Source organism: Salmo trutta, chromosome 24 (assembly GCF_901001165.1).
Source record: "Salmo trutta chromosome 24, fSalTru1.1, whole genome shotgun sequence".
Classification (NCBI taxonomy): domain Eukaryota; kingdom Metazoa; phylum Chordata; class Actinopteri; order Salmoniformes; family Salmonidae; genus Salmo; species Salmo trutta.
The window spans coordinates 41,736,882-41,881,060 of NC_042980.1; the positions used below are offsets into that span (position 1 = coordinate 41,736,882).

The following is a 144,179-nucleotide window of genomic DNA, read 5'->3' on the forward strand; positions in this document are numbered from 1 at the left end:
TCTGACAGATCCATTCTAACCGAGAGAGAGAGAGAACGCTGACAATCTCTCCATCAGAACAAAACTCTCCAACAAGAATCCCGACGACACATGAGCGTAAATATATATTGATTGCAAAGGTTCCCGAATGAGTGAGCCTTCAATTGGCAATTGTTAATATTAATGAACTCTGTGTAACTTCTCAGCTTACCGTTTTATGACCCATTGTCTAACAGACCAGCCATGCTTGTTAGCCAGTAGGGCACATTCCTATACCCATCATTGGTGACGATAATTACTGTTTGTATGTTTTCTGTTAATTACTTAGTGTAGTAAATAAATGATTTTAAGACAATTGATGTATGGATGATTTTAGTAAAGACTGGGTTCGTGCAGATAACCAAGAATTACAACTTTCATGATGAGACTGAAACAACATACGGGTTAAGATTGACTGCTATCGATGTAAAATATTACTAAGTATTTTAAGAGTTTATTCAGAGGATAACAGCTCTATAAACGTTCTTCTGTGGTGCCCCGACTTTCTAGTTAATTACATTTACATGATTAGCTTAATCAGGTAATATTAATTACAGAGAAATAATTTTATAAGTTAGCATGTCATATCACTTAATCCGGCATAGCCAAAGACACGACATATATGGTGCCCCCGTGTGAGGACTCAAACTAAAATGCACGTTGGCTCATTTTGATAATACATATATGGAGCCCCCGTGCGAGGAATCTAAGATAGAATTGGACTTTGCTGTGAAATTCTATATATCAATTGTGCAAACAGAATTGTACAAACAGCCTGCTATCTAAACAAAGTGATTGTGCATTTTCCATTGAGAGAAGCTATTTAAAATAGCCCCGGTCTTATATCGATAGCAGTGAGGAATAAATTCCAGTTTTAGTCCGTTAGGCCAAACGGTACTATTTCTGTCGGTAAATATTAACTTCTAGAGTAAGGTTAGAAGTTAACTGTCCGGTAACCGAGCCGAATAATTTGCCTACCGCACTAGGACAGTGTGGGCAGACCGTATGCGTATCTGTATTTTAGTACCGTGTCGCTCCGGTCAGCAGAAACGCCAGCAGAATATGCTGAATGGGGTTAAGGTGAGACGTCACTAGAAAACCCACCCTTTCCATAAGTGAAAGGATCCTATTTTGGTGCTTGGAAGGATACTTCTGAACCAAGTAGCAATAGCTTAGCATTACGGGCAAGCTAACAGAGAGGGAACATTTCCTCTCTCCGTACCACGTTTAAAATTCCTCCGTAGCGCGACGGAAGTCCGACCTTTGTACTTCCGTTTAAATTTCATCATTCTGCACCCTGGTGGTGAAGAATTGCCAGCACATCTCTAGGGGAAATTCAAACGTGGAGCACGGGATATGACGTCTCATTCAATTTAACTAACAAGTGAAATTGCCAGATTTACCTTTTCAAGTGGATCTTTTTAAAAAATATCCAAAATTGATTGGGCGTCCATAATGAGACATGATTAACTTTTTCCAAACTTAACTTAGATGAAGCAAGGCTCTCAGGTTAATTGAAAGTTAATTCCCAGATAGCCTTTACAGGTTTGATATATCATAAATAGATTAATCAGTAAAATCTGCTTTAGCAAGGCACCTTCAGTAAAACCCATTACTGACGGGAGTGAATCCCATGTGGCTTCGGCCTTAAGGGAAAGTATAGTGGTGAATGTACCCTAAACATTTAAACTACATTACTGTTAGGATAACTCCGCAATCTGAATTGCTTGGGTATCATTGCCTCATTCAATTTATTTAGTTAAATTGTCGAACATACCTTTCTAGGTTCTTCCAACTGAATGAGACAACTTAAACTTTGCATATTAACCTTGATGAAGCAACCTCTCAGGTAATTCAAAGTTAATTCCCAGATAGCCTATACAGGTTTGATATATCCTAAATAGATTAATCAGTAAAATCTGCTTTAGCAAGGCACAGTCAGTAAAACCCCTTTACTGACGCTCAGCCCAGGTAGGAGCGTACCCTAGTGGTGAAGGGTCCCAACATTTGACCTACGGTTTACACTTATGATATCCAATCAATGGAGATTGTAGGAACCAATCGTCTCATTCAATTTAATAAGTTAAATTGTCGAACATACCTTTCTAGGTTCTTCCAATTAAATGAGACAACTTAAACTTTGCATATTAACCTGGATGAAGCAAACTCTCAGGTAATTCAAGTTTAATACCCAGACAGCCTACCCAGGTAGGACTAATCATTGGCATTGATTAATTCAATTTGCTTTTGCAAATTCATTCACGCCCAACTTCCACAGTACTGTACCGTACTGATGGTTCATTAACGTCTATAAATAGATTAAAATCGTCTTTGCAGCTCCCCACGTTCCAAAACCAAATTTTGGAAAATTAGGAAAAACATTTTTCCTTTCAAATGTTCTAATAATGTGCAAGCTATCAGAGGGGGTGGTCCCCACTCGCCCGCTAATTAGTGAACCTCCACCCGTAAATGGATTGATCTCTGACCTCAGCAGCGATAACAACCCTAATTATGCCATAAGTGGAAAAGCAGACAACAATGTTTTCCAAAATCAACCATCGGGTGCAGGCCTTGTAAAGGTTCTCTCCAGTCTAGCTCTGATGTCTTGCCATCCGAGATTGCCATCTGTCCAATACCGCAGTGCACAGCTGAAGCACGAGCAGGTAATGGTAGACATAAAGGGACAGGTGGAGAGAACCGGGAAACCAATGACCAAGGCAGACAAGGGAAAAATTCTGCTAGCTATGGAACTGCGTTCGAAAACTGAACAATTAAATGTAATTGCAAAAACGTATGACGATGAACAAGCACAAGCTCTTCAACAAAATCGTTTTCTACAGGAACAAAATCATAGGCTACAGGAACAACTCGATTTAGCCAAAACTAAATACGATGATGTCCACGCCAAACTAGATAAATCTGAAGAGTTATCTACAAACAGGAGCGCTCAACTTGACAACATGCATGCTGTTTTGTTGAATGTTACTCAAAATAACACGGTGCTCCTCAAAGCGCTGCAGACCAAAGACGATCAGTTAATGAACACAATGACAAAGTTGGATGATAAATCAGCAGAACTTATTGAAGTCGCTGACCAAATGAATGATGAGAGAACTCAGGTGATGAGGTTGGAAATATTGATTTCTAAGCAAGCAGAGGAAATCTCATCACTGAATCTCTCGCTCCGTACTCAAGACCTCTATCTGCAAACCATGACAGATAAGTTTGAGACCGAAAGGAGCAGGTGTGACACTCACGTGTCCAAAATCAGTACTCTAAGCGCTCAAGAGGACTCTGCAATGCAGCAGAATTCCACCCTTAGGTACCATCTGGAGGAAATCCAGAATGGTCACGCTCTACAGCGCGACTTCCCATCCAAGCAACAGGAGCCCTGTACTCACAGGAGTGAAGACAATAGGTTTCAGACATTGCCTCCCTCATGTGTCCCTCAGTCTTCTCCTCTTTTCCCTTCGGCACTGAGTTATATGGCGCCTCTTGGCCAACAACAACAAGGCTTGGCTTCCTCTCTTGGCCTTTCGGCCCCAATCTCTCCACAGGATGAAGCCAACCCTCTCCGCCCGCTTGGCGCGGAATACCTTGACAAACTCGTCAAGAATTTCCCCACCTTTGACCCCATTCCAGGTCAGCCAAACGATACTGAGACGTTCCTAGCTGACATAGAGGATGCGTTGGATGGCTACCCGAACGCTACGGGTTCTGACAGGGTTTACCTGTTGAAGCGAACGTCAAATAGACACGTGACAAGGTTCATTCGTCTACAACAGCAACACGTGCTAAATGACTACACTAAACTTGCCACAGCTTTGAAATTAGAATTCAGTGGTTCTGCGACTCGCAAACACGATAGCTCACTGGCTAACACCGTCAAACAAGCTCGGAACGAACACCCACAAGCTTACTATCATAGGCTTCGTTCAGCTTACTTTGGCCTACTCACAGAAACAGGAATGGAAGAGCTTTTACCATTCAAACAAATGTTTCTGTCGAACATGTATCCCACCTTCATTACCTACTTGGGCCCTGCCGCCCACGTTGGCTTGCCTATCTTACAACTCAGAGAGCTTGCAAGCACAGCTTTTGAGGCATCAAAAGTTCACAACGCTAAGAGCCCTGACCACTCAGTTTTGAAGTTTAACCAGGAGCACTCACTCCAGTTAGAGGGTGCATTATCAGGTATTGGAGCGTCGAGAGATGACGCACAACAACAGTTTCTACCACGAAACCATGATTCCAATGACCTCCGCGGTCGAAATAACTGTAAAGTACGTAGCCATCAACATGACTACCGCTACAATCGACCCGTTCGCTACGTTCCTGCACGCAACCCACAAAAAGTGTCAGAGCACAAGGGTAACAAAGGGTTGAAGGACGATCAAAACATAGACCAATGTTCTCCAGAAGTCCCACTACGGGAAGAACTTAAGCGAGAACAATTTGAGAAAAGGGTAAAAGATAAGTCACAAGGACTAGACGGGGAATTACCGGACACCAGGTCCGCAGGAATTAACACCCATAGCAAGGACGTTAAAGTTCAAATTTCTCCCGCTCTCATTCAAGACCCTATCCAGGGCCCGCTTGATCAAGAAACAAGCCCCCGGGCTTTGTCTATAGACTCTGATACAAAAGTTGCGAAGATAAAGGTCAAACGCTTCGTTAAAGCCAAGCCCACTCAAAATCGGAAAAGTCAATCTGCTTCCATCTTGAACAGACATGGCACATCACGTCGTTGCGAACGACCACTCCACTTTGTGGGGAATATGTCCACTAACCACGAATCTAAACGGCCATACCTGGAAACAGTCCTGGAGGACTGCTTAGCTTGTCATGCGCTAATTGATTCGGGTGCGACAATATCACTCATCTCTCAAACATTGTTTGATGATCTCAAAAGGGCTTTGAAGCCAACTAAACGTTGGTTAAAAGTGGAACGATGCGACACTAAACTTCGAGGGGTCACTCAGACTACCTCGCCTCTCACATTGAGAGTCATGCTGAAACTACACTTCCAGGACGTATCGCTCGTTCACCCTGTGTATGTTACCAGCCTCGAAGCTGTAACCCTCCTACTTGGAGCAGACTTGATGGATCGGTTACTCCCATTGATGGATTGGAAAACCAACCAGGTATGGTCACAGGCCACAGTGCCTTCTCCACTGACCACACTGTCTTCCCCTAACGCTAGCTGCAACGCAGTCCTTCACGAGGGGTATCTGTCGAAAGCACCCCTTGGGAAAAAGACGTTTAGAAACCTCTTGGTACAAAATCCGATCCATGGAGATAGTACGATATCTCGACACATTCCATCAGCCAACCTGATTGACCATTCTTTTCATGATTTCGAGCCAGCTGCCTCTGTGAATAAGCAACTTCCCTCCTCCTTGCAGTCGTGCAATACGATAGTTGATATGAACTTCTCTTGCCCTTTGGACACTTCCGCAAGCACTGCGGCCGTCTCAGCAAGTAAAACATTGATGCACAGAGTATACTCTGCTTCCGATGATACACCTTCCGCTTTGTTCGGGACTGTCACCCCTTACAATGACACTAATGGCGTCAGTCCAGCAACTGACCCGATGACCCCCACTGGTGAAACACTTTGCGATATCACAGACCGATATCCTCGTCTCAGTTCGCAGGTAATGAAGAGGTTGCCACACGCGGACGCGATGGGGACTGACATGCCTCGACAGCCACTGAGCGTTTTGAAGCACAAACACCAGGAGATTTGGTTGAAAGGTTACAGCCATTCTCATAACAACGCGGCCGCTGAAAACTCGTACGTAGGGTCCGATCTTCTTGTTTGTGCATCGGACACCAACACCACCCGCTGGTGGGGGGGTCCCGAGGCACAAAGGGGGGGAATAGTAGCCCAGACCCATGATGAGCCTCATCGAGGCCGGTGGGGGGGTCAAGACTACGGACAACACCGTACGAGGCCGCCAGAGCATAAATCAAATCTAGTTGTAAACTCTCCTATGAGAACAGTGAGGAGCAGACAGGCCCCTAGACGGGGATTATCTTAGAACACATCTAAGATAGTACTGAGGTGTACCACACTGGTCGTAAAGGAAGTCCAGTGGACTTGTCCACCTCCAAAACAAATGGCATCAGTAATCATTCTTTGCCATGTGTAGGTTCAACTACCATACAACTAGTAAAATGCTCCAATCATGTGTTCCGGTAGATAATATTTCAGAATAAATCGGTAGGATAACTGGTCCCCTTGAGTACCAGTACCAATACTAGCAACAGTCAGTCCAGCTACAATCAGTAAGAAGGTTAGCGATTTAACCAATCAAATTACCATTGACAACAGCGACATAGGAGTCACTCAGAGTGCAAAACGTGGAGGGGAATCTCCAGTGCACTCTTCCAATGGTTAACACACATGCCACTAATAAATAGGACCCTCCATTCAGGAGGAAAATTATTAGAAGTCATGAACCATGATCACACCACGTATGACTGGTCCAATACTTAAAGAGTACTTCCGTCGTGAGGTTAGCTCCTCCGTGGATAACATAGCTATGAAATAGACTTCATACCTATCGCCACTACAAAAGTGGAAGAAACAGTGACTTGTAGAAAAACTACTACAGACTCCCTTGACACCAATTCTGACTGACCTCCAGGCATTGACCTGAAAATTACCTGACTACGTCAGACTCATTCTGAACAAGTTGTAATCTGCCCGGATACTTGGTTTTCTTCCCTTGACATGCGCGCTTGTGTAAGCAGAAGCGCACATGCACAACGGAACATCCAATTAGGATTTATGCTAGGACCACTTAAGGGCCCAAGCAATATACCAGCCTTAGTAAAGGTGAACATTTACTTCTAGGCCTTTGACTCTACAGCACTCACCAGTTTTCTTCCCAGAAGTCCATAGGTCATCCCTGTAGACTGCCCAAAACTAGTGCATTACAGCTGTAGACTTATCATATAGTTATCAACTTAGGATAGCGCCTAAGCAACACACCAAGTAGGAAAACCCTAGATATGGCATTAGAGACAATGCCATGATAATCATTTTGCCAGAACATTGGACTTATATAGAATACAGTCCAATTAGATGATTTTTTTTTTTTGTGTGAGAACTATATTTTGTATATTTTTGTTTTGTTTATGCTTTCATTCCTTTTCGGTTCAGTTCCTTTGACACATAGGAAGTGATAGAGCCATAAACAAAGTCCCCATACAACCATCACTTAGTGCCACAACGCCGCTCATTGGGGAATGAATGTAATCATATATATTTCATGAGTGTGTGTGCGTTGTTAACATCTGCCTAAGTTACTGCCCAGATCTTCCAGTCTGGACGACGGGTCCGGAACGGCTACCCCAAATCCGGACACCCACAACCTATCCTTGTGGCGGCATGCCCGCTGTCAGAGAGACTACCAAGGTAAACCACCAGAGGGGGGGACCGCAACGGCGATCAACAACCAGGACATCCCCTGGCCCTCCCTGGGGTACTTTACAGCTTCCAGGGAACCTACCAAGGTACGCCACTAGAGGAGACCGCATCGGCGATCACCAACCGGACCTCAACTGCCCATCCTTGTGGTGGACGGCTCCGCTTTCAGAGAGCCTACCAAGTTCAACCACCAGAGAGGACTGCAACGATGATCTACCAATGGGACATCACGTGGTCATGATTTTATGTTGATTTGTAACTTGCAGGATAAACAAGATCCAAACCACCAGGGGGGGTATGTCATGACGTTGGCCTCTTTGGCTACAGGAAGGACAGTTGACCCCCTCCCCTTTGTACCATCACCCAACCTACCTTCCCCCCCCAACCCAGGGTTGTAAAAATTCCAAGAGGAGAATCTACTACAACATGTTTCATAGAGAGACAAAGGAAATTCTTCCAACTCATAGAATTGGAGAACCTAGCGACATGTGTGTTCTGGAGAAGATATGGAAGATTGATGAAGACTCCAGCTACGAACTGATCCGCTTGGTACAATTTTGTGATACTCAGAAGAGACAATATAGCCATATTACCCTAAAACGGTCTACATGATAGCCTCAGCGATGAGACTGAATCCACATGGGTGTATACAATGTATTATTAAGGATAAAGCTATTTGTAATACATTGAGATGCTATGTACTGATGTTAATGTGATAGAATTATATTTCTGTAACCAAGTCTAGCTCAGTCATAGGCACGCCCCCAGGGACACATACAGGACCAGGCGTCATTTGACAAGCCTGTTCTCTGGGTACTATAAAAGACCCCCTGATTTACATTTCTACAGACCAGGCCTACACTCCATTGCGAGTTGGCTCATAGGTTTGACCATCCAAGTACTCTACTGAAAGTGAACTATACCACGTGGTTAACTTTTACTATCGAGACCGACAGAATAAGAACAAGTCTTTGATATTAATTATTAGTCTGCAGCTAAGTAAATTATATCATCGAACGCGAAGACCAACCACATCCATTCTATGACGACATTCATGAATGTCGCTCTGACAGATCCATTCTAACCGAGAGAGAGAGAGAACGCTGACAATCTCTCCATCAGAACAAAACTCTCCAACAAGAATCCCGACGACACATGAGCGTAAATATATATTGATTGCAAAGGTTCCCGAATGAGTGAGCCTTCAATTGGCAATTGTTAATATTAACGAACTCTGTGTAACTTCTCAGCTTACCGTTTTATGACCCATTGTCTAACAGACCAGCCATGCTTGTTAGCCAGTAGGGCACATTCCTATACCCATCATTGGTGACGATAATTACTGTTTGTATGTTTTCTGTTAATTACTTAGTGTAGTAAATAAATGATTTTAAGACAATTGATGTATGGATGATTTTAGTAAAGACTGGGTTCGTGCAGATAACCAAGAATTACAACTTTCATGATGAGACTGAAACAACATACGGGTTAAGATTGACTGCTATCGATGTAAAATATTACTAAGTATTTTAAGAGTTTATTCAGAGGATAACAGCTCTATAAACGTTCTTCTGTGGTGCCCCGACTTTCTAGTTAATTACATTTACATGATTAGCTTAATCAGGTAATATTAATTACAGAGAAATAATTTTATAAGTTAGCATGTCATATCACTTAATCCGGCATAGCCAAAGACACGACATAGTCATGGTTTTAAACGTTTAAAAATTTGACAGTATCAACTTTGCTGTAGCTTTTCTTTTATGCTTGCTATGTTACTGAAGACAGGGTCATCTCAGCCATCCGATTGGCCAGTGGTAGGCCTATAGTGCACTTGATTTGCTCTCTGGGCCCACTGGTTTGTACCTTCAGACACATGAAATGGTTCAAAATGCCAACAGTTTGCCTACCCGGCATGCAGGGCAGCTGAATTGTGTGTAATTACTGCCAACAGCCTGAGATTAAAAATAAAAATAGGAACTTTATTTTTGTTGTTTTTACAGAAATGTTTGGCGATCGACTAGGAATGCCTTGGAGGTCTAAGACCGATTTGGTAACCACTGCTCTAGAAAGTTGAGTGAAGTTCAATCTCATGCTTCTCTCTGAGGGCTGATATTTCTGCGTGGCTGCAGTCTCGGGCTACTGCACGCCGTGGGCATGTGCGCAGCTTAGAGGGAACACTTCCTGCTAGTAAATATTTTGTTGGACGATGTATGCCATGCGTATCCCATACATACGACTAATTCAACTTGAAACTATTGAAAAATGGGCGCCCTGAATTGTGGGCCGCAATCACACTATTGTTTCCACCATGTTTGGAAGCAATGGGCCCATGACAACAAAAACATCAATAACACAGTAGGCTAATATGTCCTTTATTTTTTTGTTTAGTAATCTAGGTTTCCATATTTCCAAGTCATATTTTTTAAGATCAAGGGGAAATTAATTAATTGTAATGACTGGCAATCTTACTTAGTTTTTTAATGTAAAGATATAGCCTTGTTGTATTATTATCTGTAATTCATGTCGTTCAGTAGGTGATATTTTTTGTCTACGCATCTTAAGGGGAAAGTAATCTAAAAGTAAGTGAAAGTAAGTAGTTAATCCAAAAGCAGTGTTGGGGAAGATACTCTGAACAGATAGTTTACCAAGCTACCATTTACTTCACACTAAAATAAGTTAGTGGTTTCTCCTTTAAAAGTTGCGAGCTTACACCGCCGGACTTCGAGGTACCCAGCGTCACAGCTTCATTGCTCCAGACCACCAAAAGGGGGAGTTAGAGCACTCATTATGCATTTGGGTCCCAAGGTTTTCATATGACCAATCACATCGAGTGGTTCCATTGAAGAATTTGCAGACGAGAGACAGATGGATAGAGAGTATGATTAAGCCTTGTTTTTTTATTCTAACACGGTCAGTCATCATAATCATCAGGAGGTGAAATGCAAAACTGACCTTGGATCATTAACTCTGGGACTACTACATCTCTATCTGTATTTCAATGTAAAGCATCTCTTTAATAATACTCCCTGTTGACCTGACCAAGTGACCTCTCACCTATGATCATGCTGTGCCCTCTGTATCAGCCAGTTTAGATGCGGGAGGGGTTCACCAACACAGCTGATATAACCTAGAGGATTTAGGGAGAAGGGGGATGAAGTGAAGGAGAGAGACTGTTTGTTATTGTGTGTGTGTGTGTGTGTGTGTGTGTGTGTGTGTGTGTGTGTGTGTGTGTGTGTGGTCTCAGCAGGTGTCCACACTAATTGGCTACAGAGTACTTTATGCTGAAAAACAGACACGAGGACAAACAATAGAAGATAATGTCAATAGAAGATACTGTATGTGACGCAGACACCTATCGGAGTGTACCTGAAATATGTAAATATAGAGGGCTATGTGTCTCACCACTTGATTATTGCAAGGCTAACCCCCAGGGAAATCATGACTTGGCAGCAACAGATAGTCCAGTGAAAATGGCTGTGTTTATGTGGTGTAAATCTGAAAATTAGCAGCTGACATCTTAAGGGTTTTTTAATTACTGCATGCGAGACAAGTTCCATGTACAACAAGACGGGCAGAGAGGAAGAGAGAAAAAGAACACAGAACAGTTTAATTACCTCTGGTTATGGACACTTTTGCCAGCAATAAAGCTTCCACGGCCTGTTCCTCAGACAGTGAACATCTGGCAATATCTACATTTTCGACCCCTTAATCAGCTCACATTCTGAAAGTAAAGAAAATAGCTTCTTTTTTGTAGATATGAAAACAATAACTGAGATATGACCGTTCAATCTAAAGCAACAGATGTCATTTTCAGGATACGTCAATACAGCACAGAAAGTTTAACACCAGACTGGTATTGTGGTTGTTCATTAGGTGTCATGAAATATGATTATATATTGACTATGAAACAAATAGGACATGGCCTGCTTATGAGTTGCCATGAAAGAAAGTTAGATTAATTCAACTGAAAATGGCGAGAACAGGCGTTCATAGATAAATGCTTTTTGTTAGCTTGAGAATAATAATTGCATGATTTATCATTCTATGGTATGTATGTAATTTCGTAGAATGTTATGAACCGACACTGAATCGTAGGAGCTAACTACTAGCTATGTAAAAGTTGGACAGAAGAATGCCCAGTGCTACTTACCTGAGATGCCATCATCACACAGTCCTTCTTTGTAGGTGTCCGCTATGACTTCCTTTGTGTCGGAAAAAGGTTGCTTTCAGAACAATTCTTTTTGATTGAAAATAAGAAGTTTTGCTCTCGACAAAAATACACAAATGTACCTCCATAACATAACAATTTGCCTGTGAATAACCACACCTTCATACAAACTTTCTACTGTATGCAGAATTCTTGATGCACAACCGAAAATGCTACCATATCCTGTCAGCATGACCACAAGCGAGCCATTCAGGCGCAGAATGATGACGCGTGGAAGATCGAAAGGAACGAGATGGGAACAACAACAATTTGTTGCAAGTTGGGGAGGGGGGCTAATAGCTGAACAATAGACTATTCAACCTTTACTAAAGAATAGTCTAATAGCCGAGTTAGGAGTGAAAAAAATAAAAAATATCACAGACCAGATTTGCCCTAACGACCAAGGGGTAGCTTGCTACTCAATGTAATAAAGTAATGACTTTTCAAATAAGTTACCTACATTATGTTGGCTGACAATTTGTTAGCTACGCTGTCCATACGAACCACATAGCATATCATTACAGCAGTATGTACCGGTATGTTAGCTAACTTACCAGCTCTGCTAGGGCGAGTAAAATGGTCAGAGTGGTCTCATTTGGGTCTGGTAGTTGCTAGCAAGCAAGTCAACGTTAGCTTGGGTGCTAGACTGCCATTGTAAGGCCAGAACGCTCAAATCAACCCGACTCCTCGTCCCGAACGTCCAGTGTGCGCTCCGAGCGCGAAACGGGCTGAATTTACAAACTGACAACGCTCTGAATTTTTCTGTTCCATCTTGGACACACCTATTCATTCCAGGATTTGTCTTTATTTTTACTATTTTCTACATTGTAGAATAATAGTAAAGACATCACAACTATGAAATAACACCGGTCTCCCGCATTCTGTAGTACAGAATGCGGGAGATGGCCTGCTCCTGCTTATCTAAGGAATTAGGCACGTTCCCATGTTTACTACAGTATGTATTGTAGACTGCACAGTAGCCTAATAAACAAATAAACACATTTTGTTAATAAAATATTTTATTTTTAACCTTTAATTTAACGAAGCAAGTCAGTTAAGAACAAATTCTTATTTACAATAACGGCCTAGGTACAATGGGTTAACTGCCTTGTTCAGGGGCAGAACTACATATTTTTACCTTGTCAGCTCGGGGATTCGATCTAGCAACCTTTCGGTTACTGGCCCAACGCTCTAACCACTAGGCTACCTGCCGCCCCTTCACCCATATTTTATTTTTGCAAAAAAAGTAGTTTGGAGTTCCAGTAGTTAGCTGCACCGCTACATGGTAAAACAGTGTGTAGTTCCAGTAGTTAGCTGCACCGCTACATGGTAAAACAGTGTGTAGTTCCAGTAGTTAGCTACACCGCTGATGTTTTGAGTGGAACCCCAGGAAGTGTATCTGCTGCTTTTGCAACAGCTAATGGGGATCCTAATAAAATACCACCTCAACTCATTCACCCCTGCTCACCCTATCCGACCTTTTAATAAAACAAATTTAGGTAACGATTTGCATCAGCCTTTTAAGTAAAGCTAACAAGGAGGATCTTTTAAGTATAATATACTTTGCTTTTAGTGCATTACAAACTCAAATATATTAAGTGCAAACAACTAACAGGTTCTCAAATTCCTTTCATTCAATTATCTTTAATATATTTATATTTTATCTGGTTCAGAACAGTTTTTTTTTATTGACCTGCTTAAATCCTTCAAATCCCAGAACTAATGTTATAAGTTTGATATAAATCAAAGTTTTTTGTTACCTGCGCCGAATACAACAGGTGTAGACCTTACAGTGAAATGCTTAGTGTAATCAGTTACAGATCTAACATTGTAAGTTTAATTTGATGAATTTACTCAGTATCGTAATTGATATTCTATGGTTAATCTACAAATGTTTTTGCTCAGTTACCTATGGTACTCAGGTTAGTAAAATGTATTTAAATTGGGTTCCTACTAATCAAATATATACTCACAACTATACTTAAAAAACTGATGCAAATAGTTACCTCAATATACTTGGGATAATTTACTAAAAAGTATTATTTTTATACAAGGGAATATGCAAAAATAAACAGTGTTCAACTTCAACACCTTTATTTTCAATAAAGGTTTTCTTCAAACTTCAATCTCAAATTTCCCCTTAAAACCTACTCCTTAGGCATTTGTGGAGAGTTCATTATTTTGTCATCTGTAACCATTCTGGGTATAACTACACCTTGCCTCCTTAGGTAAAGTTACATCCAGATAGCTTGCACCTGACTACAAATAATTTCAGATCTTCACAACTGCATAAAGTTTAGATGATCATTTGGGATTAGCACTTTGACCTCACATCTTGTACAGTTTGGCAAGAATTCTCTGGTGGTCTGTGTGCCCCTTAACAACAAAGCAATATTTTAACGTAAATTAACAATTTATTTTAATTGACTTTACACAAAGCACAAAATTAACTTTAGCTCAAATACATCCTAATTCAAACTGTTTTAGATGAATCAAAACATGGGTTTTCAAAACATACATTGCACATATTGTTACAAAATATTTGCCAAATTGTCCCTTAAACCTGACTCCATATGCACTAGTGAAGCCCATATGGACATATTATTTTGACAGGTATAGGCATTCTGGGTATAACACCTTTCTTCCATAGGTAAAGTTACAGTTGAAATCAGAAGTTTACATACACTTTAGCCACATACATTTAAACTTCACAATACCTGACATTTAATCCTAGTAAAAATTCCCTGTCTTAGGTCAGTTAGGATCACCAATTTATTTTAAGAATGTGAAATGTCAGAATAATAGTAGAGAGAATTATTTATTTCAGTTTATATTTCTATCATCACATTCCCAGTGGGTCATTAGTTTACATACACTCAATTAGGGTCTGGTAGCATTGCCTTTAAATTGTTTAACTTGGGTCAAACATTTTGGGTAGGCTTCCACAAGCTTCCCACAATAAGTTGGGTGAATTTTGGCCCATTCCTCCTGACAGAGCTGGTGCAACTGAGTCAGGTATGTATGCCTCCTTGCTCGCACGTGCTTTTTCAGTTCTGCCCACACATTTTATATGGGATTGAGGTCAGGGCTTTGTGATGGCCACTCCAATACCTTGACTTTGTTGTCCTTAAGCCATTTTGCCACAACTTTGGAAGTATGCTTGGGGTTGTTGACCATTTGGAAGACCCATTTACAACCAAGCTTTAACTTCCTGACTGATGTCTTGAGATTTTGCTTCAATATATCCACATCATTTTCCTGCCTCATGATGCCATCGATTTTGTGAAGTGCACCAGTCCCTCCTGCAGCAAAGCACCCCCACAACATGATGCTGCCACCCCCATGCTTCACGGTTGGGATGGTGTTCTTCGGCTTGCAAGTCTCCCCCTTTTTCCTCCAAACATAACGATGGTCATTATGGCCAACAGTTCTATTTTTGTTTCATCAGACCAGAGGACATTTCTCCAAAAAGTACGATCTTTGTCCCCATGTGCAGTTGTAAACCGTAGTCTGGCTTTTTTATGGCGATTTTGGAGCAGTGGCTTCTTCTTTATGGAGCGGCCTTTCAGGTTTTGTCGATATTGGACTCGTTTTACTGTGGATATAGATACTTTTGTACCTGTTTCCTCCAGCATCTTCACAAGGTCCTTTGCTGTTGTTCTGGGATTGATTTGCACTTTTCGCACCAAAGAATGCATCTCCTTCCTGAGCGGTATGACGGCTACGTGGTCCCATGGTGTTTATACTTGCGTACTGTTGTTTTTACAGATGAACGTGGTACCTTCAGGCGTTTGGAAATTGCTCCCAAGGATGAACCAGACTTGTGGAGGTCTACAAATTTTTTTTCTGAGGTCTTGACTGATTTATTTTAATTTTCCCATGATGTCAAGCAAAGAGGCACTGAGTTTGAAGGTAGGCCTTGAAATACATCTACAGGTACACCTCCAATTCACTCAAATGATGTAAATTATCCTATCAGAAGCTTCTAAAGCCATGACATCATTTTCTGGATATTTCCAAGCTGTTTAAAGGCACAGTCAACTTAGTGTATCTAAACTTCTGACCCACTAGAATTGTGATACAGTGAATTATAAGTAAAATAATCTGTCTGTAAACAATTGTTGGAAAACTTACTCCTGTCGTGCACAAAGTAGATGTCCTAACCGACTTGCCAAAACTATAGTTTGAGTGGTTGAAAATGAGTTTTAATGACTTCCGACTTCAACTGTACATCCAGATAGCTTGCACCTGACTACAAATAATCTCAGAAATCCACTACTGCATATGAAGTAAGTTTTAAAACAAAGCTATTTTTTAAACAGGAATTGTCAATGTCTCGTATGACTTCACCTGAAAAAGAGCATAATGTAAACTGTAGCTCCTGTACCACCTAGCAACTAGCTTTTCAGCTTTCTAAGTAGTGTTTAGACCACAGTTTGTTAGTGGCCATTTGAGAGTTTTCATAGATATCTCTGAAAACAAGTAACTTCATCTTTAGAGCTTGGACCCATGGGGAGGTCCTGAGATTATAAAGTTCCAAGAATACTTTTTGCAACACCTCAAAGGTATCTTTCAGTTCTTTGGGGTACCTTCAATTCAAGCCATAGATGAGGCCCAAAAGCAAGGTACATGACTGTGCAACAATGCAAATACCAGCCAAGACCTTTGCTCAATCGATGCAGATCCCATGCTCTATATTCTGGTGCAGATCTTTCACAGTGAACACCTTCATCACATCCTGAACAAGATCCTCTCGGGTAATGGTGTCGTCAGCATCCGGAGTGAAAAAAATGAGAAATAACAGATTAGGCTATTACATTAACTGTGCAACTTGAGGAGGAGAGGGAAACAAAGGAAGGTACATCGTTTCTAAAAGAATAAGGATACAAAAATAAAAACCTTTACCTTATATTCTGTAATAAGGTCTTCAACCCTCTCACTGAGGTATATGATCAGGCCACGGATCACACTGTCTCTTCTTTCCTGGATGTTGTCGCACTGTAATATGTTATACAAATAATTGCATTTAATACTGGCAACTAAATACATACAGTATAACCCATATGTTATTTTGAAGGTGTTACTGTGCATACCCCGTACAGAAATATTTTCTGCATTCCCACCTTTACAGCACCTCCTTTTGACTTAAACAAGTCCAATAGTTTTGGTGTATATTCGTCCAGCTTCTGGATAAAGGTGGACTCAAGAGCAACAGTTGTAATTCTCCTGAACTCTTTCTTAATTTGAGAGAGCGAGAGAGGAGAAGGGGAAGGAAACATCTTCTGAACAGATAAGGACAAAAGGTGATCTGAGAGCCTCAATGCTATTGGGAAACCCCTCCCAAAGCATGTGCAGAGTGAGAATGTTCAGACTAATCTTTAATGCATATTTAATTGTAGATTAGAATATTAGTTTAAGACAACAGAAAATATTTAAATGAATATAATTTTTTTCACCTACATTGACTATTTTCATTCAGCTGTGTTTTGTACCCGAGTGGGCTCAAACAGGGCTGGCCATCTTTCTTTGAAGTCCTTCACAGGAAGGGCCTGAACAACATCTTGTCTTCAATATGAGAAGGTCTTTGCCATTTTGGAACTCACAAGGTTGTGGTTGTCTCACATTTGTACTTGAATGCAGCAAAACTGCAGATCTTACATTGCATGTGCTGCCTGATCCCTGCGGAATTAAGATAAAATCAATTAATTTTTTGGGGTATACATAAGCTTTAACATATTATAACTTGTGTAACCTTCATTTAACTAGGCAAGTCCGTTAAGGACACATTCTTATTTACAATGACGACCTATGGGGGGAACAGTTACCTTGTTAACTTTGTCAGCTCGGGGAGTCAATCCAGCAACCTTTCGGTTACTGGCCCAATGCACTAACCACTAGGCTATACCTGCTGCCCCCTTATGCTACCTCATTCTAAAATAAGGAAGACACACATTGTCAATACCTGCCTGGGTGACAACGCATTGAGTAAAACATATAGAGGGCCCTATGAAATAGTTATTTTTTCCCCAAATGCTGTTTTATTTTCCGGAATTCCATGTTAACTTTTTGTTGCCTAACGTGTTCAATCCATTTGGTTGATTTAAAAATACCGTATATCTCTAATACCTATTATTCACACTAATGTTGGGTTACTGTAATAAAAATATCATGTGTATCCTGTCACTGTGTATTCTGCTTACATTTTTGGATTCCGTCTGAGTTTTCCGCATTGCGGAAATCATGGGGCCCTACAAGCCCTAATGTGAGTTACATTGAAAACACACAGACATTTGAATATATTGACATACCTTGTCAATGTATTCTGGAAAATATGGTCTGTCCAGTACTCAGGAACGTCTGAATACCTATACCTAAAGAAGACGAGTTGCATTAAAATCTATGACAATGTCAGGAAAATAGAACTCGAATGACTTCAGCTTTAGATAGCTAGCTAGCTAAAAAAACTGAAATATCGCAATCCAAGCTGACTTGGAAGAGCTGCTTGTTATCAAGAAGAAATCTGCAAGGACAGGTGTAGCTAGATAGCTAGCTGTAGTTAGCTAGCTATGTATTGTTCCTACCTGTCTCTTCCTGGGTAGCTTGCCTTGCAGGCAAATATTACCTTGCAGGGGCACATGTGTTCAGATCTACTGTAATGTTTTCTGACAATGCATTTTTCGGTAAGCTACATAGCTATTTCGGTTAATGACATAAATGCCAAAAGTTAGAAACAGCGCTGAGGCGAGTAAATGCACTTCTAACTTACTAGCTAGTAGCATGCCCACCACTAGCTAACTATACAGACATCACGGCCGTTAACTAGCTAGCTTATTAACGTGGAAATATATAACGTACTCTGGAAATATAGCTAGCTAAAGGCTTTTCATACTTGAAGAATATTATTTAATGTTTTCCACAAATATTTTTGACATTTCGTCTAAAATATGTGGAGAGATCTAAACTACATTCCAAGTTATAATTTGGTCCTTACCTGCCGCATGGCCATTCCAGAGGAGAAAGATCAAGACGACGTCCGTTGAAATGTTCCAAGCACAATTGACGTTCATAACTAGATCTAGCATGTCAGTCCAACATAATAATAATAATTTGAATATCATATTTTTAAGTTGTTGGTTGTTACTTAGAAATATTTGTTCAAATTTAGCAGCATATTACCTTGGATTTTTATTTGCAAATGCCAGTCTTTCAACACATATAAATGAAGTAATATATTCAAAAATATAAGTAAAACCAAAAACATTATTTTAAGTAAAAATCTATTATTTTCTTTTGCAATATTTACTAAGCCATGGGTCATTTATTACAGTGTAGCCCACCTCACCCTAGCTGAGGTGAAGGTTGAATGAGCAGTCAAGCTTAACCGAAAGAGACCGAGGCTCCACCTTAGTGTGCGATGGTTTAGCTTAGTGGTAGTTAAATTAAATTCAAACTTGGTAATGTTTTCAGTAGTTAATTACTATTTTACCATGTAGCAGTGTAGCTAACTACTGGAACTACACACTATTGTTTTACCATGTAGCTAACTACTGGAACTACAATCACTGGAACTACAATTAAGAGCAAAACATGTTGCTCTGTTCTGGGCCAGCTGCAGCTTAACTAGGGTTTTCCTTGCAGCACTGGACCACACAACTGGACAATAAGATTAGACAAAACTACAGCCTGCAGAACATGCAGATGGGTGAGAGATAGCAACGGGGGGGGGGGGGGGGGGGGGGTTAAATAAACCACATGCTCTAACCCCAGGTGCCAGCCGTGACTGGGTTTGCAATGGTGATGTACTAGGCAGGCTGACGCATATACACAAGGCAACAAATGCAGACATTAGGGCCGTGTAAACAAACGCAGGTTCACCCACGCTAGCATGTGTGGGGGGAGAGGGCACATTGTGACCACAAACTTGGATTAGGTAAATGTGTGCCTGAGAGGGATCATTGTTAACTGGTGGTGCTGGATGGAAGAACATGTTATATAGGTTCCAGAAGACCAGCTGTGGGAATGGAGAAGTCTGCTAGCTGCTGCCCATGCAGCGTTCTACCTCTTATCTGGCACAGCCTGCTGCCTGTGACTGCCTTCTGTCTGCAGTTTACTCAGAGCCCTATTGAAGAGAGTACAAACACATCTGTAGGCCTCTCCTGAATTCACAGCGCCATCCATTCCTCTTTGTCTCGCTTGTTTAACAAATGTAAATGCAATCCATAACCTTTTTACTGCGCTCAATTACCATTCATACAATGGACGGATAAAATGTCTGTGCCGAAAAGATGAGAGAGAGACAAACTGTTCAGGCCCACATGTTTGTGTTGAACAGATATTTGTCAAAAGCAATATACGTCACAATTGTGCTTTTGCTTGTTTACAGGTGTCATTTTCTCAGTTGAAGCAGAGATTTAGAACCCATGCTTGTGTGCCTGTACAGTATGCTGTTTGAACATGTCAAACTGTACAAAACATTAATCAAACAGAAAAGTGAATCACACCAATCTGACTTTTTTTGTGCCATTTATATGTCGGTGTGCCAGCACCTTGAGTCTAAAACAGAGCAAGTAGAATATGTGTAGTTACAGTTGTGGACAACCAGGAGAACAGGGAATTGCTCTGTCACTGCTCATCCATATATTTTATACTTACAGTGGGGGGAAAAAAGTATTTTATCCCCTGCTGATTTTGTACCTTTGCCCACTGATAAAGAAAGGATCAGTCTATAATTTTAATGGTAGGTTTATTTGAACAGTGAGAGACAGAATAACAACAAAAATATCCAGAAAAACGCATGTCAAAAATGTTATAAAAATGATTTGCATTTTAATGAGGGAAATAATTACTTTCTTGGTATGGCAACTGCACCACCTTCCATCGTATGGCGCTACAGAGGATGGTGTGGACAGCCCAGTACATCACCGATTTTGAGCTCCCTGCCATTCAGGACCTCTATATCAGGCGTTGTAAAAGGAAGGCCCGGAATATGTTGTGTCTATGTATTGATACAGTGCCTTGCAAAAGTATTTATCCCCCTTGGCGTTTTTTCCTATTTTGTTGCATTACAACCTGTAATTTTAAATGAATTTTTATTTGGATTTCATGTAATGAACATACACAAAATAGTCGAAATTGGTGAAGTGAAATGAAAAAAATAACTTGTTCCAAAAAATTCCTGATCTTGTAGAGTGGAGCATCTCCAGTAGTTTTTTGGACATTAGCCTGTAGCATAAAGACATCAGTACAGATTTGAGGGATGGCATCCAGTCATGTTCTATGTGTCAGGGTAACACAGAGAAAGAAGACGTCCAGAGTGTCATACTGTTGTGACACTGTCATGATTAAAAATAACCAGACACTGACTGACTGACACACACACCAAATATTTGTTTTGTCACATGCGCCAAATACAACAGGTGAAATGCTTACTTACAAGCCCTTAACTTCTATGGGCTAGGTGGGATGTTAGCGTCCCACTCTATTCAACAGCCAGTGGAATCGCGTGGCGCGAAATACAAATACCTCAAAAATGCTATAATTTCAATATTTCAAACATATGACTATTTTACACCATTTGAAAGATAGACTCTCGTTAATCTAACCACATGGTCCGATTTCAAAAGGCTTTACAGCGAAAGCAAAACATTAGATTATGTTAGGAGAGTACATAGACACAAATAACCACACAGCCATTTTTCAAGCAAGCATATATGTCACAAAAACCCAAAACACAGCTAAATGCAGCACTAACCTTTGATGATCTTCATCAGATGACACTCCTAGGACATTATGTTATACAATACATGCATGTTTTGTTCAATTAAGTTCATATTTATATCAAAAAACAGCTTTTTATATTGGCGTGTGATGTTCTGAAATTGTATTCCCACCGAAAACCTCCGGTGAATTTACTAAATTACTCATGATAAACGTTGACAAAATACATAACAATTATTTTAAAAATTATAGATACAGAACTCCTTTATGCAATTGCTATGTCAGATTTTAAAATAGCTTTTCGGCGAAAGCACATTTTGCAATATTCTGAGTACATAGCTCAGCCATCACGGCTAGCTAATTTGACACCCGCCAAGTTCGGGGCAACCTAAACTCAGAATTACTATTAGAAAAATTGGATTACCTTTGCTGTTCTTCAGAATGCACTCCCAAGACTGCTACTTCCACAAATGTTGTTTTTGTTCCAAATAATCCATAGTTATGTGCAAATACCCCCGTTTTGTTCGTGTGTTCAGGTCAGTATCCAAAGGGTAACGCGCGAGCGCATTTCGAGACAAAACATCAAAATATTCCATTACCGTACTTAGAAGCATGTCAAACGCTGTTTAAAATAAATTTGTATGGTATTTTTCTCGTAAAATAGCTTTAATATTTCAACCGGACAATGCTGTATTCATTCAAAAAGGCAGAGAAAAAATGGCGAGTTCTCGTGAATGTTCATTTCATATCTCTTAGCCAACAGGCAGTCCACTGACAAACTGTGCTCCTGTTATCTTCCCGGAGACAGGAGACGCGTCAATCCACTTTCTGAACGCTTTAGAGAGCCAATGGAAGCCTTAGAAAGTGCTACATAACCCCACGGGCACTGTAGTTTCAATAGAGAAGCAAAGGGAGAACTACAAATTCGCAAACAGGCCACTTCCTGCATGGAATTCTCTCAGGTTTTTGCCTGCCATATGAGTTCTGTTATACTCACAGACACCATTCAAACAGTTTTAGAAACTTCAGTGTTTTCTATCCAAATCTACGAATAATATGCATATTCTCGTTTCTGGGAAAGAGTAGTAACCAGTTTAAATCGGGTACGTTTTTTATCCGGCCGTGAAAATACTGCCCCCTAGCCCAGACAGGTTTTTAAGCAATAATGCTTAAAATGTGTTAAGTAAAAAACTGAAAATAAAAGTAACAAATAATTCAACAGCAGCAGTAAAATGACAATAGCGAGGCTATATACAGACGGTACCGGTACAGAGTCAATGTGTTGCGGCACCAGTTAGTCGAGGTAATTTAGGTACAGCAAAAGTATTCACCCCCTTGACATTTTTCCTGTTGTGTTGCATTACAACCTGTAATTTAAATGAATTTGTATTTCAATTTCATGTAATGGACATACACAAAATACTCCAAATTGGTGAAGTGAAAGGAAAACATTCTAAAATGGAAAAGTGCTGCGTGCATATGTATTCACCCCCTTTGCTATGAAGCCCCTAAATAAGATCTGGTGCAACCAATTACCTTCAGAAGTCACAAAATTAGTTAAATAAAGTCCACCTGTGTGCAATCTAAGTGTCACATGTTCTCAGTATATACATATACACACACCTGTTCTGAAAGGCCTCAGAGGCCCCAAGCAAGTGACACCATGAAGACCAAGGAGCTCTCCAAACAGGTCAGGGACAAAGTTGTCGAAAAGTACAGATCAGGGTTGGGTTATAAAAAAATTATCAGAAACTTTGAACATTCCATTAAACCCATTATTAAAAAATAGGAAGAATATGCCAAGAGAGAAGAAACCTGCCAAGAGAGGGCCACCCACCAAAACTCACAGACCAGGCAAGGAGGGCATTAATCAGAGAGGCAACAAAGAGACCAAAGATGACCCTGAAGGAGCTGCAAAGCTCCACAGCGGAGATTGCCATACACTCCACAGAGCCGGGCTATACGGAAGAGTGGCCATAAAAAAAACATAGCTTAAAGAAAAAAATAAGCAAACACATTTGGTGTTCGCAAAAAGGCATGTGGGGGACTCCCCAAACATATGGAAGAAGGTACTCTGGTTAGATGAGATTAAAATTGAGCTTTTGGCCATCAAGGAAAACGCTATGTCTGGCGCAAACCCAACACCTCTCATCACCCCGAGAACATCATCCCCATGGTGGTGGCAGCATCATGCTGTAGGGATGTTTTTCCATCGGCAGGGACTGGGACAATGGTCAAAATTGAAGGAATGATGGATGGCGCTAAATACAGGGAAATTCTTGAGGGAAAGCTGTTTCAGTCTTCCAGAGATTTGAGACTGGGATGGAGGTTCACCTTCCGGCAGGACAATCACCCTAAGCATACTGCAAAAGCAACACTCGGGTGGTTTAAGGGGAAACATTTAAATGTCTTGGAATGGCCTAGTCAAAGCCCAGACCTCAATCCAATTGAGAATCTGTGGTATGACTTAAATATTTCTGTACACAAGCGGAACCCATCCAACTTCAAGGAGCTGGAGCAGATGTGCCAAGCTTATAGAGACATACGTCAAGAGACTTGCAGCTGTAATTGCTGCAAAAGGTGTCTCTACAAAGTATTGACTTTGGGGGGGTGAATAGTTATGCACGCTCAAGTTTTCAGTGTTTTGTCTTATTTCTTGTTTGTTTCACAATACAAATATTTTGCATCTTCAAAGTGGTAGGCATGTTGTGTAAATGAAATTACACAAACCCCCCCCAAAATCAATTTTAATTCCAGGTTGTAAGGCAACAAAATAGGAAAAATGCCAAGGGGGTAAATACTTTCGCAAGCCACTGTATATACTGTATTGAGACCCAATCACTGGATACTTTAATAAATGGATCACTAGTCACTTTAAACAATGCCACTTTAATAATGTTTACATATCTTACATTACTCATATCATGTGTATATACTGTATTTTATACCATCTACTGCACCTTGCCTATGCTGCTCGACCATCGCTCATCCATATACTTACATGTACATATTCTCATTCACCCCTTTAGATTTGTGTGTATTACGTAGCTGTTGGGGAATTGTTAGATTACTAGTTAGATTTGTGTGTATTACGTAGTTGTTGGGTAATTGTTAGATTACTTGTTAGATATTACTGCACTTTGTTATTTGTTATTTGACATGTCAAATGAAAAGCTTATTTAATAAAGATTAGCCACAATAGTGGACTTTGCCGTTAGCCTTCAAAATAAAAGTATGTCATTGACAGTGATGCAAATGAATACAAATAGTAGAATTATGCCCTAATTGAATACATCATGCTAAACGAGGTTGGAATTTTCTTAATTTGACATATCTGTTGAAATCACACTGGATGTATTATACTTTAGAATTACATTGGGGGTGTACTTATTTTGCTGTACAGCCTTACCTATGGATTGTGAATCAACGACATGGGGTATCAGTCTATTCAGTGACACACAGACAACATTAGCATCGTAGATCTTATTGCGGGACTCTGAAACAACTGTGAATTGAGACACATTTATTGTCAACCTATGTGTATTGAACACTATTCCCGATGTAAAACAATACTGCGTGGATGTTTTGGAGTCTGATAACTCTGAGGACATTGGGAATAAATATATTGGGTAGACTGTTACCCCATTTCATTGATCCCCAATCCTTAGGTAAAGCTGTACAGTGCAATATGAATATCAATGCACACAATAGGCTGACTGGGGAGGTGATTTCACACAGTCACAGTCCTGCGATAAGAGCTACAACGCAAATATTTGCGTAAACTCTTCACAGTTGTGTTCTGTGGGTGTCACCGAGTAGACTGATACCCCATCTCATTGCTTGACATTCCAACCTTGTTTAACATTATCTAGTCTAAATATGGCATGATTCCACCAATTGTAACCTTCTGCATCACTTTCAAAGAGGTACTTTTATTTTGAAGGCAAACCGCAAATTCCACTATTGTGCCTAATCCTTATTGTGGCTAGCTTAACAACACATAGCCCGGTCCGATCGAGCCTCACTAGCCAGAAGAAGCTAGCTGGCTGCTTATAACGTTAGCTTTGGACAACAGGGTTAAGTAGCTGGCTAGCTATTTATTTTCATGTACTGAAGTTCAGTTTCAATAGGCGAACAACATGTGGCTACCTAGCTAATACTTACTCACAAGGATTCCTAAATCATTGCTAAGAATCGTGAAAATGACTGCAGTTTCTACTGGTAATTGTTTTCAGACTGGTTGTATTGAGCTAGCTAGCTACCCCAGATGTTGCGGTCGAACAAATAATGCTTTATTACCAACGCGGTATTGTAAACACATGTCATGTAACTAGACATCGGGCCGATAACGATGTTGGCATTTGTAGCTAATATCGGCCGATTCCCGATATGTTCACCGATATATTGTGCATCCCTACTCTATACTGTAAGTCACTCTGCATAAGAGCATCTGCTAAATGAGTAAAATAAACAGGCCCCTGTTGGTCCTTCACCACCTTAACAAACACCACCCACTTCTTCTAGTCTGTGACCCTGACAACAGACCCCTTCTTGACTTCAAAGCCCAGATCAAAGCCTCTGGAGGCCAATGAGAGCTAAAGGGTTAGGCCGTCTCAGCTCTAGAAACCCCCTGTGATTATGTGCTTTGGTAGATGATTTGTATTTGTCTCATTATGGCGTCTGTGAGAGCACGGGCAGTGCAATGGAGGCCAAATCTATCTTGAAGTCATCAATTTTCTTATTCAAATACTTCTATGAGTTGGTAAAAAAACTGAAAGGGTGCATACTGCCACCTGGAGGGTGTTGTTTGAACAGGTATGAAGCAATGGAGGCTGCTGAGGAGAGGATGTCTTATAATAACGTTGGGAATGGAGAGAATGGAATGGCGTCAAACACATGGAAACTATTTAATACCATTCCGATGATTCTGCTCCAGCCATTACCATGAGTCTGTCCTCCCGACCGCCTGTGGTATAAAGCCAAGGTTGGCGATTTACTGCCGCCTGCATTTTTGGATTGTAGAATTAATTGGAGGATCCCTCCTGATGACCTGAAAGGAATGATGTGACCCTTCCTTAACCCATAGGAAGCACCACCCAGTTGACTACTTCAAAATGGTGAAAGTCCTCAATAGTCATGCCCATGCTAAAATTTGCTTTTGGGCACTAGAGCTGTCTATGTATGCATCTGAGATATGGCCACGTGACATTGATTTCCTTCCATTTCTCCCCACACAAACTGATAAATTGTTTGTTACAAGCATCTTTGGAAACCTTTGCTATCACAAGTCCCATCGAACATTATAATTTATTGTAACAGAACAAACAACAGAGTTTGGTTATCATGTAGTTTAAAAATGTTCGTAGTACTTTGTGTTTCTTTTGATATAATGCCAAACATTCTGGTTTACTCACAGGTCACCTGTCTCCTACAGTGAGGGGAAAAAGTATTTGATCCCCTGCTGATTTTGTAAGTTTGCCCACTGACAAAGAAATGATCAGTCTATAATTCTAATGGTAGGTTTATTTGAACAGTTAGAGACAGAATAACAACAACAAAAATCCCGAAAAATGCATGTCAAAAATGTTATAAATTGATTTGCATTGACCATTTCATTAATTGTTCAGCAGTCTTATGGTTTGGGGGTAGAAGCTGTTAAGGAGCCTTTTGGTCCTAGACTTGGCGCTCCAGTACCGCTTGCCGTGCGATAGCACAGAAAACTGGAGTCTGTGACAATTTTATGGGCTTTACTCTGACACCACCTATTATATAGGTCCTGGATGGCAGGAAGCTTGGCCCCAGTGATGTACTGGGCCGTACGCACTACTCTCTGTAGCGCCTTACGGTCAGATGCCGAGCAGTTGCCATACCAGGCGGTGATGCCTGAGAGGGAAAATGTTTTGTCGTACCCTCTTCTCGACTGTCTTGGTGTGTTTGGACCATGGTAGTTTGTTGGTGATGTGGACACCAAGGAACTTGAAACTCTCAACCCGCTCCACTACAGCCTCATTGATGATAATGGGGACCTGTTCGGCCCGCCTTTTCCTGTAGTCTACAATCAGCTCCATTGTCTTGCTCACATTGAGGGAGAGGTTGTTGTCCTGGCACCACACTGACAGTTCTCTAACCTCCTCTCTATAGGCTGTCTCATCGTTGTTGGTGATCAGGCCTTCCACTGTTGTGTCGTCAGGTGTTGAGCGCTGAGATTGTAAGGGTACACACCCCAGATGGTAAGGGTAGGCAACAACACGTCTGCCAAGCTGATTCTCAACACTGGGCCCTTCAGGGGTGTCTACTTAGTCCCCTCCTGTACTCCCTGTTCACCCACGACTGCATGGCCAAACACAACTCCAACACCATCATTAACCCCTCTAGGGTAGGGGGCAGTATTTGCACGGCCGGATAAAAAACGTACCCGATTTAATCTGGTTACTACTCCTGCCCAGTAACTAGAATATGCATATTGTTTGATTTGGATAGAAAACACCCTAAAGTTTCTAAAACTGTTTGAATGGTGTCTGTGAGTATAACAGAACTCATTTGGCAGGCCAAAACCTGAGAAGATTCCAAACAGGAAGCACTCTCTCTGACTATATCTTGGCCTTCTTGATCATCACTAACCAAAACAGGGTCTGGCATAACGTGACATTTTATAACGCTCCCATAGGCTCTCAGAAGGCGCCAGAACGATGAATGGTGGCTTTGCAGGCCATGGCTGAAAAACATTAGCGCATTTGGATAATGGTCGATCAGAGGACAATGAGACTGGAGGCGCATGCACGAGCCGACACCATGTTTACTTTCTCTCTCTTTGAACGAAAACAACGACTCCCGGTTGGAATATTATCGCTTTTTTACGAGAAAAATAGCATAAAAATTGATTTTAAACAGCGTTTGACATGCTTCGAAGTACGGTAATGGAATATTTTGAAATTTTTTGTCACGAAACACGTCGGGCGCGTCACCCTTCTTTACCCTTCGGATAGTGTCTTGAACGCACGAACAAAACGCCGCTATTTGGATATAACTATGGATTATTTGGAACCAAACCAACATTTGTTATTGAAGTAGAAGTCCTGGGAATGCATTCTGACGAAGAACACCAAAGGTAATCAAACTTTTCTAATAAAGTTTGGTGAGTACCACACTTGGTGGGTGTCAAAATAGCTAGCCTGTGATGGCCGGGCTATCTACTCAGAATATTGCAAAATATGCTTTCACCGAAAAGCTATTTTAAAATCAGACATAGCGACTGCATAAAGGAGTTCTGTATCTATAATTCTTAAAATAATTGTTATGTTTTTTGTGAACGTTTATCGTGAGTAATTTAGTAAATTCACCGGAAGTGTTCGGTGGGAATGCTAGTCACATGCTAGTCACATGCTAATGTAAAAAGCTGGTTTTTGATATAAATATGAACTTGATAGAACAAAACATGCATGTATTGTATAACATAATGTCCTAGGATTGTCATCTGATGAATATCATCAAAGGTTAGTGCTGCATTTAGCTGTGGTTTGGGTTTATGTGACATTATATGCTAGCTTGAAAAATGGGTGTCTGATTATTTCTGGCTGGGTACTCTGCTGACATAATCTAATGTTTTGCATTCGTTGTAAAGCCTTTTTGAAATCGGACAGTGTGGTTAGATTAACGAGAGTCTTGTCTTTAAAATGGTGTAAAATAGTCATATGTTTGAGAAATTGAAGTAATAGCATTTCTAAGGTATTTGAATATCGAGCAACGGGATTACACTGGCTGTTGAGTAGGTGGGACGCAAGTGTCCCACCTACAACAGCCAGTGTAATCCAGAGTTCCTCTGTGGAAATGGGAGAGCCTTCCAGAAGGACAACCATCTCTGCAGCACTCCACTAATCAGGCCTTTATGGTAAAGTGTGCAGACGGAAGCCACTGCTCAGTAAAAGGCACATGAAAGGCCGCTTGGAGTTGCCAAAAGGCACCTAAAGACTCAGACCATGAGAAACAAGATTCTCTGGTCTGATGAAACCAAGATGGAACTCTTTGGCCTGAATGCCAATGCGTGACATTTAGAGGAAACCTGGCACCATCCCTACGGTGAAGCATGGTGGTGGCAGCATCATGCTGTGGGTTTGTTTTTCAGCGGCAGGGACTGGGAGACTAGTCAGGATCAAGGGAAAGATGAACAGAGAAAAGTACAGAGAGATCCTTGATGAAAACCTGCGCCAGAACTCTCACCACCTCAGACTGGGACGAATGTTCACCTTCCAACAGGGCAATGACCCTAAGCACACAGCCAAGGCAACGCAGGAGTGGCTTCGGGACAAGTCTCTGAATGTCCTTGAGATGCCCAGCCAGAGCCCAGACTTGAAACCTATCGAACATCTTTGGAGAGATGTGAAAATAGTTGTGCAGTGACGCTCCCTCTCCAACCTGACAGAGCTTGAGAGGATCTGCAGAGATGAATGGGAAAAACTCCCCAAATACAGGTGTGCCAAGCTTGTATTGTCATACCCAAGAAGACTCCAGGCTATAATCGCTGCCAAAGGTGCTTCAACAAAGTACTGAGTTAAAGGTCTGAATACTTATGTAAATATGATATTTGATTTTAATTTTTTTATTTGCATTTTCAAAAAAACTGTTTTGCTTTGACATTATGGGGTATTGTGTGTAGATTGATGATGGAACATATGTTTTTAATCCATTTTAGAATATGGCTGTAATGTAACAAGATGTGGAAAAAGTCAAGGGGTCTGGATACTTTCCGAAGGCACTGTAGGCTGTCCTCTGTCCTAGCACCCATAATGAGACGTGGCCTAAACTGTAACATTTTTATTCTTGGCAAGTCAGTTAAGAACAAATTCTTATTTACAATGACAGCCTACCCCGGCCAAACCCTAAACCAGGCGATGCTGGGCCAATTGTGCGCAGCCCTATGGAACTCCCAGTTACGGCCAGTTGTGATACAGCCTGGAATCAAACCAGGGTCTGTAGTAACACTTCTAGCACTGAGATGCAGTGCCTTAGACCACTGCGCCACTTGGGAGCCCTGCAGTGTATGTAGTGTAACTACAGCTACGTTTAGACATGCAGCCCAATTCTGCTATTGTTTTCCACTAATTGGTCTTTCGACCAATCAGATCAGCTCGTTTGCCGATATTTGGGCAAAATATCATAATTGGGCTGCCTGTGTAAACGCAGCCAGGCATTGGGACTGTCTTTCAGATGAAGGAAGGACAGAAGTTTGTTAGTAGAGGGCCCAGCAGTGCATTAGCCTCACTTCCTCTCTCAGCACTTTGCTGCATCGATACTGAGTTGGTTGCCGTAGTGATAGGTCCCCTTGTGTATACATAGTACTAACTAGCACAGGGTTTCCCAAACTGATGCAACTTGTGTTATCGACTGTACGTTTGTTTATTCCATGTGTAACGCATTGTTTTGTTTTTGTTGCACTGCTTTGCTTTATCTTGGCCAGGTCGCAGTTGTAAATGAGAACTTGTTCTCAACTGGCCTACCTGGTTAAATAAAGGTGAAATAAAACTAAAACTGTAACTGACCCTTCCTCTTTCTAACACTGGTGAATGGTCTGCACTGTGACAACTTGCTGACACACTGAATGTTGGTTTATTTTGGTAAATATTGTAATACATTGGAGTAATTAGATACCTAGCAACTTGATATAAGTAGCTTGATTATGAACAGCTTGTAAGAGCTGAATCTGTGACATTGACAACATGTAATTACACAGTTCCCTCTTTCTCCCTCTGTCTTGTTCTCTCTCTCTCTCTCTCTGTCTCTCTCCCTCTGTCTTGCTCTCTCTCACACACTCTCTCTCTCTCTCTGTCTCTCTCCCTCTGTCTTGTTCTCTCTCTCTCTCTCTCTCTCTCTCTGTCTTGCTCTCGCTCTCTCTCTCTCTCTCTCTCTCTCTCTCTCGCTCTCTCTTTCTCTCTGTCTTGCTCTCACTTATACTCACAAAAGTTCCAAAAGAATAAAGACATTTCAAATGTCATATTATGTATATATTTAATGTTGTAATGATGTGCAAATAGTTCAAGTACTAAAGGGAACATTTACAACGGTGTTTGTTCTTCACTAGTTGCCCTTTTCTTGTGGTAACAGGTCACATATCTTGCTTCTGTGATGGCACAATGTGGTATTTCACCCAAGAGATATGGGAGTTTATCAAAAATGTTATTTGTTTAAGAAAAATGTGTGGGTCAGTGTAATCTGAGGGAATAATGTGCCTCTAATATTGTCATACAGGTGTTTAGGAAGTTTAGCTCAGTTTTCACCTCATTTTGTAGGCAGTGTGCACATATCCTGTCTTCTCTTGAGAGCCAGGTCTGCCCATGACGGGCTTTCTCAATAGCAAGGCTATGCTCACTGAGTTTGTACATAGTCAAAGCTTTCCTTAAGTTTGAGTCAGTCACAGTGGTCAAGTATTCTGTCACTGTGTACTCTCTGTTAAGGGCCAAATAGCATTCTAGTTTGCTCAGATTTTTTGTTAATTACTTGACACATAGGAAATAATTATCTTTTTGTTTTCTCATGATTTGGTTGGGTCTAATTGTGTTGCTGTCCTGGGGCTCTGTGGGGTCTGTTTGTGTTTGTGAACAGAGCCCCAGGATCAGCTTGCTTAGGGGACACTTCTCGGGGTGCATTCCTATATAGGTGATGGCTTTGTTATGGAAGGCTTGGGAATCGTTTCCTTTTAGGAGGTTATAAAATTTAACGGCTCTTTTCTGGATTTTGATAATTAGCAGGTATCGGCCTAATTCTGCTCTGCGTGAATTATTGGGTGTTTTACGTTGCACACAGAGGATATTCTTGCCGAATTCTACATCTAGAGTCTCAATTTGGTGTTTGTCCCGTTTTGTGAACTCTTGGTTCGTGAGCGGACCCCAGACCTCACAACCAACAATAGCAAACATAACCTTGTCCTTTTCCAATAACTGATAACTGATTCAAGTATTTTTAGCCAGATCCTATTTGGTATGTCAAAAATGTTTTCCTCTTGATGGCATAACTTCCACAGCTTTGTGGAATTTATCTGTGGTTCTGATGTTTAGGCTGAGGTATGTACAGTTTGTGTGCTCTAGGGCAACGGTGTCAAGATGGAATTTGTTTTCGTGGTCCTGGCAACTGGACCTTTTTTGGAACTCCATTATTTACTGAGATTTATTGTCAGGGACCAGGTCTGACTGAATCTGTGCAGAAGATCTAGGTGCTGCTGTAGGACCTCCTTGGTTGGGGACAGAAGCACCTGATCATCAGCAAACAGTAGACATTTGACTTCATATTCTAGTAGGGTGAGGCCAGGTGCTACAGACTGTTCTAGTGCCCTCGCCAATTCGTTGATATATATGTTGAAGAGGGTGGCACTTAAGCTGCATCCCTGTCTCACCCCCCGGCCCTGTGGAAAGAACTCTCTCTCTCTCTCTCTCTCTGTACAGAGTCATGTGAAAGAGGAGGAGGAGGATGAGGACTTTTCCACAGAGGAGCAGGAGGAGGAAGAGGACGAAGACTGGGAGAATGCATTATCAGTGGAGAGGTTCGGGAACATCATCACTGACACCGCGTTCAGTGGTGGAGAAAAAATGGGCCGCAACTACAACGAAAAGGATTTTGAGTGTAAGCCATTCACCAATTTTTAGTCTTCTTTATCTTCTCTGCTTTTGTAGAACACAGAGTAAACATTCCATGAATGTCTGCTTACTAGTGTTGTCAAGATACCAGAATGTTTACTTCGATGCTGATACCAGGTATACTGTCACAATACTCGAGACCATTACGATACTCCATACGTAAACGATACCACAACACGAAAGAAGCCTAATTAGTTAAAGTCACAGAATGCCACTTGCTCCAGACAGATAACCTCAGCTCCTACTCTGTTCAATTGTTGGGCATCTTGTGAGTTCAATATAATTTCATCGGAAAATGTTATGTACTTGTTTGTAGTTGAGACAGCCATGTATGCATTAATTTGGTCAACTGTACAATCATCCAATCAATGTGACTTGGTTTTTACCAATCTAACTACATAACAACATAATGGTAATAATGTATTTGAATGGTAAATCTCTATTGATAAACTGAGTAAATCAAGATGTAGACTAGGTCTATTCACAACACACGTGAATGCATATCATTCAATAGGAGTTTGTGCATGCATATCATTCAATGGGTGTTTGTGCATGCATATCATTCAATAGGAGTTTGTGCATGCATATCATTCAATAGGAGTTTGTGCATGCATATTATTCAATAGGAGTTTGTGCATGCATATTATTCAGTATGAGAGTGTATGCAGAGAGTTATTCAGCTTGTTTTAGCTGACAGCATGGGGCTACAGATGACAAATGTTCCCTTAAATTTAGGACTTATTTTATCGCCAACTACTATGAGAACATATTATTTTATTGAAGTGATCAACAACATTTGCATAGAAGAAGCAATCGCTTCTTTTATAAATGTGTGCGCTGTCTCTTTAAGAAAGTAATGACTTCATTTTTTAGGCAGAAAGTGGCTGTGGAATCTGACTTTGTGGCTATGGAATCTAGTGGAAACAAGATGATAGGCAAGGGAGATGAAGAACTGAATTTGTTTTTTGTGGCTAGGGAGACAAAGTTAAATAATTACATTTTTGGTGACGATCAGCTTTAAAATCAGTATATTTTGCTTAATAGTTAGCATATTATCACAAACACAAAAGTACTAAGGTAGGGAATTCAGCTGTAAGCTAGCAAGGAAAGTTCGCCTACAAAGCTAGAAGCTACCGGTATCTTCTTGCATTGTAAAGTGTTCTAGCCTGTAGGGACATTGATTTGAGAACAGCAATGAACAGGTTCCATATTTCTACATGCCGTGTTGCATTATTTAAGTGTGTTAACTTCTGTGCAGAATGAGTGGAGAGCTAATGCAGCCCAGACTGCTCTAGCGATGAATGAGGTAGTGGAGCTCTTTGCTCTTCACGGGTTAAATGGACTGTGCTCTGAGACAGACGTAATCCTCTTGATCACGTGAGACAACATTTGAACGTAACAAAAATTCTAGTACCGTTTTAAGAATTTTTTTAATCGACAAAGTACCAAAGTTTCGGTATACCGTGCAACACTACTGCTTACCCAGTTTTTTGGGGGTGTTCTCCATACTTTTTGGAATATCCGTTTTTGCCAACAGGAATGTGTTTTGGTTTAAAAATTATATTTTGGTATCACTTAAAGGAAGATTTTATCTCCATATCAAATAATTTCTGGGTAGAAATTAAGTACCTTACTTTGTTTTCAATTAAAATGGTCAAAAAGAAAGACAAATAGCTTCTTAACAAAGAGCAATTTCTCAAGCAAGAATTTTACTAGGACTGTCTGGGAGTGGTCTGAGTGGGGAGGGGAAAACAGGAAACTAACTGTTCTTGGCAGAGAGGTTTGAAACTTTCTTTCTTCTTGGTTTATTAACTCATTTACTGCCTGCTGAGGAAAAAACTCCATCCCGCCAAAACAGGCTGAAATTTCAGGCGGTCTTTTCAAACAGCTCACTAAAAGGGCATTATCATCATTTTCACAATTTAACAGTATTATTCCAACCTCATTGTGTGGAAATATACGCTGAGCAAAAATATAAACACAACATGCAACAATTTCAAAGATTTTACTGAGTTACAGTTCAGTTGAAATAAATTAATTAGGCCCTGTTAAACAAACAGAGGAAAAACTCAAACCAAGTTTATTCCACCACAGCTGGAATAACAGCTGCAAAGACAAAGACATGTTTAAACAAGCACATGTATTTATACCCTCCTACTAGGCGGAGTCAACTCCTTGCACATCTAGACAGCCAATACATCTCTGTTGCTAAGTCAGGAACTTAATTGGTTCCTCTCACTGGTGTAGTCATGGCCCCGCCTCCTGCTAGAACCTTCATGGGCGTGGAAATATATGTGTGTGGGATAGGACTGTTCCTTCTCACTTCATCTGACCTGACCTCGGGCCGAATTCCTTACTCCTCCCTAATCCACGACTGTCCTACCTTATCAGTAACTGAAACCAGACCTCCATAGGATCCATGAGATTTAACGGTAACATTTTTTAACAGAATGTAAACTTTCTACCTCCCCTTTCTCACTCAGTAACTTTCCATAGACCTAGTTATTATCCACCCTCCACTGACTCCAACACATACATTCCTTGTACATGTAAAGTAATCAAAAAGTTATAGTATTGTAACATGAATTAGTATACTGCTAAAAAAAACACTAAAATAACACATCCTAGATCTGAATGAATGAAATAATCTTATTAAATACTTTTTTCTTTACATAGTTGAATGTGCTGACAACAAAATCCCCCAAAAATAATCAATGGAAATCCAATTTATCAACCCATGGAGGTCTGGATTTGGGGTCACACTCAAAATTAAAGTGGAAAACCACACTACAGGCTGATCCAACTTTGATGTAATGTCCTTAAAACTAGTCAAAATGAGGCTCAGTAGTGTGTGTGGCCTCCATGTGCCTGTATGACCTCCCTACAATGCCTGGGCATGCTCCTGATGAGGTGGCGGATGGTCTCCTGAGGGATCTCCTCCCAGACCTGGACTAAAGCATCCGCCAACTCCTGGACAGTCTGTGGTGCAACGTGGCGTTGGTGGATGGAGCGAGACATAATGTCCCAGATGTGCTCAATTGGATTCAGGTCTGGGGAATGGGCAGGCCAGTCCATAGCATCAATGCCTTCCTCTTGCAGGAACTGCTGACACACTCCAGCCACATGAGGTCTAGCATTGTCTTGCATTAGGAGGAACCCAGGGCCAACCGCACCAGCATATGGTCTCACAAGGGGTCTGAGGATCTCATCTCGGTACCTAATGGCAGTCAGGCTACCTCTGGCGAGCACATGGAGGGCTGTGCAGCCTGCCAAAGAAATGCCACCCCACACCATGACTGACCCACCGCCAAACCGGTCATGCTGGAGGATGTTGCAGGCAGCAGAACATTCTCCATGGCGTCTCCAGACTCTGTCACGTCTGTCACATGTGCTCAGTGTGAACCTGCATTCATCTGTGAAGAGCACAGGGCGCCAGTGGCGAATTTGCCAATCTTGGTGTTCTCTGGCAAATGCCAAACGTCCTGCACGGTGTTGGGCTGTAAGCACAACCCCCACCTGTGGACGTCGGGCCCTCATACCACCCTCATGGAGTCTTTTTCTGACCGTTTGAGCAGACACATGCACATTTGTGGCCTGCTGGAGGTAATTTTGCAGGGCTCTGGCAGTGTTCCTCCTGCTCCTCCTTGCACAAAGGCGGAGGTAGCGGTCCTGCTGCTGGGTTGTTGCCCTCCTACGGCCTCCTCCACGTCTCCTGATGTACTGGTTGAAGAGCGAGCAGTCGCACTACGCTTCACTCCACAGGTAATATTACACTTCACTACATTACAACGGTTTGATTTGATTTGTTTGATCCGAGCAATTCTTTTATTTTCTTAGCTAGCTACATAGCCGTCTTTGTATCAAAGATAATCGTGTAGCTTAGAGTAATTATCGAAGTTAGCTATCTTCGTCCTCCTAACGTAGTCATCACTGCTAGCTAGCTAGTCAACACTGCTAGCTAGCCAACCAGCCAACTTCCACCGACTAGCTGCACTATCTATTACATTACAACGGAACGACTTGACTAGTGTAGTGTTAGTGAGCCAGCTACTTAGTTGTCTTTGCATCTAAGATAATTGTGTAGTTTAGAGTAATTATTAGTAAGTAGCCAGCCGCGACGCCAGACGTAGTCAACACACCTAGTCATCATTAATCCACTGCTAGCTAGCTAGCCAACAGCTAGCCAACCGTTACCGACTAGCAGCGCTGTAGATACCAATACTTTTACAACGGAACGATTTGACTAGTGCAGTGTTGGCTAGCTAGCTACATAGTTGTCTTTGTCATAGCTTGATAATTGTGTAGTTTAGTAATTACCGAGGTTAGCTAGCCAGCTATTGCCGTCCCCCGCGACGCCATTTTTCCTAACCCAGCCAACTAGTAACACTGTAGAAACTAAAATACATTACAAAGGAACGTCTTGATTAGTGTTATGTTAGCTAGCTACAAAGTTGCTTTTGTATCATGACAAGGTGTAGTACTGAAACTATCGAGGTCACCTAGCCAGCTACACCTAGCCAGCTACACGGTCAAACAAAGTCAACAACGCAGCCACTGCTAGCTAGCCTACTCCACCAGCCAGCAGTACTGTATCATTTTCGTCATTTCAGTCAATAGATTTTCTGCAACGTAAGCTTAACTTTCTGAACATTCGAGACGTGTAGTCCACTTGTCATTCCAATCTCCGTTGCATTAGCGTAGCCTCTTCTGTAGCTTGTCAACTATGTGTCTGTCGATCCCGGTTCTCTCCACTCTGCACAGGCCATACAAACGCTTCACACCGCGTGGCCGCTGCCACTCTAACCTGGTGGTCCCAGCGCGCACGACCCACGTGGAGTTCCAGGTCTCCGGCAGCCTCTGGAACTGCCGGTCTGCGGCCAACAAGGCTGAGTTCATCTCAGCCTATGCTACCCTCCAGTCCCTAGACTTCCTGGCGCTGACGGAAACATGGATCACCACAGATAACACTGCTACTCCTACTGCTCTCTCCTCGTCTGGCCACGTGTTCTCGCATACCCCTAGAGCATCGAGCCAGCGGGGTGGTGGCACTGGAATCCTCATCTCCCCCAAGTGGACATTCTCTCTTTCTCCCCTGACCCATCTGTCTATCTCCTCATTTGAATTCCATGCTGTCACAGTTACCAGCCCTTTCAAGCTTAACATCCTCATCATTTATCGCCCTCCAGGTTCCCTTGGAGAGTTCATCAATGAGCTTGACGCCTTGATAAGTTCCTTCCCTGAGGATGGCTCACCTCTCACAGTTCTGGGTGACTTTAACCTCCCCACGTCTACCTTCGACTCATTCCTCTCTGCCTCCTTCTTTCCACTCCTCTCCTCTTTTGACCTCACCCTCTCACCTTCCCCCCCTACTCACAAGGCAGGCAATACGCTTGACCTCATCTTTACTAGATGCTGTTCTTCCACTAATCTCATTGCAACTCCTCTCCAAGTCTCCGACCACTACCTTGTATCCTTTTCCCTCTCGCTCTCATCAAAAACTTCTCACTCTGCCCCTACTCGGATGGTATTGCGCCGTCCCAACCTTCGCTCTCTCTCTCCTGCTACTCTCTCCTCTTCCATCCTATCATCTCTTCCCTCTGCTCAAACCTTCTCCAACCTATCTCCTGATTTTGCCTCCTCAACCCTCCTCTCCTCCCTCTCTGCATCCTTTGATTTTCTCTGTCCCCTATCCTCCAGGCCGGCTCGGTCCTCCCCTCCTGCTCCGTGGCTCGACGACTCACTGCGAGCTCACAGAACAGGGCTCCGGGCAGCCGAGCGGAAATGGAGGAAAACTCGCCTCCCTGCGGACCTCGCATCCTTTCACTCCCTCCTCTCTACATTTTCCTCTTCTGTCTCTGCTGCTAAAGCCACTTTCTACCACTCTAAATTCCAAGCATCTGCCTCTAACCCTAGGAAGCTTTTGCTACCTTCTCCTCCCTCCTGAATCCTCCTCCCCCTCCCCCCCCCTCCTCCCTCACTGCGGATGACTTCGTCAACCATTTTGAAAAGAAGGTTGACGACATCCGATCCTCGTTTGCTAAGTCAAGCGACACCGCTGGTCCTGCTCACACTGCCCTACCCTGTGCTTTGACCTCTTTCTCCCCTCTCTCTCCAGATGAAATCTCGCGTCTTGTGACGGCCAGCCGCCCAACAACCTGCCCACTTGACCCTATCCCCTCCTCTCTTCTCCAGACCATTTCCGGAGACCTTCTCCCCTACCTCACCTCGCTCATCAACTCATCCTTGACCGCTGGCTACGTCCCTTCCGTCTTCAAGAGAGCGAGAGTTGCACCCCTTCTGAAAAAACCTACACTCGATCCCTCCGATGTCAACAACTACAGACCAGTATCCCTTCTTTCTTTTCTCTCCAAAACTCTTGAACGTGCCGTCCTTGGCCAGCTCTCCTGCTATCTCTCTCAGAACGACCTTCTTGATCCTAATCAGTCAGGTTTCAAGACTGGGCATTCAACTGAGACTGCTCTTCTCTGTGTCACGGAGGCTCTCCGCACTGCTAAAGCTAACTCTCTCTCCTCTGCTCTCATCCTTCTAGACCTATCTGCTGCCTTTGATACTGTGAACCATCAGATCCTCCTCTCCACCCTCTCCGAGCTGGGCATCTCCGGCGCGGCCCACGCTTGGATTGCGTCCTACCTGACAGGTCGCTCCTACCAGGTGGCGTGGCGAGAAGCTGTCTCCGCACCACGTGCTCTCACCACTGGTGTCCCCCAGGGCTCTGTTCTAGGCCCTCTCCTATTCTCGCTATACACCAAGTCACTTGGCTCTGTCATATCCTCACACGGTCTCTCCTATCATTGCTATGCAGACGACACACAATTAATCTTCTCCTTTCCCCCTTCTGACAACCAGGTGGCGAATCGCATCTCTGCATGTCTGGCAGACATATCAGTGTGGATGACGGATCACCACCTCAAGCTGAACCTCGGCAAGACGGAGCTGCTCTTCCTCCCGGGGAAGGACTGCCCGTTCCATGATCTCGCCATCACGGTTGACAACTCCCTTGTGTCCTCCTACCAGAGTGCTAAGAACCTTGGCGTGATCCTGGACAACACCCTGTCGTTCTCCACTAACATCAAGGCGGTGACCCGATCCTGTAGGTTCATGCTCTACAACATTCGCAGAGTACGACCCTGCCTCACACTGGAAGCGGCGCAGGTCCTAATCCAGGCACTTGTCATCTCCCGTCTGGATTACTGCAACTCGCTGTTGGCTGGGCTCCCTGCCTGTGCCATCAAACCCCTACAACTCATCCAGAACGCCGCAGCCCGTCTGGTGTTCAACCTTCCCAAGTTCTCTCACGTCACCCCGCTCCTCCGCTCTCTCCACTGGCTTCCAGTTGAAGCTCGCATCCGCTACAAGACCATGGTGCTTGCCTACGGAGCTGTGAGGGGAACGGCACCTCCGTACCTTCAGGCTCTGATCAGGCCCTACACCCAAACAAGGGCACTGCGTTCATCCACCTCTGGCCTGCTCGCCTCCCTACCTCTGAGGAAGCACAGTTCCCGCTCAGCCCAGTCAAAACTGTTCGCCGCTCTGGCACCCCAATGGTGGAACAATCTCCCTCACGATGCCAGGACAGCGGAGTCAATCACCACCTTCCGGAGACACCTGAAACCCCACCTCTTTAAGGAATACCTGGGATAGGATAAAGTAATCCTTCTAACCCCCCCCCCTTTAAAGGATTTAGATGCACTATTGTAAAGTGTTTGTTCTACTGGATATTATAGGTGAATGCACCAATTTGTAAGTCGCTCTGGATAAGAGCGTCTGCTAAATGACTTAAATGTAAAATGTAAATGTGGTATTTTGTCAGGATCTGTATGAGTTTTTTTTTTACTGTCAGATAGTTCAAAAACGTTATAAAAGGGTTGTAACTGCTTATGACAAGTCTTGCATTCATTATGCCGGCAGACTTGGACGGTATTTTCACTTAAACGCCTACCATTCCTTTCACAGATCACCGGCACACCTTTCACCACACCCACCACCCGCTGTCCACCCATCTACCCCCACCCCAGCGCCTACACAAGCCGGTGCTCAGCATGGACCTCAAACGCCGGCGCAAGAAGAAGCGCAAGAACAAAAAGACCTCCATGGCGCCCTCGGAGGTCACACCCACCATCCATGAGGTAGACGAGGAGGAGGAGGAGTCTGAGACAGAGGGGAGGGACCTGGCAGCCACGCCCACCGAGCAGGCCGACGACCAACAGCAGGTAACATAACAGAGAAATGTGTGATCATCTCTGACAGCTTATCAGAATACCTCTTTTTGTTATTGGTCATTTATTGTTTATAGAGTCCTATACAATGTTTGGAATGTTGCAAGTAGAAGTTTAGTTTATTAATTTGTTATATATTCATTCAGTGTATTCATTTGAAAGACACTCCAGAGAGAAATGTCTGTGACACATGACATGTTTTGGTCTCCTGTGTAGTATGAGACCTTTGACAAAGAGCAGGCAGTAGCTGACCCAAGAAAGATGAAGATCTGTTAGTACTAGTCTAACAGGTGCATGGAGAGAAAGAGTTTGCTTATCTTCCCATACTATTCATACTACAACTATTTGCAAATTGTTGAAAACATTTAAGTAGGAAAGTCAGTTAAGAACATGTACAATGACGGCTAACCCGGCCAAACCCTACCCCAAACCCTATCAATTGTGCGCCACTCTATGGGACTCCCTTAGATTGCGGCGCCACTCGGGAAACGTCTTTATCCTTTTTGTTCTTCTCACTTTGTTTATTTCAGTTGCTGAGAGAGAGAGAGAGAGAGAGAGAGAGAGAGAGAGAGAGAGAGAGAGAGAGAGAGAGAGAGAGAGAGAGAGAGAGAGAGAGAGAGAGAGAGAGAGAGAGAGAGAGAGAGAGAGAGAGAGAGAGAGAGAGAGAGAGAGAGAGAGAGAGAGAGAGAGAGAGAGAGAGAGAGAGAGAGGAGAGAGAGAGAGAGAGAGAGAGAGAGAGGAGAGAGAGAGAGAGAGAGAGAGAGAGAGAGAGAGAGAGATGAGAGAGAGAGAGAGAGAGAGAGAGAGAGAGAGAGAGAGATGCACTAAGACCAATGTAACCAACTCCCTCTCCTCTTAGTTTAGCCTGGGGAGTGAGGAGAATTTGGGGCCGGCTGTCCCATTAACTTCCTTCCACATGGAGAGCGAACAACAACATCCGCCGCCGGAGAAGGCCACACTGGCCACGGCAGAGGTGGTGGAGGGGGAGTTGGAAGAGGCGCAACAGGACATTCGGGAGCAACCAGAGGATGAGGAGGGTGATGAAGAGTCCACCAACAGGTGTGCCCAGAATCAGATGTTTGGATGCATAAAGCAATGTGACGGTAGCTAGCAGGAGATTAGGTACAGTAACTTGGCTGTGTGGTGAAACAATGTTTTTTCAAATCAGCCAATTGTATGGATCATTCAATATGCAGCAACCAGCAACCATCACTTATTTTGTTAGCAAAGCTCGCCGTAAGACACAAGGTGATACTAGGATGTAACTAGAAAGATGATAGGCTTCATGAATTGTGAACTAAGAAAACACAGAGCTAGAGTGCACTAAAAATAGTACAGTGCCTACAATATTTATTTCCTATGACAGAGGTCGGTACTCAATATTTGAAGATATTTAAGGGCTCATCAAATAAATAGCCCAGCTCTTCCTACAATGCTCTTCATTTAAAAACTTCAAAAATTCAGTGCTCATTTCTCCCGATTCTGGTAGATTTATCTGTTTTTAAGTGAACATCTAAAAACAATCAAAACATTTATATGGCTTAAAAAGACACCTTGTGCCTGTCACCATCATGTCTCGTGTCCTAGATAGGATCTTTATGAGCAAACCTATCTGACTCATCAACACAGAGCTATGAGAATATGAATTATTTGGTAATGGATTGAATAATATATGCATTCATCCTGGGATGTCAGAGACTGTGTGGAGTCGAGGGTCATATTCATTAGGGCTCAACATAGAAAAATATTTTGCAACGGAAACAAAAAATGTACATTTCTTATTGGACAACTCCAGGTAGTCCCTCCCTTTTTCATTCTATTTTCTTCCGCTTGGAGCCTAATGAATACAACCCAGGTACTTGTTTCCCTCTCTGCAGGGCGGTTAATCTCACTGATTTATTATTATTGCAGCAGAAAAAGAGGAACGTAGTCACAATGTCATGTAATGTTATGCTATTGTAGCCTGAGTTAAAGCAGCCAACGATTCACCGGGTGAGGAAGCCGGTGTTGCAGTGCTGTGCTGTGTTCTGGTGCCCTCTGTTGCATGATGGACCACACTACACCCAACAATCTGACCCCTCCCAGATTATCCATACTGTGTTTGTGTGTGTGTGTGCCAGTCAAGATGTTTGTTTGTATAGACTGGGTTGACGTTTGATACCATGTTCATTTTAAAGAAGGATTTAGTAGATTCTGGAGTTTTAACACTTTGGGACAAAAAACTCATATTCACAACTGGTTTATGGCTGATGGTCCTTCATGATTTTTATTTATTTATTTTATGTAACTTTTATTTAACTAGGCAAGTCAGTTAAGAACAAATTCTTATTTACAATGAATGCCTGGCAAAAGGCCTCCTGCGGGGATGGGGCTGGGATAAAAAGAAAAAGAAATTAAATAAAAATATAGGACAAAACACACATCATGACAAGAGAGACACCACAACACTACATAAAGAGAGACCTAAGACAACAACACAGCATGGCGGTAACACATGACAACACAGCATGGTAGCAACACAACATGGTAGCAGCACAAAACAGGGTACAAACATTATTGGGCAAAGACAACAGCACAAATGGCAAGAAGGTAGAGACAACAATACATCACACACAGCAGCCACAACTGTCAGTAAGAGTGTCCGTGATTGAGTCTGAATGAAGAGATGGAGATAAAACTGGTAGTTGATAGTTGACACAATGGATAACCGATAGTTGACATACTTCAAAAGCAAACGTTTGAAGAATCAAATACAATATGATCTCTATGATGGGTTCTCACACGTACTCAAGTGATCCCGCTGCACTCTCTGTGATTCCCCCCTGTGTTCCCCTCCCCAGGTGCCCCCCCTCTGCGGACCCCCCTAGCATGACCACCCGAGGCTGGTTCAGGAGGAATCCTCTCCACACTGCACCGCGGACCAGTTACGACCTGCGGGAGCGTGTCTGTATCGGCAGCATGACTGCCATGGAAACAGCCGTGTACCGGAAGGTGCCCACCGACGAGGCTGAGGCTCAGATGTTGGCTAGCGCCGACCTGGACGACATGAAGAGTAAGACACACACATACACACCAGAGAGAACGGACCGTTCCCAAATCAACCCCTCTATCCCACCCTCCTGCTGGTGAGCAACCCTCCTGCGGCCCTAATGTACCACACCTGATTCTACTAATCAGTTGCTTATCGGGACTTTGGTTGAATCGGGTGTATTTATGTAGGGCTGGAGCAAAAGCCTGCACACCCAGCTGCTGGAGGAGGGTTGACCACCCCTGCCTGGTGTAGCCCATCTTTCCTGAACAAGGGCATACCATTTTTAATGAAAGTAGAGGGTAAAGGTAGTGTCATTTAATACAAAGTAACGTTGGTGGCAGGTTTAAATAAAAATGCCTACCTTGAGACTTGGAACTTAGTAAATATATTTTAACCAAACCCTTGGGTTCCTCATTTGGTGCCTCTTGATGGACAGACCCAGTCAGCATCCTTTACGCCTGACAAAGGCAGGTTGCTCCAATTGGATGCCATGCTCCAGTTGCCTTCCCAGCTGTTCTGCTGTGGGAGATTGAGGGTGACAGTTTGAAGCAGGTCTGAGTACAGGGATGAAATATCAAATATCAATCACTTACCCCGCAGGATTGATGTACTGTAATAATGCCTCAGTAGATAAGTGTGGCAATATGTTTAATGATACTGTACTGTATTACCATAGTTCATATTCTTGAACGTAACAAGTGGAGGGAAAATCTGCTAGTTTAGGCCACCCTCTATTGACGTAACAATATAGGACATAACTGTCTAATATATCATCTGTGTGATATTCTATTTAAGGTATATGTCCTTATGTGAGAGTGTAATACATGGTGTTGCTATGTTTTAGTACTAGGATATACTGTGATTTGGTAAGGTGGATATGTGTATACCGTGATTTGATAGGGTGGATATGTGTATACTGTGATTTGGAAGGATGTGTATACTGTAATTTGGTAGGATGTGTATACTGTGATTTGATAGGGTGGGTATGTGAATACTGGGATTTGATAGGGTGGGTATGTGAATACTGGGATTTGATAGGGTGGATATGTGAATCAAAAGGGATAGAAATAAGACAGCAAAAGGAATGTGTGAATGTTGAGAACATTTGCTATGTGTGAATGACTACAGACCCGTGAACGCTACAGACCCGGGTTCGATCCCAGGCTGTGTCACAACTGGCCGTGACCGGGATTCCCACAGGGCGGCACACAATTGGCCCAGTGTCGTCTTATAGGGCTATGGCGACTCCTTGTGGCGGGCTGGCTGACTTCGGTTGTCAGTTGAACGGTTTTTCCTCCGACACATTGGTGCGGCTGACTTCTGGGTTAAGCGGGCGGGTGTTAAAAAGCGCGGTTATGGCGGGTCAAGTTTCGGAGGAGGCATGACCGACCTTCACCTTTCTCGAGCCCGTTGGGGAGTTGCAGCATGAGACAAGATCGTATTTGGATATCACAAAATTGGGGAGAAAAGGGGGGTAACATTTTTTTCAAGAATGTGTGCTTGTGTCTGTTCACTAGCCAGTACAAGCGTGGGCATTTGGGAGGTGGGATGCTTGTCTACTGTTGTTTACTGTCCCTCACACAGATGAATGTCAGGGGGCTTGTGCTTGTTTGCCAGACTGTGCAAGTGTCATTGTTTGGGGGTGAGAGTTTTGTTTAGGACCTGTTTGAGTGTTGGTCTGGGGAACACATGGCAGGAAACTGGCCTGTCTCAAGAGAGCAATCGAGAGAGAAATAAACCAAAGAGAGAGACAAATAGAGCGAGAGATACAGACCAGAGAGAGAGAGAGAGAAAGAGAGAGGCAGGAACCTGGACTTTGTCATCCTACAAGAAACATGGTATAGAGGAGATGGACCCACTGGTTGCCCTCTAGGTTACAGAGAGTTGGTAGTCCCATCCACCAAACTACCAGCTGTGAAACAGGGAAGAGACTCAGGGGGTATGCTAATTTGGTATAGAGCAGAGCTAACTCACTCCATTAAATTAATCAAAACAGGAACATTTTACATTTGGATAGAAACTCAAAAGGAAATTATCGCAACATAGAAAAATGTTCTCATGTGTGCTACCTACATCCCCCCACTAGAATCCACATATTTTAATGAAGACAGCTTCTCCATCCTGGAGGGGAAAATCAATCATTTCCAGGACCAGGGACATGTACTAGTCTACGGCGACCTAAATGCCAGAAATGGACAAGAAGCTGACACCCTGAGCACACAGGGTGACAAACACCTGCCTGGAGGTGACAGCATTCCCTCCCCCATATGCCCCCCCCAGACACAAAACGGCTCACAACTCCTGCAGCTCTGTCGCACGCTGGGTATGTACATAGTCAATGGCAGGCTTCGAGGGGACTCCTACGGTTGGTACACCTATAGCTCATCTCTTGGCAGTAGTACTGTAGACTACTTTATCACTGACCTCAACCCAGAGTCTCTCAGAGCGTTCACGGTCAGCCCACTGACACCCTTATCAGATCACAGCAGAATCACAGTCTACTTGAACAGAGCAATACTCAGTCATGACGCATCAAAGCCAAAGGAACTGCATAATGTAGATGGATGGAAAATAGTGTAAAAGCCAATTAGGCAACAACAAATTCAACCCCTTTTAGACAACGTAATAAATCATCTCAATGTAATTGAATATTCCATACAATCTAACCACTTCTGGGAAAATTGGAACAAACTAAACAAACAACAACACGAAGAGTTATCTATCCAAAATTAAACCACTTCTCCAATCTTTTTGTCCCTATAACAAAGAACAAACAGCAAAAACATATACATGATCAAATACAAATCTTAGAATCAACTATTAAAGACTACCAAAACCCTCTGGATTCTCCAATTACATTGAATAAACTACATGACAAAATACCAACCCTCCAAACCAAAAAGGTTTGAATATCCTCAATAAAATGATAAAATATACAGACTACAAATTCCAATTGTCTATACTTAAACTCTGTAACATCATCCTCAGCTCTGGCATCTTCCCCAATATTTGGAACCAAGGACAGATCACCCCAATCCACAAAAGTGGAGACAAATTTTATTCTAATAACTACCGGGGGATATGCGTCAACAAAAACCTTGGGAAAATCCTCTGCATTATCAATAAAAACAGACTCGTACATTTCCTCAGTGAAAATAATATACTGAGCAAATGTCAAATTGGCTTTTTACCAAATTACCATATGACAGACCACGTATTCACCCTGCACATCCTAACTGACAAACAAACCAAAACAAAGACAAAGTCTTCTCATGCTTTGTTGATTTAAAAAAGCTTTTGACTGTTATACAAATTGTTATACAAATTTTTGAGTCTGTTATACAAATTGATGGAAAGTGGTTTTGGGGGAAAAACATACAACATTATAAAATCCATGTACACAAACAACAAGTGTGCAGTTAAAACAGGGCTGTAGAGTGCAGCTTGAGCCCCACCCTCTTCAACATACTGTATATCAACAAATTGGTAAGGGCACTAGAACAGTCTGCAGCGCCCGGCCTCACCCTACTAGAATGTAAAGTCAAATATCTACTGTTTGCTGATGATCTAGTGCTTCTGTCCCCAACCAAGGAGGGCTTACAGCAGCACTTAGATCTTCTGCACAGACTCTGTCAAACCTGGGCCCTGACACTAAATCTCAGTAAGTCAAAAATGTTCCAAAAATGTTCCAAAAAATATCCAGTTGCCAGGACCACAAATACAAATTCCATCTAGACACCATTGTCCTAGATGGAACTCGGCCTAAACATCAGCGCCACAGGTAACTTCCGCAAAGCTGTGAATGATCTGAAAGACAAGGAAAGAAGGGCTTTCTACGCCATCTAAAGGAACATAAAATTCAACATACCAATTAGGATTTCGCTAAAAATACTTGAATCAGTTATAGAACCCATTGCCCTTGATGGTTGTGAGGTCTGGATTCCGCTGACCTACCAAGAATTCACAAAATGGGACAAACACCAAATTGAGACGCTGCATGCAGAATTCCGCAAAAATATCCTCTGTGTCCAACGTAAAACACCAAATAATGCATGCAGAGCAGAATTAGGCCGATACCCGCATATTATCAAAATCCAGAAAAGAGCCGTTCAATACTACAACCACCTAAAAGGAAGTGATTCCCAAACCTTACACTTACAGAGATATTAACCTAGAGAAGAGTCCCCTAAACAAGCTGGTCCTGGGGCTCTGTTCACAAACACAAACAGACCCCACAGAGCCCCAGGACAACAACACAATTAGCCCCAACCAAATCATGAGAAAACAAAAAGATAATTACTTGACACATTGGAAAGAATTAACACATTTTTTTGCAAACTAGAATATTTGACCCTTAACAGAGAGTACCCAGTGGCAGAATACCTGTCCACTTTGACTGACCCAAAATTAAGGAAAGCTTTAACTATGTACAGACTCAGTGAGCATAGCCTTGCTATTTGAGAGGCCGCAATAGGCAGACCTGGCTCTCAAGGGAAGACAGGCTATGTGCACACTGCCCACAAAATGAGGTGGAAACTGAGCTGCACTTTCTAACCTGCCAAATGTATGACCATATTAGAGACACGTATTTCCCTCAGATTACAAAGGCCCACAAAGAATTGTAAAACAAATCCGTTCTTGATAAGCTCCCATATAAATGAGGTGAAATACTACAGTGTGCCACCACAGCAGAAAGATGTGTGACCTGTTGCCACACGACGATGGCTACCAGTGGAGCAAAAACACCATTTTATATTTATCTGTTTATTTATCTTTACTTTCATACTTCAACTATTTGCGCATTGTTACAACACTGTACATATCCAATAATATAACATTTGAAATGTCTATATTATTTTACAAATGTTGTAAGTGTAATGTATACTGTTAATTTCTGATTGTTTATTTCCATTTTGTTTATTGTCTATTCCACTTGCTTTGGCAATGTAAACATACAGTATGTTTCCCATGCCAAAAAAGCCCTTCGAATTTAATATAGATAGACCGGAGAGAGAGAGAGAGAGAGAGAGAAACAGACCAGAGAGGGAGACATAAAGATCAGAGAGAGAGAGAGAGAGAGAGAGAAACAGACCAGAGAGGGAGACATACAGATCAGAGAGAGAGAGAGAGAGAGAGGGATGCAGAGAGAGAGGGATGCAGAGCAGAGAGAGAAAATACTTGAATCAGTATCATGTTTATTGTACATTTTTTATTGTTTATTTCACTTTTATTTATTATCTATTTCACTTGCTTTGGCAATGTAAACATTCCCATGTCAATAAAGCCTTTTGAATTGAAATTGAAATTGAATTGAGAGAGAGAAAGGGAGAAAGAAAGAGAAAGAGGGAGAATATATTTGATTGCATTCTCAATGCCATCAACACCTTTTGAATGTAATTTAATTGGGAGAAAGTGAGGGAGAGAGGATGGACCATTTTGGCAAATAGATGGGCAGCACTCTCTGGTCTATCCCATGATCCTGCGGCAATAATTAACACAAGAGATCAGTGGTCGATTCTCCTTGACAGCGACCCTGCCCCAGGCTCTTCCTGCTTTTACCCACCCAGCATGGGAAGCATTGACCGGCCACTCAGACTAGATTAAAATAGAAACAGAAACAGACAAGCTATCAGATGTAGGGGACGGACAGAAAGATTTCAGGCTATACCGCATATATCCATTAGCTCATGTATTTTCCACCTCTTCCACTTCGATGAGTGCATATTGTTATTCAGTCACAGCACACAGTAGTGTATTTATCATGCAGGATGATAGTTTAATGTGGTACTGGTTGATGGTTTGATGTTTCGTGATGGTTAACTGACATTATGTAAGCCATAGAATAGATTTTTTTAACAGGACATAACTTTCATTAATTACTATTCCAAACAAATGTAACTTCTCCGCGTGACCATTGACTGGTTTGTCTTGTTCAGCAGTCTCGTCGCAGTAAAACATCCAGTATAGTACTGTAGTTTAATCTAGTACTGCAGCAGTCATGACAACCGTTTCAAATGTTGACAGAGGTTTGCCCTGTTTTGCCCAAGGCACTGTGAGTTCCATTGCCCCACTGAGAGTGTACTTGTTCGTTCACTGTGAGTAACATGGCTGATGTGGGCTACCAATGGCTGATGTTGGCTACCAGCGACCATGCTTGACACAGTGCTATGGAACAAGCTTGCTTTGAAGCATAACCAACTTGTGCTTATGTTCAGAATGCCTCTAAGCAAGGGAAACACACACATACGCACACACACACACACACACACACACACACACACACACACACACACACACACACACACACACACACACACGCGCACATACGCACACACACACACACTGTAAACACAGGTTTGAAGAAAGGTCAGTGTTCAACTCAGGTACCCGTTGTGGGCGAAGGATGACAGGACATTAGAAGTAATCACTGTTTCCATGGAGACAGTGCTGGAGACAGGCTCTTGCTCCTAACCAGAGTTCCATTCTGTACAAAGGCAGTATGACTACTGTTTTTCTGTCTGTGTCTGTGATAGGGTATAATGCATTTCTCAGTTGTTTGGATGTTTTCTGAGAGAAGAAGTGAGCTTTCACTTCCCTGTTTTTATTGAGCCTCTGATTTAGCCTTGACTGTGCTCCTGCTGCCTGCCCTGGCTGTGACGGGGTGCCATGGAAACCAAAACGGGGGTGCGTCACCCCACCCGCATGCCCCGCCTCATCCCAGCATCTATCCCAGGATCAATGGACGGCCGGCATCACGGAAACTGTTGAATCAGCCCAATAGATTAGAGGAAGGTCTGAAAACAAGTGCAGCAGTTTGTATCAATATTTATTTTTGGAGTGACAGCTTGAGCCAGTCTGCTGCTGAATCGTGCCCAGCCTAAATCTACTAGAGAAACCACTACTACCTCTGTCTACGCCACTGAGAGGACAGCAGCAGTGTGACATTTGTCTTCCGCTTTTGAGTTTGATTGGGATGCTAAGAAGATAAAGATCTGTTTTTAGTCTTTTTTTGTAATCTTTTTTATCCCAAACCGTTATCTAGAGTGGACTTCCAGTGACAGCAGATACTTCATAAGAGGACCTATTTATAGTAGTCTGCAGAGTGGACATAGCCTTTTGGTGACCAGCAGCCACTACTTCAGCTTGGCTTGTGCTGCAGCTTCTGTTCCTGACGAATATCAACCCCATCAAAACACAGAACCGCTCTCTGGTTCCGTGAGGCTCAGGCTTGGATAACAGCTAACACCAACCAACGGTGAGAATCTGCAGGTGAGAGAACGCCAGAACCCTGGATGAGCAGGGCGCCCACCCGGAGTGGGGTGGGGAAGAGGCACCACAGACACCGTCAAAGACCCAGGAGATGACAGATCCCATGGGGCAGGAGAACCAGGGACCACCAGCCCCCTGTCCAGAGGTGGTGATGGGGGAAAAACACCCAAAAACCAAGACGACCACCAACATTCTCACACCAGGGACCTTGGGCACCCCACACCAGCGCCTCTCTGTGAACCACCGGCACAACGAGGGAGCAGAGGTGGTGCACCGCGCCTCTCAGTTCAACATGGAGGGCTTGGAGGACTTTGAGGAGTTTGTGTTGAATTTTGATGATTATGACCTGCTTGAATCCATCCATGACCACCTGGGGTCCCCTGAGGACGCAGCCCCCCTGGAGCCCGACCATGACCAGCTGGGGTCCCCTGAGAACCCAGAACCCTTGGGACCCATCAGTAAGTACCAGAGCTCCCACCCCCCCAGAGGGAAGCAATATGTGGCCATGGAAGAATGGGAAACACTTAGCATTACGTTGATCTTCATTTAGGTTATGGTAACTGAATAAGGAAATGACAATCATACATACATTATGTTGCTGCTAGTTACTCTGGCAGAGTTCTATGAAATGTGATTGTATGATTTAATCACGAATGAGGAGTCGGTGTGTGATAACCTTTTTTGTTTGGTATACTGTTTCCAGATAAGCATGTCTGATGTAAAGTATAAATGTTGATATATCTAGTTACTATTTGCTTAATTGTTTTTTTTTCATTGACATACACTGGATTTTTGAAACACATTATTGCAGCGTTTCTCAAACTCTGTCCTCGGTACACCAAGGGTTACATGTCTTTTTAATCAGCTGTGTAGTGCTAGGCCAAAATGTGCAGCCCTTGGGATCCCGAGAACCAAGTTTGGGAAACCCTGCATTATTGGTACACTTAATTGTTTCCCTTGGCAATAAACACTGTATCTCTGTTTACAGACATGCATCATAATTCCCATTCACTAATGTACTTCAGAGCAACTCCAGCATTCCAGTAATATTACATAGCTGTTTCCATACTAACAAGTGTGAGTCTGACGTGATGGAATAGCACTCTGCCCTTTTGGTGGAAAGCCCTGACATTGGCGATTGATTGGGGAGAATTCAGAGTTGTTTTCATTGATTTGTATGTAGAAACAAACACAAGCTAATTAATGCCAATGCTTGGTTGGCCTTGCAATGGTGGTGTGGAAATCAAAGCTCTCTCAAGTCCTGGGTCATGGGTGAATTGGCACCCTCTCTACCTCTCGTCGTTCCCTGCTAACCTATTGATCACGTGGCCCATGTTTGGCCCTGGGGGGCCTCTCCACTTACTGGACTGGAAAGATATCCCATTGACAAACTGTACTGCTGTTTTTCTGACTACCATTGGATTGGGACACACTGGTATTCTGCAGAAGTGCTGTGAGGGTTAGCTAGGTGCTGGTCACTATGACATTGTAGCAAAGAGGAGACTGGTGGGAGGAGCTATACGAGGATCGGCTCATTGTAATGGCTGGAATGTAATTAATGGAACGGTATCAAACACATCAAACATATGGAAACCACGGTTGACTCCGTTCCAATGAGCCCTTCCTCATATAGCTCCTCACACCAGCTTCCTCTGATGTAGCGCTGCTGTACAACGATGGATAGAATGGACATGAAGCACAAGCTCCTAAAGATCTCCTCAGCGAGAGAGAGAGAGAGAGAGACAGAGACAGAAAGAGAGAGAGGGGGAGGGGAAACAGGAGAGAGAGAGAGAGAGAGAGAGAGAGAGAGAGAGAGAGGAGAGAGAGAGAGAGAGAGAGAGAGAGAGAGAGAGAGAGAGAGAGAGAGAGAGAGAGAGAGAGAGAGAGAGAGAGAGAGAGAGAGAGAGAGAGAGAGAGAGAGAGAGAAAAAAAACCAAGGCCTGATCATCCAAATTGACAAAAAAAAAGCAAAGTCTTCTCATTTGTTGATTTCAAAAAAATCATTTGACTCAATTTGGCTTGAGGGTCTGCTATACAAATTCATGGCAAGCGTTGTTTTGGGGGGGGGGGCATATGACATTATAAAATCAATGTACTCAAATAACAAGTGTGCAGTTAAAATTGGCAATAAACACACAGATGTCTTTCCTCAGGGCCATGAGATGAAACAGGGATGCAGCTTGAGCCTCACCCTCTTCAACATATATATCAATGAATTGGCAAGGGCTAATTAACTAGAACAGTCTGCAGCCCCCAGCCTCACCCTACTGGAAAGGGTGAGGCTGGGGGCTGCAGTGTTTGCAGATTATCTGGAAAGGGTGAGGCTGGTGTCTAGTGTTTGCAGATTATCTGCTGCTACTGTCTCAAAACAAGAGGGCCTACAGCAGCATCTAGATCTTCTACACAGATTCTGCACAGACTTGAGCCATGACACTGAATCTCAGTAAGACAAAAATAATGCTATTCCAAAAAAGGTTCAGTAGCCAAGACAACAAATACACATTCTATCTAGACACCGTTGCTCTACAGCACACAAAGAATTACACCTACCTCAGCCAAAACATCAAAACCACAGGTAACTTTCTCAAGGCCGTGATCGATCTAAGAAACAAGGCAAGATGGGCCTTCTATACCATCAAAAGGAACATAAAGCTCAACATCCCAATTAAATCCTTGGCAATGTACAGACTCAGTCAGAATAGTATTGCTATTGAGAAAGGCATGCCTGGCTCTAGAGATGACAGGCTATGTGCCCACTGCCCACAAAATGAGGTGGAAACTGAGCTACATTTCTTTTTATTATTCTTTTCCCCCCCCCAATTTCGTGGTATCCAATTGGTAGTTCGCCTCGGGAGAGGCGGGAGAGGCAAAGCTCGAGAGCCGTGCGTCCTCCGAAACACAATCCAGCCAAGCTGCACTGCTTCTTGACACAATGCCTGCATAACCCGGAAGCCAGCCGCACCAATGTGTGGGTGGAAACACCGTACACCTGGCGACCGTGTCAGCGTGCATTGCGCCCGGCCCGCCACAGGAGTCGCTAGAGCGCGTGGGAAAAGAACATCCCTGCCGGCCAAACCCTCCCCTAACCCGGACGACGCTGGGCCAATTGTGCGCCGCTCCATGGGTCTCCCGGTCACCGCCGGCTGCGACAGAGCCTGGACTCAAACCCAGAACCTCTAGTGGCACAGTTAACACTGGGATTGAGCTACATTTCTTAACCTCTTGCCAAATGTATGACCACATTAGAGACACAGATCACACATACCCACAAATAATTTTAAAACAAATCAAACATTCATAAACTCCGCAGTGTGCCATCACAGCAGCACGATGTGTGGATCGTTACCATGACAAAAGAGCAACCAGAGGAGCACAAACAACATTGTAAATACAACCTATATTTATCTGTCTCTTTCTTGTCCATTTCGTACTTAAACTACTTGCACATTGTTACTTTTTTCCCTCACTGTACAGTGTTGTATTTGATCCCCTGCTGATTTTGTACGTTTGCCCACAAACAAACAAATGATCAGTCTATAATTTTAATGGTAGGTTTTTTTGAACAGTGAGAGACAGAATAACAACAAAAAAATCCAGAAAAACGCATGTCATAAATGTTATAAATTGATTTGCATTTTAATGAGGGAAATAAGTATTTGACCCCCTCTCAATTAGAAAGATTTCTGGCTCCCAGGTGTCTTTTATACAGGTAACGAGCTGAGATTAGGGAGTGCTCCTAATCTCAGATTGTTACCTGTATAAAAGACACCTGTCCAAAAAAGCAATCAATCAATCAGATCGGCGATATTACGAGGCACTATACCAACCACGAGGCAAGTGCGAGAGGCAGCCCCAAAAATGTTTTTTGGGCGGGCACACGGGGAGATTGGCAGAGTCAGGGTGGAGACCTGAGCCAACTCCTCGTGCTTACCGTGGGGAGCGAGTGACGAAGCAAGCACCGTGTTATGCGGTGATGCACACTGTGTCGCCAGTGCGCATTCACAGCCCGGTGCGATCTGTGCCCGTGCCCCGCATTTGTCGAGCTAGGTTGAGCATTCAGCCAGGAAGTGTAGTGCCAGCTCAGCGCTCCTGGTCTCCAGTTCGCCTTCTCGGTCCAGGATATCCTGCGCCGGCTCTGCGCACTGTGTTGCCAGTGCGTATTCACAGCCCAGTGCGTCCTGTGTCAGCGCCCCGTGTTTGCCGGGCGAAAGTAAGCATTCAGCCAGGACGGGTTGTGCCAGCTCTACGCTCGAGACCTCCGGTGCGCCTCCACAGCCCAGTATATCCTGTGCCTGCCCCACGTACCCGGCCTCCAGTGAGTCTATCCAGCCTGGTATGCCCTGTGCCTGCTTCCCACACTCGCCCTGAGGTTCGTGTTACCAGTCTGGCGCCACCTGTGGCAGCCCCACGCATCAGGCCTCCAGTGCGCATTCCCAGTCCAGAGCTTCCGGCCACAGTTCCCAGTCCAGAGCTTCCGGCGACAGTTCCCAGTCCAGAGCTTCCAGCGACGTTTTACAATCCAGAACCTTCTGAGAAGGGCTACAGCCCGGAACCTCCTGAGACGGCCCGCAGTCCGGAACCTCCTGAGACGGCCCGCAGTCCGGAACCTCCTGAGACGGCCCGCAGTCCGGAACCTCCTGAGACGGCCCGCAGTCCGGAGTCTTCAGCGACGGTCCGCAGTCCGGAGTCTCCAGCGGCGGTCCGCAGTCCAGAACCTCCAGCGGCGGTATGCAGTCCAGAACCTCCAGCGGCGGTCTGCAGTCCAGAACCTCCAGCGGCGGTATGCAGTCCAGAACCTCCGGTGATGATCCACGGTCCGGGTCCTTTGGCGACGATCCAGGGTCCGGTGACACAAAAGCGGAGAGATCAGCGGGCGGAGTGGGGGTTACGCCCCGAACTGGAGCCGCCTCCTCTGCTGGAGGATCCACGGGATGAGAAGGTTCTGTGTACTGCACCAGAGCCGCCATAGACATTAGTCACCCTCCCTAAACCTCCTTTTTTTTTTCGTGTTTGTTTAGGTGTGTTCGAAGTCTGCACCTTTGGGGGAGGGGTGGGGGGGGGTACTGTCACATCCTGACCATAGAAAGCTGTTATTTTCTATGGTAGACTAGGTCAGGGCTTGACAGTTTTTTTTTCTAGTTTAGATTTTCTATGTTGTTATGTTCTAGTTTTTGTATTTCTATTTTGGGTTTTGTTTGGGATGATCTCCAATTAGAGGCAGCTGGTCATCATTGTCTCTAATTGGAGATCATACTTAAGTAGGTGTTTTTCCCACCTGGGTTTGTGGGAGATTGTTTTTGAGTACGTGTATGTTAACTCTTCGTCACGATTTGTTGTTTTTGTTTATTCCGTTTATTTTGGTATGTATTGCATAGTTTAACAGTTCAATGAAATATGTGGAACGATAATCACGCTGCACTTTGGTCCGCTTCATCCTACGACAACCATGACAGATCATTTCTTTGTCAGTGGGCAAACGTACAAAATCAGCAGGGGATCAAATACTTTTTTACCTCACTGTACATAGACAATTATATAACATTAGAAATGTCTATATTATTTAAAAACTTTTGTCAGTGTGATGTTTACTGATCATTTTTATTGTTTATTTCCCTTTTTGTTTGTCTATTCCATTTGATTTGGTATTGTAAACATATGTTTCACATGCCAATAAAGCCCTTTGAATTGAATTATGCAAGAGGGAGAGAGACAAGTAGAGAGACAGAGGATGTATAATCTAGTTGATGGCTCTGTATAGATGAGCCATACTGGTTATACGTTACACCTTCAATAGGGTACGAATAGGGGTTACCTTAGGGACACAACCAGCCCCAGGGATTTTTATTTATTTAACCTTTATTTAACTAGGCAAGTCAGTTACGAACAAATTCTTATTTATAAGGACAGGCTACTCCTTCCTCTCTGTCAGGGAATTGAACCCCCGGTCTCCCATGTGACACATAGGGGGACACACCACTATACTAAAGAGGAGAAGGTGATGATGATGATGAGTTGATGATCGATCAATATCTACATTTTCCCAATTGGAAAAGTCACAAAGTCACTCTGTCGTCAGGAATTGACGATATAATACTGTATAAACCACATAATACACATTTGTACAATACTTCTACACTGTTGATGAAAGGCAATAGAGGGGCTACAAAGAGACCTGTGGTAGAATACAGAATGAATGAACATGACTTCCTCACTAAGGGGCGATAGAAGATTCACAAAGGGAGAAGAGACCAGCTATATGGGGTGCTACGTTGGAGAGACTATGGCAAGGAAGTGGGGTGTCCATTTCCACTACTGTGTTAATCTGAATCAAAGCTTTTCCATACAGACTGGTAATTGTAGAATCGAATGGGCAGACGGGGAAAAGTGGCGTTCTCAAGGGCATATTCAGTGGCACATAGAAGGTGTGGGAAGGACCGAGCTAGAGAAGTGCGGTTATAGAGGGTTTAGAAGGGACACAGAGACCAGATTGAGCCTACAGACAGGACAATGGGGACTACTGAAGGACAGAGACCAGATTGAGCCTACAGACAGGACAATAGGGACTACTGAAGGACACAGAGACCATAGATCCTACAGACAGGACAATAGGGACTACTGAAGGACACAGAGACCAGATTGAGCCTACAGACAGGACAATAGGGACTACTGAAGGACAGAGACCAGATTGAGCCTACAGACAGGACAATAGGGACTACTGAAGGACACAGAGACCATAGATCCTACAGACAGGACAATAGGGACTACTGAAGGACACAGAGACCAGATTGAGCCTACAGACAGGACAATAGGGACTACTGAAGGACAGAGACCAGATTGAGCCTACAGACAGGACAATAGGGACTACTGAAGGACACAGAGACCAGATAGAGCCTACAGACAGGACAATAGGGACTACTGAAGGACACAGAGACCAGATTGAGCCTACAGACAGGACAATAGAAACTCCTGAAGGACACAGGCGATACTTTGAGAAGTTATGATGATGACTTGAATTTACATTGACATGCATATTGGAGCAACATTAACCCAACAGCTATCGGCCTCGTCAAGGATTTCTTAGCGTTCGCTGCTTAGGTGCGGTCCCGTGTGGCTCAGTTGGTAGAGCATGGTGTTTGCAATGCCAGGGTTGTGGGTTCGATTCCCACGGGGGACCAGTATGAAAAAAATACAAAAATGTACGAAATGTATGCATTCACTACTGTAAGTCGCTCTGGATAAGAGTGTCTGCTAAATGACTAAAATGATTAAAATGTCATGTAAAATGTGTTGGATTGACAAGCTATACGGAGCTATCCTGAAGGAAGTGGGTAGTGTAGCGACCTTAACCCAACACATAGTGTCCTTGTCAAGAGGTTTGGATAAGGTATTAGGTTGACAGTCGCTGGCCCTGGGTTCAAGTCCCAGTTGGGGTGACACCCTGAAATAGTTACAATATATTATCTCATTATGAAGTCACAACAATGGCTTCTTATTATGATTAACTGGTCAGACAAAGGGACTGTGAAATGGCATCTGTCAAAAGAATGTGTGTTGTTGTCAAGCAAATGCATTTTACAAGCAGCAGAAGAACTTGTACTTAGCTAGCAAAGCTCAGGGCGAGTCCAGCCAAAGGGCGTCTCTTCCAGTTCAATACCGACTTATCCCTGGGAGCACTCCCAGACCTGTTAGCATAGAGCCTTTTTTATTATGAATATATTGTCTGAACAGAACCACACAAAAAAGAATGGAAGGATGGAGGGATGAACTTTGGGTCAGAGGGATGGAGGATGAGAAAGGGAACATTGTTTCTGGCCCTCTCTGTGGTGGGTGTGTCTAGAACACAACACAAGGCAGCTGAGGCCTTGAGGTGGTCTGGTCTTCTCCCCAGACTGTCTGCAAAACCAGCCCTCTGATTGGCATCGACACAAAGCTGTGAGTGAGCTCCCACCCCCATTCCCCAGGGAGATGACACAGCCCACGGTCGAGCATCTGAATACACACCAGAGTATTCACACACATACACACACTCACACACCTGGCTAGCCTTTTCCCCCAAACTTTGTCCTTAGGGGGCCCTCTCCCTCGTTCCACCCCCTTATAGCCTCACTAGGCCCTCTCCCCTATAGCCTCTCCAGGCCCTCTTCCTTGTTCCACCCCCTATAGCCTCTCCAGGCCCTCTCCTCCGATTGCCTCACCAGGCATTCACCCTCTATCATCTCACCAAGCCATCTCCTTCGTTCCACCCCCTATAGCCTCGCCCTCTCCCTCGTTCTCCCCCTATAGCCTCACCAGGCCTTCTCCCCTCTATAGCCTCACCAGGCCTTCTCCCCCCTATAGCCTCACCAGGCCCTCTCCCTCCTTCCACCCCCTATAGCCTCTCCAGGCCCTCTCCCCCTATAGCCTCTCCAGGCCCTCTCCCTATATAGCCTCTCCAGGCCCTCTCCCTATATAGCCTCTCCAGGCCCTCTCCCCCTATAGCCTTTCCAGGCCCTCTCCCCCTATTGCCTCTCCAGGCCCTCTCCCCCTATAGCCTCACCAGGCCTTCTCCCTTGTTCCACCCCCTATAGCCTCACCAGGCCTTCTCCCTTGTTCCACCCCCTATAGCCTCACCAGGCCCTCTCCCTTGTTCCACCCCCTATAGCCTCACCAGGCCTTCTCCCTTGTTCCACCCCCTATAGCCTCAATAAGCCCTCTCCCCCTACAGGCTTGCTTGGTCCCTCTCCTGATGAGTAGATACTGTCAATTACGCAAAATTCAATAAAATATGGTTTGTGGCCTGAAGAGCTTTAAAATTTAATAAGGATTTTTTAGCTTCTACAGGTCTGTTGTGGACGAACAACCACCCAAAATAAGCACCCCTGTGCGTTACCCTAGCTGTGCACAGAACCTCAGTTACCACATGTACCTGCTGCTTACCCTTATTTCTATGTTCTCTTTATTTCCAATGGAAACTTTAATCAACTGAAATCTGATTTTTTTATTGTCACAAGACATAGCACCGCCATAGAGAAAGTGCTCAGCCAGTCTTTGGCCCCAGTACACACAGGTTGTATAATGCATTTGACACAATGATTGTGATAATTAAAAAAAAAAAGATGGAGACGGTTCTGTTGTGCAGACAAATAAAAACAAATGGCAAATGTGTCATACATCAGTTGGATAATCTGAGTGTGTGTACTATCGTAGGCCTTTGAGTGAACACAGTTGACCTTTTCTGCAGCTGACCTCTGTGTCATTAACAATAACTCCTGTTGTGGTGCTTTAAGGTCACCGATTCGAGGACAACCCTGGGGTGAGGCGTCATCTGGTGAAGAAGTCGTCTCGATGCCAGCTCACTCAGAACAGCAACAGCTCTCCACCCCAGTCCAGCCTGAAGAGGAAGAAGAGAGCGGCCGACAAGAAGACCCATGAGGTGAGACATCGACTACACAGCGCCAGTTGATTGGTTAATTGATAAATTGATTGATTGGATGTATTACATAATTAATAACACACGATCTTCCAAGTATTTTTTTACTAAAGATTAAGCAGCTCTAAAGCCAGGGGACTTTACTTTACAGTAAGGACTTCACTTTACAGTAAGGACTTCACTTTACAGTAAGGACGTGTGTTGCCAGAATCTCCTGTTGGAGTCATGACATAGGCCTAAGCCCTCAGTCATGAGCTTAGGATATATATTTTTTGACTGTATGATTTAATCAGTGACCATGGGAACATATGTTCTAAATTTGTTTACTATTCTATCAGTGTTATCTGAGTAGATCACATTCTGTCCCATTTGCAATGGAATGACTATTTGGTCCCCTGAATGTTCCTGGAAGGTTAGAGCTAACATCTACTTTCTTTTTCTCGGTTCTTGGACTAGAAAAGAAGACACATGACCATAGGTGAAGTAATGGATAACTAGTTGTCTGTTTGGTACCTGTAGGTGAAGTAATGGATAACTAGTTGTCTGTTTGGTACCTGTAGGTGAAGTTATGGATAACTAGTTGTCTGTTTGGTACCTGTAGGTGAAGTAATGGATAACTAGTTGTCTGTTTGGTACCTGTAGGTGAAGTAATGGATAACTAGTTGTCTGTTTGGTACCTGTAGGTGAAGTAATGGATAACTAGTTGTCTGTTTGGTACCTGTAGGTGAAGTAATGGATAACTAGTTGTCTGTTTGGTACCTGTAGGTGAAGTAATGGATAACTAGTTGTCTGTTTGGTACCTGTAGGTGAAGTAATGGATAACTAGTTGTCTGTTTGGTACCTGTAGGTGAAGTTATGGATAACTAGTTGTCTGTTTGGTACCTGTAGGTGAAGTAATGGATAACTAGTTGTCTGTTTGGTACCTGTAGGTGAAGTAATGGATAACTAGTTGTCTGTTTGGTACCTGTAGGTGAAGTAATGGATAACTAGTTGTCTGTTTGGTACCTGTAGGTGAAGTAATGGATAACTAGTTGTCTGTTTGGTACCTGTAGGTGAAGTTATGGATAACTAGTTGTCTGTTTGGTACCTGTAGGTGAAGTTATGGATAACTAGTTGCCTGTTTGGTACCTGTAGGTGAAGTTATGGATAACTAGTTGTCTGTTTGGTACCTGTAGGTGTTTGTGGAGCTCAACGAGCTGATAGTGGATAAGAACCTGAAGATGCGCTGGAAGGAGACGGCTCGTTGGATCAAGTTTGAGGAGGACGTGGAGGAGGAGACAGACCGCTGGGGAAAACCCCATGTGGCTTCGCTCTCCTTCCGCAGCCTGCTGGAGCTCCGCAGGACCATCACACATGGTGACACACACACACACACACAGATACACACACACACAGATACACACACACAGATACACACACACACAGATACACACACACACACACACACAGATACACGCACACACACAGATACACACACACACACACAGAGATATACACACACACACACACACACAGAGATACACACACACACACACACACAGAGATACACACACACACACAGATACACACCCAGTCACAAACTTACCACTAATAAAACCTTGTCTCCCCCCTCCATGCCACCCTAAGGTGTCGTCCTGTTGGACCTGGAGCAGACCACTCTGCCTGGCATCGCCAACCTGGTGGTGGAGACCATGATCATCTCAGACCAGATCAGAGCGGAGGACCGGGCCAACGTGCTCCGTGCCCTGCTGCTCAAACACCAGTGAGTGGTCATCTATCCAGGCTTCAGCTCAGAGGACGTTAAGATTCCACACCTGTTAATATACATGGTGTCAAGAACGTGTATCGTCACCCCTAAGTCTTAATCAGATGTCAATCAGAGAGAGGAAGTCCAGGGCTGTTTCTCAAACGGCACCCTGTTCCCTATGTAGTGTCTTACTTTTTCAAATCAAATCAAACTTTATTTGGTCACATGCGCCGAATACAACAGGTATAGTAGACCTTACTGTGAAATGCTTACTGATGAGCCCTTAATCAACAATGCAGTTGAAGATATAGAGTTAAGAAAATATTTACTAAAAAACTAAAGTAAAAAAATAAAACATTCTTTTTTTTTTACTGCCCTACTGTTTTCCAAAGCCCATTGGATCTGTGGTTCTGGTCAACAGTAGTGGACATTTTAGGGAATAGAGTGCCATAGAGAGGCCACATCTACTGGCATTGCAGTAAGTGATGTTGGACCTCAAACCAGGATTACAAGTGGGAGGTCAACATTTGTAAAAAAATAAATCTCACTTGACAAAGAGATGTCAATCTCAATGTGGCTTCCCCGGTGAAATAAGCTACTGTACAGTTTTAAATCATTCAAATATAAATCATTTCAGTCCTACATGAAAATACTAAAGAGTATCACCCCGATGCCAACCCTCCCTCCCAACCTCCATTGTCTTATCTTTCTATTGATCTACAGTTCATTACCATTTGCCCTAACAGAGCTGCTGCGTTGGCGGCACATGATAGATTTCAACCAGAATTATACAGTATCATGGAGAAAAAAGGCTTGATGAATATGAGCAGTCAAATGTAATTAGGCTGAGGGCAGAGCAGGATGAACACATGAATGAAGGATAAAGGAAGACTTTCTCTATGTATGTTTTGTTGTCTTCAATGTGGTGGTTTGCCACAGTTCAGTACAACCCCAAAAGTCTTACGTTTGAGCACAGGCCTATGTGGCATCAATGCATCTCAAACTATACACGTGCATACACACCTTTTCAATATGTGTGAACCCTCCCTTCTATCTGTCTCTGACCTCAGATTCAGTTTTTGCTAAGCCCAGATTGGTCCCTAGTCCCAGCTTGGTCCCTAGGCCCAGCTTGGTCCCAGCGCCGTCCCCAAGCCCTCCAGTGAAGAAGAGGACATAATGGTACCATGTTTGTCCATCAACTGTATTAACTTACCATGGTGTTTACAGTTATTCTGTGGTGAAACATGAATGTTTTACGGAGACTCAACAGTCATGGTTTTCTGACTGGTGTTGTGGTGTGTTCCTGGGGTTTGCTTGAAGCAATCATCCATTTTTCTTTTAATGGTATGCCTTTTGGATGATCAGATGGATAGGTCTAGGCCTTTTGGATGATTGGATGGATAGGTCTAGGCCTTTTGGATTATCGGATGGATAGGTCTAGGCCTTTTGGATGATCGGATGGATAGGTCTAGGCCTTTTGGATGATTGGATGGATAGGTCTAGGCCTTTTGGATGATCGGATGGATAGGTCTAGGCCTTTTGGATGATCGGATGGATAGGTCAAGGCCTTTTGGATGATCGGATGGATAGGTCAAGGCCTTTTGGATGATCGGATGGATATGTCTAGGGCTTTTGGATGATCGGATGGATAGGTCTAGGCCTTTTGGATGATCGGATGGATAGGTCTAGGCCTTTTGGATGATCGGATGGATAGGTGTAGGCCTTTTGGATGATCGGATGGATATGTCTAGGGCTTTTGGATGATTGGATGGATAGGTCTAGGCCTTTTGGATGATCGGATGGATAGGTCAAGGCCTTTTGGATGATCGGATGGATAGGTCTAGGCCTTTTGGATGATTGGATGGATAGGTCTAGGACTTTTGGTGTCAGTGTCTGAGGTCGATCGTTGTGTTGTATTAGCGTGTTCTTTTAGACCTGTTGCTACAGAGCATTTGGATTGGTACAGGTTACAATCACCAATTTCATAGTCTGTCAGAAGGGACAATAGGGAAATAGCATCAATAATGTCTCTCATGGAAATCAAAGTCCTTTTTATAGTTGTGATAGTGAAGCTTGAGGACAAATATGGTTTCAGTTGTATTAAGTCCATACATTGTCAAGATATTCTGGCTTCATCCCAGAAGTAGCACCTGCCTAGTCTCTGTCTTATGATGCCAACTTCCCTGTACGCCATGTCACACCAAGAGTCAGTGACAAGTCACCTGACAGTCTGTCACCAACCATAGAGCAAACTGGGCCAGGTGGCACCTCTGTTAACCGTTCAGAGAGATTCACTGTATGTGCAGCATAAACACACACACATTACACACATAACAGACGGTGATCAACACCCCCGCCACCAGGCCTCGTCACACACACCCCATCAGTTGAAACCTTTCGGCAACGTTTCCCATCATGTCACCAGCTGCTTTCCATGGGAAAAAGCTGTCTAATTGGCTGAGCCAGTTCAACATAGGAATTGATGATGTGGAAAGAAAGACATCAAGGTGGCTGTAGAATTTAGCTCATGGCTTACTCAGTCTGGGCGCTGCCTGAGCACAATCCGGTGTGGTGTCACACCTTGTTCCTTTGTTTTGTTGAGCTTTTGTGTCCAACTCGGGAGGCGGGTAACGAGAGCAAACGGACCTAATGATGGTGGTGATGTCACCTTTGGGTTGGAGCGGGAGTGTGATCAAACTGTCTGTGTGTTGTGAGGGGCCTGCTCTCTCACACACACACACACACACACACACACACACACACACACACACACACACACACACACACACACACACACTGCAGTGTCTTTGTTAACAGAGACACACCCATCACAATTCAGTGGAGCCCATACGCTGAAAGAGCTGTTGGACTGTATGTATGGAGGATTGTTCCCTTTCTGTTTCCTTTCCTTTCTGTCTGCATAAACTATCAGCCACTCACCAACGTATTGAAGGAACACATTATATAGTTTAACAACCTTCATGAAGTTCCAATCCTATTGCATTGTGTCCCTCTCCCTGCCCCATGCTCTTAATGTAATACAACGTCCTGTATCTCCTGCTTCCAGCCACCCCAACGACGAAAAGGAGGGCCTTTTCCATCGCAACCACTCTACTAAAAGCCTTCACGGCAGCTTCCAACGCAACCACAACCACGTTCCCGACACCAAGGCGGCCCTAGTGGCTGAAGATCCTACAGAGGTCCTCCACCATGAAAAGAAGCAGCAGAGCAGAGATGCATTTGTGAGCTTGTCTGTTTAGTTTAGTGCACATCTATAGGCTGGAGTGGAGATGGATGCTGCTTGAAGCTGCTTGGATGCTGCTTGGGTGCTGCTTGGAGGCTGCTTGGGTCCTGCTTGGGTGCTGCTTGAGTGCTGCTTGGACACCGCTTGCGTGCTGCTTGGAGGCTGCTTAGGAAGAATGTTGCTCTATGTTTCAATTTGTGCAGCAGGCCGCCTAGTGGTTAGACAGGCAGCCTAGTGGTTAGACAGGCAGCCTAGTGGTTAGTGTGCCCAGTGTGGCAGCCCCACGCACCTCTCCAAAACCTGTATATCAAATCAAATTGTATTGGTCACATACACATGGTTAGCAGATGTTAATGCGAGTGTAGCGAAATGCTTGTGCTTCTAGTTCCGACCATGCAGTATGTAGGTGTGTCTTTCGGAAGGGTTGGCTTAAAAACGGAAGTCAAATTTCAATTAGACCTTGTGTGCAATTGACCAATAAAGTGATCTAAGGGCTCTAATTCAACTGGATCACTGAAGCGTTACAGATTGTGCGATAGAAATGTAAAGGTAATTTCAGAATGAGCCAACATAGGCAGCATTTACCTTGAATGCAGTCTGCGCTAATGCAGGAACAATGCCAATCATGGCTGTAATGCTGAACTTCCATTATACGGCTTGAATAGAGCCCAGTAGCTCTTCATCTTAATCGGTAGGCTGGAGTGGAGATGGATGTTTAAAGATGAAAGTTTTGGTCCAGTACAGTTAGAGTTGCGAAGACAATTAGCATTTTATATGTGTGTCTGCATCTGAGTCACACGCCTGAATCGTCCTTCAGATGGACAGACTACACTGCTTCTTGGCTCAATAGCCTTGTCCAATTCCTCTGAAAACAGTAGAGGAGTCATTTGAGTAGATGATTACAAGTTCTGAGACATGGAGGATATTACAAAAATTCCACCTTGAAATGTCATATCGTTTTTTATTTTGACCCCATTATATACACCTGTCTATAACATACATTAGGCCAGGGGTATTCAACCCCGCCCCTACGAGGTCCGCAGCCTGCTGGTTTTATCTTCTACCTGATCATTAAGTATACCCACATGGTGTCCCAAGTCTAAATATGTCCCTGATTAGAGGGAAACAATTAAAAAAAGCAGTGGAACTGGCTTTGAGGTCCAGAGTTGAGTTTGAGGGCATTATTGAGTGTACTAAAACATCAGATATATGCGGCTAGTACAGTAATGCAGCCACGGTGGGAAACAAACACAGATAGTTCTTGGAATTGGAAACAGAAAGAAAGCTCCTATTAGCCACTCCACATGTGGTGAATTACGTTGTTAGTCAGCTTACAGAGGTTCTCCTTGTTAAAACTTCTTGACTGTGAAACTGTAATGTTCCCCGTGGCTTGAAACGTTGGAAAATTTCAAACAACTCATCAAACATCAATAACTCCAGTCGTATTCAAAATATTTAAAAGGGATTTTACCATTTCATACCTGTCACTTTGTCGATTTCTGTATGTTAGGGGTAGACAACTAGATTCAGCCGCGGGCCGATCTTTGTCAGAGTGGATGGTCAGGGGGCAGGAACATAATTATAATATTTTGTACTCTGCAAATTGATCACAACTAAGCCCAAAAAGAGATTGTATTTGAAAATAACAATAAATTCATAACTTGATTACATTGAGACATGATCACATATGTTTCTTTGTTTATTGTGGGAATACTTGGGTTGACATTTCCGAAATATATGTATTTTTTGCTGAATTCTTGGTGATTTTACAGTGATTTTACAGTCTTGTTTATGACAAAAATATTTTTTGGGGGGCAAAAACAAAATCCCTCACGGGCATTTAGCCGACCCCTGTTTGACTGTTCGTGGTTCATAACAATCTGTAAAATTGACAAATGTAGCCTTTTTTTTTTTAAATACGCTTGTGAGCTTTGGACAAACTGAGGCTAAGGAAAGAGCCTGTTGCTGTGAATGTCTGGTAAAAGCTTTGTGTTAGCACATGCCACAGGCTTAACATGAAATACATTCTGAAGTTTATCTTACACCCACCCACCTGTTAACGTTTGTCTGGTTTATCACATCAGAAATCATTCCATCCCCCCCTTCCGATGGCTCTCCAACAACAGGTTACCAAACACACAAAACTCCTAGCCAAGATTCCCAAGGACGCAGAAGCAACCGTGGTCTTAGTGGGTAAGCTTAAGGAGTGTGGGCGTGATGGTGCTGGTATCTATGTGCAAGCATGTGTGCAGGAGTGTGTGACGTGTGTGTGTGTGTGTGTGTTTGTATGCGTGTGTCTGAATGTATGTTGTGTGTGCGTGTGTTTTGGATGTACATGTATTTCCAGGCTACATTTATAAATATTGACTTTTTCCATTCACGTGATAGGCCTAAGGTGTTGTGTACCAGGGTTCTCCCCAAAGAATGCAAGGGTGGCGCTGCGTCAGCTTGTGGACAGGCTGTGCCACTCTGTCAAATATATATATATTTTTTTTTTTTACTTTATTTGTTATCTTTTAAGGCCATGCACCATACCTTAATATAGTATTTATTTTTTGCTCTAGATTGCAGGAAATGGCAGTTACAGGTGTTAAACCCCCCCAAAATCTCTGAATCACTCCCCCTCTCCAGTCACCGCCCCCACCCCATGCTCCACCCCCTGCCGTACTCAGCAGTACAACATTGTTTAAAAATCCTGGGGTGAACCCTGTATACCAATTCATTTCTAGCTGGCACAACTCACCTCTCCCCTGACAGTGATAGCAAATGCGATTTCTCAAACAAAATAGCTGCCCTGGAATGACCCTTGGATATATCCAGTCCATGCATGGTTAGCCTAACTTGCCTTTGTTAGCCATCACCCATCAGCACAAGCATTGGTCCCAGAGAGCCTCCACTGTGTGTCATTCCTCAGGTTGCGTGGAGTTCCTGGAGCAGCCAGCCATGGCCTTCATCAGGCTGAGTGAGGCGGTCCTGCTGGAGTCAGTCCTGGAGGTGCCGGTGCCGGTCCGTTTCCTCTTTGCACTGCTTGGACCCGCTCAGTCCAACATGGACTACCATGAGATTGGACGCTCCTTCTCCACCCTCATGTCTGACAAGAACTTCCACGAGGTGGCCTACTTTGCGGATGACCGGCAGGACCTGCTGAACGGCATTAATGAGTTCTTGGACTGCAGCATCGTCATCCCCCCATCGGACGTGGAAGGCAAGGACCTGCTGAAGACAGTAGCCTCCTTCCAGAAACAGATGCTGCGCAAGAGGAAGGAGAGAGAGAACACCAAGACCCACCCCACCCCCTGGACAGACCAGGAAACCAAAGGTGATTATAATGTCTTTGATTGATTTAATTACTTTTTATTTTTGATTTTTTTTGTATTCCTACAGTCCTTATATCATTACGAGTATATTTTCTTAGACGATTCATTTATTTAGCCGATACCTCATGTGTGAAGAACATATGTACCCGTTTAGAGTCCCAGGACTAGATTGAGAATCCCAGGCATACTGTATATGTAAGTTTCTGTCTGTCTGTCTGTCTGTCTGTCTGTCTGTCTGTCTGTCTGTCTGTCTGTCTGTCTGTCTGTCTGTCTGTCTGTCTGTCTGTCTGTCTGTCTGTCTGTCTGTCTGTCTGTCTGTCTGTCTGTCTGTCTGTCTGTCTGTCTGTCTGTCTGTCTGTCTGTCTGTCTGTCTGTCTGTCTGCCTGCCTGCCTGCCTGCCTGCCTGCCTGCCTGCCTGCCTGCCTGCCTGCCTTTCTTTTTTTTCACCTTTATTTAACCAGGTAGGCCAGTTAAGAACAAGTTCTTATTTTCAACTGCGACCTGGCCAAGATAAAGCAAAGCAGTGCGACACAAACAACACAGAGTTACACATGGGATAAACAAACGTACAGTCAATAACACAATAGAAAAATCTATATACAGTGTGTGCAAATGTAGTAAGATTAGGGAGGTAAGGCAATAAATAGGCCATAGATGTGCAAGTAGAATGAATGAATGTGCAAGTCTGTCTGTCTGTCCAAACCGCACTACAGAGGTGAGCCAGGATGAGCAGGAAGAGGAGGAGGACCAGGAGGTGGACCCCATGAAGAGGTCGGGCATCCCCTTCGGAGGCCTCATCCATGACATCAGGCGGCGCTACCCTCGCTACGCCAGCGACATCAAGGACGCCTTGGACTCACAGTGCATCGCCGCCGTCATCTTCATCTACTTCGCCGCCCTCTCACCCACAATCACCTTTGGAGGGCTCCTGGGTAGGAGAGCATGGGGGCTCATGCCCACAATAATTGTTTTTCTTCTACCTCAAGAATGTGATTGACTGACTTGTCAGAACAAACAATGACATGTTTGCTATCCATCCTAAGAGGATGTGTACTCCATAAAGAGCTAGCTAGCTAAATAACCAGCTAGCTTGATAGATCCTCAAATTGGAAAAAAATGTTGTGACGACCTAGCTAGCTGGGCATCACCATTTCCTTGTATCTCTACTGTACATGTCACTGTAGGTTTTAGATACTGATTTGTTCATTGATACTGTACAGTGTTCTCATTAACTAGAAAGTAGCTGTTACTGAATGAGAGGAAGTTTAAAACTGTCTGTCAATATCCTTCTGCCTTTCCATTTAAACAGGAGAGAAAACGGAGGGCATGATGGGAGTGTCTGAGCTCATCATCTCCACGGCAACCCTGGGGGTACTTTTCTCTCTGATGGCCGGACAGCCCCTCCTCATCATCGGCTTCTCAGGACCCCTGCTGGTGTTTGAGGAGGCCTTCTACAAGGTGCCTGAACAGAAACATATTTACAGCATGGCGATGGTAGATTTATAATCCATCCAAAAATCACAGTCATTTTATGCATTCAAAAAATTGTCATGACAACGTTAGGAAAGTTCATGTTCCATTTGAAAGCCTATTTTCTCCTATTCTGAGCCCAATAGCCCTCTCCTGCAGTCAAATCACCTTGTGGCCTCATGGGTGGAATGTTATACATTTTTTCAGAAATAATAAACATTATTTTAAAAACCCACTGAAAAGTGTTTCTATGTCAAACTGTTTTGTTATATTTCAGTCTTCTGTGATGTATGGAAAGTGTAATTTTGGGATGCAAATTTAAAATGTAATACATTTCAACTCTATATCTGACGTGGTACAGGTGTCTTCTTTATTCTAAGGCAAAAACCATGTGTGTGAGGTGTATACATTTGTTTCAAAGTAGATTTGTTTAATAAGACTACCAAGGAACACTCTGTGTAACCCTGATTTAGCCCTCGGCAGTAAAAGGTTAAACATCTATTTAACCCTCCCTCCCTTTTCCACCCTCAGTTCTGCCAGGCCCAGGGCTTTGAGTACCTGACGGGCCGGGTGTGGGTCGGCTTCTGGCTCGTCTTCATAGTGCTGTTGATAGTGGCGGCCGAGGGAAGCTTCTTGGTTAAATACATCTCACCCTTCACCCAGGAAATATTTGCCTTCCTCATCTCACTCATCTTCATCTACGAGACCTTCTCCAAGCTCATCAAGGTACAACCAGTAGACAGTGTTTTACATGACGACAGTCTAAAGGGCTGTATCTTTGTTGTTCTTTGGAAAAGAATAGAATAGATAAAATTGACCAGATGTGGTATTTGGCATATAATAATCACTGAAATTAAAATAAATCATTTTATGGTAAGTCCCAGCTGGTGACATGGGTATTTTTCCTTTTTACAGGTATTCCAGGAGCATCCTCTGATGAGAAGCTACCCGCCTGCCTTTGGCCTTCCTGGCATGGAGTTCACCAACCCCACAGACCCCCACGGCCCCATCCTAAACCAACCTAACACGGCCCTGCTGTCTTTCATCCTCATGCTTGGTACCTTCTTTGTGGCCTACTTCCTTAGGAAATTGCGCAACAGTCGATTCCTGGGCGGGAAGGTAACCTATCGCAGCCATTTTCTCAGAAACCCATCGTGTGTTTTCTATGGGCTCATGTCAAGTTTTTTATCATGTGATCCCCCAAGGCCAGAAGAATCATCGGAGACTTTGGCATCCCCATCTCCATCCTGTTCTCTGTACTGTTGAGTTACTCCGTCCCGGACACATATACCCAGGTAACCATGACAACTAACAACTAACTCCTCCATCTATCGATACAGATATCTAAAGGCTCCACTCCATCCCTGATAACTACACGCCCTAACTCACACACCACTAACACATTGAATATTTAAATAACGTCTCTCACAACCAACTCTCCTGTACTTCCTCGTCATAACAACTTTGCCCTGACTGGTCCTGTTTCTGTCGCTTGGGGTTTTACAGAAGCTGAATGTACCGTCTGGTTTCTCGGTCACGTCTCCTGACAAGCGGGGCTGGTTCATCAGTCCGTTCGGCGACCTCAAGCCCTTCCCCGCGTGGATGATGGGGGCATCGGTGGTGCCCGCCCTCCTCGTCTTCATCCTCATCTTCATGGAGACACAGATCACCTCGTAAGTGTTGCAGGTTGCTATGGTAACACAGTTCACTTTTGTTCAGTGAGAGAGTGTCAGTCCCTATAGTGGTGCCTGTCAGATGTGTTAGACTAGATCAGCTTGTGATCAGTATACAGGTTGGCTCATGCATACAGTTGAAGTCGAAAGTTTACATACACCTTAGCCAAATACATTTAAACTCAGTTTTTCACAATTCCTGACATTTAATCCCAGTAAAAAAATCCCTGTTTTAGGTCAGATAGGATCACAACTTTATTTTAAGAATGTGTAATGTCAAAATAATAGTAGAGAGAATGATTTATTTCAGCTTTTATTTCTTTCATCCCATTCCCAGTGGGTCAGAAGTTCATTCATTCAATTAGTATTTGGTAGCATTGCCTCTAAATTGTTTAACTTGGGTCAAACGTTTTGGGTAGCCTTCCACAAGCTTCCCACAATAAGTTGGGTGAATTTTGGCCCATTCCTCCTGACAGAGCTGGTGTGACTGTGTCAGGATTGTAGGCCTCCTTGCTTGCACACACTTTTTCAGTTCTACCCGCATATTTTTTATGGGATTGAGGTCAGGGCTTTGTGATGGCCACTCCAATACCTTGACTTTGTTGTCCTTAAGCCATTTTGCCATAACTTTGTAAGTATGCTTGGGGTCATTGTCCATTTGGAAGACCCATTTGCGACCAAGCTTTAACTTCCTGACTGATGTCTTGAAATGTTGCTTCAATATATCCACATCATTTTCCTTCCTCATGTTGCCATCGATTTTGTGAAGTGCGCCAGTCCCTCCTGCAGCAAAGCTGCTGCCACCCCCGTGCTTCACGGTTGGGATGGTGTTCTTCGGCTTGCAAACATAACGATGATCATTATGGCCAAACAGTTCTATTTTTGTTTCATCAGACCAGAGGACATTTCTCCAAAAAGTATGATCTTTGTCCCCATGTGCAGTTGCAAACCGTAGTTTGGCTTTTATATGGTGGTTTTGGAGCAGTGGCTTCTTCCTTGCTGAGCGGCCTTTCAGGTTATGTCGATATAGGACTTCTTTTACTGTGGATATAGATATTTTTGTACCTGTTTCCTCCAGCAACTTCACAAGGTCCTTTGCTGTTGTACTGGGATTGATTTGCACTTTTCGCACCAAAGTACGTTTATCTCTAGGAGACAGAATGGGTCTCCTTCCTGAGCAGTATGACGGCTGCGTGGTCCCATGGTGTTTATACTTACGTACTATTGTTTGTACAGATGAACGTGGTACCTTCAGGCGTTTTGAAGTTGCTCCCAAGAATGAACCAGACTTGTGGAGGTCTACAATTGTTTTTCTGAGGTCTTGGCTGAGGTCTTCTTTTGATTTTCCCATGATGTCAAGCAAAGAGGCACGGCATTTGAAGGTAGGCCTTGAAATACATCCACAGGTACACCTCCAATTGACTCAAATGATGTCAATTAGCCTATCAGAAGCTTCTAAAGCAATGACATCATTTTCTGGAATTTTCCAAGCTGTTTAAAGGCACAGTCAACTTAGTGTATGTAAACTTCTGACCAACTGGAATTCTAATACAGTGAATTATAAGTGAAATAATCTGTCTGTAAACAATTGTTGGAAAAATTACCTGTGTCATGCACAAAGTAGATGTCCTAACCGACTTGCCAAAACTCTAGTTTGTTAACAAGAAATTTGTGGAGTGGTTGAAAAATGAGTTTTAATGACTCCAACCTAAGTGTATGTAAACTTCCGACTTCAACTGTACCCCGCCAGGCTCCAAGACAATGTGATGTAGGACGTTGGTATTGAGCTAAAGGCTAGAGCTGCTGCTTTCAATGAGCGGGAGACTAATCCGGACGCTTATAAGAAATCCCACTATGTCCTCAGATGAACCATCGAACAAGTAAAGCGTCAAGACAGGATTAAGATTGAATCCTACTACACCGGCTCTGACGCTAGTTGAATGTGGCAGGGCTTGAAAACTACTACGGACTACAAAGGGAAACCCAGACGCGAGCTGCCCAGTGACGCGAGCCTACCAGACGAGCTAAATGCTGTTTATGCTCACTTCGAGGCAAGCAACACTGAAGCATGCACGAGAGCACCAGCTGTTCTGGATGACTGTGTGATAACGCTCTCGGTAGCCGATGTGAACAAAACCTTTAAACAGGTCAAGATTCACAAAGCAGCTGGGCCAGACAGATTACCAGGACGTGTTCTCAAAGCATGCGCGGACCAACTGTCAAGTGTCTTCACTGACATTTTCAACCTCTCCCTGACCGAGTCTGTAGTGCCTGCATGTTTCAAGCAGACCACCATAGTCCCTGTGCCCAAGGAAGCGAAGGTAACCTGTCTAAATGATTATCGCCCGTGGCACTCACGTCGGTAGCCATGAAGTGCTTTGAACGGCTGGTCATGGTTCACATCAACAGCATCCTCCCGCACACCCTAGACCCACTCCAATTCGCATACCGCCCCAACAGATCCACAGATGACGCAATCTCAATTGCACTCCACACTGCCCTCTCTCACCTGGACAAAAGGAACACCTATGTGAGAGTGTTGTTCATTGACTACAGCTCAGCGTTCAACACCGTAGTGCCCACGAAGCTCATCGCTAAGCTAAGGATTCTGGGACTAAACACCTCCCTCTGCAACTGGATCCTGGACTTCCTGAAGGCAAAAAACACATCTGCCACCCTGAACCTTAACACTGGGGCCCCTCAGGGGTGCGTGCTTAGTCCCCTCCTGTACTCCCTGTTCACCCACGACTGCGTGGCCAAACACGACTCCAACACCATCATTAAGTTTGCTAATGACACAACAGTGGTAGGCCTGGTCACCGACAACGATGAGATGGCCTATAAGGAAGTCAGAGGACTGTCAGTGTGGTGCCAGGACAACAACCTCTCCCTCAATGTGAGCAAGACTAAGGAGCTTATCGTGGACTACAGGTAAAGGTGCGCCGACCAGGCCCCCATTAACATTGACAGGGCTGTAGTGGGTCGAGAGTTTCAAGTTCCTTGGTGTCCACATCACATCCAAACTATCATGGTCCAAACACACCAAGACAGTCATGAAGAGGGCAACACAAAACCTTTTCCCCCTCAGGAGACTGAAAAGATTTGGCATGGGTCCCCAGATCCTTAAAAAGTTCTACAGCTGCACCATCGACAGCATCCTGACCGGTTGCACGGTTGCATGACCGCCTGTTATGGCAACTGCTCGGCATCTGGGTGTAAGGCGCTACAGAGGGTAGTGCGAACGACCCAGTACATAACTGGGGCCAAGCTCCCTGCCATCCAGGACCTACAGTATATAATAGGCGGTGTCAAAGGAAAGCCCATGAAATTGTCAGAGCCTCCGGTCACCAAAGTTATAGACTGTTTTCTCTGCTACCACACGACAAGTGGTACCGGAGCGCCAAGTCTAAGACCAATAGGCTCCTCAACAACTTCTACCCCCAAGCCATAAGACTGCTGAACAATTAATAAAATCGCCACCGGACAATTTACATTGACCACCCTCCCCCCTTTTGTACACAGCTGCTACTCGCTATTTGTTATCTATGCATAGTCACTTCACCCCTACCTGCATGTACAAATTACCTCAACTAACCTGTACCCCCGCACACTGACTCGGTACCGGTACCCCCTGTATATAGCCTCGTTATTGTTATTCTTTTTCTCTTACTTTTTATGATTATTTTTTACTTTAGTTTATTTGGTCAATATTTTCTTAACTCTTCTTGAACTGCACTGTTGTTTAAGGGCTTGTAAGTAAGAATTTCACGGTAAGGTCTACACTTGTTGTTTTCTGCGCATGGGACAAATTAAGTTGGATTTGATTTGGTACCCAGCCAGGCTCCAAGACAATGTGCTGTAGGACGTTGGTACCCTGCCAGGCTCCAAGACAATGTGCTGTGGGACATTGGTATCCAGCCAGGCTCCAAGACAATGAGCTGTAGGACGTTGGTACCCAGCCAGGCTCCAAGACAATGTGCTGTAGGACGTTGGTACCCAGCCAGGCTCCAAGACAATGTGCTGTAGGACGTTGGTACCCTGCCAGGCTCCAAGACAATGTGCTGTAGGACGTTGGTACCCAGCCAGGCTCCAAGACAATGTGCTGTAGGATGTTGGTACCCTGCCAGGCTCCAAGACAATGTGCTGTAGGACGTTGGTACCCTGCCAGGCTCCAAGACAATGTGCTGTAGGACGTTGGTACCCAGCCAGGCGCCAAGACAATGTGATGTAGGACGTTGGTACCCTGCCAGGCTCCAAGACAATGTGCTGTAGGACGTTGGTATCCAGCCAGGGTCCAAGACAATGTGCTGTGGGACTTTGGTATCCAGCCAGGCTCCATGACAATGTGCTGTAGGACGTTGGTACCCAGCCAGGCTCCAAGACAATGTGCTGTAGGACGTTGGTACCCTGCCAGGCTCAAAAACAATGTGCTGTAGGACGTTGGTACCCAGCCAGGCTCCAAGGCAATGTGCTGTAGGACGTTGGTACCCTGCCAGCCTCCAAGACAATGTGCTGTGGGACGTTGATACCAAGCCAGCCTCCAAGACAATGTGCTGTAGGACGTTGGTACCCAGCCAGTCTCCAAGACAATGTGCTGTAAAACGTTTAAACTTAGCCAGGCGCTAATGAGTCTCTTTCTCTTCACTGAATGAAGGACAAATGGATGAATGGGTGATAATTGTGCATCGTACTTCACAATTCAATTTAAATTAGGCCTAACTGAATGATAACTGAATGACAAGGAGGGTAAAGATTCTATTCTGCAGTTTCTATTACACTTACCTTTGTCAAATAACTCTCAGAATTCAGGAGGTGCAGCACTATTTCCAAATGTCACCTTTACCAAGAATATCCGTGCTGTCCATGCATTCAGCACATGACCACTCGCACGGCAGCATTACTCTGCCTACTAAGCAAAAACTAGTAACATAATAAACTTTAAATTAAAATATGCTATTCTGGATGAATGGGAAATAGAAACGTATAATGGTGCATGTGACTTCAATGAACTGAATGATGAGGAAGGGGAAGAGGGTGATTGAATTTAGACCAAAAGTTTGTTGATGATGAAGAATAGTGGATGTTGTGGGCGGTCTAATTATTTTTATTCTAAAAGGCTGGAAATAGTGTCTAATTTCCCCTCAAAGAGTCAAATCAGACACTAAGAACAACACTAGGTGTGTAGTTCACAATGGCAAGCCCAACCAAACGAATGAACCCACTGACAGCATTGCAAATGCTGCAGAATTTAGTTGAGTTGGAGTTGGAGTCGGATGAAGGATCAGATATTGAGCTTAATCGACATTGCTGATGAAGAGTCTTCATCTGATTGTGATGTTGACTTCGAGACTCTGCCTACGAAGCCTGAGCCTCGCCGCAGAAAAACCAGAACAGAGCCAACTGAGACGGTAACCCCAACTGCCACGGTGAGACAGGAGTCTGGGAGGGATGGCACGGTGAGACAGGAGTCTGGGAGGGATGGTACGGTGAGACAGGAGTCTGGGAGGGATGGCACGGTGAGACAGGAGTCTGGGAGGGATGGCACGGTGAGACAGGAGTCTGGGAGGGATGGCACGGTGAGACAGGAGTCTGGGAGGGATGGCACGGGGAGTCAGGAGTCTGGGAGGGATGGCACGGTGAGACAGGAGTCTGGGAGGGATGGCACGGTGAGACAGGAGTCTGGGAGGGATGGCACGGTGAGACAGGAGTCTGGGAGGGATGGCACGGTGAGACAGGAGTCTGGGAGGGATGGCACGGTGAGACAGGAGTCTGGGAGGGATGGCACGGTGAGACAGGAGACTGGGAGGGATGGCACGGTGAGACAGGAGTCTGGGAGGCATGGCACGGTGAGACAGGAGTCTGGGAGGGATGGCACGGTGAGACAGGAGTCTGGGAGGGATGGTACAGTGAGACAGGAGTCTGGGGGGTGGTACGGTTTGGGTAGAAAAGAGTGGCGAGTTTATGTGACATACAGATGTTGTAGCACATCAGAGATTGTACTGTTGCTCATGCACACAGAAAAGGAAACAGTACATGGGACATGTCTATGGATGAACTCAAAGCATTTATTGCACTCTTGTTTGTCCGAGCATGATGTGGAGTCATTGTGGTCTGATAGGTATGGGGTGGACTTTTTCAGAGAGACCCTGCCTCACAACCACTTCCGAGAGACCCTGCCATGCAACCTCTTCAGAGAGACCCTGCCTCACAACCACTTCAGAGAGACCCTGCCTCGCAACCTCTTCAGAGAGACCATGCCACGCAGCCACTTCGGTGACACCATGCCACGCAGCCGCTTCGGCGACACCATGCCACGCAGCCGCTTCGGCGACACCATGCCACGCAGCCGCTTCGGCGACACCATGCCACGCAGCCGCTTCGGCGACACCATGCCACGCAGCCGCTTCGGCGAGACCATGCCACGCAGCCGCTTCAGAGAGACCCTGGCACGCAGCCGCTTCAGAGAGACCCTGCCACGCAGCCGCTTCAGAGAGACCCTGCCACGCAGCCGCTTCAGAGAGACCATGCCACGCAGCCGCTTCAGAGAGACCCTGCCACGCAGCCGCTTCAGAGAGACCCTGCCTCGCAGCCGCTTCAGAGAGACCCTGCCACGCAGCCGCTTCAGAGAGACCATGCCACGCAACCGCTTCAGAGAGACCATGCCACGCAACCACTTCAGAGAGACCATGCCACGCAGCCGCTTCAGAGAGACCATGCCACGCAGCCGCTTCAGAGAGACCCTGCCTCGCAGCCGCTTCAGAGAGACCATGCCACGCAGCCGCTTCAGAGAGACCATGCCACGCAGCCGCTTCAGAGAGACCATGCCACGCAGCCGCTTCAGAGAGACCCTGCCTCGCAACCACTTCAGAATATTTATTTATGCAATTCATCCTTTACAATTGTTCACGCACTGGTGCTTTTGTTTAGGATTACAGCAAATCATTTCACCTGTGACCTGGCTGGTTATCTTTTTCTTTTCTCCTTTTTCAAAAGATTCTGTAACTGGACTTTATTCATTTCTACAACTATTACTAATCAAATATACAAATAAAGTTGATCAAATGGATTACACTGTAATGTTTTTATTGTAACGGAAACTAAAATAGGCTATAGGCCGACGTTTTTATCAAGGACTTTGTAGAATTGTACAAAACATATCCTTGACTTCTAGTGTTAACCAACAGACATCTGATCCATCTCTGGAATTAACCAATCAGATTGTAGTAAAGTGAAGAGGAAAGACGTTACACAATTACGATCTTCATATCACAGGCACAGAACCAGATACTCTGTGTAACGATACTCTGTGTAACGATAACAAATAAGAACATGAAAATAGGGCTTCTTTCCACTTGTGGTGTCCTGGACCACATAAAGGATATGTGCTGTGCATTTTCTTGTGTGTGTGTGTGAACATGCTCACGTTTGTGTGTGTGATTTTGCACTAATAGTGTGTGTTTATGCGTGTGTGTGTGTGTGTACAGGAGTGTTTATTTACACCACCCTTACACTTTCCTTACCCCCCTCTCCCCCCATCCCAGACTCATCGTCAGCAAGAAGGAGCGTCGCCTGGTCAAGGGCTCTGGCTTCCACCTGGACTTGCTGCTCATCGTCACGCTGGGCGCCATGTGCCCTCTGTTAGGCCTGCCCTGGCTCACCGCCGCCACTGTGCGCTCTGTCACGCATGTCAACGCCCTTACTGTCATGAGCAAGGCCACAGCGCCCGGCGAGAAGCCCGTGATCCAGGAGGTGAAGGAGCAGAGGTTGACGGGCCTTGTAGTCGCCGTACTCGTGGGTGAGGAGGATGCTGTTCTTCTGGAAAGGGTTGGATTGGATATCTAGGTCCTGGGGTGGTTGTTGTGATGTGAAGGAAGGTGTTCCTCATAGTAGATATTGGTCCATTCTGAGGTGTCTTTGAATATGGTACCTTGTGAGGTGTACTGTACCATTGGGACAGTGTACTGTACCAAAGCAAACCAAGAAATAGGAAAATAAACAGACAATGAGTTGGCAGTGACTTGTAGAGGTGTTATTTATCTGTGTATAACAAGGCTTCCTCTGTGATTAAAACTAACAAACCTTGTATTTACATTCCTGTTTGGTGTTCCACCTGAACAAAAAGCTTGTCAATGTTTTGTTCTGGATTAACATTTAGTTCTGGGTTAACATTTAGTTCTGGTTAATATTTAGCTCTGGTTAACATTTCATTTTGGTTAACATTTAGTTCTGGTTAACATTTAGTTCTGGTTAACATTTAGTCCTGGCTTAACATTTAGTCATGGCTTAACATTTAGTCCTGGCTTAACATTTAGTTGTGGGTTAACATTTAGTCGTGGGTTAACATTTAGTTGTGGCTTAACATTTAGTTATGTTCTAACATCTAATTCTGGATTAACATTTAGTTCTGGATTAACATTTAGTTGTGGCTTAACATTTAGTTCTGGATTAACATTTAGTTCTGGATTAACATTTAGTTGTGGTTTAACATTTAGTCCTGGCTTAACATTTAGTTCTGGGTTAACATTTAGTTCTGGATTAACATTTAGTTGTGGCTTAACATTTAGTTCTGGTTAACATTTAGTTCTGGGTTAACATTTACTTGTGGATTAATATTTGGTCTCGGGTTAACCGAGATTGACTACCCTACAGATCCCTAGGCAACCTAGATGTCACACATTTTACCTTTCACCTTTGACTTTCCCTAGGCATGTCCCTCGTGATGACAGATGTGCTTCGTCACATTCCACTGGCCGTGTTGTTCGGGATCTTCCTCTACATGGGCGTCACGTCAATCACCGGCATCCAGCTCTACGAACGCATCACTCTCATGTTCACGCCAGCCAAGCACCACCCCGAACACATATACGTGACCAAGGTGAGCCCTTTACCAGAATATGATGGAGAGTCTAGCCACATATACTGTACGTGACCAAGGTGTTCCCTTTATCAGAATATGATGATCAGTTTCTGTTATAGATGTCTGGTTTCTAGCCCGAAGACATTGATCTAATGTCACTTTTGTGATCAATGTAATACAAGACTAGAGGAGATCCACCCAGTAGATGGAGCTCAATCCATCTAATTCTATATAACAAATTCCATATGCAGGGAAACATTCCATATGCACGGTAAAAACTTTTTTTTGCCTGTCTGTCTGTCAGTATGTCTAGCATGTCAATTGTCCTGCCCAAAACATTATCCCTAAACAAATTATTTCCTAACACTGTTAATTGGCAATAAAGTATGAATACAATTCAATTGTGGGTAACACTTTACTTAAAGCATGCAGGAATAATACATTAGGATGCAGTTGTAATGGATTGTAAGGCTTGTCATAAGCATGTATAACCCCATAATAATGTGTGTGCGTGCGTGCCTTTGTGCTGCAGGTGAAGACGTGGCGTATGAACATGTTCACCATCATCCAGCTGGCTTGCATCATGTTGCTGTGGGTGGTCAAGTCCACCGTGGTCTCGCTCGCCTTCCCCTTCATCCTCATCATGACCGTGCCGCTCCGCCGCCTCATCCTCTCCCGGATCTTTGAGGAGCGTGAGCTCCAGGCGGTAGGTGGACATTCCTGGACTTATCCGAATTCTGGCCCAATCATCTGGTCTGGGCAACGTTGGGTCACACATTAGAAGTAGTAGCATGGCCCTGCCTACACCTAACGACTTGCTTTTTAAATTAGATAAGCAAAAAATATTCCACTTTATTTGGAACAGCAAGCCAGACAAAAGTAAACAGCTTTATTTATATAATGAATATGAATTTGGAAGGCAGAAATGATGAAATATTAAAGCATTGGACTTCTCAATAAAGGCTTCAGTCATTCAAAAGCTATACTTAAATCCGAACCGGTTCTCAATCCTGGTCCTGGGGACCCAGAAGGGAGCACATTTTTATTTTTGCCCTAGCACCACACAGCTGATTCAAATTATCAACTCATCAAAAGGCTTTGTTCATTTGAGTCAGGTGTGTAGTGCTTGGGCAAAAACAAAAATGTGCTCCCCTTTGGATCCCCAGGACCAGGATTGAGATCCACTGCTAGCAGATTAGTAAGAATGGCTCACCCCGTGTTCAAGAATGGCCTTTTTCCCTTTATTCAGATTACAATCTCTCACTTTCGGTTGTTTGACAATGAAATAATCTCCAAAAGATCGCTATTTTTAAAACAAGCAATAGAAAACTGGTTGAAATTTCAGTTTAATCCACCAGAAAAGACAGAACAAATATTTGATCAAATATTATGGTTAAACTCATATAAACAAATTGGTAAAAATATATTTTAAAAAATTGAGGGAAAAAAATTCAAACAGCATAATCTTTGTAAATAGGACTGGTGGAGATATGTGAGACATGCAGCTAGCAAAAGTATATGGATATGTCTGCTCTACTCAAAATGACATCCAACTGATTGCAGCATTACCTCAAAAATGGAGGAGAAATGGAAAGGGAAGAAGGTAAGGAATTTATATGTCGGCCCTGCATTAAAGACCAAAATTAAAGACCAAAAGTAAAAAAGTATACCAGTTTAATTTAAGGACCCAAAAGTTGACAGCTTGCAAAATAGTTGGAGGAGATTTTCAATGTACCGATTCCATGACACATGGTTTATGAACTGATACACAAAACGACACCGGATTAAGAAATTCTTGCAGCCAATAGAATGTCGTATTCATGAACAAAAATATAAGCTCAAGCAACAATTTCAACGATTTTACTGCGTTACAGTTCATATAAGGAAATCAGTCAATTGAAATAAATTAATTAGGCCTTGATCCATGGATTTCACATGATTGGGCAGGGGCACAGCCATGGGTGTGCTTGGGAGGGCTTAGGCCCACCCACTCACCCACTGGGGAGCCAGGCCCAGCCAATCAGAATAGTTTTTTTCCCACAAAAGGTCTTTATTACAGACAGAAATATTCCTAATTTTCATCAGCTGTCTGGCTGGTCTCAGACGATCCCGCAGGTGAAGAAGCCAGATGTGGAGGTCCTGAGATGGCGTAGTTACACATGGTCTGCGGTTGTGAGGCCATTTGGACGGACTGCCAAAATCTCTAAAATGTCGTTGGAGGTTGCTTATGGTAGAGAAATGAACATTCAATTCTCTGGCAACTGCTATGGTGGACATAGCTGTAGTCAGCATGCCAATTGTACGCTCCCTCAAAACTTGAGTGGCCACTTTAAAACGGCACATTTTAGAGTGGCCTTTTATTGTCCCCAGCACAAGCTGCACCTGTGTACTAATCATGCTGTTTAATAATCAGCTTTTTGATATGTCACACCTGTCACATGGATGGATTTTCTTGGCAAAGGAGAAATGCTCACTAACATGGACTTAAACAAATTTGTGGACAAGTTTGTGCACATTTCAGAGAAATAAGCTTTTTGTGCGTATGGAAAATTTCTGTGATCTTTTATTTCAGCTCACGAAACATTGGACCAACACTTTACATGTAGCGTTTATATTTTTGTTCAGTACATATGGGGGAAACAACCATCCCAACTCTACAGATATTGCTGCGAAGAGACACAATCATTAGATCCCTTGTTTTGGTACTGCCCATATGTAGCTTGTTTTTGGTCGCAGGTTCTGGAATGGCAGAAAAATTGCAACATTTAGTTGGAGCTAACTCTGCAAATAACGCTGCTGGATGATTTGATCAATAACAGTCAATAATATTTAATAATACTCATAGGAAAACATTTTATCTTTAATTTACAGTCTGTATAAACTATGAAAATGTTAAGGTTCAAAACTTTTGTGAAACTTCACAGCACATTGGAAAAACTTGAAATCAAAACTGGATGGTCTTCAGAGATCGATGGGAGGGGTTGAGGGTAGCTGAAGGATGGGACTGGATGGTGTTCAGAGATAGATGGGAGGGGTTGAGGGTAGCTGAAGGATGTGACTGGATGGTGTTCAGAGATAGATGGGAGGGGTTGAGGGTAGCTGAAGGATGTGACTGGATGGTGTTCAGAGATAGATGGGAGGGGTTGAGGGGAGCTGAAGGATGGGACTGGATGGTGGTCAGAGATAGATGGGAGGGGTTGAGGGGAGCTGAAGGATGGAACTGGATGGTGTTCAGAGATAGATGGGAGGGGTTGAGGGTAGCTGAAGGATGTGACTGGATGGTGTTCAGAGATAGATGGGAGGGGTTGAGGGTAGCTGAAGGCTGGGACTAAAAACAAACAAAAGATAACTCATGTAAAATATACTGTCTGTCATCGTTGACGTGTACCTATGATGAAAATTATAGGCCTCTCTCATCTTTTTAAGTGGGAGAACTTGCACAATTGGTGGCTGACTAAATACTTTTTCCCCCCACTGTATATAGTGTAGCATGTATAAAATGGAAGTAGAAGCCTAAATATTGTTGTCCATTAGTTAACTCCAATTAGGGAGGGGTAGTAGGGATTTATTTAAAATAATATATATATTTACAACAACAGCAACAAAAATATCTGGGTGGATTGGAAGTGATGCAGACAATTACATTGATGGAAGCTACGATCTGTCTGCATTAAAGCTGATCTACCCCCCTAATTTAACAAAAAATAACTATAAAAAAAAGTTGTTGCATGGATACCCTGTATTCTCAGTGAATTTTTGTTTGTTTGTGAAAGGTACACAACTACACTACACACTTACTATATTACTGTAGTATTTCATTTGACTATTCAAACATAATCAGCTTTTTTTCTGTTGAAATATTTCTGTCCTTCAAGGCTCCACACCTCATGATCTAAATGACAACAACTTGAGAACGAACTTTGTCAAAATACAGAGGATAATCGTGTGTGTGTGGTGTGTGTGTGGTGTGTTTCACTACATTGGCCCAACGCATCAAGACACTAATCTAATGAATCAAGATGATGATGACATCCCAACCTCCCTCTCCCTCCCCCTCTCCCTCACTCTTACCCTCTCCCTTACCCTCCCCCTCTCCCTCACTCTTACCCTCACTCTTACCCTCTCCCTTACCCTCTCCCTCCCCTCTCCCTCACTCTTACCCTCTCCCTCCCCCTCCCCCACCCTCTCCCTCACTCTTACCCTCATCCTCACTCTTACCCTCTCCCTTACCCTCTCCCTCCCCCCTCCCCTCCCTTACCCTCACTCTCTCCCTTACCCTCTCCCTTCCCCTCTCCCTTCCCCTCACCCTCCCTTACCCTCACCCTCTCCCTCACTCTCACCCTCTCCCTTACCCTCACCCTCTCCCTTACCCTCACCCGCTAACCTCACTCTTACCCTCTCCCTCACTCTTACCCTCCCCCTCTCCCTTACACTCTCCCTCCCCTCTCCCTCACCCTCAACCTCTCCCTCATTCTTACCCTCTGCCTTACCCTCTCCCTTACCCTCACCCTCTCCCTTACCCTCTCCCTTCCCCTCACCCTCTCCCTTACCCTCACCCTCTCCCTTACCCTCACCCTCTCCCTTACCCTCACCCTCTCCCTCACTCTTACCCTCTCCCTCCCCCTCTCCCTTACCCTCACCCTCTCCCTTACCCTCACCCTCTCCCTCACTCTTACCCTCTCCCTCCCCCTCTCCCTCACCCTCTCCCTTACCCTCACCCTCTCCCTCACTCTTACCCTCTCCCTCCCCCTCTCCCTTACCCTCACCCTCTCCCTCACTCTCATCCTCTCCCTCTACAGCTCGACGGGGAAGACGAGTCATCCCCCAACTTTGACGAGGATGGTCAGGACGAGTATAACGAGATTCACATGCTTGTGTAGACACGTGACACGGGGAGGCCCAATAGGCTCACTCTGTCTTCCAACACTAACCAATTACGAGCAAGCTTCTTTGGAAGGCAAACCTTATTATGTCTGGGTAGCTGTGTTTCCCCCCCAGATGTGCTGTGGGTAGAATATTTGTCCAACAGAGAAACATTATTATGTATACATATATATTATATGTGTATATTACTGTGTGTATATATACATTCAAATCTTGCTCCTCTGTAAAGGAATAACCCCACTGTTATGATTTGTTTCAGTTTGTCCTGCTCCAACTATATATTTTTTCTCTCAGAAGGTCAGTAACAACTCTACTGCCCTACTGTGACAGAGTGAGTGAGGAATCCTAAAGTGTGTGTGACATGGACAATGCACCCTTTCAACACAGACCAATCATTTAAAAACCCTCCTCCCTACACAAACTGGACATGGGTTCCTCCCATTTCCTTTAAGGGTCAAGCTCACTACAGATTCCAGGCATACGTGTAATGTCGACAACCCCAAGGATTCCAGTAGGTTGGTTTCCTCTCCCAGTGTTGGAGTCCCATATTTTTGGGGCACCGGTGGGATGAACACTGGTTGTATGACAGCCTCACAGGTTTCACCAGGAGCCAATACTCCACTGCCTCCTCAGCGTAACTGCCTTCCCCCTCTTCTTCATACTGTTGGCATTATCAGTGCAGTTTGATGACGTCGCTAACCAAACAGTATGACGTTCCCTTTTATTTGTTTTTAGTTGTTTGCTACTCACAGGACACGTTCACCTTTGACATTTGTGATTCACCTGCACTGCCATACCAGTTCCCTGGTCCAAGAACAGAAGAATCATTGGATGAGACCTCTCAATGCATTTCCTCTGAAACGAAGATGCACTGAGGACTGCTTGTGTTTTGGAGCAGTTTTTCTTTATGTGGTATATTCTGCATTACATGCCAGTCCAATGATGTCACTCTGGATGTATATGTGAACACATTGTGATCTGCTGACCTTGAATACGTTTAAATTGTTTCTTTAGTACTTGTGACCAAAGGAATGAAATGTTATCCTACCTATTTATTTACATTTTGTTTTAGTTGCCAAAATTCTATGAAGCCATATTGACATATGGGATTCTTTCTAAAAGTGTGTTTGTTCAATTAATAACTTTATTTGAAACCTTTGTCACAGTCACTGTAATTATGCCACAGTTATCAAAATCACTGTCATTGTGTACTTACATGTTTTGAGGGCAACTGTTGGATATGAAGGGTACTGAAGCTTCATATGAACCTAACCCTTGAACTGCAAATAGATCATTGACCATAAGTTTGTTGTTCCTGTTGTGAACACAAATCAGTCATGACATTTTAAAATGTTTTTCAAGTTATACACAGTTGGTTCAGAAGGGATTCTATACAACTTAGCATTTGTTTAAAATGTACAGTCTCTGGAATGGACTCTTTACCTCAAGGTTCAGAGTTATACCCCACACAGAATGTACGTTTTCATGAGCTGTTGCAGAACCATTTTTGACTCTGGTTGTATTAACGCTAAATGCTAGGATTGGAGACTTATTGAATGCATTTTGTGTATGGACAACCTACTTAGCCCCACACCATGTGAGACTTATTGAATGTATAGGCCTACCCAATGGGCACACACTGGTTGAGACAACGTTGTTTGACGTTGAACCAACGTGGAATAGACGTTGTATTACGATCAGGGGACAGAGAAAGACCGACACTCCAAAAAAATCCTCAGTCAAGAATTGGAATTGTGGTTTTTCTTCAAGAGAATAATAAGTGTTGTTCTGTCAGTATTCTCTGAGTGTTGGAACAGGGACATGAAAATCAAATTGTTATGGGGCCGGGGAAAAGGCCTGGCATGTTAGATGTTGGGAATCCACAACTTTTCGTCACCTGATACCTCCATGCTAGCACTGACCAGACCACCCACCCCAAATCTAGGAATATAGCCTTGTTATTTTTGAACCGACGTTACCTAAACCTCTCGCTTGATTGAAAGTCTCCGGGTCCTTTTTTTCCTCATTTGATTGGATGTCTAGGACAAGGAATGTTTTTGTTGTCTGTACATTATGCACACTTGTGAAGGCTATTAATAGGTAGACAATCAGAAATGTACTCCTGTATATCTTTATGTATCTGTCATAAAGAATATGATAGAACCGCAAACCCTGTGGCGACATCCTATTGTATAATGAGCTCGTTTTTCCCCAGTCCTTTTTTTTGTACTGCATATTCATTTGAATTAATGAGCCATTCCCAACTTGTTTGCGCCATGTAATAAATATGACGTTATAAAGGTGAAGATCCCCTTTAAATAGTTATTATTCTCTTTAGAATTCTCTAAGCGTCAGGTCAGTGATTATTTAAAGGGGGATTTTACTTTGATTGGGGGTCTTGAGGCATTGAAAAGATGTCCTGCAGGCCACTTGTACTGAAGCACTTACAACATACTATTTATGCCTCACTACAGGACAATGACTTTAGTTTCATGTAGAAATTTGAATGGTTTTATACATGCTATACTTGTGTGTTAAAATCAGCATGAAGTCATGTCACACACAAATATAGTGACACACACATAAACATATTGCCACACTCCAACAGAGATATAACTCTTTCTGCTCTGAAAACGATACCCGACTATAATGACGAAGTGTGGTTTGTCAGTCTGAGAATTTTTTTTTTATGTGAGTTTATTTTATGGTAAATTATTAATAACTTTAGCATTAGCAATACTGAAATATACTTATGTTATGTGGATACTTGAATAGCAATTCAGCCTGCTGTTATTGTGAAGGGGTTTTCAAACTACTGTAAAACAAATTATTTTTTTGTCTGAAAATAAATATTTATTATGTGTTTCAAATAAATCTATCAACTCTTTATTCAATACTCATTTAAGTACATAACAATATAATACAAAACTATTAGCACCATAGTTGAATATATGGGTGTGTAGTGCCGATATGTCACGTGTGGTAGGTGGGGTCGAGCCCTACCAATATCCAGGAGATTTGCATGCAATTCTGTTATTGCATGTCACAACAATATAGGATAACAGTTAGCAACCATAACCTTTTATTATAAAACAAATTGCTTGATTTTATTAAGCATAAGTGGTCACTTTCCCATTGTATTGTTGTTTTGGTCAGTTTTCGGTGAGTAAGTCAGCTCCAAATTGCAGCTGTTTCAGCCTCGCTCTGTGCTTTCATTGTTGGAGGGGCAGACAGAAAAAGTACAGAGTGTAGGCGTCGTTGATATTCTCTGTTTGCGCGTGATTGGCTCAGGGTGCTGTCACTCATGGGGACACTACATCACCGCAGCACCTGCTGGGAGAGCTAGCCTGGAAAAACGCCTCTTCGGTGCTCCATTGGTTTACAGTAGAAGTGCCCGCCTAAGAAAGCTCATTGTCCACTGATAAATCAATATCTTGTGCCTGGTAACTTTGATTGCACTGTCAACTTCATAGCTAGTTAGTTTTTTACTATGTACTTTTACCACGTCTTCAAGCTAGGTAGCTTAGCTAGCTGAAACATGTTGACTAGCTTAGCTATCTCCTAGCAAATCATTTTCAAACAGCCTTATGAAAGAAATGTAGAGATAAAACGTCTTGGTGCTCATTAGCCACGTAAACTTTAAAATGTGTCCATCCGTTAAAATAAAGCAAAAAAAGGAAAGATAAGGAAAATAAGAGGAGGAGCGGAGTGGTGATGTGGACACAGCAGGGGGAGGAGCAGAGTGGGGATGTGGACACAGCAGGGGGAGGAGCAGAGTGGGGATGTGGACACAGCAGGGGGAGGAGCAGAGTGAGAAGAACATCTGGTGCACCTGTAGGATAATGTCATCCTTCAGTGAAGGCCCCACACAACTGGTAACGTTGGTCCCTTGGTCCACACAGTTCTTTAACACTACATATGAGCTGAAGGAGTGTTCCATTTTCCACTACTTCTCTCACTCAATCCATTCCTTTTAGTGGGGACTGAGTAGTGAAAAAGTGCACAGTTCAGGGAGAAATGGTAAAGAATTTGTCTGGGATTCACTGTCAAAAGGGACTAATAAATGTAGCATGTACTAAACAGCCTGGACTACTGTGTACCAATCGCTCAAATGTCAGGGTGTGACCGGTCATGCTGTTCTTCGTGTTAATACACCGTCCTAACACATCATGTAGATCTCCAGGGCCTGGGCCCCGCAGGCGATGTCAACAGTTGATTTAATGGACTAGCACTACAGCTTCGCTCTGAACAAACATGTGATGCCGGAGAAATATGATCCGGAACAGTGTGGCTACCCATGTATTATCTCAACACCAAAACATGTATTATCTCAACACCAAAAACACGTATTAACTCAACACCAAAAACATGTAATATCTCAACAGAAAAACATGTAATATCTCAACACAAAAACATGTAACATCTCAACACAAAAACATGTAATATCTCAACAGAAAAACATATATCTCAACAGGAAGAAAACACCCTGGAGACAGGACAAATCTGACTTTCCCATGACTAAAGGTTGTATATCTTCGCCGAAAGGCAGTAACAAAAAAAAATCACATAGCTCTTCTATTTGAAATAGGATAGCTCAGAGATATACTGCTTTCACCCCCACTTTCAACACCCACTTTCAACGGCCTGATATCCATTACTGATGAATAGGATTGCCAAATTCAGCTAACCTTCCCAAAATTCCCTGATCTTCCAAGAAATCCTGGTTGGAAGATGTCTGGAATTACAAGGAAATAAGCAGAAAATCTGGGAATCCTCCAACCGAGATCTCTGGAAAACCACAGAATTTGAGACAAGTAACTGGAATTTTTGCTGTATGTTTTTGCTGTAACATTCAGTGGACTATACTGCTCTAGACTGCTGTAGCAGGATTGAACTTCAACTCTCTCCAAAATAATGACATTGAAATGTATGTTGAAAGTGTCATAGTTGCTCACCTGTTAAGGCCATGAGGATCACACTAAGGCAGGTGAAACGCCTGGAGGTTTCGTAAATCCAGCCCTGCCTGAAACTACCTTTCAGGTGTGCATATAGTATGTCTAGAGTCTTACTGAGTATCATCAACATCTACCATCTATTTTTTTTGTCAGTAAAGAGTTCAGGCCTCAAGCTGGCATCATTATTACCTCAATTACTATTACCTCAAATTACCTCGACATCGGTGCCCTCACACATTGACTCTGTACAGGTACCCCCTGCATATAGCCCCGCTATTGTTATTTACTGCTGCTCTTAATTATTTGTTATTCTTATCTCTTACTTTTAAATGATTTATATTTTTGTGGGTATTTTCTTAAAACTGCATTGTTGGTTAAGGGCTTGTAAGTAAGCATTTAACTGTAAGGTCTACACCTTGTAACATCTGCTTCCAACTCACACTCTCAAACACGTAGATCCCTTGAACGCAGCTCACTTTCCAGCCCACTTTCCAGCTCACACTCTCAAACACATAGATCCCCTGAACGCAGCTCTCTTTCCAGCCCACTTTCCAGCTCACACTCTCAAACACATAGATCCCCTGAATGCAGCTCACTCTCCAGATCTCAATCACCTGAATTCTGATCACCTGCTCGCACACCTGTATGTTATTTACACACAATATTTAGTTCAGTTCTTTGCACCCCATCATTGTTAGGTATTGTTTGTTTTGATGCACATTCTATTCGGAGCTCTGTTTACTTCCCGTATTAGTCCTCCTGTGTATCATAGTTTTGGCCCTCCTCACTTACGACGCCTTTTTGCCTATTCCTGTCACGACTTCCGCCGAAGTCGGCTCCTCTCCTTGTTCGGGCGGCGTTCGGCGGTCGATGTCACTGGCTTTCTAGCCAACGCCGATCCATTTCTCATTATTCCATTTGTTTTGTCTGGTTTCATACACACCTGGTTTTCATTCCATAATCAACTGCATGTATTTAGTCCTCTGTTCCCCTCCATGTCTTTGTGTAATTGTTTATTGTTGAGGGTGGTATTTGTTACGTGTATTATTCCAGGCGTTGCACTTTTGGTTTTTGACCGTGTTTTGGCGCTTGTTTTGTTATGTGCTGTATCATATTATTACCGGTATTAAAGTGTGCCTGTTATTTATACTCCGCTCTCCTGCATTTGACTTCGCCTCCATACTCCTCTCCTAACAATTCCCTGCCTGTACTTTTGCCTATCGGATTTCCTGTCTCCCGGACTACATTACTAGCCTTTTCCCTGCCTGTACTGTTGGCTTTGGAACCCCTGTGTATGACCTTCTGCCTGCCCCTGGACCCAGCTACCTGCCTCCTCCTGTGTATGACCTTCTGCCTGCCCCTGGACCCAGCTACCTGCCTCCTCCTGTGTATGACCTTCTGCCTGCCCCTAGACCCAGCTACCTGCCTCCTCCTGTGTATGACCTTCTGCCTGCCCCTGGACCCAGCTACATGCCTCCTCCTGTGTATGACCTTCTGCCTGCCCCTGGACCCAGCTACCTGCCTCCTCCTGTGTATGACCTTCTGCCTGCCCCTGGACCCAGCTACCTGCCTCCTCTTGTGTATGACCTTCTGCCTGCCCCTGGACCCAGCTACCTGCCTCCTCCTGTGTATGACCTTCTGCCTGCCCCTGGACCCAGCTACCTGCCTCCTCCTGTGTATGACCTTCTGCCTGCCCCTGGACCCAGCTACCTGCCTCCTCCTGTGTATGACCTTCTGCCTGCCCCTGGACCCAGCTACCTGCCTCCTCCTGTGTATGACCTTCTGCCTGCCCCTGGACCCAGCTACCTGCCTCCTCCTGTGTATGACCTTCTGCCTGCCCCTGGACCCAGCTACATGCCTCCTCCTGTGTATGACCTTCTGCCTGCCCCTGGACCCAGCTACCTGCCTCCTCCTGTGTATGACCTTCTGCCTGCCCCTGGACCCAGCTACCTGCCTCCTCCTGTGTATGACCTTCTGCCTGCCCCTGGACCCAGCTACCTGCCTCCTCCTGTGTATGACCTTCTGCCTGCCCCTGGACCCAGCTACCTGCCTCCTCCTGTGTATGACCTTCTGCCTGCCCCTGGACCCAGCTACCTGCCTCCTCCTGTGTATGACCTTCTGCCTGCCCCTGGACCCAGCTACCTGCCTCCTCCTGTGTATGACCTTCTGCCTGCCCCTGGACCCAGCTACATGCCTCCTCCTGTGGTCCTTTACCATAAACACCTGCTGCGCCCTGTGCTTGAAACCAGCTCTCTGTCTCTCATCGTATTCATTACACACCTGTTGTATTTGGCGCATGTGACAAATACAATTTGATTTGATTAAAGGGAAATTCCACCCAAAAACTATATTTGATGCCAAAACGCACACATATAAGGCAAAACGCAGCATCATTATGCAAAATGCATCATACTGGGATGTTTTCTGTATTTTGAAAGTTACATATCTTGAAAACTTGATTGCTAACAAGCAAAATATTTTTGGCATTATGTCAACAATGGACTAATGAAACAAATACCAAAAGATGGTTTTTGGGTGGAGACTAAGTTGTACTCTAGCAATAGAGTTCAAGACTGGCTGGTGACAGAACCAGTCTACAGAAAAATACATTACAGTCATTGTCAGACATTGCTATTCCATGCAATTTTTCCCCTCAGCTCGTGGCAGTTAAACACTCCGCTTCCACCCTCAAGAATCATCAAAAGGTTACTAGGATACTTCCGCAGCAGATAACAGTAAATCAAATGGATACAGGCTTTGTTGCTTATTTCTTTTGTAATGGATGACAGATCAGGGAGAGAGAAAGTTCGCTGAAGTTCTGCTTTGATTGAAATGTGTAAATTGTGATGTGGGCTACATTTGATATGACCTTAATAGGCCCAACAACTATCTGCAGTAGTTGTTGGGCCTACAGAGGTTGTGTCTATATACACACACACACACACACACACACACACACACAGCTCCCAATATAATAGTTTTCTAAAGCCGTAAATTGACGACCCAGTTCCACACCCTTGCCTCATGTCCATATTGTCTTGTTTCAAGCATCGTATTACAGTTCTCTATTACCTAAATATATTGGACTGTAGGGAGAGGCAATATATTTATCTGAGAGTAGCACTCTCTCTGTGAGGGGCTGTGTCCAGTGTTTTCTCCCCCCTACTGCTATCTCCTGAGTAAATGTATGCCGTAAATCTGCTCTTAGCCCTGCTCTTGACCCCTCTGGGTCTCCAGAAGCTTAGCAAGCCAGAAGGCAATGGGGAGTATGGTGTGCTGTTCTGTTTCATGAGTAAAACTGTGTGAATTGTGATGTGGGCTACATTTGATATGACCTAAATAGGCCCAACAACTATCTGCAGTAGGTGTTGGGCCTACAGAGGTTGTCTACAGTTTGATTCAGTTTAACACTATGACTGACAGTATCATTGCATTACAAATCTATTACTGAACGTTAATAACTCTACCTACATGTACATATTACCTCAATTACCTCGACACTGGTGCGCCCGCACATTGACTCTGTACCTGTACCGCCTGTATATAGCCCCGCCATTGTTATTTACTGCTGCTCTTTAATTATTTGTTATTCTTATCTCTTACTTTTTTTTAGGTATCTTCTTAAAACTGCATTGTTGGTTAAGGGCTTGTAAGTAAGCATTTCACTGTAAGGTCTACTACACCTGTTGTATTCGGCGCATGTGACAAAGAACATTTAATTTGATTTGATTTACTGGATTTTATCAACTGGGTGGTTCGAACCCTGAATGCTGATTGGCTGAAAGCCGTGGTATATCAGACCATATACCAAGTGTATGACATAACATCTATTTTTACTGCACTAATTACGTTGGTAACCAGTTTGTAACAGCAATAAGGCACCTCGGGGGTTTGTGGTATATGGCCAATTTACCACGGCTAAACGCTGTATCCAGGCACATAAAAGCCCTAGCCGTGTTATATTGGCCGTATACCACACCCCCTTGGGCCTTATTGCTTAATAAGTGTACTGTGAGAGATGTTTTTCATGCACGCACAGTATTAGGCAAGCTGTTTTTCAACACACATACCACACTGACTGAGATGGACAACTTCATATTACTCACCCAAACGTTTCTCAATCCTAATGCTGGAAGGTAGGTAACCTAGTGGTTAAAGAATGTTGAGCCAGTAACTGAAAGGTCACTGGTTCAAATCCTGAGCCGACTATGTGAATAATCTGCCAATGTGCCCTTGAGCAAGGCACGTAGCCATAATTGCTCCCGTAAGTCGCTCTGGATAATAGCATCTGTTAAGTCACGTAAATGTAAAATGTACCAAACACAACTCAGTCGCTGCCTAAACTGCTCAAGCAAAAGGTTTACTTGTTTACTTTTGGTCATCTCTTTGTATAGTCAATATGCTCCACAGAAGTATTTTTAAAAAACTTTAATCACTTAACCATCTCACTTATTTTTAAACTGTCTGAATTATTTTTTTTTTTCTCATTCTGTTCCTTTTTATCTAAAAGTAAAAAGGATCATGCCCTAAGTGCTTGAAGACAACACTCAGTCTTTGCTTTTGATCGACTACTACACTGTACTTTACTATATTATACTGTACTATGCTATACTATATTATACAGTACTATGCAATACAATACTGTACTATATTATACTGTACTATGCAATACTATATTATACAGTACTATGCAATACAATACTGTACTATATTATACTGTACTATGCTTTACTATATTATACAGTACTATACAATACAATACTGTACTATATTATACTGTACTATGCTATACTATAGTATACAGTACTATGCAATACAATACTGTACTATATTATACTGTGCTATGCAATACAATACTGTACTATATTATACTATATTATACTGTACTATGCTATACTATATTATACAGTACTATGCAATACAATACTGTACTATATTGTACTGTACTATATTATACTGTACTATGCTATACTATATTATACAGTACTATACAATACAATACTGTACTATATTATACTATACTAAACCCAAAGGAGCAGTAGGCTACTGCAATGTCTGAATAAGCCTCATTCACTCATAAGCCCATGGTTAAGTCCATGCCTGTCCGCCTCTTTCTTTGCTATCTAAAACACAGCTAACCGACATAGAGCTGTGTAAACAGAAAAGCTTTTAGAAGTCCTGCAGACTGTGACACTCACCTCTCAACACATTGACAGGGCCCAGACAGCCAGTGCAACAGGAGTGATATCACGCCCCTGTCATTGCTTAGAGACCGCATGTTTGAGCCTATGGTTGCCACTGTGAAGGAGACATGTTTATTACCTTGGCAACCACTTGCACAACAATACAGTCCCCTCCCCTCTGTATACCTGACAGTGTTATTGTTGAATCCCAAAAGTTAATGCAATCTGTTTTCTAAACTATGAAGAATATTAATTCAATTACAATTTCAAGTGTCTTGTTTAGGGTTGTGTGGCTATAGAAGTTTCCTAGGAGAGAATGGTTGAACTTTTCAAGAAGTCTGTCTTGTTCTAATAACATCTCAGATCTCAGGACAATTCTTCTGGAATGCAGCACTCTGGGAATGTTACCGAGATGGATTGAAGAATGACAAGAGGCCTGGATTGCACATCACAACTGTCAGAAGGATCTGACCAGCCTCCAGCTCTACCACGGTAAGTCATGGACACACACACACACACACACACACACACACACACACACACACACACACACACACACACACACACACACGCACGCACACACACACACACACACACACACACACACACAAACACACACTTTTACTTATACTGTGCTGCTTGTCTAAATATTTTTAAGTCTCATGGCCAGTGTTCTTCTTAAAGCCTTCAGACTTGAAGGTCCCCACTGTTACTTTACAATTCAACGAGAAATTCAAGCAAAGCTGGAACATTTTCCCCTCAAACTTTTCATCTCGTCAGTCTAATGTTCTGTCTTGGGTGTTAGCTTTGGTCCAAACAGCACCCGTCCATTCACTCTGCTCCTTTCAATTAAACTCAAGAATGAGCAATGGAAAATTTGAACACCATTGTGTAGTGTTTCATTTGCCTCGACTACACGACCACTTAAAAGATGGACCTTTCAGGAGTCCTGTGAAAACACTTTTCATCACCCCTGTCAGGTCCTTTTTCCCTAAGTGCAAAATTGAATGATTTGACGATTTCACTAATGCATCTTGAGTTGCTAGGCAACATACACATGATATAATAACAACGCATTTGCAACTGGAGAAATGTGCAGGAGGGGGTCATAAGAAAATGTTTCCATTTCACTTAGTTGTCAGCATAATACCATTAGTGTCAGAGCAAACATACAGTATAGACAGGACAGGGTCCGAACTAAAAACGCTTTTTTTGTGAAAGTGAATTAATGTGATGTTTGGACAGTGTGTCCCATTGGTGTAATGGAAAATATTGTCTCAGATAGGTGCTGCTCGGTGGAAAAGCACGAGCCATGGATAACCTGTACACGTGCCTCAAGAGAGAGATAGCCTCCTTCCAGGACCATGTCCAGCAATGCAAACACTCCTTCAACATGGACGCTCTTCACCCAATCTTGAGTGCCCTGACCATGAAACAGCAGGATGAAATCAACACCTTGGAGCAGCTGCGGGTTCTCCTCTCCAAGGTTCAAGAGGAGCCTGCAGTGGCAGTCAGTGGCTACAGTGGCTCGGACATAAAACGCTGCATCACCTGGCTTCTCTCTTTCGTCGAATATCTCGGCGCCATGAAAGAGACCTTTGACGAGAAAGTGGTAGTCCCTCTCTGCGAGAACCTGTACGTAATTGAGGAAGATGAGAGCACTGCCGCTTCTTCTGATCAGACTATCTCTTTCACCTCTGAGCCTCAAAGCCCGGCCCCTACATCTGTGACTAAGGTGGCCAATGAGCTCCTTGTTCTCCGACGCAGATGGGCTTTGATGCTCGTCCCTGGTCCAATCAAGGCAGAGAACTTCAGTCTACTGACCTATACTGATGGGGCTGATCGGTTCACTGAGCGGTTCGCCAAGGTCCAATGGCTTGTACCAGATATCCTCTATAAGAGCTCTAGGGCTGCCGAACTTGCCTATCAGTGGGTGAACCTGCACCAGTGTGGGCACCGTGGTAGAAGAGTAGGGGCCAGTGGGTTGGAGGTTACAGAGACAGCCCCAAAGAGGTCTACTGGCCAGAGATGGGAAGCGAGTGATGACCATATCCTGGTTGCGGTAGAAAGGAGAGGGGAGGGAATGGCTGGAGAGGCCCAAGCCAGACTGATGGAGTCTAGGATGGAGCTCATGGCTTTGGCCGGGAAAGAGCATAGGGTGCTATCTCTGGAGGTGAGGTTAGAGAAGGCCACCTACAGGATCCAGGACCTCCAGGCCAAGCTCCGACAGGAGAGGTTGCTGGTAGAAAGTACGGCCCCGCAGGAGGCCAGTGATGTGGGGGAAAGGAAGACAGAGGAGCTGGTCCTCAACCCGAGTCTAGAGCTGGAGAGGAGGCTGAGGATAGAAAGGTACCATCGGAAGATACTGCTGGGAGACCTGCTGATGGAGCTTAAGATTCGCCCAGTTCTCATACGCTACACTGATATGGTGAGTGGAGAAGTGAAAAAGATTATTCACATTTCATCTAGCTGGCATCGTATCCATGTAAGGATAGCATCAGAGTCATAACGAGTTGGCGTCAGTCTCAGACTGTCCTAATATGGACGAGTTGGCATCAGACTCGGGCTGTCCTAATATGGACGAGTTGGCATCAGACTCAGGTTGTCCTAATATGGACGAGTTGGAGTCAGACTCGGGCTGTCCTAATATGGACAAGTTGGCGTCAGACTCAGGCTGTCCTAATATGGACGAGTTGTCATCAGACTCAGGCTGTCCTAATATGGACGAGTTGGAGTCAGACTCAGGCTGTCCTAATATGGACGAGTTGGCATCAGACTCGGGCTGTCCTAATATGGACGAGTTGGTGTCAGACTTAGGCTGTCCTAATATAGACGAGTTGGCGTCAGAATCAGGCTGTCCTAATATGGACGAGTTGGAGTCAGATGCAGGCTGTCCTAATATGGACGAGTTGGCGTCAGACTCAGGCTGTCCTAATATGGACGAGTTGGAGTCAGACTCAGGCTGTCCTAATATGGACAAGTTGTCGTCAGACTCAGGCTGTCCTAATATGGACGAGTTGGCGTCAGACTTAGGCTGTCCTAATATGGACGAGTTGGAGTCAGACTCAGGCTGTCCTAATATGGATGAGTTGGCGTCAGACTCAAGCTGTCCTAATATGGACGTGTTGCAGTCAGACTCGGGTTGTCCTAATATGGATACTGTACGTTTAAGCTTCTGACATAAATACTTATACAAAATTGCCTAGTGTAATTTCCTATTTCCATCAGCCTGGTTTAATCTTGAATAATCTGAGCTGGAATCTAAACATGTGATATACTGTAGCGTCAATCTAAACCACAGTAGTCGGTTGTCACGCCCTGACCTTAGAGATCCTTTTATGTCTCTATTTTGGTTGGTCAGGGAGTGAGTTGGGGTGGGCATTCTATGTCCTTTTTTCTATGCTTTTTATTTCTTTGTTTTGGCCTGGTATGGCTCTCAATCAGGGACAGCTGTACATCGTTGTCGCTGATTGGGAGTCATACTTAGGCAGCCTGTTTTCCTTTGGGGTTTGTGGGTAGTTAATTTCTGTTTAGTGTTTTGCACCTGACAGAACTGTTTGGCAGTCGGTTTCTTGTTTTTTTTGTTTAAAGTGTTCTATCTTTAATAAATTCATGATGAGCACTAACCACGCTGCGCCTTGGTCTACTCTCTTCAACGACGGCCGTTACATCAGTGTTCTAATCTATTGTGTTCCCTAATTTCTAGGTGAGGGATCGATGCAGACAGCAGGAGGAGACACTACTGGCCATGGAGGGCAGTATGGGTAGCAGGTTCCCTTCAAAGCCTGAGAGCCTCAACCTCTCCAAACAGTGAATCCATCTTCTCTAGCCTGTTGTCCCTCACATAGACACCCAGCGAGAGACACTCATCCTGGGGTACAAGTCTAGGCTGCCTCCTGCTCATACACCCAAGGTTGAAGGAGTCCTTCATCCCTGGGCCTCCAGATGGTCACTCAACCCATCAAATGAATTGTTGTCTTGTGGATGCATCCTAATGAATCCTGGACAATGCTCCAGCCTCACATTAGGCCCCTCAGAAGTGATACCACCCATATTTGATTACGTTTCTTATCTTTCTTCTCATTCCACCTAATTTAGTCAATGATGAACACACACCCACACACACACACACACACACACAGTCATGTATGGCTGCAAGTTGTGTTTATTACTAGTACCAACCAAATTAAGACTGATTCATTCTTTATTAATGGTTAACTACAGTAGTGACTGTTCTTAACCCAGTCTGTAAATACAGTAGGGACTCTCCTTATCCCAGACTGTAACTACAGTAGTGACTGTCCTTAACCCAGTCTGTAACTACAGTACAGACTGTCCTTAACCCAGTCTGTAACTACAGTAGTGACGGTCCTTAACCCAGTCTGTAACTACAGTAGTGACTGTCCTTAACCCAGTCTGTAACTACAGTAGTGACTGTCCTTAACCCAGTCTGTAACTACAGTAGTGACTGTCCTTAACCCAGTCTGTAACTACAGTAGTGACTGTCCTTAACCCAGTCTGTAACTACAGTAGTGACTGTCCTTAACCCAGTCTGTAACTACAGTACTGACTGTCCTTAACCCAGTCTGTAACTACAGCAGTGACTGTCCTTAACACAGTCTGTAACTACAGTAGTGCCTGTCCTTTACCCAGTCTGTAACTACATTAGTGACTGTCCTTAACCCAGTCTGTAACTACAGTAGTGACTGTCCTTAACCAAGTCTGTAACTACAGCACTGACTGTCCATAACCCAGTCTGTAACTACAGTAGTGACTGTCCTTAACACAGTCTGTAACTACAGTCGTGACTGTCCGTAATCCAGTCTGTAACTACAGTAGTGACTGTCCGAAACCCAGTCTGTAACTACAGTAGTGACTGTCCTTAACTCAGTCTGTAATGTCAGTAGTGACTGTCCATAATCCAGACTGTAACTACAGTAGTGACTGTCCTTAACCCAGTCTGTAATGTCAGTAGTGACTGTCCTTAACACAGTCTGTAACTACACTAGTGACTGTCCTTAACTCTCCCTACACAAGCCAATACAAGAAGACAATGAATGTCCCAAGAGAACACAACACACTTTTGTGTCCTCATCATTAAGAAAAAGAAGATTCATCACCATGACACGGCTTGCTACGTGTTCTGTGATGACACATAGTACAGTACACTTGTACATAGCACTGATGATGATTCATCCACACAGATGGCATTTGGGTGACCAGAGAGACTGCTAGTTCCATCCTCCTTACTCAGCAACGTTATTTATATCCCTGCACAATAAGCTGCCTGTGTATTTTGGCATCAGACGCAGGGTCGCCATTGGGTCAGCTCGTAGTTCAAAGGCCCCGTAAAGGCCAAATCAAGCAAATTGGCTTTGTTGTTTGGGTAAAAGTTAATTTTAGGGCTGAGAAATGTGTACACTGTGAGAAGGTTCACACGCTCCACATATTATCATTCCTCTGACCTTGTGGGTCTGGGGCCTGACATTCCATACAGCATGTGAATCAGCAACAAATGAATACTTGGTAAACTGTCTGGACTCTGGTGAGCTAATTGAGGGGGTAAAATCAGTGCTGTATCTTCAGCTCACCACTGTACTCAAACTTCAGGGAGAAAGTAATTGATTGGTTATTGGCAGTTGTTTATTACATAAAAAGCTAAATCTCTACCCATCTGTCATTGAACTTGCCTGTTCACAATGGGGCTTGTCATGTTTAATATTTTTATTTTAAAATGTTTTATTTAACCAGGCAAGTCAGTTAAGAACACATTCTTATTTACAATGACGGCCTTCACCAGCCAAAACTCGGACAACGCTGGGTCAATTGTACTCCTCCCTACTCCCAATCACAGCCAGTTGTGATACAGCCTGGAATCAAACCAGGGTGTCTGTAGTAACACCTCTAGCACTGAGATGCAGTGCCTTAGACCGCTGCGCCAGTCGGGAGCCACTTAGAAGACTCAGGGCTGGAAAGAATGTGGTAATGACAGACAGTTGTTGGATATCACCAGAGGGCTCCATACCCAGTACCCGGGGCTACTGTACCGGGGCTACTGTACCGGGGCTACTGTACCGGGGCTACTGTACCGGGGCTACTGTACCGGGGCTGCTAGAGCACTTTGAGGATATGAAGTTACCCCTAGTTTTGTGTTTGCCTTTCTAGTGGTTAGGGTAAGATATTGGGGAAGGTATAAGCTCATTCTATACCTGTGCCTAAGGATAATTTCAGCACTGAGGATATTACTGTAGAACAGTGGCAGTCGGTGCCATGAGGGAGGACGCACATTTTTTTTTAATGAGCATAGCCTTATTTCTATTAGAGCATATTGGATGACTGTCATTCATATTTCATTCACCCAGTTCAGTGTAACATCGATAGGTTTAAGCTACTACGTGATGCTAGAATGTTCCCTGTACCCATCATGAGGTTGCGACAACTTAGCCTATGAATGAAAGTTTACAACTAGTTTGAGAGAAAATTTTGAGGTGACAGTTGGTGATACATTCAATACCGCCTTGCACACTCTTGCCTGCATCTAGGTGATCTAGGGTGTAATCATTAGTTGAACAGTTGCAAACGAGAATTTCTATTTGGCAAATGTATGTTTCTGTCATGCCCAGATCTGTTTCACCTGTCCCTGTGATTGTCTCCACCCCCTCCAGGTGTCGCTTTTTCCCCCCAGTGTATTTATCCCTGTGTTTCCTGACTCTCTGCCCCAGTGTATTTATCCCTGTGTTTCCTGACTCTCTGTGCCAGTTCGTCTTGTATGATAGTCAAGTCAACCAGCGTGTTTTAACCGGTCTCCTTTTGCTATTCTTTTTTTGATTGTCTTCCTGGTTTTGACCCCTGCCTGACTCTAGACTTCTTTCCCGCCTGCCTGATCATCCTGCCTGCCCTGACCTTGATTCTGCCTGCCCTTCGGTACCTTTTGGACTCTGATCTGATTTTGACCTTTAGCCTGTCCACGACCATTCTCTTGCCTTACCCTATTGGATTAATACATATTGTAAGACTCCTGTGTCTGCATCTGGGTCTCGCCTTGTGTCATGATAGTTTCGTTCTGTTTGCTTCTGTTTAAGAAATGTTTTTCAACAGAATCGTCGGAATGAATAAGCCCCTGATCACACATAAACACAGTTCTCTTTCATAGCAGCTCATTGCATTCCTTCTGGCATCTACGCGCTGTCCTCCACTCACCTTTTCTCTTCACTTGTGGACTTGTGGACAATGCACAACAAATCAGCTGTCTGTGACCAGGTGAAAAAACCTTTCCAAGCTAAACCTTCACATTATAACGCTATCCACTACACACATTGTCACCATATTAGCTAAAGTAACGTCATAGTCAACATAGCTAATTAAACTAACGGGTTAGTAAATCCGCTACAATCATGAAGTACAGTGTACTGTCAGTAAGCAGTTTATCAGTAACACTGTCAGTCCCTGGTGGCAGTAAATTAGTAAAACCAAACGCTTACCTTGACTTGGAAGAGTTCCAGTGTTGGATAGTCATAGCCAGTTAGCTAACATAGCATCCCCCTCTGTTTGAGCCAGATGTTTGAGTAGGCTGCATTAGCTAGCTAAATAAGTGAACAACATGAAATCTCTCTCTCTCTATTCAATTCAATAGACTTTATTGACATGGCAAGTTAAATTACTTACATTGTCAAAGTATACATATAGCAAAAATGGTGGGACCAACAGCAATAATAATAGTAGTCGTGGAAATGGGATTACCATTAACAGCAACTACAACAACAATATTAATGAGAATAATAATACATTAAAGCAATAGTAGTAGACCAGTCTCAACCTGAGAAGCCACATGACATGGTATGAAAGCCAAAACAAAACTAAATGGGAAATACTATTGACGTTACATTGCACTTTTCCCTGGCTGTCCCTCAGGTTGTGGCAGGAGGACACATATTTGGCTCTTCACACAATAAATATTAGATTTTTTCTTCATCTTTTATAGTCTCAAATTCTTTGTACTGAATGATCATTTTGGGAAAGAAATATTCTCTTAGGTCTGAGTATTTGTCACAGTGTAACAGGAAATGCAGCTCTGTCTCTACCTCTCCCCTGGAGCAGAGTGAGCACAGCCTGTCCTCTCTGGGCAGCCAGGTTTGCCTGTGACGACCGGTCTCTATAGACAGACTGTGCTCACTGAGTCTGTACCTAGTCAATGTTTTCCTCGGCTTTCTATTAGTCACAGTGGTCAGATAGTCAGCCACCATGTACTGTCTGTTTAGAGCCAAATAGCATTGAAGTTTACTTTTTTTTGTGGTGTCTTTCCAATAGGTGATATATTAAAATTTTTGCTTTGTGATTTTTGCTTGAGACTCTATGGGGTTGGCTTGGGTTAGTGCTCTGAGCCTCAGAACCAACTGGCTGAGGGGACTCTTCTCTTGTTTCTTTTGACATTGTAGCGCTGTGTGATGGAATGTTTTGGGGTCACTTGTTTTTAGATGGCTGTAAAATGCGATGGCTCTTTTTTTCTAATTGAATGAGGAGGGGGTATTGGCCCAATTCTGTTCTACATGCATTATTTGGAGGTTTTCTTTGCACTTGCAATACAGTCTTGCAAAACTCTGCATGCAGTATTTCAATTGATGTTTGTCCCATTTGGTAAATGTATTATTAGACAGCGGACCCCATACTTCGCTGCCATATAGAGCAATTGGTTCTGTAACTGATTGAAACATTTTGAGCCAGATTTTCAATTTTAATGTTCCTTTTAATGGCATAGAATGCTCTTCTTGCTTTGTCTCTCAGCTCATACACAGCCATGTGAAGCTACGTGTGTTGCTGATATTTAGTCCTAGATACGTCTAGTTTCTGGGTGTTCTAATAGAACTGTGTCCAATTAAAATGTATATTTTGTCATCCTGAATTCCGGACCGTTTTTGAATATCGTTATATTCATTTTTTTGTATCATTATATTTGTATTTTTATATTCGCGGTCTGTTGTACGAAAACTTTTTAGACATCCAATTCTCAGGATGTTGTGTTCGTTAAGGAAATGACATAGTCTGATATTTATGATACTGCAGAGAATTTTCCCCAAGTTGCTGTTAACGCAAGTTCCTCTGTAATTATTTGGGTGAAATGTGTCTACATTTTTATAGATTGGTGTGATCAATCCTTGGTTCCAAATATCGGTGAAAGTACCTGCAGTAAGGATAATGTTTTTTTTACAATCATTATCAATCCATTTTTCATTCTCTATTCTTTTTGGATGGCTCTTATGTTTCTTTAGATTAGCCAAGGAGGCTAATTTGTAAAAAAAAAAAAAAAAGTTTATGTTCCAAACGGCTGTGGATAATGTTAAGGCTAAAAAGTTGTCCAGGAGAGATTGTATTTTTTAGCTACTAATTGCTTTTTGGTAGATTTCTTTACTGTTTGCACTCCATCTTTAGGCCTCTTTAGTACCATGTCATTTATTGGGTCGTGATGCTTCATGGTTGGGTTCCGCTCTTCTCAGATACACTGTGATTTTACTGTGGTCTGAGAGAGGTGTTAGTGGGCTGACTGTGACTGTTAGTGGGTTGACTGTGACCCAGTGTTCGACAGAGCTTCAGGAGCTGTACTCCATTTTTGCTTTTCATTTTGTCATAGTTGTTTCTGTGGGGGTATGTGGGGAGGGAAAGGTTGTTGCTTCCTGGTAGGTGTTTGTCTCCATGACTGTTAATAGTGTCTAGTTCTTCTGCTGTTCTAGCCCACAGACCAGTACGTTGCCTTGCGTCTCTCTAACCCTTTAATATATTTAGTATAGTTTTATCTAAAAAGGATAACTTTTTAAATGCTTCAGTTTTTACATTTTTTTGTAAAATTCACTGAGGAGTATGGTCCTCCTCTGAGGAGCCTCCACTGCTGTAGATTATCTTGTAAGTCTCTGCTGGGGAATGGTATCAAACACAGCAAACACATTGTTTCCTCGTGTTTGATGAAATACTATTGGCTTCATTCCAGCCATTATTATGAGCCATCCTCCTCTCAGCAGCCTCCTGTGGTCCATATGCATACTAAATATAATAACCCATTACACAATGCACATTTAGTGAGTATTCACTGTTCCCTTAAAGGGTGACCACTGCCAAGACAGCATATCCATGGCAGACCTGGGTCCATGGTTTCTTTTGAAAGACTAGTTGATTGAGCTTGCCTGGCACAATGGAACCAATTTATGGAATAGTCCCAAAAGTGTAAAGCTGCGCTCAGCGGCGACTCAATCATACGCAGGTATGTAAAAATTCCTTGGTTTTTGCTCTGACATGCACTGTCAACTGTGATACCTTATATAGACCTTATATAGACTTTTCTTTACCCAGGTCTGATCCACAGTTGCTGAAGGGTATTAGGGTAGGTATGGAGAGACATGGTGATGAGAGAATGGACGGACAGAGAGACATTACCTCACATGCTGGGCACAGTGGAGGCCTCCCAGGCTGGTCCCAGGTAGCGGCACACAGAGACCAGCTTTGACATGACAGGCAAGGCTACGCTGTAGGCTGGAAATCCCAGTGCTCACTCCAGGGTTAGACACAGGAAGTGTGGGAAAGTATGTCAACTGGAAAAGGTACACCGGTGTTCTCCCTCTCACCTGATTGCCCAGTGTGGCATTCTGCAAGTATTATGTGGCTAGCTTGAGTCGTGATTACACGAAATGTGAGAATTCTCCTGCAGGAAATGCAGATAAGCTTTGTGATTTACTGTGCATTTGGAAAGTTTTCAAACCCATTGACTTTTTACACGTTTTGTTACGTTGCAGCCTTAACCTAAAATGGATTAAATTAAAAAAAATCCTCAGCAATCTACACACAATACCCCATAATGTCAAAGTGAAAACAGGTTTTTAGAAACTTTTGAACATTTATTAAAAACACTAAATATAAATACCTTATTTACATAAGTATTCAGACCCTATGCTATGGGACTCGAAATTGAGCGCAGGTGCATCCTGTTTCTCCAACATGATTGGAATCCACCTGTGGTAAATTGAATTGATTTGACATGATTTGGAAAGACACACACCGGTCTATTTAAGGTCCCACAGCTGACAGTGCATGTCAGAGCAAAAACCAAGCCGTGAGGTCGAAGGAATTGTCCGTAGAGCTCTGTGAAAGGATTGTGTCGAGGCACAGATCTGGGGAAGGGTACCAAAACATTTCTGCAGCATTGAAGTTCCCCAAGAACACAGTGGCCTCCATCATTCTCAAATGGAAGAAGTTTGGAACCACCAAGACTCTTCCTAGAGCTGGCCGCCCGGCCAAACTGAGCAATTGGGGGAGAAGGGCCTTGGTCAGGGAGGTGACCAAGAACCCGATGGTCACTCTGAAAGAGCTCCAGAGTGCCTCTGTGGAGATGGGAGAACCTTCCAGAAGGACAACCATCTCTGCAGCACTCCACCAATCAGGCCTTTATGGTAAAGTGACCAGATGGAAGACACTCCTCAGTAAAAGGCACATGACAGCCTGTTCGGAGTTTGCCAATAGGCACCTAAAGACTCTCAGACCATGAGGAACAATATTCTCTGGTCTGATGAAACCAAGAATAGACTCTTTGGCATGAATGCCTTGCATCACGTCTGTTGGAAACTTTGCACCATCCCTACGATGAAGCATGGTGGTGGAAGCATCATGCTGTGGGGATGTTATTCAGCGGCAGCGACTGGGAGACTAGTCAGGATCGAGGCAAAGAAGGACGAAGCAAAGTACAGAGTGATCCTTGATGAAAACCTGCTCCAGAGCGCTCAGGACCTCAGACTGGGTCAAAGATTTACCTTCCAACAGGACAATGACCCTAAGCACACAGCCAAGACAACGCAGGAGTTGCTTCATGACAAGTCTCTGAATGTCCTTGAGATGCCCAGCCAAAGCCCGGACTTGAATCCAATCGAACATCTCTGGAGAGACCTGAAAATAGCTGTGCGGTAACGCTCCCCATCCAACCTGACAGAACTTGAGAGAATCTGCAGAGAAGAATGGGAGAAACTCCTGAAATACAGTTGTGCCAAGCTTGTAGCATCATACCCAAGAAGACTCAAGGCTGTAATCACTGCCAAAAGTGCTTCAACAAAGTACTGAGTAAAGGGTCTGAATACTTATGTAAATGTGGTATTTAAGTTTTTATATTTTTTTTATAAATTAGCAACATTTTCTAAAAACCTGTTTTTGATTTGTCATTATGGGGTATTGTGTGTGTGGATTGGTAAGGAAAAAAATATTTAATACATTTTAGAATAAGGCTGCAACGTAACAAAATGTGGAAAAAATCAAGGGGTCTGAATACTTTCCGAAGGCACTGTAGATAATTTCACAAAAAAAACCACACTAACAGTACTGCACTTTTCATGTAGCCTAATTTTGGCCAGATAATAGCCTAACCACAGTTCACGAAACATTATGGATTTAACATAAAAATCCTATTGATGCAGGATTATTTTGCTGCACCAAAACTTGTCAAATTAATATTCTTAATTAACTCTTAATATTAACATATGGTGTAACTAAGCCCCCAAAGCATTATTTGACCCCTCAAATGCTGATGTATCATTGGCTCCCAGCTACAGAATTGCTTTGCTTGTCATGTGAAAGTTTATGTTTTCATGGGTCAAATACATTTAGTTTCATACTGTAGATGTTTGAGAGATCTGTATAGCATATTGTGAATCCTCAAATTAATGGACTGTGTGTTGATAAATTGCTTTTTAATAAGTGGTATAAGGTTCTACATAAATAGACATCTCCGTCCAAACTAGCTTCTCAGTTTCCTCCTCCTTCACTTCACAATTCATTCCAGATAGGTAACCCACTGCCCACACATATGTATATACACAAACGTGCTATCTTTGCCCCCCTTGAGTCAACAACCATTGCTATCGATGGTGGCCAAGAGATACAGACACCCTGTATGGGTTTACAGAAGCCTGTTTGGTGGGTTAGCACAACAACCGCTACTCGCTACCAAGATATCAATGGGGCGTACAGGGGAAGGAGACATTTTATTTTGTCCAATATTTTGTCATGTCAGAGACACTCAGCACACTCTGTAATATTATTTTATGCTTGTCGTTTAAACATACTCTTATGAAGAGCAAAAATGATCTTGACATAATGGCTGAATCGTATGAACGCTTAGGATAATTCTTCACTAGGGACAGCAGTGCAACCTAAGATAAAATCTAACATTTTCTTATTAGAGATAATATCATTAGAAAGCACACAGCAGGATCTTGCTATTATAGAAGCATGGATATTAACACACAAGCACATAATTATTCAAATATTGACATTGTACAATTTTGTTCCTTCAATAATTTGTTATCCATTGCACACAAATGTTATGTAAGAGACAACCCACTACTAGATACATGTTGTCACCTTCAATTTTGACATACACTATCAGAAACATGACAGTTGATAGGACCCTGAGGTTTGCACCACTGGGTCTCTCTCCTGTTTGCTATGCTAACACAGATGGCAGTTGCACTTTTGGACACAAAGTTTACATCCTTATCTTTTGATGTTACTCTTTAATAAACAGTACAGCTAGAGGCAGAATGGTGCTATATTTTGGCTGCGGTTTGCTTCTGCTTACGTTACTTGTTCTGCCGGGCCTATTGCTCGGGGACTTGGTATTCCATTGTCCGAAGTGCACTGCGGAGCGCCAAACTGCATGTCCTGAGCTCACCATCAACTGTACTGAGATAGTCAGGGAGCCCGCCTGTGGCTGCTGTCCGGTGTGTGCCCGGTTAGAAGGTGAATTCTGTGGCGTCTACACACCGAGGTGTTCCACAGGGCTGCGTTGTTATCCCACTGCAGATTCAACATTGCCCTTGGAGCAGCTGGTTCAGGGGTTAGGGCGATGCTCACAAAAAGTGGACCCAGTGCCCAACCGCACTCAAGAGCATCAGGGCACGAGTGGTAAGTAACTAGACTGTCACTAAGAGAAGGTTATCATTAATTTAGGGTAAGTAATCTGTGTTATACATAGGGCCCTGTGTTATGGTTAATCATGTCACATGACCTGGATTTGAACCTTTATTTTAAGCCTTTTCCAGAAATGAGAATTAGACAACAAATTACAGCATTTGTCTGAGGCTGGTGCTGAACCATCTGATATAAAAACAGAAAGGGACAGTTTAATGAAAATGATTTAAATAAAGAGTAAAATCCAGGTCATGTGACATGATAAACCAAAACATAGGGTGTGAGTTATTTAATTGGCCACAAAGGTCTCCACACAATGAAAGTGCATGGCATCTGCTGAATGTCATGTCACATAACCTGGTATCATACGGAATATATATTGCTTCTCTGGGTGTTTCTATCATAATTAGATCGGCAATATATCAATATATCTATTGTCTTTTTTAATGGCTTCTATTATTAATCAGCATGCAACAATTCCTTCATTAGGTGTAAATGGCACCAGGCCAGCGGCAAAACATGTATTTTGTTTCTCCAAATCAAAATATGTGTTCAAATGGGCCACTATTGATTTTTGGGAAAGAATGTTGACATGGTATGTTTGGACTAACTGGTAGAACCAAATGCTATTGATCTTTGAGGCAAAACAAGCTAACCTCTTTTTGTCAAACTGCTTTTTTTGTTCATATTATCTTTTTTCTTAGAGAGTAGATCAGCTTTAATATTGCAGATATATTGTACCTTCCATCAATGTAATTGTCTGCATCATTTCCAATCCCCCATAAAAAAAATATACTGTGTCCGTAAAATGTAAAAAAAATGTAAATGTATATACTGTATTATCTATAAGCTGGAAGTAGAAGCCTAAGAGTTATTGTCCATTCGTTTACTCCAATAAAGGGAAAATAAGTACCAAAATATATATCTCTGAACACCATCACGTTTTAATTTATTTTTCAACTGTGCTGTGATGTTTCACAAAGGTTCTGAACCTTTCTACTCTCGTAGATTCTACAGATTGTAAATTAATGACAACATCTTTTTCTAAGAGTATTATTATATTATTCATCGATTGACTATGACTTTTTAATCACCCAGCAGTGCTATTTGCAGAGTTATCTCCAGGTAAATGTTGCAATTATTCAGCTATTCCTGAACTTGCGATCAAAAACAAGCTACATATGGACAGTACCAAAAAAATAATTGAATAATTCTGTCTCATCACAGCAAAATCTGCAGAGCTGAGATTGTTGTATCCCCCATATATATAACATTCTATTGGTTGCAACAATTTTGTATAGTAATTTAACAAGAATTGAAATATAAATATTTTTTAAAGTTTTGAATCCAGCGTTGCTTTGTGTATCAGTTCATAGACCATGTGCCATGGAATCTGTACATTGAAAATCTCTTCCCAATTATTTTACAATCTATATGGCACAGCTGTCAATTTTTTGGTCCTTAAATGAAACTGGTCTATATGTTTTATTTAGCACAATTTTCTTTAGCCAATGATGGTCTTTAATGCAGGGTGGTCAGACAAGTTCCCTACTTTCTCCCCTTTCCACTTGCCTCTTCCTTTTTTGCAGTAATGCTGCAATTAGTTGGTTGTAATTTTGAGAAGAGCAGACATTTCCATATATTTTTGTTTGCTGCATGTGACAGAACTCTACCAGTCCTGTCATGATATCATTTACAAAGATTATACTTTTTTTTTCAAAAATATAGTTTTTTTTATCCATTAGTATATATATTTTGTCGAACTGCTATTCATGTTTGGCTGACCCCATTTCTCAGATTTGTTTAAACGGAAAGTAAATGTTTAACAATTTCCCCCCATTTTTATTTCCCAGAGCACAGGTCAAACATGAATACTGCTGGCAGTAGCTCTGTGCCATCTGACAGACAGCATACCCTTCACATCAGATTTCCATTTCATGAGCCAGTCAAGTGTACAGAGGTACTATCATGTGCCAAGTTGTCTTGTAATTGAGGGGAAATGTCCCAGATCTACCACCTTGGGAATCTCTACATTCTCATTAATTAGGTAGCACGTCATACACCCACACAGAGTTTTCCCCCTTTCACCCTCCATCGTGTGTTTGTTATCTGTTTGATAACAGTTGCTGTTATTGGCATGACATCACATCTTGGAGCAAATTGAAGAGCTGCATGTTCTTTCGTTCCCCAATACACACACAAAAAAACTTGAGAGTACATACAGTACACCCTTAACTCAATGGTTTCACTCATCACTTTAAAGGGATTATGTGCTTGGATGGATATTTGAACCTTTGTCCTCATCTGCCTGAGTGCACATTGCACAGGCTGGAGCTGCATTCAGTCTCTCAAAGACACTGTTCTGACACAAAAACATTCCCAGATGGGGAAGAGTTAATAGTGGCAGTTTGGTAGCAATCAAATCCATGTTCCTGTTGTCGCTACATGACTGATGTTTGACCATAAGTCTGTTTAGCTGTGTTTACCTGTATTTTACCAAAGTTACCAGAAACTTCAGTACCTTTGGTAATGAACAGAAAATCTATAGCAATCGATCCTAACTTTGATCATTTATAATTAAATAACTGCACATATAGTATTAATGTATTATATTTGTGTCCATGTTGTCCATGAGTTTCAAGTAGATTGACCATATGGTTGAAGAGGAAATGGCCTAATTAATGTTTTTAAAGCATGTCATCAACAATTATTATTATTTTTAAATAACAATGCAACACTTCCTTATATTGCATTTTTGTCACAACTGCCACCAGTTTGATGACAAAATATTGACAAAAACACATATTGACATAGTAAAATACATACATTTGTAAAAAGAAATGCATAAAATATATTTTATGCTGAAACCCTCCCATTAAACACCAATGGTATTCACAAAGTCTATGGTTTGTATTTAGGATAATGTTTTACAGCTTTGGCATTCTCTTGTTTATTTTAAAATCATCTTATTTAATTATTTCATGTATATTTTACATGTGATAAAGCCACACAGAGGAACAGAAAATTCTTACAGACACCTGTGATAATCTGTAGTACCTAACAGGGCCACTAGATGTCTTGTGATAAATTACATACAATTCTTGAAAGATACCAAAATTCTGATAGTTTACTGGTAAACTGAGAATGTTTCCAATAATACACCCTCTCTTGCGACCCTAAATCTGTTACATAATTTTGTATCTCTATTTTCTCTCTTTCTCCTCTCAGTGTGTTGTCTTTGGGCTGGCATTGCCCTTGTAGCCCTGCAGGTAATGGTGTGCTCAGACTTGGTGTGCTCACACCCCTACAGGTGTTTAATTACTGTATGTGTGTGTGTGTGTGTGTGTGTGTGTGTGTGTGTGTGTGTGTGTGTGTGTGTGTGTGTGTGTGTGTGTGTGTGTGTGTGTGTGTGTGTGTGTGTGTGTGTGATAGAGCGAGAGATAAAGATAGAGAGGGAGGGAGTGCTCTGGGTGGAAGCTGCATGTTAGTACATGTGACCCTGAAGACACTCCCTTCAGGAGGATAAAGAACTCCCTTTTCCAGGAAGGCGATCAGCTGATGTTCTCCTTAATTGAATACCATTAGCTTTACATTGAACCTGTTCTGAAAGGAGAAGCTATGGGCCTGGAGAATTATTTAGAGGTCAAAAGAGACATTTAGAGGTCAAAACAGGATGGAGACCAATTGAAAAAGGTGGTTTTCTAAACTAATCAAATACTGTATGTTTTAAAGACAGAGCTCAAAAACAGCAACTTGTTAGCATAAGTTAGCCTATTTAAGCACATCCTAATCTTGTTCATCAGACTTCCTCCCAATGCTCAGAAGGTCTGGTAGGCCAACACTTCAAACATGGCTTTCGTTGGGCCAATGGAAAGTTCTGGAAAAAGTCCATAAGCTAATAAAAAGTCAGGGAGAAAGTCCAGATGCATAGCCATTGGCTTAACACTCATCAATCATCTCCCACAACACCTCCCTGTCTTGTGTATGTCTGTGTATGTTCGCCTTTTCTGCGCTCGTCTGATGCAACGTGGAGATTTCATAAAATGTAGCTTGCTGTTTGAGTCCATTCTGTCGTTTTTATTAGGGTTGTTAGTTTTCCCAACAAGCGCGGCACATATTGATCACAGATTTGGATAATGTATAACCAGCAAGGCTGCTATATTAAGTTAGCTAGCTAGTTGGTAGCTAGCTAGAGTTCAGCCTCTCAAGCAATGTTGAATGAATGTTTTTGCTAGCACACCACATGTTTCTGATTCACAGTCGTGTGATTCGCTATGTTCAAATAATGACAAATACTTAAGTACACTCCCATAAAGGACACCTTTTTATTTATTGGTGTTCCAGGCTCATAGACACAATTAGCCCAGGGACAAGGTCAGCCACATCATGACTATTCCCTCAGGATAACTTTGTGTGACTTTTTGTGAACTTCCTGTGATTTATTGCAAGTTTTTTTTTAAGCATAAGTAAGCCACGTTGCAATTGACACATACGACAGCCATGCCTCTCCTTCCCTTTGGAATAATTGCTAAGTCATCAAATACAAGACTTCTGGACTTTTGACTTTGAAGAGTTGGAAGAAGAAGCAACTCATCTAATGTTCAGGGTTTTTGGCTCGACAAAACCTACTCAATTATTTAACTTGTTTGAAGTGGTTTAGCCTCGAGTGTAGCCTAATACTGTTTTAAGTATGGACATTTCCTTGGCAGACAAGAAAGGTTTTATTTGGAGCATACTGTAGTTACCACATTTTGAGAGCACAGTTCTACTGTAAATGACAACCACTATCGAGAAAAAAAATAACATCGTAAGTGACATTGTTAACACTGTATATTACTCACTCTTAGTATATTGCTGATTTGAACAGTGAATGTGTACCCAATAGCATTCACAAAGTCCCCCGTTCAGATGACTTTCCCCGGTAAGATGCAGTTTCTATGGCCAAGATTGGATCACCACTAGTGTTGCAAAGGGACTCTAACAAGCTGAAACGTGAATATTTCTTGTGAAAAGTGTATTTTCAACAGCTTCTGCCACAGTGCATGTTAGCATTGAATCTGGGTCACCTTTATTTGGACTGCCAGAACACTATACTCTCTACTGCTGAGGACATTTTAACCTGACATTTTGACAGCCATCCCTGACATTTTGAGGAGAAGCATATTGAGTAAAGTCATGCCAAACTAGATATGAACACCCCCTCTCTCATTCCCTTGTTCTCTTTCACGCTCTCTCTCTCTCTCTCGCTCGCTCTCTCCGACTCTCCCCCTCTTTCTCTCTCTCTTTCCAACTCTCCCCCTCTCTCTCTCTCTCGCTCTCTCTCAGACACTCAGGCATGGTCACTGTACTCTGTATGAATACCTTTGTCGAGTCATCGGGTTGCTTTCCCTCCCGGGAGTGATTTAATGTCTCAAAGCCATACTCCTCAGTTTGTGCCTCCCTAATTACAGATAAGAGTTAGTAGAGTGAGACACACACACACACACGCTCACACAGTGCCCCCGGCAGGTAGTTCACCTCCCCTGAGAAGGCAGGCAGAGAGTCCTTACTCAGCAAGAAAACCAGACTAAAAGTGCTTCCATACTATTCTGTGCTCACTTCCCGTGACGTTCCGCTCCTTAGTCAACAATTTAGTCACCAGTGTTCTCTATTAGAATAGCAACATTCAGCTAAGTTACAAACATACTTTCTGGGTTTCAAAAAGTGAATGGGAAATGAGTGTAAGAACATCAGAATGGAGACATTGTGTAATATTGAGCTTCCTATACTGCATTGTTGGGCCAATTCAGCCTGCTTTTAGTAAGCCGAGTGATGATGCAAAAGGCCAGTGTGAAAGACAGTGTAACTGGGCCAGCATGACACATTGTAATGGGGACACCATGACACAGCTTGACCATGTGGTAATACAGATTAGGCATGTTATCAACAATAGATAAGATCTTGCTACTGTAAATACCTGTCTATTTGTGGAAAAATCATCCTGATTAACTCCAGTCATATCCCTGTTTACCTTTTTTCTTATGGTCTTGCCTACACCTAGTGAAAAGTGATTTAAATAATTTGAGAAAATAATATTCAATTTTATTTGGAACGGCAGGACAGGCAAAATTAAATGGGCCTATTTATATAATGAATATGATTTCAGAGGGCAGAAATGATTAAATATTAAAGCATTAGAACTCTCACTAAAGGCTTCAAAAATACAAAAGTTATAATTAAATCCAAACTGGTTTTCTAGCAAATTAGTAAGAATGTCTCACCCCATGTTCAAGAATGGCCTTGTTCCCTTTATTCAGATTACAACCTCCCACTTTCAGTTATTTGAAAAGGAAAACATCTCCCAAATATCATTATTTTTAAAACAAGGCAAAGAAAGTTGGTTGCAATTTCAATTTAATCCTCAGAGTGTCATGGGCGTCGTAAGGATTGAACCAAGGCGCAGCGGGTAAAGTGCTCATCTTCTTAATTTATTTAAAGAAAACACTTAATACAAAATAAAGGAACGACAAAAAACAGTTCCATAAGGCTCCCAGGCTATACAGAAAATAACCACGCACCAAAACACAAGTGAAACAAACACAACTAAATATGGCCTCCAATTAAAGACAACGACAACCAGCTGCCTCTAATTGGAGGTCATTGCCAAAAATCCAACATAGAAATAGAAAACTAGATATAAACATTGAAATAGAGAACATAGAACCTAAACCCCAAAACACCGAAACACACAAAACAAACACCCCCTGCCACGCCCTGACCAAACTACAATGACAAATAATCCCTTTTACTGGTCAGGACGTGACACAGAGAAGACAGTATAAATAACACAACAATAATACAACAAATATACTAACTGATAAAAAAACACTTTTTTAAAATTTGATTAAAAAAATAATCTTCATCAATGATATCATAAATAGGACTAGTGGAGTTATGCCATAAATGCAGCTATCAACAATATATGGAAATGTCTGCTCTACCCAAAATTATAACCTAATAATTGCAGCATTACCGCAAAAATGGAAGAGGAAAGTGGAAGGGGGAAAACGTTAGGAACTTGTCTGTCGGCCCTGCATTGAAGACCTGTCAGAAGGTGGGTGTAGCTGGTGCATGACGTCAGGCGCAGGAGAGCAGAATGAGTGAGCAACGTACTTTACTCAAAATAAAGGCACAAGGTAACAATACACTTGACCAACAATAAATGGTAATCAATTACGCACGGGTGGAAACAGCACCTGTCGAAAACCAGCCATAACGTACCGAATGAACATAGAAACAATCACACACAAAAACATGGGGGAAACAGAGGGTTAAATACATGAACATGTAATTGGGAAATGAAACCAGGTGTGTAGAAAACAAAGACAAAACAAATGGAAAATGAAAGGTGGATCGGCGATGGCTAGAAGACCGGTGACGTCGACCACCGAACACCGCCTGAACAAGGAGAGGGACTGACTTCGGCGGAAGTCGGGACAAGACCATATTTGGTGAAAGAAAATTGTGATAAATAAAAAAGTATACCATTTTCATCTAAGGACCAAAAAATTGACAGCTGTGCCATATAGATTGCAGAAGAGTTGGGAAGAGGTTTTTGGCGTCCCGATTCCATGGCACATGGTTAATGAACTGATACCGAAACGGATTCAAAACATTGCATTTTTTATTTAAATTATTATACAAAATTCTTGCAACCAATAGATTGTTATTTATATGGGGGATACAACCTTCCCAGTTCTGCAGATTTTGCTGGGAAGAGACAGAATCATTAGATCATTTGTTTTGATACTGTCCATATGTAGCTTATTTTTGGTCACAGGTTCAGGAATGGCTGAAGAACTGCAATATTTACCTGGAGCTAACTCTGCAGATAGCACTACTGGGTGATCTCAAAAATGTCAATCAATCAATACTATAATAATACTTATAGCAAAAATGTTTACTGTGTCCGTAAAACGTATGTGGGTTAAGAACTTTTGTGAAAGAGCAGTTTGAAAGATATGGCAAATAGAAATCAAACCAGATGGACATCAGAAATAGATGGGAGAGTGTAGAGGAAGGACAGGAGTAAAAACAAAGCTGGAAGTAGAGGCCTAAACATTGTTGTTCACTAGTTTAGTGGTAGGGTTAGAAAGTAAAAAGTTAAATATATTTTTACAAAATATGTATATACACTACAGGTGAAACGTTTTAGAACACCTACTCATTTAAGGGTATTTCTTTATTTTTATTATTTTCTACATAGAATAATAGTGAAGACATCAAAACTATGAAATAACACATATGGAATCATGTGGTAACCAAAAAAGTGTTAAACAAGTCAAAATATATTTTATATTTGAGATTCTTCAAATAGCCACCCTTTACCTTGATGACAGCTTTGCATCAAGGTGACCAAAGATGGTAAAACTTCAAGTGGAGCAAACATAGATTGGCAGTTCATCATTCATTTATGTATTGTACAGATGGAGGATAGGTAGAAGACAGGCGGGACCTCTGATATCACGCAGGCAGAGGCTTGTACACAGTATGTGCAGAGGTGCAGAGGGCTGTGACTTTAACAGCACAACCAATCTCAGGCTATTTAAAACCTGTAGTATACAGTATATACAGTTGCGCACAGCGTCGCCAATGAGACTATAGTCCCGACCTCTTCTGCCACTCACTGCCCAGCAGGAGAAGTGACGTCAGGGTGTGAGACACATACCAGCAGGACGGTGCCTTGAGGCAGCCCATGGGAATCTTTGTCTTCTAAACGTGACAACACATTGTTTACAGAAATGTGTCATTAGAAACACAGTGCTTTAATAGCAAACTTGTGATTAAAGGAGAGCATACGACTGTGAGTGTGTGTGTGTGTGTGTGTGTGTGTGTTTATGAACTCATACACATCATCCCCTGTTTCAGGGCACAGATTCAGTTTTGCTTGACTTAAGGGCATGTATAGGAGCTAAGAAAACAGATTTCATGTGTTCTGCAAACCTGAGAGCCAATACAGGAAAAATTATCTTCAGCACTCACCTTCCTTGTTTGGAACGAGTTTCCTGTGCATATAAACTTGTTATGTGCATATGTCCTTGTTTTGTATTCTTTGCAAATACAGTGCCTTCAGCCACTAGAGTGGTACTCAGTAATGTGTTGTATTGGATTTGCCCCAAACATAACACTTTGTATTCAGAACAAAAAGTTAATTGCTTTGCCATGTCTTTTGCAGTATTACTTTAGTGCCTTGTTGCAAACAGGATGCATGTTTTGGAATATTTTTTATTCTGTACAGGCTTCCTTCCGTTCACTCTGTCTACTAGGTTAGTACTGTGGAGTAACTACAATGTTGTTGATCCATCCTCAGTTTTCTCCTATCATAGCCATTAAACTCTGTAACTGTTTTAAAGTCACCATTGGCCTCATGGTGAAATCCCTGAGCGGTTTCCTTTCTCTCCAGCAACTGAGTTAGGAAGGACGCCTGTATCTTTGTAGTGACTGGGTGTATTGATACACCATCCAAATTGTAATTAATAACTTCACCATGCTCAAAGGGATATTCAATGTCTGCTTGTTTTACCCATCTACCAATATGTGCCCTTCTTTGCAAAGCATTGGAAAACCTCCCTGGACATCTGTGTTTGAAATTCACAGCCCAATCGAGGGATCTTACAGATAAATGTATGTGTGAGCTACAGAGATGAGGCATTCATTTAAAAATCATGTTAAACCCTATTATTGCACACAGAGTCCATGCAACTTATTATGTGACCTGTTAAGCAAATGTTTACTCCTGAACTAATTTAGGCTTGCCATAACAAAGGGGTTGAATATTTATTGACTCATGACATTTAAGCTTTTCATTTTTTATTAAAAGGTAAAAATGTCACACTTTTGACATTATGGGGTATTGTGTATAGGACAGTGACAAGAAAAATCGCCATTTTAAAATCAGGATGTAACACAACAAAATGTGGAAAAAGTCAAGGGGTGTGAATACTTTCTGAAGGCACTGAACTAAGCCTTTTGTGTGTGTGTGTGCGTGTGCGTGTGCGTGTGTGCATGTGCGTGTGTGCGTGTGCGTGTGCGTGTGTGTGTGTGTGTGTGTGGACCTATAGAGGAGCTGCAGGGCACTGAGGGCCCCACTCAGAAGAAGCCGACCAAAGATGTCAGGATCTGGATATTGTCCAAAGATCAGGCCATAAGGCAGGCCCAGAATGAGCTCAAAACCAAGATGAAGAACAACTGTGCTGAGGAACCTAAGACCCAACAGCCCATGAAGGTCAGGAAAAACCATTACAAAAAAAAAGAAAAATACGTCTTTGTTCACATCTGCTATTCGAGAGATACAGTTCAGAAACTTAATGAGCATTAGTATAATGGAACTACATAGTTTAGCTTTAATGGTTGGATTTTGGTAGGGTTAACTAATTCTAGAACTGTGTTATAGGACCCTCCCTTCCTCCCTAAACGTGCTGCTGTGTAAATTGATTACAGTTCAGAAAGTGGTATTTGTAAATCAGCTATCTGTAGTTTATTGAATACTGGCCTTAATGCAGAGGTCAGTGGTGACCCTGGTCGTCATGGTATTTGGTACGGCAGTGCCCTCGTCTGGACACACGTGGGCACGCTCACACAGATTGTTATTTATTCAAATTAATTATTCCGATTAATTTGGCCCTATTTCTTTTAATACTGCAATTGGTATAACTGTTGCGAAATACCGTCAAAAATAGACAGCATTTTGACCATCAATACATTTCTATTCCAAAGTAGAAATACCAGAGCCGAGTTGTGGGTTTGCAGAGGGACAACTAATCTGAAGCTTCACTATTTTTACAGCCTGGGGTTTGCTGGAATGGTTAAATGGTTTCCGTGAGTTTTCAGAGTATGAGGTAGATAGTGAGATCATAATTTTCTCCAACTAGAGATTAGAAGACTTGTTAAGTTTAGAGGAGCCTGCTTTTTCGACCTTGTCCTTCCCCCAACATAATGTGTAAGAACTATGCATCCATATGATATTGTAAGATCCATATAAGATCCCTGGCAGGCCATGCCCCACTCCTCCCAGGCCAAGCCATCAGAGGACACACTTTGACCCACTATGATGCTTGTCAGATACACTATTGTACAATATAGAGCAAACCTTCAGCCCTCAGCTCTGTTACGCTCCGGCACCTGTCATACAAACTCTCAGCCCTCAGCTCTGTTACGCTGGGCACCTGTCATGCAAACCTTCAGCCCTGAGCTCTGTTACGCTGGGCACCTGTCATACAAACCTTCAGCCCTCAGCTCTGTTACGCTGGGCACCTGTCATACAAACCTTCAGCCCTCAGCTCTGTTACGCTGGGCACCTGTCATACAAACCTTCAGCCCTGAGCTCTGTTACGGTGGGCACCTGTCATACAAACCTTCAGCCCTGAGATCTGTTACGCTGGGCACCTATCATACAAACTCTCAGCCCTCAGCTCTGTTACGCTGGGCACCTGTCATACAAACCTTCAGCCCTGAGCTCTGTTACGCTGGGCACCTGTCATACAAACCTTCAGCCCTCAGCTCTGTTACGCTGGGCACCTGTCATACAAACCTTCAGCCCTGAGCTCTGTTACGCTGGGCACCTGTCATACAAACCTTCAGCCCTGAGCTCTGTTACGGTGGGCACCTGTCATACAAACCTTCAGCCCACAGCTCTGTTACGCTGGGCACCTGTCATACAAACCTTCAGCCCTGAGCTCTGTTACGCTGGGCACCTGTCATACAAACCTTCAGCCCTGAGCTCTGTTACGCTGGGCACCTGTCATACAAACCTTCAGCCCTGAGCTCTCTTACGCTGGGCACCTGTCATACAAACCTTCAGCCCTCAGCTCTGTTACGCTGGGCACCTGTCATACAAACCTTCAGCCCTGAGCTCTGTTACGCTGGGCACCTGTCATACAAATCTTCAGCCCTCAGCTCTGTTACGCTGGACACCTGTCATACAAACCTTCAGCCCTCAGCTCTGTTACGCTGGGCACCTGTCATACAAACCTTCAGCCCTGAGCTCTGTTACGCTGGGCACCTGTCATACAAACCTTCAGCCCTGAGATCTGTTACGCTGGGCACCTGTCATACAAACCTTCAGCCCTGAGCTCTGTTACGCTGGGCACCTGTTATTCAAACCTTCAGCCCTCAGCTCTGTTACGCTGGGCACCTGTCATACAAACCTTCAGCCCTCAGCTCTGTTACACTGGGCACCTGTTATTCAAACCTTCAGCCCTCAGCTCTGTTACGCTGGGCACCTGTCATACAAACCTTCAGCCCTCAGCTCTGTTACGCTGGGCACCTGTCATACAAACCTTCAGCCCTGAGCTCTGTTACGCTGGGCACCTGTCATACAAACCTTCAGCCCTCAGCTCTGTTACGCTGGGCACCTGTCATACAATGCAATCCTTTATTTACTGGATGGTGCTGACTTGAATGTCTAAGTTCAACAGTCATGGAGACAACTTGCTGCCAAAACAGACAATAATATCTTACAGTAGGCCTGCCTGGTGCTGGTGATGGTCTATTTCTGAACTTTTGTATTTGGTCGGTGCTTTTCAGGGCCCTTGTAAACAGGAGCTGGAGAAGGTGCTGGAGGAGATCTCCAAGATGAGCTTCCATGATAACAGGGGACCAGTTGAGAATCTGTACCAACTCAAATTCCCCAACTGTGAAAAGATAGGCCAGTACAATCTCAAACAGGTAAGTCTCAAGTCGTTGATATGTTTAATGCAATTTATCCTTATTAGCTCAACTCATTCTGGTAAAGGGGTCAACTGAATATGGTTGCAGAAAAACAATGTTGTCGTGATTTTTTTTTTATCCACACACACACACACACACACACACACACACACACACACACACACACACACACACACACACACACACACACACACACACACACACACACACACACACACACACACACACACACAGGGTAGAGGCCCAGTGTGTGTGTAAATGTATACCCCCTTACCCCCCGCACTCACTCTCACCCACCCTATGCCCGAGAATGGGGTGATGTTTTTAACAGAGTTACAAGGTAATGTTTGCAGACAGACTGTAGCCAGGCATTGGAAAGATTTCCACACTACACCAGTCAAAACAATGGTTACCAATGAGAATGTTCTTAGTTTCCTCTGCAAGCTTGTCTTTGTTGCTGGAACGACCCACTTATTTTTAGAATGTGGTTAAAACAATGATATGACATATCTGTATTCTGAACATACAGCATCAAGGCATCTGTCTGAAGTTGTGAGAGAGAGAGAATGAATGAGGGCATTGTTTTGATGACAAAACCCCTCGGTTCCCAGGGCTCAAAAAATACTGCTCCTCCAACAACACTTAATCGTTCGGTAATCATCTTGTTCCTCTCGTTAATACTGTAACTGTCACTTTTTGTTCTTTCTCATTGAAGGAAAAAATGAAGTGTGTTTTTCGCTCTCTCTCTCCTCCCCTATGTCGCTATCCCCCAGATCCAGTCCCGCGCAGTAAAATTATGACCTCATTCTCGGGGTAAGAGGAGAGTCTCCACAGGGGGGATGGGGGGCGGGGGACACAGGGAGGATGGGGGGCATGACATGAGGATGGGCTGTTATTGGGGGGGCAGAGCCTCACCCCTCCATCTCACCTCATCTTGGCCAATCCAAACGCAAACGCCCTCCTGTTACGTCGCCCCCACCCGCCCCCACCCGCCCACTGAAAACGCCACGTCTGACTGGATCCAGGGCTTCATTAACCCTCAACCTCTCCCCATCACCCCATCATCCTCCTACCCTTTTCTCTCTCATTTTTCCCTTGTGTGTTCCAGTGCCATATCTCCACCCACGGTCAGCGGGGCGAGTGCTGGTGCGTTAACCCCTTAACGGGTGTGCAGATCGCCCAGTCCACCAAGGTGCGGGGGGACCCCAACTGCAGCCAGTATGTGGAGGAGCAGGAGATGGAGACTGGAACACAGTCCACTACCGTCCTGCAGATGGCAGAGATATAACAACACTTCACTCACACCCAGATACCCTCCCCCCCTCCGCAGTTGAGCGGTCCAAATTGACAGACAGCTGACATTGTTGTCACATGTGCATGGGTTTCTTTCAATGTAGCTGTTATGTTCCCTGTCAAGAAAACCAAAAATGTCGCTCAAACAGAAGGCGGAGCTAGCAAAGAGTCACTAACAACCAAAACAAAACAGGTGTGGTTCTAGGTGGGGTTCTGGAACACACTCATGGGAGTGTCCACTGAAAGTTGACTAGCAACAACAAATTTGCCCACTAAAATGCAAAAAAAAGAAAAACTCGCCAAAGGTGCTTTAACAAAGTACTGAGTAAAGGGTCTGAATGCTTATGTAAATGTGATATTTCAGTTTGTTATTTTTTGATAGATTTCCCAAAAATTCGAAAAACCTGTTTTTGCTTTGTCGTTATGGTGTATTGTGTGTAGATTGAGGAGGGAAAAAACAAATTTAATACATTTTAGAATAAGGCTGTAATGTAACAAAATGTGGAAAATGTCAAGAGGTCTGAATCCTTTCCGAATGCACTGTAATTGCCTAAAACTCACAAGTTTTGAGAAATGGGGGTAAAATAATATATGTTTCTAAAACTCTCATCCCAATGAAACGAATGCAACCAAAACAATACTCATCTCCAACACAGCAAAACATTTAGTCAAAACAAATTGTGAGCCTGGGCTACACACCGACCAAACACAAAACACAACCTATTGACTGCTCACCACTGAAAGTCAATCAGCAATCAAATTGTCTTTACCATGGACATGTCTGATTTCAAGGGGAAACTCTTGCAATATCCGTAGTAACTTTCCGCTCGTGATTTTCCTCGGTGGAATGGCATCAGGGAAACGAGTGGCAGCGCACATAATGGTCAAGAGAAACTGTTCACCAGAACCCTGCTGAAAGGTTTGTGAAAAGCAGGAACAGACTGCAAAGGTGCAACCGGTAGAGCTTGGTTCGGTGTACCCATAATCTGGCAAAGGCGACCTGAGACCAGGACAGAAGAAGTTATGCAAAATACATTCATGCGTCTTGTTGAGCACCAGATGGCCGTACTACCATTGTGAGCCAACCTCAGTGTTTCTTGTCGAAGCGCAACTGGAACGACAACTTGAGACACACATCCTGCCCATTAGACCACCATCTCTGTCAAAGTAACCCACATGAACTTCATCAAACCCCTCCTCTGGATGTATCTCAGCAAAAAGAGGGGGGAGAGGGAATCGTCTTTACTCTGTTCAGCAGTCAAATGCTTCCTAGACATCAAAGTATCGCATGTAGGTACCCTTTCTTCCTTCAGTGGTCCTACAAACTCGCTCACCTTTGGGGTTTTCAAAGGAGAGGTATACTCAGGTGGTTTAGCAAAACCATAAACGTCTCGGACAGATCGACCGTGGTGGGATCACTGCCATTCTCCTCAACACTAGACTTGCTACTTGCAACTTTCTTAGACATAGTATGTGTAACGGCTCATGCTGGGAACAATCTAGGGTACTTTTCTGATAACCCATCAGGTTCTTCTACTCTGGGTTCCTTACAAATGACAGGATTTGGCACGAACTTCCCTCCAGTCAAATCATTTCCCAAAATGAATGAGACCCCCTTCACCGGTAGGCTAGGCCTCACTCCACCGACAACGGAACCAGAAATAAGATCAGACTCGAGTTCCACGTTATACAAAGGAACTTTCATGCAACCAATCTCCACGCCTTGTACTAACACATTGTAACCAGTTGGTGAAGTGTCAGACAAAGGCAAAACCCTCCAAAATTAAGGACTGGGCTGCCCCAGTGTCTCGCAGTATCTTCACCAGCTGCTTAACAGCATTGCCACTCTGCAGAGACACAAACGCGTCTGAAACAAAGGGTTCATACACACCTGATCCAAAATCTTGTTTAGGAGATACACCAGTCCCAACCAGAGACTTAATGTGCTGGTGTGCTCCCACAAGAAGAAATTGCTTTTTCTCTCTCTCATTTTTCTGTTTCACCTCAGGACACAGAGACAATGTGTCCTTTCTAACGGCAGTAATGACAAACTGGTGGATACGAAAAAAACTGTTTTCTGCCGATCTTTATCTTTGTGCACTGTAGAAATTGACTAAAATCTTGCATTATTAGGGGATTTCTCTGGTTTGCTTTCTGCGCAGGGATTAGTACTGGGTGCTTTGTTTGTGAAGGTAGGTTTATGTGTCAACACAAACTCATCTGCAAGACATGCTTGTTGCCTTGCCAACTCAACATGGCTATGTGACTCTGTCTTCATAATTTACGGAACTGTTGTCCGTATACCTCTGGTACCCACTCGTAAGCCCGAAGGATAGCTGCTTAAACAGTGTCATAATCTGTACTCTGGTCAAGATAAAGCAGCGTACACTTTCTGAGCTTTTCCCACAAGAACACTTTGAAGGAGCAGTGACTAAATATCTCGTTGCCATTTTAGGGATGTGGCAATCCTCTCAAACAGAGTAAAATATACGTCCACCCCCTTTTCGTTGAAAGGCGGTACAAGTCGGCTGTCTTGACCAAGACCAAACTCTGTTGAGGCTGCAGGATGGCTTGACTGAATGGCCTCTCTTTTAATCGAATGGCATGCACAAGTATTTCTTGTTTGTCTGCACCCTGTGCTGTAGTCTCTCCTCATGTTCTCTTTCCCTTTCCTTGTCTTCAAGCTCTGATTTCTGTTGGTCCATTATTGCCCTTAGTTCTACCTCTCGCAGTAGCACGTCTATGGGGCTTACCCCACTACCCGTAGTGCCAATTTCATCAGCCTCTCTCTCAGAGAGGATTTCCTCCTCCACCAAAACAGTACCGATCAACTCTTTGATTACTGCTTTTGGATCACCAGATGCCACTGATGTTATAACGCTTTGCAATAAAGAGCAGATTCACCTTAGTACTTTTATCTAGCATCTCCCATGTAGGGTTTTCCACAAATGCTTCCAATTTAAAGTCCATGGCTTTATTATTTATAAACTTGTGTGTTTATGCAACTTTCAAAATGATTCCATCAATCTTGTAACCCCTCAAGGTGGATGTCAGCGACAGAAACTCTACCACAAAGGAGTATTTCGAATACTCAGGTGTAACCCGTACTGACTAACGAGGTGATACCAATCGGTGTGCCCTACGTGCTAACGTGCTATACTTGCTAAAGTCCATCTTCCAAACATAAATAATAATAAAAAAAATATATATATAACGGTAGCTTACATGTTTAAGTGCATGCATAGGTGGGGTGTTGTTGTCTGTATTCATGAGTTGCATGTTTCCTCACAAAATTGTTTTGAACATTCAGTTTGGACTGATGCCCAACTGAGCATTCTACTCAATGCATTGTCAATGAGTTCTGATGAAGATTTCATCAAACGTGTATTACAGTAGCTTGGAAATACAATGACATTTCACAAGAAGGCAAATAATTAATAGGAAAACCTTTTGACACCATTTTGATGTTGCCAGATTATTACATTAGCTAGCTAGCTAAGATTGATGGGAGACCACTGGATTTTAGTTAGCTAACGTTAGCAATGATAGCTATTTTTGACAAAGCTTGCTAGCTAATGACAACATTGCCAACTGTCAAAAGTAAATTTGACTACATGCTAATGATGGCAAAGTTGTTTCCTACTAAATATTTGCCTACTTTAGCAATGTCATCGTATTTCCAGGCAGTATAGTGTAATTTAGACTAAACGGTAGTTAGCCTCTGTCCAGAATGACTGGGCTCATCATCACAATGTCGCTCATCAGACATTATCTATACTACAATTCACAGCAGGTTTCATAAAGCTGTATTTACCGTGTGTGTGCATATCTATGTGAGCTGTGTCCTCAGCTATTCATAGGATAGGTGCTGGGAGTAGCATTTAATGCCGGAGATAACACTATGCTAATCACGGGGCTGTCTCTGCATCTGGTTCAATTGGTTCTATCAGGCGGCGTATAACTTCCCGTTTATGCAGCTGCTTGCCTTCCATACCGCGTTCCATATCTATTTATTCAACCTTTTCTCTCATCACATCCAGTCAATATGTGTGGAGGACTCACAAAGCCTCACATGAAGCCCCTGGCATATAGAGAACCCATAACAAACTAATGGACCCTGGGTGACACTTTATGTTCATGTCCATATGTCATAAACACACTAATCTTTTATAAGTGCATCATTCCATTGATGACGATGTAGTTACATGCTAATGCTAATTTGAATAGTTGGCAACGCATTACCATAGTAACCTACACTGCTGCATTCTATTACCCATGTTATTACCAAGCAGTTGCATACAGGTATTACTGTGTAGTTACATAGGTAGGTTGTAGGGGCGACTTAAGGCACAGTGTTACCGAATTGTTTCATGTGAAATGTGAAATGTTTAGAGATTTCTGTAGGGGAAATGAAATGTTCCTAATTTGCCTTTCTTTAACATACATTGTCTTCTGATCGCTTCTCTTTCTGGTGTACAGTACCACATTTGTGGTGTTGATATAGCTCTGCCCTAAAAACATATTAGGTCAAATCGCCTTTGCATGAATGTATCATGTAGGCCCCTCCCTTCAACAAGGTTAGGCAATTTTACACTTTGTTCAGATAACTTTAATCTTTTGAGGATTCCTCAATTAATTAATGGAATATCAGTTAATCTCTTGTTGAATAAAATGTAAATAAAATTGACCCAACCAAGCTCTCTCGCTCTCTCTCTCTCTCTCTCTCTCTCTCTCTCTCTTTCTCTTCTGTTATCTACTCTCTCTTCCTCTGTATCACCCCCTCTACTCTCCCTGCCTCTATATCACCCCCCTCTACTCTCTCTTTCAGTATATCACCCCCTCTACTCTCTCTGCCTCTATATCACCCCCCTCTACTCTCTCTGCCTCTATATCACCCCCCTCTACTCTCTCTGCCTCTATATCATCCCCCTCTACTCTCTCTGCCTCTGTATAACCCCCTCTACTCTCTCTGCCTCAATATCACCCCCCTCTACTCTCTCTTTCAGTATATCACCCCCTCTACTCTCTCTTCCTCTATATCACCCCCTCTACTCTATCTTCCTCTGTATCACCCCCTCTACTCTCTCTTCCTCTAAATACCCCCCTCTACTCTCTCTTCTGCTAGCTACTCTCTCTTCCTCTATATCACCCCCTCTACTATCTCTGCCTCTATATCACCCCCCTCTACTCTCTCTTTCAGTATATCACCCCCTCTACTCTGTCTTCCTCTATATCACCCCCTCTACTCTCTCTGCCTCAATATCACCCCCCTCTACTCTCTCTTTCAGTATATCACCCCCCTCTACTCTCTCTTTCAGTATATCACCCCCTCTACTCTCTCTTCCTCTATATCACCCCCTCTACTCTCTCTGCCTCTATATCACCCCACTCTACTCTCTTCCTCTGTATCACCCCCTCTACTCTCTCTTCCTCTATATTACCCCCCTCTACTCTCTCTTCCTCTATATTACCCCCCTCTACTCTCTCTTCTGCTAGCTACTCTCTCTTCCTCTATACCACCCCCCTCTACTCTCTCTTTCAGTATATCACCCCCCTCTACTCTCTCTTTCAGTATATCACCCCCCTCTACTCTCTCTTCCTCTGTATCACCCCCTCTACTCTCTCTTCCTCTATATTACCCCCCTCTACTCTCTCTTCCTCTATATTACCCCCCTCTACTCTCTCTTCTGCTAGCTACTCTCTCTTCCTCTATATTACCCCCCTCTACTCTCTCTTCCTCTATATTACCCCCCTCTACTCTCTCTTCTGCTAGCTACTCTCTCTTCCTCTATACCACCCCCTCTACTCTCTCTTCCTCTATACCACCCCCTCTACTCTCTCCTCCTCTATATCACCCCCTCTACTCTCTATTCCTCTATATCACCCCCCTCTACTCTCTCTTCCTCTATATCACCCCCTCTACTCTCTCTTCCTCTATACCACCCCCTCTACTCTCTCCTCCTCTATATCACCCCCTCTACTCTCTCTTCCTCTATATCACCCCCTCTACTCTCTCTTCCTCTATATTACCCCCCTCTACTCTCTCTTCCTCTGTATCACCCCCTCTACTCTCTCTTCCTCTAAATGCCCCCTCTACTCTCTCTTCCTCTAAATGCCCCCTCTACTCTCTGTTCTGCTATCTACTCTCTCCTCCTCTATATCACCCCCTCTACTCTCTCTTCCTCTATCACCCCCTCTACTCTCTCTTCCTCTATATCACCCCCTCTACTCTCTTCCTCTATATCACCCCCCTCTACTCTCTCTTCCTCTATATCACCCCCCTCTACTCTCTCTTCCTCTATATCACCCCCTCTACTCTCTTCCTCTATATCACCCCCCTCTACTCTCTTCCTCTATATCACCCCCCTCTACTCTCTTCCTCTATATCACCCCCCTCTACTCTCTCTTCCTCTATATCACCCCCCTCTACTCTCTTCCTCTATATCACCCCCCTCTACTCTCTCTTCCTCTGTATCACCCCCTCTACTCTCTCTTCCTCTATGTCACCCCCCTCTACTCTCTTCCTCTATATCACCCCCCTCTACTCTCTTCCTCTAAATACCCCCCTCTACTCTCTCTTCTGCTAGCTACTCTCTCTTCCTCTATATCACCCCCCTCTACTCTCTCTTCCTCTATATCACCCCCTCTACTCTTTCTCTTCCTCTATATCACCCCCCTCTACTCTCTTCCTCTATATCACCCCCTCTACTCTTTCTCTTCCTCTATATCATCCACCTGGTGTCTCCTCTCCCTCTCTCCATAATTATGACTGCCAGCCACTCTCCCTTTCGCCAATCAATCTACCTTCTGCACCCTATCAGTCCACTCCTCCTTTCTCTCTCTCTGTCCACTCCTCCCTTCTCTCTATCAATGGGGGTTGATAGAGGGAAGGGTACATTGGGGTTGATGGATGTCTAATGAAGTGTTTACAGTGGGGAGAGATTAGAACCAAGGGCTGACATTGACAAATGTGATACAACGTGTCTAATAATAAAAGGGGAACAAAGTGCCTATGAGTTAAAGCAGGTTCCCAAATGTATGTATGTCCACTATTCCATCGCTGGGGCATGGATGCTAAACCTCCAGTCCACACTGCTACGCAGAGGGAGGGAGGGAGGGAGGGAGGGAGAAGTAGGGAGGGGAGGGGAGGGTTGGTGGGAGGAAGGTAGGGTTCGGTGGGAGCAGGTGGATCTTGCTCTAATTTGTCCTATTTTAACCACTCCTGGAACTGGATTTCTGTCCACAATTCTGACAGCCAACCACTGAGTGTCTAATATGACCCATATTATGTCCATGATGTGGTGAAAGTACAATCCAATAACGAGGAGGTAGAAATGTAAGTTTAGGCTATTTACACCATGGTGTAGGCAATAAACATGAACGCCATGTCGGCAGGTGACGGTGTCCTTCCGTACCGATGGGGAGCACATACTATATCTGGTAGTGTCTGTGCACGCTTCTTAACATGCCCACCACCACTACACCAAATACACAACAGCTCATTGACCCAATGAAGATACGAGGACAAACAGGCAAGCATGTCCTACCATATCAATGTATCAATGTAATGATTTGCAACTAAAACAAAGAAAGACAGGACAAACATACTCTTTGAACCTCTGGCCAAAACAATAACATACGTATGAGATTGTGACTGGCATTGACCTGATGACCTTCTGGATTGCCAGTCTGCCAGCATGGTGCCAGTCTTACAGCATGGTGCCAGTCTGCCAGCATGTTGGCAGACTGGCACCTTGCTGGCAAAAGGTCATAAGGTCAGTGCCAGTCTGCCAGCATGGTGCCAGTCCTCTAACAACGCATCACTAACCATTTGAACCATGCCACGTTCCACCTGCAATTAGGGCTGCCATTTTCCCTTTTGGTAGGTTGAATTACTTGTGTTTAGGGGGATTCCAGTTCTTTGAGGATGTTGACAGCTCCGGCTCGTTTCCTGTATAGATCTCTCTGTACCCTCTGGTAGTGTACTGGATTTCACGCTAGTTTGACGCTGGCCTACTTTGAAAACAAAGAGAAACTAATCCCTGTGGTTTTGGGGTATATTGATTTGTCAGAGTGGGCTAAAGTGGTGTGTGTGTGTGTGTGTGTGTGTGTGTGTGTGTGTGTGTGTGTGTGTGTGTGTGTGTGTGTGTGTGTGTGTGTGTGTGTGTGTGCGTGCATGCGTGCGTCCGCGCCCGGTGGGGAGGGTTTTGGCACTGAGCAGAGTAAAACTATCAGAGCAGGTCCCTGTGTTTGGAGAACCACACTAAGGGTGACAGAGGGAATTATACCCTTGTGTAGTCTTAACATTCTGTATACTTCCCTTGTCCTAAGGGTCAAAAATGACACGCCTTCACTAAACCCCTAAAATAAAGCAGCTTAATTTAATTTTAAACCCTAAATCTAGTTTGCATGAAGAAACAACCTGTCGTTCGTCACAAATTTTGTGAATATCTGGGTTTTCCATCTTCACAATGCAGAAAGACTGCATTTAATCAGTGGACACCACTCGTTTTTATTACACCACACCTGTCATAATTGTTTTCTTTGATAAAGTAGAGGGTTATTATTAATATTTTTATTATTGCTAAAGGTACTGCATAGGTGTAAACATACGTTATTTAGCAAGAGGTAGCACTTGTATAGCCTAAGAAAGTAGCAGTAATGTGGAGAAAGTAGTTTTGAATGCATTATATTGAAGGGAAGCAATAACAGTCTTGAATTTTTTTGCCAACATAATGATATATTCTCATATACTGTACAATGAGGAATTCAACTACAAAATATCTTCTCCCATTTTTTTAACCATTGCCCCCACCCACAAGGTGTATAAACAACAACAATAAATAAGAATAAAATAAGAAAGTAGATACAAAACAAAAATGTCAAGAACATAAAAGAATCAACTCTAATTAGCACATGTAGGACAGTATGCAAGTGTGCATGGACTTTGCAGATGTATTTCTCACATGTGCAGCACATAGTATTTGTTTTACAGTACTTCTATGGGGGACATAATTGGCATCTCCTCCTCTTGCCTGCCCTAGCTGCAGCCTCAGGTGGATCAGGACAAGATTCAGCCCCCTGAACAGCTTTCACAAGCGCTGCAGAGGCTGCTGTGCGGGGGAGGTGCTCCCTTCTTTGAATGTGTGGGATTACAAGTGCCTTTCCAGGCTGGTCCAGGTACACTCTCCTCTTGTTACACTTATCATGCATCCAGGTAGGGTTGATCTTGTTCCAAATCACAAAGGCATTGTATGAGGACATATCAATGATGTTATGGAAGATGACCAGAGGACAGCGGGCAGTCATCCTCCTGCAGCTGTAAATTCCAATCACCTTGTCCAGGTTGTCCATGCCTCCTTTGTTGTGGTTGTAGTCCAGGATGATGCCTGGCTTCCTCTCCTCACGATCACTGATCTCAGCCGTTTTGTGTGGTGTGCTCAGGAGGACCACATTCTTATTCCTCTTTGGGAGGTAAGAAACTAGAGTTGTGGTTTGGGTGAAGGCAAACTGATGAGATGGCCTCTTTCCCCCTTGTTGCGAGGAGTGCAGGGGGGGGGGAGCGCAGGCTTGTTCTTTCTAACTTTGCCAACCATGGGGATCTTCCTCTTCAGGAGCTGCTGGCTGAATTCATAAAGGGTGAAAAAATTGTCACACGTGACATTGTTCCCCCTCAGTCCATCTATCACATCAAGCACAACCCGCATCCCCTGGTTCTTCTCCGGGCCTCCACTGGTCGGCTTCCCTGTATAGACTAGCATATTTCAAGTGTAGCTGGATTGTGCATCACAGGCCACCCATATCTTGAAGCCATAATTTGCTTGCTTGCTGGGCATATTCTGCCGGAATGGACAGTGACCTTTTGACAAAAGAGATTACTATCAGTAATTAGTATCAGTGTCACAGAAAACAATCACATAAATCAATGATATTACACCAATACAGTGAAAATCATTTACATTACAGATATGAAAATAAAAATGTACCTCTGAATGGAACCAGTTGCTCATCCACTGTTACTTCAGGCCCAGGGTTGTAGAGGTATGTCAGACGCTCCACCCACTTCTCCCAGACCTCTCTTATGGCCGCCAGTTTGTCCCTCACACGTTTTGCAGGTCTTGAACTCACGGTTATCAAATCGTAGCATTCTTGAGAAAGTGTGAATGACCCTCCAAATTTGTCATCTCTAGGATTGATGAACATGTATAATGTTGAGGCAATGTCCTGGGCATGAGCAACTGCATGTCTTGTGGGCCCTGGGGTTATCCTTATGACATTTTGTGCTGCCGTCCTGCCCTGGCTGTCATATGGTGACAAGGACCATGCTGTTCTTTGACAAATATATCTCTCTTTCAGCTTGGGGGATTTCTTCTTCGTCTGAAGATGATGCATCGTGCTCTGGGTTGTATTCTTCCCCATCTTCTTCTTCAGATACCTCCTCCTCTTCTAAATCATTGTTCTCTTGTTCCTCCTGGACATCTGAAAAAATGTGCACTCAGGGCTTCAGCAAAGAGAGAACTGGGGGGACTGTCATCTGCAGCACCTTTATATTGCATTCCCCATTAGTAAACAATGCTTTCAAGAAAATTTTATTTTGTCTGAAATTGTTTTTTTTACTTCTATTTTAGCCCTTGGCAACGCAGACGCTCCTTGATGCACGACAGCAGTGTGGGTGCAATAATTGAATAACATAGATTTCTAAATTTATTTTGCAACTCTCGCACACACAACGTAAGAGGTGTAGTCAGGGTATGAGACAATAGTTGTACCCTGGTGGTGTACAACTTTCATGGAAATATGAACAAAGGCGATGTTTCACTTTTTCTAATGTTGGGGTAAGTCTAGGAAGAGTCATCAAATTTCAAGTTGAAAAAATATAATTTAGGGGGTTTTCTCTGCTCTCTGTAGTTTTTGATACTCTTGGAAGACATTTGATCGGATGTTCCGGGATTCACGGACGCTAGTCCTAAAGGACCAGCATTGGGGTATACAGCCCTTTAAGTCATGTGATTTCAGACCCACAGCATGTGCGTTTCCCAAACCTTTGAGTTTGTAGGCCGATAAATCTCAGAAACCTCAAATACTTGACGTAAATCACCCTGTTCTGGGACATGTTTGGTGTAGCGAGGCCGATGTTGCAATTAGATGTAGTAATCCATAGTCATTGGTCTAATTATGTAATAAAAGAGGCATGAATGCTTCAAAGCCCTAAGTGTGGTTGTCAGTTTCTTTGAAGGCAATAGTAATTGTCATGTTCACTACCTCACAAATCAAATCCCCTACACATGTCCCACTTCCCCAGTCTACCCTGCTTCCCCTTATAATACTGACACCTATACGGGGGAACCAAGGTACCAAGTGCTCCTCCCTCACTGCCCATTTGCCGACGCTGCGTCAATCACACACATCTGGAGCTGGTCAAATCCTAGCATCCCCAGGGAAGAACTAACTTACCTCAACAGCCCTGTCTCGTCATGTCGCTTCCTGGAAGCCATGAGAAAGCAATGCCCCCTCCACCCAACCTTCTCCCCCGAAACAAGCCAGACTCCCTTCAGAGGAAGGAGTGTAATAGAAGAGCTGATAGTACCCTCCTCTTTCCTGTTATTAAGCCCACAAATTCAATGTGTGTGTGTTTCTGTGTGTGTGTGTGTTTCTGTGTGTGTGTGTGTGTGTGCGTGCGTGCGTGCGTGCGTGCGTGCGTGTGTGTGTGTGTGTGCGTGCGTGCGTGCGTACGTGCGTGTGTGTGTGTGTGAGAAAGAGAGCTAAGATTTATAACACAGTTGCAGAACTTTTGCCTTAGACAACTGGGACTTGGCATGGGCAGAACGGTCATTCCTTCCATACTTGACATGCCAACCATGGGGAAACCTCCATACTGCTTACACCTTAACAACCGCCATACTGTTTAAACCTTAACAATCTGCATACTGTTTACATCTTAACAACCTGCATACTGGTTACCCGTTAACAACCTCCTTACCGGTTACTCCTTATTAACAACCTCCATACATTTTACCCCTTAACAACCTGCATACTGTTAACAGTATGGAGGTTGTTAAGGGGTAAACAGTATGGTGATTGTTAAGGGTTAACAGTATGGAGGTTGTTAATTGGTAAACAGTATTGAGGATCTTAAGACATAAACAGTATGGAGGTTGTTAAGGCATAAACAGCATGGAGGTTGTTAAGGGCTAAACAGTATGGAGTTGTTAAGGTATAAACAGTATGGAGGTTGTTAAGGCATAAACAGTATGGAGGTTAATAAGGGGTTAACATTATGGAGGTTGTTAATAAGGGGTAAACAGTATTGCGGTTGTTAACGGGTAAACAGTATGGAGGTTGTTAAGGCATAAACAGTATGGAAGTTGTTAAGGGGTAAACAGTATGCAGGTTGTTAACGGGTAAACAGTATGGAGGTTGTTAAGGCATAAACAGTATGGAGGTTGTTAAGGCATAAACAGTATGGAAGTTGTTAACGGGTAAACAGTGTGGAGGTTGTTAACGGGTAAATTGTATGGAGGTTGTTAGTCATAAACTGTATGGAGGGTCTTAAGGCATAAACAGTATGGAGGATGTTAAGGGGTTTCAGTATGCAGGTTGTTAAGGGGTAAACAGTATGGAGGTTGTTAAGGGGTAAACAGTATGGAGGTTGTTAAGGGGTAAACAGTATGGAGGTTGTTAAGGGGTAAACAGTATGGAGGTTGTTAAGGGGTAAACAGTATGGAGGTTGTTAAGGGGTAAACAGTATGGAGGTTGTTAAGGGGTAAACAGTATGGAGGTTGTTAAGGGGTAAACAGTATGGAGGTTGTTAAGGGGTAAACAGTATTGAGGGTCATAAGACATAAACTGTCATGAATCTCGTTTCCTGAGTCTGTTTTCTGCCTGAGTTGCCTGTTTTCTGTCTTGGAGTCTGTTTCCTGAGGTTCCTGAACGCATCCTGTCTGGTTGCCAGGCGACGAAGCTAGGCGGGAGATCTCTCGATTACCCGCACCTGCATCTCATCAGCTATCTGCACACCTGGTCCTGATCATCACCTCTCCACTTCATAAGCTCTGACCTGACATCCATTCCCTGCCGGATCGTTAGCAATGAACAGTATGTTGGGTCAGCGTATCAGCCTCAAGTTTACTAGAGTTAGTTTTGTTGTTCTGTGCTTTTTGCCTGCCGTGTACTCACCTCCGTTTACTCTGTCTACAGTCATTCTCCCGGAACATTCACCCCACCCCTGCCTGGTCGTCGGTGGCTTCTGTGATATCATTGGATCTGCCTATTCACTCTCACCAACTCACCTCCGCTGCCCCCTCCGTCTGCTTCTGGGTTCTGCTTTAGAGAATCATGACAGAACGATCCGGCCAAGAATGAACCCAGCGGACCTGGACTCCGTTCGCCATGCCATTACCTATCAGGAGAAGATTTTGGGACAACACAGCACAGCGCTACAGGAGATAGCGCTTTCGGTTTGGGAACTTTTCTGCTAGTCTGACGAGTATCCAAGCTCAGCTCAGTTTGCTGGTGGATCGTCCACCACCTGCTTCACCCCTCTCACATGTCGCTTCTGGAGCTGTTTCCTTCCGTGAGCCCAAGGTTCCGACGCCAGATAAGTACGAAGGGGATTTGGGAAGATGCCGTTCGTTTCTTATGCATTGTGGATTAGTGTTTGATCTGCAGCCCCACTCTTACGCCACAGACAAGGCTAGGATAGCTTTTATTATTGAACTGCTGCGTGGAAGAGCTCTGGAGTGGGCTTCAGCTGTATGGGAACGACAGGACACCTGAATGGCGTCATACCAGGAGTTCACGGCAGAGATGAGGTAGCTTTTTGACCATCCTGTCCGAGGTAAGGACGCAGCTAAGCATTTGTTCTCTCTTCGCCAAGGAGCTCGCAGTGTGGCAGACTTTGTTATCGAATTCAGGACATTGGCTGTGGAGAGTTGGTGGAATGAGGTGTCACTACAAGCGTTTTTTTATCAGGGGTTGTCGGAGCAACTCAAGGATGAGCTGATCTCCTATCCTGAGCCTAGTGACCTGGACAGTCTGGTAGCATTATCTATTCGGGTGGATAACAGTGTCCGAGAAAGGAGGGAGAAGCAATGGGGCACGTCCAATCAATCAACTACTCGGTTACCATTCGGGTCAGCAAGTGGACCAGAACGAGTCGATCATTATTCACCACACGGGATTAGTGGAGGGGTCCTGCCTTCTGATCCTGAAACCATGCAAGTGGGGCGGCACGGGTTAACCAAGGAGGAGCGCCAACGTAGACGTGAGACCAACAGCTGCCTCTACTGTGGTAGCTCGGGACATTACATCTCCGTTTGTCCCCAGCGCCCGTTAAACTGCCCGGCTCGCTAAGTTTGGGAGGACTTTTAGCGAGTCAGTTTCAACCTCTCAATAGTCCTGTCAGACCCCGTTTTCCTGCAACACTCATGAACAAGAATCAGAGTTTAGCGATTAACACTTTTATCGATTCAGGCGCCGATGGCAGCTTTATGGATGCCGACTTGGTGGAACAGCTGGGGCTTTCCAAGGAGAAATTACCGGAAGCCATTGAAGCTACCACTCTAAACGGCAGTAGTCTGGCATGTATCACTATGAGGACTGAACCGTTTAAGATGCTGTTGTCAGGGAATCATTCAGAGGTTATCTCCTTTTTCATTCTGCCTTCTCCCCATGTTCCTCTGGTTCTTGGATACCCCTGGCTGAGAGAACACAATCCCTCATTCAATTGGGTGACTGGCAAGGTAACTAGTTGGAGCACTGAATGTCATGCTAACTGCCTTAAGGCTGCCTGTCCAGTTTGTGCACAGAATAAGAGTGCCAATCAGCCCAGCTCTGGACTTCTTCACCCCCTACCTATTCCCCGGCGACCATGGTCGCATCTGGCCCTGGATTCTGTCACTGGGTTGCCCTCTTCTGATGGGAACACGGTCATTCTGACTATTGTGGACAGATTCAGCAAGTTCGCCCACTTTGTGCCCATCTCCAAGCTTCCCTCTGCCTCTGAGACGTCCGAGATCCTGGTTAGGGAGGTTTTCAGGGTCCACGGTTTGCCCAGTGACATAGTTTCTGACCGTGGTCCTCAGTTTACTGCAGCTGTCTGGAAATCCTTCTGTTTGGCCATTGGAGCTACTGTCAGTGTCACATCTGGAATTCACACCCAATCTAATGGTCAGGCGGAGAGAGCCAACCAGAAGATGGAATCCACGCTGCGCTGCCATGTCTCCTCCAACCCCGCCTCTTTGGTCTCTCAGTTGCCATGGGTCGAGTATGCCCACAATACTCTCCCTACATCTGCCACTGGGATGTCTCCCTTCCAGTGCCTGTACGGTTACCAACCTCCCTTGTTTCCTTCTCAGGAGAAGGATCTCTCGGTTTCCTCTGTCCAGGCCCACATTCGTCGTTGCCACCGGACCTGGCATCGGGCCAGAAAGGCCCTCAGAGTTTCTGACCGGTATCAGCTCCAGGCGAATCGTTGCCGAATTCCAGCCGCCACTTATGCCATCGGAGATAAGGTCTGGTTGGCTACACGGGATCTTCCTCTGCAGACTGAGTCGAAGAAATTGTCACCGAAGTTCATTGGTCCGTTTGTGGTGGAGAGAGTGATTAATCCTGTTGTGGTTCGACTCAAGTTGCCTAGAACGCTCAGAGTCCACCCCACCTTTCATGTCTCCTGCCTCAAGTCTGTGCTCCTCAGTCCTCTGCTGCCACCTCCGCCTCCTCCTCCTCCTCCTTGGATGATCGGAGGGGGTCCTGTCTACATGGTGCGCCGCATCATGGATTCCAGACGGCGGGGTCGGGGTTTCCAGTATTTCGTGGACTGGGAGGGGTATGGTCCTCAGGAGTGGAGTTGGATTCGTCGGCGTCAGATCCTTGATGCTGACCTCCTTCATGACTTCTACCGCTTCCATCCTGGCACTCCGGGTAGTCCGCACAGTGGCGTTCGTCGGAGGGGGGGTACTGTCATGAATCTCATTTCCTGAGTCTGTTTTCTGCCTGAGTTGCCTGTTTTCCGTCTTGGAGTCTGTTTCCTGAGGTTCCTGAATGCACCCTGTCTGGTTGCCGGGTGACGAAGCTAGGCGGGAGATCTCTCGATTACCCGCACCTGCATCTCATCAGCTATCTGCACACCTGGTCCTGATCATCACCTCTCCACTTCATAAGCTCTGACCTGACATCCATTCCCTGCCGGATCGTTAGCAATGAACAGTATGTTGTGTCAGCGTATCAGCCTCAAGTTTACTAGAGTTAGTTTTGTTGTTCTGTACTTTTTGCTTGCCGTGTACTCACCTCCATTTACTCTGTCTACAGTCATTCTCCCGGAACATTCCCCCCACCCCTGCCTGGTTGTCAGTGGCTTCTGTGACATCATTGGATCTGCCTATTCACTCTCACCAACTGACCTCCGCTGCCCACTCCGTCTCCTGGATTATTCTGCTTTCACATTTGAGTCTGTAAATAAATACTCACCTTCGTTCAACTCACCTTGTCCTGGTCTGCTTCTGGGTTCTGCTTTAGAAAATTGTGACATAAACAGTATGGAGGTTGTTAAGGCATAAACAGTATGGAGGTTGTTAATTGGTAAACAGTATGGAGGGTCTTAAGTCATAAACAGTAAGGAGGTTGTTAAGGGGTAAACTGTATGGAGGTTGCTAATGGGTAAACTGTATGGAGGTTGCTAAGGGGTAAACTGTATGGAGGTTGCTAAGGGGTAAACTGTATGGAGGGTCTTAAGGCATAAACAGTATGGAGGTTGTTAAGGGGTAAAAAGAATGGATGTTGTTAAGGGGTAAAAAAAGTATGGACGTTTGTTAAAACCTTTTGGGGCTAGGGGGCAGTATTTGCAAGGCCGGATAAAAACGTACCCGATTTAAACTGGTTACTACTCTTGCGCAGAAACGAGAATATGCATATAATTAGTAGATTTGGATAGAAAACACAAAAGTTTCTAAAACTGTTTGAATGGTGTCTGTGAGTATAACAGAACTCATATGGCAGGCCAAAACCTGAGAAGATTCCATACAGGAGGTGCCCTGTCTGACAATTTGTTCTCCTTCTGTGGCATCTCTATCGAAAATACAGCATCTCTGCTGTAACGTGACATTTTCTAAGGCTTCCATTGGCTCTCAGAAGGCGCCAGAAAGTGGAATGATGTCTCTTCTGTCTCTGGGCGAATAACAGCAGGAGATTTTGTGAGTGGTCAGGCTGAGAAGAGTGACACTGGAGATGCGCGTTCATGTGAATTCTCCATTTGTTTCTTTCCAGCCTTTTAATGAATACAACGTCGCCCGGTTGGAATATTAGCGCTATTTTACGAGAAAAATAGCATAAAAATTGATTATAAACAGCGTTTGACATGCTTCGAAGTATGGTAATAGAATATTTTGAAATGTTTTTGTCACGAAATGCGCTCGCGCGTCACCCTTCGGAGAGTGACCTGAACGCACAAACAAAACGGAGGTATTTGAATATAACTATGGATTATTTGGAACCAAAACAAAATTTGTTGTTGAAGTAGAAGTCCTGGGAGTGCATTCTGATGAAGAATAGCAAAGGTAATCCAATTTTTCTTATATTAAATCTGAGTTTGGTGAGGGCCAAACTTGGTGGGTGTCAAATTAGCTAGCCGTGATGGCCGGGCTATGTACTCAGAATATTGCAAAATGTGCTTTCGCTGAAAAGCTATTTTAAAATCTGACACCGCGATTGCACAAAGGAGTTCTGTATCTATAATTCTTAAAATAATTGTTATGTATTTTGTGAATGTTAATCGTGAGTAATTTAGTAAATTCACTGGAAGTTTGCGGTGGGTATGCTAGTTCTGAACATCACATGCTAATGTAAAAAGCTGGTTTTTGATAAAAATATGAACTTGATTGAACAAAACCTGCATGTATAAACAGTATGGAGGTTGTTAATAAGGGCTAAACAGTATGCAGCTTGTTAAGGGGTTTCAGTATGCAGGTTGATAAGGGGTAAACCGTATGGAGGTTGTTAAGGTATGAACAGTATGGAGGTTGTTAACGGGTAAACAGTGTGGAGGTTGTTAATGGGTAAACAGTATTCTGGTTGTTAAGGGACAATCTCTATGGAGGTTGTTAAGGGTTAAACAGTATGGAGGTTGTTAGGCATAAACCGTATGGAGGATTTTAAGGGGTTTCAGTATGCAGGTTGTTAATGGGTAAACTGTGTGGAGGTTGTTAAGGGGTAAACGGAATGGAGGTTGTTTAGGGGTAAACAGTATGGAGGTTGTTAAGGGGTATACAGTATTGATGGTCTTAAGACATATACTGTATGGAGGTTGTTACGGCATAAACAGTATGGAGGTTGTTAAGGGGTAAACAGTATGGAGGTTGATAACGGGTCAACTGTGTGGAGATTGTTAAGGGGAAACAGTATGGAGGTTGTTAAGTGGTAAACAGTATGGAGGTTGTTAACCCCTTAAAAACCTCCATACAGTTTACTCCTTAACAATCTCCATACAGTTTACCACTTAACAACCTCTGCCAACACTCTGACTAGGTGTGTATGCCTGTGTGTGCATCCATTTGTGTTTGCCTGCGTTTGTGTTTGTGTGGGTTCGTGTGCGTGTGCGTGTGTGTGTGTGTGTGTATATGTGTGTGTGTGTGTGTGTGTGTGTGTGTGTGTGTGTGTGTGTGTGTGTGTGTGTGTGTGTGTGTGTGTGTGCCTCTGCGAGTCAATTATGCCTTTGAAAGCAGTGATAAAGGTTCATTTTCCATAACATGATGGGGCTCCTTAAACTACCCTTTTCCCATTTTAATAGCTAAGTTTGTCCCACCTGAGTTCTCTCTCCCCCCCCCCTGAAGTTAGTTCAAACCCCATGTTAAATGCCTTCCTTGTTCCTGTGCAACCTATTTGACTTGTGTTGAAAACCAGGTGACTGGCCCCTGGGCAGGCCTTTAATGAAGTCATATCCTGCACACCATTCCCATCCTGTTGTCTTCATGTCTCTATCTCATTCTAACGGCTTTAATATTAACACACTGATTATATTGGTCAAAGCACTCATTCTTTTTTTAAATATCAAATGACACCATCCTGATTCATCTTCACTACTTTACTACTGGTATGCTTCAAGTCTATAAAATAGATTTTAATAGTTTGTATACAGTTTATGGCATTTGATTAGTATGTGTAACCAGTCATTTAGTATTTTACAAACCGTTTGTAATCTTCCGGGGCTTTAAATACAGAGTTTATTCATCAATGCTGGGTATATGTTATGGTGTGGTGTTTAATGCTTTCCATGACCAGGGCAAGTGCAACTAATGCCTCAGTCAAAAATGATATCCCCATTGTACACTCTTAGAAAAAAAGGTGCTATGTAGAACCTAAAAAGGTTCTTCGGCTGTCCCCATAGGAGAACCCTTTTAAGAACCCTTTATGATTCCAGGTATTGTTTTATAGTTTATATTTTATTTAACCTTTATTTAACTAGGCAAGTCAGTTAAGAACAAATTCTTATTTACAATGACGGCCTACCAAAAGTCAAAAGGCGGGGACGGGTTCTGGGATTTAAAAAATGTAATAAATATAGGACAAAACACACATCATGACAAGAGAGACAACACAACACTACATAAAGAGAGAACTAAGACAACAACACAGCATGGTAGCAACACAACATGAGAACAACATGGTAGCAACACAACATCGCAGCAGCACATCATAGTAGCAGCACAACTCATGATACAAACATTATTGGGCACAGACAACAGCACAAAGGGCAAGAAGGTAGAGACAACAATACGTAATGTGAAGCAGCCACAACTGTCAGTAAGAGGAGATAAAACTGTCCAGTTTGAGGGTTTTTTGCAGCTCGTTCCAGTCGTTAGCTGCAGCGAACTGAAAAGAGGACTGACCCAGGGATGTGTGTGCTTCGGGGACCTTTAACAGAATGTGACTGGCAGAACGGGTGTTGTATGTGGAGGATGAGGGC

The 144,179-nt window shown here is 43.5% G+C and overlaps 3 protein-coding genes across 6 annotated transcripts; all 3 read left to right on the forward strand.

Annotated features, from left to right (window-relative positions):
- The first annotated feature begins 32,820 nt into the window (after nt 1–32,820).
- Nucleotides 32,821–89,032, forward strand: LOC115161327 (anion exchange protein 3). 4 transcript variants are annotated; one of them, XM_029712230.1, is made up of 20 exons: nt 32,821–32,993; nt 40,982–41,238; nt 42,104–42,303; nt 44,085–44,296; nt 60,811–60,956; nt 62,129–62,309; nt 62,580–62,715; nt 65,768–65,942; nt 68,029–68,137; nt 68,859–69,263; nt 69,975–70,193; nt 70,571–70,719; nt 71,263–71,457; nt 71,647–71,850; nt 71,937–72,026; nt 72,238–72,404; nt 79,946–80,199; nt 81,110–81,279; nt 81,794–81,967; nt 86,061–89,032. In XM_029712230.1, exons 1-20 carry the CDS (start codon nt 32,960–32,962, stop codon nt 86,139–86,141), a joined length of 3,558 nt encoding a protein of 1,185 aa, XP_029568090.1. In that variant the 5' UTR covers nt 32,821–32,959; the 3' UTR covers nt 86,142–89,032. The 4 variants fall into 4 exon arrangements, with proteins under 4 accessions (XP_029568090.1, XP_029568087.1, XP_029568089.1 ...); XM_029712227.1 differs by having other exon boundaries at nt 32,862–32,993; nt 68,071–68,137; XM_029712229.1 differs by lacking the exons at nt 81,794–81,967; nt 86,061–89,032 and having other exon boundaries at nt 32,862–32,993; nt 79,946–80,195; nt 81,110–81,244.
- Nucleotides 89,033–97,684: 8,652 nt separating this feature from the next.
- On the forward strand, nt 97,685–100,309 carry LOC115161536 (uncharacterized). The gene is made up of 2 exons (XM_029712511.1): nt 97,685–98,711; nt 99,990–100,309. Exons 1-2 carry the CDS (start codon nt 97,713–97,715, stop codon nt 100,095–100,097), a joined length of 1,107 nt encoding a protein of 368 aa, XP_029568371.1. The 5' UTR covers nt 97,685–97,712; the 3' UTR covers nt 100,098–100,309.
- Nucleotides 100,310–109,782: 9,473 nt separating this feature from the next.
- On the forward strand, nt 109,783–128,918 carry LOC115161329 (insulin-like growth factor-binding protein 2-B). Its single transcript, XM_029712231.1, has 4 exons — nt 109,783–110,215; nt 120,322–120,485; nt 122,786–122,926; nt 124,038–128,918. The coding sequence occupies exons 1-4, from the start codon at nt 109,852–109,854 to the stop codon at nt 124,215–124,217; spliced, it is 849 nt and encodes a 282-aa protein (XP_029568091.1). The 5' UTR covers nt 109,783–109,851; the 3' UTR covers nt 124,218–128,918.
- Nucleotides 128,919–144,179: the final 15,261 nt, after the last annotated feature.

What these genes read in the sequence shown, in the direction of transcription:
- LOC115161536 (XM_029712511.1), top strand. Translation starts at nt 97,713, where the DNA reads ATGAAACAGCAGGATGAAATCAACACCTTGGAGCAGCTGCGGGTTCTC. An exon ending in TCATACGCTACACTGATATG is followed by an intron (nt 98,712 to 99,989) that starts GTGAGTGGAGAA and finishes CCTAATTTCTAG; the next exon opens with GTGAGGGATCGATGCAGACA.
- LOC115161329 (XM_029712231.1), top strand. Translation starts at nt 109,852, where the DNA reads ATGGTGCTATATTTTGGCTGCGGTTTGCTTCTGCTTACGTTACTTGTT. An exon ending in AGACCCAACAGCCCATGAAG is followed by an intron (nt 120,486 to 122,785) that starts GTCAGGAAAAAC and finishes GGTGCTTTTCAG; the next exon opens with GGCCCTTGTAAACAGGAGCT. An exon ending in GCCAGTACAATCTCAAACAG is followed by an intron (nt 122,927 to 124,037) that starts GTAAGTCTCAAG and finishes TGTGTGTTCCAG; the next exon opens with TGCCATATCTCCACCCACGG.
- LOC115161327 (XM_029712230.1), top strand. Translation starts at nt 32,960, where the DNA reads ATGGGCCGCAACTACAACGAAAAGGATTTTGAGT. An exon ending in CGACCTGGACGACATGAAGA is followed by an intron (nt 44,297 to 60,810) that starts GTAAGACACACA and finishes TGGTGCTTTAAG; the next exon opens with GTCACCGATTCGAGGACAAC. An exon ending in TTGAGGAGGCCTTCTACAAG is followed by an intron (nt 70,720 to 71,262) that starts GTGCCTGAACAG and finishes TTCCACCCTCAG; the next exon opens with TTCTGCCAGGCCCAGGGCTT.